Below are 144,179 nucleotides of genomic sequence, written 5' to 3'. Positions count from 1 at the left end.
TACACCAAATTTATTTTCAACTAACCAGTCCGTGTGATCTAAACATTTTAATTACACTATTGTTCCCCTGCAAATGATCCACTCAATAGGTTCCCACTAAGCTTTCAAAGGATTTCATAATTCTTTGTGATTGAAATCTGCTTGCTCCATCATTGTCTCCCTCTCATAATCCCCAGATACACAGGTATGTTTTTCCCTAAAACATGCCAAACTTGTTCTAACATAAGAATATTGTACTTGCTGTACCCTCTGCTTAAGACTTCATAATAGCATCACTCTCTTTCACCATTCTGATCTCAGATCATATTTCCTCTGAAGAAACTTTTCTGATCACTCTAAAGAACTACTCACCTGCAGTATCTCCATATTACCCGTTTGATTACTTATGCCATTCTCCACTGTCTGATATTATTATGTCTCCAATTTAATAATTTCCTGCTCCTGTGGAATAAGTTCCAAGTGGAGAGAGGCGGCTCTTATTTATTGTTCACAATTTCCTCCCAAATGTTTAGGACAGAACTCGACATCTGATAGATACTAATCAATATTTGTTTGAAAAAAATCCATTATTTTATGTAAATGTTAGGTAAATATTACATAATTACATTAAGATCACACGTGAAGAAGTATGGCTAAGTTAAGCATGTTTGAGGGATTTCTTTTGTCCAAAATTAAACCATGGCAAAGAAGTATCTTCTAATTTGTTAACAAATTATAAAAGTTGTGGGTTAATCAAGTTATTTTTCTTCAAAACTTAAAATATATTTCACAATTTCACATACTTTATAACATGCCATCTCCTAGGAAATCATAGAAAAACTAACAACAACAACAACAACAAAACCCTCAAGGAAACAAAGCTACTATTTCTTGCCAACTAATCACCATCTGCCTTCACTTTGATGACACACTGCCAATTGTATTTACCTAAACCCAAATAAAGTGTTATATATTTTGAGGTTAAATATGCTAGAAAAGACAGACTTGTTCCAAGATGAACAGTGTAGACTTTTGTAGATTATTTGTTAAATGAATTTCCAACAGTCATGGAGTAAATTTTAAAGATAATTAAACCTTCCAAAATGAGTATGGATCTTTGGAGACATACTAAGTGTTTCACTTAGAAATATCTGATATATCCACAAATGTCCTTCTTATGAAAGAAAGTAGACACATTTAATTCTCAAGTTGATATGTGAATCAGTGTCAACCCTAACATTTTTGGAGAAGTTAATTGAAATTATATTCAGGAGGTTTAGTGCAGCGGAGGAGTTACAATGCCTGAAGTTAGCCATTTGGAATTGCACTGAAAACAAAAACAAACCTAATGGCTGTTAAATAGCTAGTTTCACAGGGAGAAGAAACTATATTATCAAACAACAACAGCTTTTAACAGAGGATAATTTATAATAAAAAATGTCAGTTTGTTATTTCAAAAGTACTGAGAGATGAATAAACAATTGTTATAAAACATTTCCATTTTTAAGCACCCAGAGAAAATAATGTGAACTTTTGAACATGAAAGTTTTAAAATTGAATTTATTAACTGTAATGGAAACAGATTATTTAATATCCCACTCTCTCTTGCCACCGAGTGTTGTAATACAAAGTGAAAACATAATAATGGTATTGGAAATGATGAAAATTATTCAGTGATCAATAGAGACAGGACTAATTTAATATTGGGTTATTCATCATACATGTTAACAAATCTGTACTGCAGATGTCAATTAATTGACAAGGAAAATATTGAGCATTTAACTGTTTCATGATGATAAAAATATTCTTCTTTTGATATTTATTACCTTGAATTAATGACACTGCTATTTGAACTTCCCAAGAAAACGTTACATATCTTGCACTCTACATATAGATCATGGGTGTTATGTCTTAGTCATTTCCATGGAGGGAAAATAACCCATATCCTGGAATATTGATGTTTGCTATAGCAATGTTTGGTGGTTAGGCATTTATGAGAGATAATGAAAATATATGTTATATAAAGCTTACCAAAAGAAAATTAAAAATCTATAATAATAAAAGTGTAATATGCTAATTAGACCTGATGTCCTTCTGGCCGAAGCCAGAGCTGCAAGGGAAGCCCTGGTCCCAGGTGCCAGAGGGAAGCCAGGGGAAGGAAGGCCTACTCTTGCATGAATTTCGTGCATTGGGCCTCTAGTTAAAATATAAAAGCATTTTGTTTAACTTGCTTACAAAAGGGGAATGGAAGAGAGTTAACACTAAATAACCAGCCACCATATTACTATTGCCTGGCGAGACATTTTATGCCTGTCTCATTGAATTTTCTTCACAACTATGTGCATTACATTTTATACCCAGTTCATGATGAGAAGTTCAAAATCTATGAGATTTGTCTGAAGCAACTCTGCTGGTTAATGGCCCAGCTATGGTTTCTATGCAGTTCTTCCCAAAGCGCACAGTGCGGCATCACCTAAGCTTGTGGTCTCACCCAGGGCCTGGTGGGGAGAGGAGGGTCAAGTACTGAGCAGGAGGCTCCTGCTTCAGTCATTAGCTAGTGGGACCAGGGAGCAAGCAATCTCATAGTTTATATAGAACACAACAAATATAAAGCTGTGGTCTTTTCAGGGCACTATACTAGTAAATCTCTTTAATAGCTGAATATTAATAGTCATTCCAGCTGCATAGCCACTTGAACTCCCTCTGATCTCTGAGATACAGACAGAGTGGACTAATCTGGTTGGACTCTCTACAGAGAAATGTGTCTGCACTGTAACAAAACAAGAACTCTTTTCACCAAATAGTGCCATGAAGCTGTAATTAGCAACAGAAGCATTACATTCAAGTAGATGGCAGACTAGCAAACATAAATCACAGGAATATTTCTTAGGCTCCTAACATTGGTATTCATACCTCCTGTTAACAAACCATGATGGAAATGGCTCATACATATAGAGAAAAGTAAACACATATGTATTGAACCTATTATTTGATACCCTATTAATTTTTGCTGTTACACATATGGATACTTGATGCGTAGTTCACTCCATTATTACTAAACATGTGTTGACTTATTTCATATGTCATTATTATGCAAATGGTGCACAAAGACACTAAACAAGCCTTTCAATATGTTTGTCTTTCTCTTTGGATTCATTCTCTTTGGAGGATTTTCTAGTTACTCTAAGTTTGATGATGGGAAGTTGATTTTAAATAGATTTATGCCCAATAGAAAACTACTGCTTGTTTGGTTACATTGTGGCCGACTGAAGAAAAAAAAAGCCTGTTTCTACCTAAGGCTATAATTCAAAGTCAACTTGTAAGTCTATCCTTTGGAGGTTTGGTGGATTTTATATGCTAATATACTGCAAAGTAGAAGAAGATTGTAAATATCAATAGGCCTAACTACCTGGTATATATTTGCAATTGCTGAGCTATTTTCAATAGCCAAATATCTAACTTTAAGGATTTCCTTGTACTGTAAATATCTAACAACAATATATTAAAGGAAAATTTTATTTATGATATTCATTTCCAATTCTGGATGCACATTACAAATATGCACATGGATTGCGTTATGGTCCTCATTTAAATTGTGTATTCTAATCCCTTGTTTCTCCTATATGAGTGTCTACCACACTGACACTTATTAACCTGCAACTCCCACTCTTGCTTAATACATTCCATTGTCCTGATGCCCTTATGCTTCCCAAAATTCTCCTTAGCTATTTGCACAATGATTGCACTATCAATCATTTATTTTCTTTAATTTAGTTTTGCAATTTTGGGCTTTCCCTTTTTGTTATATTTGTAATTTCACCTCTTCTCTAGGCTATAACTTTCTTTCAATATTAAAGTGTAGATCCATAAAGTGTTTATATATGGGCACATACCATGTACACATGATTTATTTGGCTCTTCATTTATAATAATCATGTACAAATGATTATTGAAATATTACTTAGTTCTATAAATTAGGGCATAATTTATAGAACTAAGAACTCACTGGGAGCTTTCCTCTATAGAAGCAAACAATGAAGGAACCACATAAACATAAACACACACACACACACACACACACACGGAAACATATACTCCCAAATAAAACTTATTTTGATGTGAAACAATTTCTTAACCATGTACCTATTTATGTAAACTCCTCTACAAAATATTACTCCAGTAGTTTATGTTTCTAATTGCATTCTGTTCACAAGGAAATCAATTATTTAAAAATTTAACCAAATAAAAATAGCACAAAATAGGCTAACCAGTCTTATCAGTAATGAACTGAGCTTGAAGTAAAAATTGGTGGGAAGTAGAAGGTAGGAGAAAGTTTTTCCTAAGGAAGTTATTTAATTAAAAAAAAATAAGCCTGTAGCCTGTGATTGTTATTCTAAGTGTTTTTCTTTCAATGATAGGTGAGCAAAAAGGTTTGAAACTGCTTGCTTATTGATTGCTTCACCTCCCACCTGGGGTATGTAACTACAACCCAGTTTTTATAGGCAAGAGAGCAATATAGTCATTTGTAAGTATGCAGGGCTGTCCTTTATTATTTTAGTTCTCTCCCACCTTCCAATGGTATTTGTTGTGATTATAAACTCGTGAGGTATTCAATTGTCTGATAATTTATTTAAATAGCCACATGAACTTGAAGAAAATACACACACTAGCTTAAAGAGTGTAAATTCAACTGCAAAAAGTGATTATGTAAATGTTTTTAAAGAATATGCTTATAAAACACACTAAGGTAAACATTTGTGAATGTCACTGAAGTCAGTGATCCCACAAGCACAATATGCAAATGTGCATAGCATATGTAAATCAATTATCAATTTTCAATCAATTTTATGCTAGCATAATTTATATACAATAAATATACCCATTTATAAAAAACAGTTGAATGTTTTTTGGCAAAGTGTACACCTGTATAACCTTCACCATAATTAAGACATAGAATATTTCACACACCCCAGAATATTGTTCTTGCCTCTTTATAGTCAATCCTCTCAACACCCCTGACTTTTGGCAATTTGGGGTCTCATTATCTTGTCTCTATAGATTTCTTTTTTATACAATATTATATAAATGAAATCACACTTTCTTTGTTTTCTCTCTGGCTTCCTTTTTGTTGAATAATGTTCTGAGATATGTCCATGTTTTTGTGTGTATTATTAGCTTATTTTTTTTACTAAGTAATATGCCATTGTGTTTATGGATTATGATTTGTTTTTTAATTCACAGTTGATGGATACTTGGTTTTAATTCAAGCCTATTATGATAAATAAACTACTATAAACATCCATCTACTTATGTTTTCATTTCCTTTAGATAAATAATTATGGACTGAATTGAATTGCTGGGCCATATGATAAGTGCATATTACAGTAAAATGCCAAAATGTTTTCTAAAGTGGTGCACAAATTAGCATTTCTACAATGCAAGTATGAGTGTGTCTGTTCTTCCAAATGTACTTCACCACTTACCAATTTATTTTAGCCATGGTGGAGGTCTGTGGTGGGATCTTCTTGTGGCTTTAATTAACATTTCCCCAGTGGCTAGTGATGTTGACAGCTTCATGTGCTTATTAACCATCCATATAAATATATATATAATATATACATATTATATATATTCTATATATACACTAATATATACTATATATATTAGTATATATATTCCTCCTTGTCTTTGAATTAACGTTTTATTTTCTTATTTTTATGTGGTCCATTTTTATCAACTGTCTGGATTTACAATAAAGCTTCTTGGTTCACTTAAGAAATGTTTGCCGCCGAAAGCGGTTTGGCTCAGTGGATAGAGCGTCGGCTTGCGGACTGAAAGGTCCCAGGTTCGATTCCGGTCAAGGGCATGTACCTGGGTTGCGGGCACATCCCCAGTGGGAGATGTGCAGGAGGCAGCTGATCGATGTTTCTCTCTCATCGATGTTTCTAACTCTCTATCTCTCTCCCTTCCTCTCTGTAAAAAAAAAAAAAAAAAAAAAAAAATCAATAAAATATATATTAAAAAAAAAAAAAGAAATGTTTGCCAATCCCAAGGTCACAAACATTATTGCTTATCTATTTTTTTCTAGAAATTTTAAGGACTTAGGTTTTAAGTTTAGGTCTTTTTTATTTCTAAGTAAATTTCTGTGTGCTTTGAGGTAGAGGTAGAGGTTCACTTTTTTTCCATATTCATTTCAAATTAGCACCATTTATTTAAAAAATGTAAAACTCTCACTTTTCCCTACTGAATTTCCTTTCCCAATATAGATGTATAGCCTATATAACAGCGGTTCTCAACCTGTGGGTCGCGACCCGTTTGGCAGTCGAACGACCCTTTCACAGGGGTCGCCTAAGACCATCTTGCATATCAGATATTTACATTACGATTCATAACAGTAGCAACATTACAGTTATGAAGTAGCAACAAAAATAATTTTATGGTTGGGTCACAACATGAGGAACTGGATTTCAAGGGCCAGAAGGTTGAGAACCACTGCTATATAATAAAAGCCTAATATGCTATGTGTCCAGTCTTCTGTCCAACCAATCAAAACATAATCCTATCTAATAAAGATGAAATATGCGAGTTGACCATCACACCATCACAAAGATTTCGGCGCCCATAGCCACAAGATGGAGGTGCCCAGTCCCCTTAGCCCCAACAGAGTCTCCCAGTCCTTTCAGCCCTGCCGGGGATGGCAGGCCTGGGGTCTGGCCACTCCTTGCTCCTGCCGCTGGAGTCCCACAGTTCTTTCAGCCCAGCTGGAGGGGCGGCAGGCATATGGTGATACCAGACCTGCCCTCAGCCCCTCAGCTGCCCAGAGCTAGACTGAGGTGTAGGCAAGCCTCCAATGGTGGCTGCCCAGCTGTCCAGGACTGCCCAAGGCTCAGGTAACCAGGGCCGGCCAAGGCAGTGGCAGCAGCAGAGATATGATGGGGCTGTCTTCTTCTCCTGATGACCTGGTCGCCTCCCAGCCCTGAGGGTCCTGGACTGTGAGCAGGCCGAGCTGAGGACCCCCTCTCCAGTGTATGAATTTTCATGCACCGGGCCTCTAGTATGCTAATGATATGCTAAGGGCGATCAACCTCTCATTATGATGAGCACTGACCACCAGGGGGCAGACAGTCAACCAGTCACTATGACATGCACTGACCACCAGGGGGCAGACACTCAATGCAGGGGCTGCGCCCTGATGGTCAGTGAGCTCCCACAGCACTGCTCAGCCATAAGCCAGGCTCACAGCTGGGAACAAAGCAGCAGTGGTGGGAGCCTCTCCCACCTCTGTGTCAGTCGGACATCCCCCAAGGACTCCTGGACTGCTAGAGGGCACAGGCCAGGCTGAGGACCCTCTCCCCACTGAGTGCACAAATTTCATGCACCGGGCCTCTAGTGTATATATAAAAGCAATCACTTGCTACAGACTAAAACCCATAATATATTGCTATTATTTTTGTGTTAATTAATTAGTTATTATATGGAATATATTTAAACTAAAAAAGAAACCCCTTTATATTTAATCATTATTTATTGTTTCCAGCATAAATTCAATATCAATGTCATATTATTTTATGTTAATACCAAGAACTTGATTTAAGTGTTCTTTTATTGTAAATCTCCCTCTGAAGTCTTTATGGGAGAATCCTTCCAGGCATTTCCTGCTTTTGGTGACTCCAGCATTTTTTCTTGACTTGTCCATCTCTGCCTCTACCTTCACATGGTCCCGCCTCTCTTTTCTCCTATGTGTGTCTCCCCTGTGTGCCATTTGTGAGAATGCCAGTCATTGAAGTTAGAGCCATCACAGGCAATCCAGGATGATCTTAGCTCAAGATCCTTAAGTGCTGAAGGGGTGATGGCATAAACAAATATTTCAGAGATCTACCATTAAACCCACTATAGTCCTGTTGTGCGTTTTTTCAGTTTATTATTTGTCTGTGTGCTTCAGCTTTAATAGTGTTTATTGTATGCTTTAATTTTATTGATCTATGTTCATCACAGTCTAATTTGCATTGAATCTGTTTTTTTTTTTTCATTTATTTTATATTTCAAGTCTAGAATTTCTCTATGGTCTTTTATACTGTAGTACATTATCTTCTCTTTATGCTTATCATTTACTTTAAATTCTTGAGCATATTTATAAAAGCTGTATTAAAGTCCGTGTCTGATGATTCTTCAATACTGTCATAGTGCCTATGTGTAGAAGTCTGTGGGTGATTAGAAAGCTCATGTAGTGTTCCCCTCTTCTCAGTGGTCACAGTTCTGTGCTGTTGTACAAGGTCTAAAAATCTTTGTTTCAGAAATGCAGCCCTATTTTTTAGTTCTTTATAGCAGATGTTTATTCCAAGTTACTTCTTCAAACAGACATATCTATTTCTATCTATCTATATCTACATCTAGATATAGATAGATATAAATATAGACAAAAATATAGAAACAGATACAGATACAGATATAGATAAGACGGAAATATTTCTTCTCTTGATATTTCAGAGTTAAAGTGATTATACCATGATGAAAAATTTTCATTTTATCAATATACTATATTTGAAAGAACAAGTTTAAATGAGTCTAATCCATGAGTAAATCACCAGTGACACATGTAATGATGCCCATAGTCAGGACCAGACCACTCATAGAAATACATATACTACTGGCTGCCAATAGGGGAATAGGAGGCAGAATTCTATGTGTGCAAACTTTCTTTTCATTCATGTTTGCACTCACAAAATAAACATTTACATCATGGGGTTGCCAAGAGGAGAAGAGAGAGAGCAATATATTGAAAACCTATTTGAAGAAATAAAGACAGAAAACTTCTCCAACATGAAAATATACACTTATGAGTCCAGGAAACACAGAGACTCCCAAACAAGAAGAACCCAAGGAGGCACACACCAAGACACATCATGATTAAAATTCCAAAGGCTAAAGACAAAGAGAGAATCTTAAAAGCAACAAGGTAAAAGCAGTTAGTTACCTACAAGAGAGGGCACATACAACTGTCAGCTAATTTCTCAACAGAAACTTTGTAGGCCAGGAGGGAGTGGCAAGAAATATTCAAAGTGATGAATAGTAGGACCTACAACCAAGATTACTCTACCCAGCAAAAGCAAAACTATCATTTAGAATTGAAGGTCAGATAAAGAGCTTCACAGACAAGAAAAAGCTACAGGAGTTCATCACCACCACACCAGTATTACATAAAATGTTGAAAGGTATCCTTAAAGAAGGAGAACAAGAAGAACAAGAAGAAAAATATATGAACAATAAAATGGCAATAAATACAATCGAATCTAGAAAAGCAAAATAAAAGGAGGAATCTAATGAACAAAATAAGCGAATGAATAAAAAAAGAACCAGAGGCATGGAAACATGAAGCAGACTGAGAAATCTCAGAGGGGAAGTGGGGGGGGGCATGGAAAAAAATTAATAACATATGTATTACCTATAGACACAAACAATAGGATGGTGAAGGCCTAGGATAGGGTGGGAACCAGGTGGAAGGGGTAATGGGGAAAAAAGGGGACATCTGTAATACTCTCAACAATAAAGATTAAAAAATAGAAATAATATAATTAGAAACAAATTACATGTGATTCTTGGTACAACTGATTAGAATACACTTATATGCCTCATCATGAAGGTTGGAAACCTTATGTGAAAGGGTACTCTTAACTAAGTACACTTAAAAATACAAATTTTGACAAATATAAGAATTAAAATGATACAGAAGAAAACTGAATGATTGTACAATTTGTTAGAATCAAATGTTAAGTTAGTCCTCTCATCCCTCTGTGTCCCTCTATTAGGATTAGGTTTGATTGTAGGAGAAACCACACAGTCTTAGTGAGGCTAAAACACAATATGAGATAGCTCAAAAAACACATCTGAAACTAGGAATCTTGGACATTATAGAAACTTGCTACTATCACCAGGGACCGTAGCTCCTGACTTCCTCATCTCATGCCCTCCAGTGCACCTCTCCCTTCAGAACGTTAGCCACAGCTACAGCCATTGCCATAGACTTCTAGGCAGAGGAGTGGAAAAGTAATGGCATTTTACAAAGGTTTCCCGAAAGCCCTTCACATCAATTTTTCTCATATTTCACAATCAACATTAATACACAATAACACTGGCCTGTAAAAGATGCTGGGAAATGTAGTCTTTTATTCTGGGCAACTGTCTGCTCGTTAAAATGTGGACTTCTTCGACTAATGGAAGTGGGACAATGGATATTAATGTTTTGTGTCAATTTAATAGTTTTCTTCATATATATATATATATATATCTTTAAGAGAGTACATATCTAATGGATAAAATATATAAATTTGCAATGCTGACTTTATGACATAGTCCAGAAATGTTAAAAAATTATAAATGTAACATTACTATAACCTAAAGAAATCCTTAGAAGCATACCAAGGTGTTTATAGGTTCAGATGCATTTTGAAGGAGGGATTAAAACTAAGGAATTTCTTCTTAGCTTCGGAATTCTTAAACAACAATTCCGGAATAATAGAGTGAAACCTAATGTAGATGATACCATTAGGCAGTTTATTTAAGATATAGCATTCCTATTACAGGAAATCAGTAGGCTTATTGAATCTTTTATTTATTTTATGGTTATAACATAGCTACATTAAATTTCATTCTATTAGAAAAACCGAATTGTTTTCATAATTAAAAAATAAACATACACTGGTTAGGTATGTGACCAGGGTTTCAAGATTTATCACTATTTAAGATATTGCCAATAAAGGAACATAATTTCTCTAATATTCTCTCAAATTTAGTTAGGTGCCAGTAGGAGGAAGGAAACTGTCATGAGGTAGGGTCTAAGAGAAACTGAGGACTGCACGTTTTCAGCCGTAGTTTTAATTGCACTGCTCTCTGGGTTTATGCAAGTCTATGATGAAGCAACGCCTCTACATCCACTTTTGATAGAAAGTGATGGCAATTGTTTCAATAAAGCACTAAAGTATCGGAATATAGGGCATCCAAAAATAAAAGACAGACACTTTGCATTCCAGCTGCTTCTTTGAATCTTGCATTCTGTTCCTCTCAGGGTGTTTTGTCTTTCATCTTAGGAGCCCACATAGCAATGTCACTGGCAATTAGGGCATGTTGACATACCTGACATCCAGTTTAGTTAATACCGGGTCAGACTGAGAGACGCAGAACCATGGTGAATGCAGCAGAGAAGGCCATGTGAGAGTCCCGTGGGATGCCCTCTAAATCCCAGGATACTTGTTAAACAATTCTAATGTCAGAACACCAGCAAGAAAACTCTAACAATCACTGCTAATAAAATACATAGGTGACAGATTGTTTTGAGAGCTAACGGGTTAAAACATACTGCCATTTCTCTTTCTGCAATGGATTCTTTCCATTGAGCTTACAGTGAGTTTAAGATTCAGAGAGATGACAACAATTAACTTTATCCAGTATTATTTGGATAATCATTACAATTATTATTTTTTGACATGGTGCAGTATTTACTTAAGCTTCATCTGTAGTAATTCATCTGATGTCTGTCACCTTTCACCAGAACTTGCAAAGTGGAATTAGTTGTTGCATTTACAAACATACAATAAAGCACAATGACACACGCTGCCAATGCAAATTATTGCCAAGAGCAGAGTAAAAAGCAACCCAAGTATTAATATTTGTGCATGGTGGTAAAAACTGGTGACTTATATTGTTGTTGTTTGTTGTTCTATATATTCTATATATTTTTCAAACTTATACCTTATGTATACACATTTCAATTTTTAGGCATTCAATGCTTTATATCAGTGGTATTTAATTAATAAGAAAATTATTTCATTTTAATGTTTTCATTCTTAAATATTAAAATGTTTATCTTTTTATACAATAACTTGTTTCAAACTGTGGGTTCATCCTTAATATTACTGAGCTTAAAAACGTTAGTTAAAATTTGAGTTCAAACAACATACCAGTACTCTACTAGTTAATGTAAAGAGAACAAAACATATGTGAAACAACAGGTATTACTGAGAGTTATTGAGAATTTTGAGGCATGTTCTATTCTAGAAAGTGGTTTGGTGCTTACAAATGGAATGGGAGGTATAGTCACTCAAATCTTAGTGAAAATAACATTAAAAACCATTAAAAACAAAAAAAAGTTTACAATTAAAAAAAAAAACACCTATTATTATAGAACAATTCTAAGTTTACCAAAAGAAATTTACAAAAGTGATACAGAAAGTTCCCATATGCCCACACCTATTTTCCCTTGTATTTAACATCTTTCATTGTTAGGAATACATTCTACAATTAGTCAGCTAGCACTGATTATTAACTAAAACCATACTCTACAGATTTCCTCAGTTTTTATCCAATATACTTTTCTCTGTTTCAGGATTCCATTCAGAATATTACATTATATTTACCTGTCTCATCTTCTTAGGTTCTTCTTGGCTGTGATAGCTTCTCAATTTTTTTTTTAACACTAGAAAGACTGAAACTTAGTATATACCTATATTGCCCAAAAGCAGTCAAAATGACTGCATCATGAAAGAATAATATCGGAGCACACTTCACTTATGTTCCTTAGCTTTTCCAATAACTCACTTCTATTCGACATTTCTTTCATGAATTTAGGGCGCAAAAGAAATAAAATAAACAACTTATTAGAACAAGTATCACTGCATAAAGATTTGAATAACAAGTACTAGTTTAGCTTATTGAGCAACTGCAACTTATCAAGTATCGACAATTTATCTTGTACTTGTATGTTATCATGTGACAATAATAAAAAAAAAATGAAAACTGTTATTTCAATACAGAGCCGAACTGGTCATATAAGAAATTTACTCAATTCAATAATAAGAGTCATTTGATTATTTAATATCCCCCCAAGCAGTCAAAATGACTGCTTGGGGGCAATATAGGTATAACACACACACACACATATATATATATATATATATATATATATATATATATATATATACAGGAAATGAAGGAGGGGGGAGGTAACTACAATTATTAATAAACGCATTTATATGTTGTACAAAAAGTCACAAAATTCTAAGACATTGTGTCCTTATATACATAATTGTTTTTCTAATTGAAATTAAAAAGCAGTCAAAATGACTTCCTTGGGCAATCTAGTGTTAATAACCTTGACATCTGGGGGGGGGGGTATGATTTCCCTCAATTGGGATTTGGCTCCTGAATTTTTTCATGATTGGACTGAATAGGTTATATCATTGTTCTCTGGATTTTGGTTGGATTTAGCTAATGGAAAACTCAAATCAGAAATCACAGGGGGGTGAGGTTGTGTTTTGTCCCACCGTTCTCTCCACGTGAGGAACTTGGGTTGACTGTAGCTGCAGCAGCTGTCTCTTCAGTTCTCAGGTTCTTGTAGTCAATCCCTCTCCTTACCATCTCCACTCTTACTGTTCCTGGATTATCTTATTACCCCTCAGGATTCCCCGACCCCTCACACATGTTTGTAAACAGTCCCTTCACTAAACCTCTCTTGAATCATCATAATGAAGGTATGTCATGCTTTCCACTGGAACACTGACTCATACATTTTGAATCAATTTAGTTTCTCTTGACATTGAGACACAATTGCCTTTATAATGTATATTTACGACACCATAATACATTATATAAGAAATAATTTCTTGATATTTATTGCTAGTCTTTGATTAGCACTCTCATGTCTTTGAAATCCTTCAAATTCCACAGAAATTCAGGAATCTGGTGACTGAGTTGTCACACAAAAAATCCAACTACCCTGTATGCACCTGAATCATATAGGCACTTCTGTCAGTTTGAGCTGAGCCCAGCATTGCAATCATTCTCTCCAAGCCACTAGACATGTAAATGAAGAGATTTAATTTACAATTAAGCCCATATGTCAGGTGAATACCGCGTGTGATGTCATCACATCTAATGTGATGTTGCATGGTGCAGAAGAATTAACCAGCCCAGCTCTACCCAAATGCCAAACCTATAAAATCATGAAATATAATTTTAAAAGTTGCTATTTAAAGCCCTCCGTTTGGAGTAGTTTGCTATGCAGAAATAGAAAACAACATCAGAATCAAGAATCTAATACTTGAAAGAGGGATTCTTCCTAAGGTCCTCAACCTATAGCATTGCTTTAGGGATGGAGTGAGGGCAAAAGCTATAAGGGTCTCAAGAGGAATGATAGTGAAAGCTCAAAAAGCCTCAAGAAGATTTAATAAGGGATTTTCCTTCAAGTTTCTAATCAATAAGGAAAATATGATTGGAGCCTGGAGAAAAGAGGACAGGACCTTTGTTATGTGAGGGAAATTTTGGTGACATGGTCATCTGTAGATAACTAGACAATGCTTAGACTTTAATTGTACAATGTGTTTAAATTTTGGTTAGAAGGCTTTTAAAGGTGCATGTTTTGATGTAATACAAGGCACACTAAACGTGACAGCATTATTTTATTTGTGGGGTTGTATTACAGTAAGTATTTAACAATAGAAATACATACGTGTGACTAAAAAAAACCTAAAAGTGAGAATGTGTGTTATAATGGTATTTCGTAAGTCGGACAAGAATGTCTCAGGGCTTCTAGTTGATTTGGGTAACACTAGCCTCCTTGACTTCATACACCTCCTTTCCTTTGTGTTGATCTTCAACTTCTTTTAAATTCCTTTCCAGCTAAACCAGGGGTGGGCAAACTTTTTGACTCAAGGGCCACAATGGGTTCTTAAACTGGACCGGAGGGCCGGAACAAACACATGGATGGAGTGTTTGTGTGAATTAATATAAATTCAAAGTAAACATCAACACTAATAAAAGAGAAAAATGGTAATTGGCGTACGAGCTACCCTTTTCATTGGCTAATCAGGGCTATATGCAAATTAACTGCCAACTAAGATTGGCAGTTAACTGCCAACAAGATGGTGGTTAATTTGCATATGTAGGCACAATGCAGGGAGGCGAAAGGGAAAGCAGGAAGAAGCCCCCTGCCACTGACAGTGATCAGAAACCCAGGGGGGAGCTAAGAGCTGGGGGGCAGGGCAGAGGCGGCCCTGGGGCCGCCTTTGCCCCGCCCCCCAGCCATGATCGGAGAATCAGGTGCCTTTTCCACCCTGGCCAGTGAGAGCAGGAAGTAGGGGTGGAGCCAGCGATGGGAGCTGGGCACGGTCGAAGCTGGCAGTCCCAGGAGCTAGGGGTCCCTTGCCTGGGCCTAAAGCGAAGCCTACGATCGTGGGGCCGCTGCAGCTGCGGGTCCCCGCTGCCCAGGCCGGACGCCTCAGCCAGAGGCGTCAGGCCTGGGCAATGGGCCGTTCCTGCGATTGGAGGATGATGGGGGTCAACGCCTGAGGGCTCCCAGTATGTGAGAGGGGGCAGGCTGGGCTGAGGGACACTCCCTCCCACACACACCCAGTGCACGAATTTCGTGCACCGGGCCCCTAGTCATTACATAAAAGGGTACGGTCTTATTTTTTTTTAGTTTTATTCATTTCAAAGGGGCCGGATCTGGCCTGCGGGCCATAGTTAGCCCGGCTGACTGCTAAACACTTCATTATGTCACTTGGATACACAAATCAGTAATCACAATCATTAAATATTTTAATTATGAATTAAATCTAAACAATACATTCTTCTATTGCTTGTACACATTTCTAACCATGATGGTAATCTATATATATAAAAGCCTAAGGACTGAATGACTATTCGATCGGTCACTATGACATGCAATGGCCACCAGAGGGCAGACACTCAACGCAGGAGCTGCCCCCTGGTGGTCAGTGCACTCCCACAATGGGAGTGCTGCTCACCTGACTGACTTTCCCTGGAGGCCCACCAGCCTGGCAGCAGCCACTCACTCCCTCAGTAGTCCTACAAGTCCAATCTCCAGAGAATGGGCCAGGCACACACAGACCAGCACTGCCGGCATGATCCCGACAGTGCCACTGGCCTCCTGGAAGTCAGCCTCGGACACTGCGGCTGCTTCCCATCCTTAGATGCTCTGCAAGGAAGAAACAATATAAAAGCGGCCACCAAGTGGCTCCCAACAACTGGCGTGAATGTCAGTGGGACGGATCCAGGTCCTCGGGCAGCAAGGGCATCCTACTGCCTCCCCTGGAGGGCTGATCGAATCCGGCCCCCTCACCCCTCTTGGGATGGGCACTAGATGCAGGGCTCAAGGTTGACGAGCACTGCTGTGGCGGCACAAGCCTTTCCTCATCAGGACTGACTGGGCGGGAGCCCACGGCAAGCACAGTGGGGCCGATGCGAGGGGAGCGGCAGTCAGGAGCAGCAGGTGGCATTAGACTGCGGGTTTTGGCCCAATCCCTGCAGGCCATGCCTAGGAACCCCACCTGTGCACAATTTTGTGCACCAGGCCTCTAGTTATCATATAATTATGGATTCTGGGTTGTAAGATTCACTGAAAAAAATTGAATTGCATTTGTAGGCCAGTATTACAGATATAAGAAATATCAATGTGCTTAAAATTGTATTAGCTCTTCTAATAGTGAGACAGTGTCTAAATCCATCTTTAAAATGTTCAATTTAGCTGAAATATTTTTTGTAAAGTAATCAATGTGTTTACTGAATGATAAAAGTGCTGTCAAGAAACTAGTGAGACTCAAAGTTATTTGGAAGATATAATATGGGTCAGGAAAAATTCACCAACTTGAACTTTACCATCATTAGTCAGATTTGGTGATAAGAGAAAGGAGAAACATCTGTTTGCATTTTTAAGGGATAAGAGTGAAGTAAGTAGTTGACCTTATGAGTAAATATTGAGAAAAAAATTGGTAAAACATTTATGTACAACAGATGGTACAAAGCCTTCTTTGATAGCCTTGATTCTGATTTGAGAGAGTTTATAAATATTACTAGTGCCCCGGTGCATGGATTCATGCACATTGAAAGGAAATTAATTAGAAGGTGGCTGGCAGGGAAGGACTGGGTGAGATGGGCTGGACACGCCCTGGAGCTAACCTCCCATGGTCCCTCCCCAGCTGGCCACACCTGGGGTGGTGCCACCGCTCGAAGGATATCTGTGGACTAAGTGGGGTCCATCTGGCAGGTGGGGCCCCTTGACCTGGCCTGAAGGGATTGGGCCAAAACCAGCTTTCTGAAATACCCTGAGGGGTCCTGGATTGTGAGAAGGCAGTTCTCAGGCTCCCCCTCTCTGGTTCTGGGGTGCATCACCCAAGAACCACACTGCCAAATCACTGCAGCTCGGTAACTCCTGCATTGAGCATCTCCTCCCTAGTGGTCAGTGTGCATCATTCCTACTGGCCAGTCAGATGGTCAGATGGTCACTTAGCCTTTTATATATAGACGGATAGGAGTTGAAATAAAATACAGAAATCACTAAGAAATAATTCTTCGGTGATATCTAAGTAAGTGTAGTTTGTTCTGTTTGGCTCTTGCCTTTCATCTACACTTTTAAACTCACTGGAAAATATATATGGTTCATGCTAACTATCAGCTATTATACAGCAGAAGTAGGTAACTTATAGCAATCATATTAATCATCATTAAAATTGTGAAAAATAGACACCAAGCTCTGAAAAGAGGGCATCCTTGAAGAAAAGTCCTTGATGCTGAACAAGTTTTACTTATACAAATGGCAAACTATTGAGTACAGAATAAATGAGGTAATTACCATTCAGTTTTACAGATGGAAAAGCTGAGTCACCAGGAGGTTAAATGACTTGCCCAAGGTCAGAAAAAGATATTAGCATTATGATGTAGTTCTCCTTATTCTCTTTTTATTTCTTCTCTAGTATTTTATCTAGTATAGCAAAAAGCTTTAAAAAATAAATATCCTCCACATACACAGCAGGTTCATTCTTCCAATTTAGAAAGAACACAAAAACAATAAAAGCAAGTTTGGATTCTTGTTTTATTTTTCTTCCCCCCTCCCCCCACGTAAACATATTTTACTCTTTAATTACTATGTCCTTGTCACTGCAGCAATTGGTTTGATTTGTTAATGTCAGGAAGACAGCAGAAATCAACTAGAATACAGGGACATTTTTCACATTAGTTCATTAGAAAGCTAAAGTATGTCAATGGAAACCCACTAAACAAAATCCTCTTTCTCTTCTGAATACTAATTTATATAGAAATCACTTTGTAGACATGAATTACAGAAAAGCCAGTAAACTACAATAAAAATAATTTTGATATTACATTACATAAACTCCTACAACAAATATATTTCTAAGTGGTTAGTATTCTGCTTTACATATTAGATGAAATCTAATAACAATATTAACTTAGTGTGGCATACATGGGTGAATAATACTCAGATGTCACTTAATATTTTATGGAATATAAAACTGGTTGGTTGTGTGTTTTAAGTTAATTTAAATACAACTAGTAGTTTCACATAATGTTGTGTTTATAGATGTTGTGAGAACCAGTCTATTCTATCACATATGAATTCACATCATGGATGAGGATGGTTGAGGATGAAATTATAGCTTTTAAATAGAACCTGAGCCTTAAAAGGATAGCTCAGATGGTTGGAGCATCACTCATACACCAAAAAGATCCATGTTCCATTTCCGGCCAGGGCACATATCTAGGTTGAAGGATCAATCCCTGGAAAAGATGCATAAGGAAGACAACCCCTATATGGGTGGCAACCAGTCAATGTTTCTTCTCTCTCTCTCTCTCTCTCTCTCTCTCTCTCTCTCTCTCTCTCTCTCTCTCTCTCCTCTCTCTCTCTCTCTCCTTTCCCCCTTTCTCTCTCTAAAAAAATCAATGAAAACATAGACTCAGATGAAGATTAAAACATAAATAGAATCTGATTTCATCACTCTATCTCTAGAGAGCTGCATACATAAATATTTTCTCCCTTCTTACATGGTTGTTTACCCTAGAATATGTCAAAATATACCTTCTTGCTATAGTATCTATAACTAGATATATAACTCAATAAAAATTCAGTTTTGGAAATGTTGCAAAATATGTCCATAGGTATTAAATTTATAAAAACATGTACAAATCTCCATCAATTTGTCACTCTTGCCTTACTCAAGGGCAGATGATTTCTTCTCTATGGCATGTCAACACATACCCTGAGGGTCTAGTCATGTATGTCAAAAGCACACAATATTTTTATAATAACAGTAATGTTTCTATTATAAGAATCAGACTTATGGCTAAGCAGGATGATTCCCTTAACAACATTCTGGCTTGCCGTGGTCAACAGCCAGAATATACTACAGGTATACGGTAATCACTACCCTACCATGATAATTTGCAATTAAAGCTAACTTTTCAGCTCCTTTTTATCTTAATAACAAAAGCTTTTTTGCCCTCATTTCTTGAAATATATTTTCTTTCCCCTTGGCTTTAAGTTCACTCCCTCCACTCTATCTTGGTTTGCTTTCTATCTCTATGTTCATTCATTCTCACTTGGTATGTATGTGCATGTATTTTATTGTGTATTTAATTATCTTCTGATTAAAGACCCTTAACTGTCAGCTTCTGTCTTCTCCTTTCTTATCTTCCTTCTCTATAGCATTTACATGAAAAAGATCATCAAGGATTTTCTGATATCCCTAAATTTATAGCTACAGCCAAAATTTGTTTGCATAACACTTCTTGGACACTTTACAGGTATCCCAAACTCAAAATGGCAGTGATTGACTTTAATATCTGTCAACTAAAATATTTTACTTTTCCTATACAGTTTATCTGAGAGAATGGGTCCAGTAACAGTTATATTAGCTTTCACTACATTATGCTACATAAAAAGAAAACCAACTTATTTATTCAGGTACCTAAACTAAACGCCTGGCTGTCATCATTGATCTCTTTTTCTCATTATATCCCATAGTCAATTAGTCAAAAGTCTTTGTTTATTGTTTTCTTTTAATAACTCGCAATTTCTTCACTCTTTTCTAGTTTTACCACCACTATTTAATATACCATTAACCATCTCCTGTCTGAATTACTACAATAGTTCCCTAAACTGAATGCCCTTTCACCTACCCTGAATCTATACAATTCGATTCCTCCAGGTAAAGTGACATTTCTACAAATCATATCATTGCATTAAAATGTGTATATTTGGGCCTTGCTGGTGTTGCTCCGTGGTTGAACATTGACGTGTGAATCAGGAGGTCACTGTTCAATTTCTGGTCAGGGCACATGCCCGGGTTGTGCACTCTAGCCCCAGCAGGGAGCAGGCAGGAGGCAGCAGATCAATGATTATCTCTCATCATTGATGTTTCTATTACTCTTTCCCTCTCCCTTCCTCTCTGAAATGAATAAAAATATATATTTTTTAAAAAGTGTATATTTGGGTTAGACAGAAATACTATTTCCCAATATTTCTTCTCCCTGAAGGATTATAAATTTCCAGGTCTGTAAATTCAGATTTTATCCTATGACTTACTTTAATTAACGAGGTAAGTGAGAAATATTTGTAGAGAGAGGTAAGCTTAAGGACCGGTATAATGTTTATTATACTTTCTCTTACATCTGCCACAGTGGTTAGTATTGCCCCTCAAAATGTTTGTATGTTGATCCGCTAACCTGGGCCTTGAGTGAGGAGACAATGACAGAGCCCAGGAATGCTCTGGCCTCCTATGAAGATCAAAAAATGCCTCTATATCGTTTACAGGCACTGAGATGTTAGGGGTTTTTATTATCACAACATAACCACTTTTACATTGACTAGGCAACATTTGGCCTTTAAGCCTTGAAGCACTTATTAGGTTTAAGGGATCCCCTACCTTATAAGTCTTGAAAAAGAAACTATGGCCCATTGTGTTAGTCAGGATTCTCCAGATAGATAGATTGGATGAGGCTCACCCATTGTGAAGGGTAACCTGTATTTTCAAAAGTCTACCCACTTAAATGTTAATCTCATTTAAAATGCCTTCAGAAAAACACCTAGAGTAATGTTTGACCAAATAGCAGGGTATCAGGTCTAGCCAAGTTGACAAATAAAATTAACCATTATACTCATGGCAACAGGAAATGCTAGGATGAATCATGAGATATATCTGACACAGACATTGAACTGAGAGTCACTGAGTTGAGAGAAACTCTCTCTGAAAGTTGCTTTAAGCAATATCAAATCTCTTTTGTCAAGTTTTTCTAGGTCCACTGTGGTGGGTCCAGCTGTACCATTCACAGCACAAGAGGCATTGGCAGTGGTCAGATTTTGTACATTCTTCCTTGTCCTATCCTCAAGACCTATTCTCTAGATTTCTGGGTGGGTCTAGGAGGAGATATACATACATCTGTATCTTCCTGTTTTAATGAAATACAACTGGTTCCTATTACTAAAAACCATGGCTTATTCTTATAGAAATCTTACAAAATACATTGGAACTTAGTACCAAATGCAGTTTTTAGAGTTTTGTAACATAACCAGTCCATTTTGTAGCATTCCACTTTTTGCTTGATTTCTGTGTTTTAGCTTTTGTGTATCTTTCTCTGTCCTGGACTACCTCTTCTACTATTGACTTACTAAGTACATCAAGAAGGCTTACTCAAAAAGTTTAAAAGTCACTGGCCCTAGAAACCTTCAAGATAAGGTTCTTCTGTTCCCTCCAGTTTGGGCCATTTTTAGTACCTCTGTAACATTTATTTCTATCCAAGAAGATTTTGCTTACATCTATCAAGTACATAATACTGTATTATGTTAATGCCACAAATTTGGGACTTCATTTAAATTTAAATCTCTGAGGATAGAAGTCATCAAATCATTGTCTTTTCCCCAGCCCCAACACAACACCTAATATCTGTAACATGTTTAATTCTTTTTAAAATAAATTTTTGAATAAATGAAAAATGTATCACACAAAAACTTAATAAATCAATGACAGTGCAAAGACAAGAAAAGTGAAAGAGACATAGGATGAAGAGGATCAGAAAGTATTATTAGAAAAGCCCACTTATCCATAATAATAAAAGCGTAATCTGCTAATTAGACCGGACAGCTGAACAACCTTCCAGACTTCATTTCAGACGTCCTTCTGGATGAAGCTGCTGTGGTGGGGGCTGAGGCAGAAGTAGTTAGGGGTGATCAGGCAGGCAGGCAGAGTGGTTAGGGGAGATTAGGCAGGTAGGCGTGCGGTTCTGGACATCCCCCGAGGGGTCCCGGATTGCAAGAGGGTGCAGGCCAGGCTGAGGAATCCCTCTGCCCCTGTGCACGAATTTCGTGTACCGGGCCTCTAGTAGTATTATAAAAGTGAATTGGATTTGGTTATGAAAAGATGGTGAGGAAGAATGTTATTCATTTTCTTCTAGAAATTTTAATCAAGTACACATGGATAATTTATAGAATTATAATATGTTCCACACAAGAAATATTAGGAATATTCTTATAAAGTAGAAAATCTTCATTACAGATAAATCAGTGATATTAAACCATTTAGAACCTTCAGTTTATATTGATAAGGTAAGACTTTATAATGAGCTATTTCACTAAATCTGTAAGTCCTCAGTAAAAGTGGACTTAGGAAAAGGAGAAAGGTGAAAAGAAGATAGGAATGGATGAATGATTAGACCACTATGTTCTGTAATGTTTACTTGAAATGAATTACTGTTAATCTTGTTCACTTAGACAAGCAATTGTTTAACTAAACTGATTTACTGAACTGACCACTTGCTTTAGCTATTGTTTCTACGTTTTTGTTATAGAGACAAAGGGATTTTTGATTGGCAATGGGATTGTCATTTTGACTAATGCATTTTTAAAGGGGATCAAGTAATGATGATTATTACTTTTAGTTGTTGGTCCGACGGTTGTGGGTTATTGTTAAGCTGATTATTACTTTTGTTTGTAGAAAAGTTATGCTCCTTTGGATTTCAGGGAGTCATTATACAGAAGAAAGAGATATACAGGGTGTCCCAAAAATGTATATACACTTAAGAGCTGATAGCTCAATTGATGTATTGATGTTTCTTTCTTTTCCAATTTAACCCATTGAAATTAATAATTATTCAAAGTGTGTATACATTTTGGGGGGTCATCTTGTCTATAGTCTAAATAGACTATAGACAAAATTGGACAAATGCTTGCAGAAAAATGAAACTAGACTACCTTCTTACACCACATATAAGAATAAACTTAAAATGGATTAAAGACTTAAATGTTGAACTCAAAACCATAAAAATCCTAGAAGAAAAGATAGGAAGTAAAATTTCAGACATTTTAAGGGTTCTATTCTAATGTGGTACCCTTTTAAGTATATATATTTTTCTCAAGTCATTGAAGAATGATGTGTTAATTTAAATTTATTAACCTATGCATTTGAGAAATGAATCCAAAGCTGGCAGCAAGAAACTAATAACAAAATAATTTATCTTTCAGTTTTGTTAATACAAGAGTGCAAACATTTGTTGGAGAATTGAATCACCTTATTAATCAATTTGACTATAACCTATCATCCTGTACTCCTTCCATCCACCCAAATTAAAAAAAAAAAAGAAAGAAAGAAAGAAAAGAAAACTGTTGGAAGCATAGACTCATTAGGATACAGAGATAATGCTAGGTGAGAAAATAAGTTTCTTTTTCTAATTTCACTTCTATGTACATAAATAAGCATGTACTAGTATATAACTATTAGATGGTTTTCATTTCCAGAGTTTCTAACTTAAGAACAAATTATGAAAACAATATGCAGCCTTTTCTAGATACATCAATAAACACTACTTTTCATTTAAATTTATTAGTTTAATTATTTAGATGAAGTGATAAAAAAATACTTATCATCAGCTTTCTGTTGGATAGAATTATAATGACCAAAGCCAGCAAGCATTCTTTTCAATTTGTAGGAAGATAGAGAAGGCAGTATTGCCTATGCAGATGGAGAGACTGGTGTGGTACTTTGCAAGTGCTTATTCTATCGAGGACATAAACACAAGTTTGGGATCCAATAGCAGTAGATGAAGTAAATACACATGTGTATTAGCATAAAATGGTAGGAATCTGAATTAGATTAATGGTAATCATAATTTTAAAAATAGTGTAGGGGATACTGGATGTATTACTAAGGAAGAATTAGCCAGAATTTATAGCTAGTCAATTTTGTTATTGCATGATTATAAAATGGGGTGATGATAGAATAAAATATGAAATGAAGAAAATAATTTGGCTAGGGTGATAATAAAACAATTGTCTCTGACCATATTGGAACAGACTATTTTAAAAAGACTCTGATCCTGGGTGAGCAAATTAATGACTAATGTTGGCATGCAGGAAATGCTGAATGAATGTGAATTGTTTAATAAATAAAAGCAGCAAGCCATAGGATATAATTACTATTGAGGTGTTATCAGATAGCCAGATATTACCTCGAGCAACCAAAGTTTTGAAAATGTCCCTGGATATCACCACTAGTGTGCCAGGTCCAGAAAGCCAGCTAAGCCAGATCTTAGTTTACGGAGCTATATCTCAACCCTGAGAGGTGAGGAAGTATGCAATTTGAATTTCTGTGCTGGCCATGCTTGGATCATCTGTGAGTGTACAGTTGACTTTGCTTGCTCTCTGATTTGCTGTATTCTTGCTGAGTCTGAGGCATTCCTCTTCTCAGGCATTATTTGTTGTCAGGAGAAAGCTAGGTTGCTATAGGTAAGTATTGATTCTTGTGCAAAGAGAAGAGAGAAAATGCTGAATATGATGTGACAGGCAGGTACTGAAGTGGAAACTGCAAAGATATTTCCAAAGGATGTTGGATTGAATTCAGGCGATCATCCAAGGTGATGGATATTTTAAGTTTTTAACGTTTCATATAAGAGGGGATAGACCCATACAGTCTATTACAGGTAATTTAATAATTAAAGGAAAATAAAATACTCTAACTCTTCAAGCAAAACCAAGCTAATGTAAAAATAATAGTTTTCATTTATTAATTATATGCTTTTCCAATAACCTGTTCAGTTCTCATAGCAGCCATGTGAGGTAGAGTTGATTACAAATTCATCTAGCTGAAATGGAAAATGAGAAGGTAAGTGACTGTTCCCATACCATTCAAGATGAAACTGGCAGAAGCAAGGATCCAAATTTATGTCTGCCCATCCCTAAACCCAGTGATTTTATTTCTGAGCTATTTTGACTTCCCACCTGGAGAAGCAACTACAGAGAATATAATTTCTGAGAAGCAGAAAAAGGATTTGCTCACAGAAAACATACCCCTGCCTGCCAAGTGATGCTGAAAATCCCCTTAACAGGGTGTTAAATTCTTTGCTTCCACAGTCTGAGATAAGGTTTAAAATAAAATGCAAATAAACTTTAGAAAGATAACATTCGGGAGGAAATTCATGAAAAAAATATAAAATCTTTTTTGTGAGCAGATCTGTTGAGGGAATAATGATGACGCACCACAAGGCATATACAGGAGGGGCAAATGAGAGCAATGGGAAGGGAAGGGGACAGTGGAAGACAGGGACAATAAATGCCCTGTCTCACCACTATTCTTCTGTGAAAGTCTGTCCTGAATTTTCTTCCTGGCATGACATTAGGATCTTTAGGAATATGGCAACAACAGAAAGAAAAAAAGAAAAGAAAAAACCCCCACACACATAGTTATATTTTTGAACTCTGAGAGAGGAATAAAGCAATAATACTTACAAGAATATATTTAACTCCCCAACTTTGATTTCCTGAGAACTGCTACAAAGCCATAATGCTACCCTCTGCCTTCCCCACCTCTATATTCTTCTTTTCAAAAGCTGTGCATGCAACTGTGCTCAGAGAGGCATTTCTACCTGCCTATGTTGTCTCTGGGAAAAGAGGCAAGTTAAAAGAAGGGTATTTAGCTGCGCCTTTAGTATCAGAAAGTGTACACAGCTGCTACAAATATGCTACAAGGGCAACATCTGGAAAGAGAGTTTCCCTGGTGATTAAATCATTGCCATTCATCTGCAAGCGCAATATTTTTCTTATAGCTTTCCCTCTTCGTTTTGCAATCCCCAGTTCATAACTCAAAAAAAAAAATCATGCTTTAACTATACCTGCACTGCTTCTACATTTGGAATTATCTTCAAGTTTGTTTGACAGAGTGTTTGATATTAAAACTGAAACAGTTTTGATACATTTTCATAGTGCTTTCTTTTAACATTTGTTAACTGACCTTATATTAAAGGATGGGGTATATTTAATAACTGAAGAAAGCACTGAAATTTCACCTCAAATTTCGGTAAATGCACGAAAAATGTCTATGGGAATTTAAATGATCAAATAGGGAGACCTAAAGGGATGCTAGTTTACACTAACAAAACTGGAAGTATTTCCAGATGAAGTTGGAAAGAAATCTTTAGGACTCTAATTTTTCTGCCAAACAAACATGCCTCATCAACGTGAATGTAGAAACACCTCAACTGTGAGAAAAAAGTAAAATAAATATTTCTGTCTGTGGAATTTCAAGAACTGCTTTTATCAAGAGAAATAGAACAGGAAGATCCTTATTTAAAATGATGAAAAGGTAAAGTAGAAATAAAGCAAGAGAGCAGTATATTTCAGAATGAATACACAGGCTCCCTATCAAATAAATGACATAATATTAGGCTTAAATAAATGCGAAGGATACATATGTTTCCCTGGAGCATTTCATTAACAATAGCGCATTGTGAGTTCTCAAAAGAGAGATAAATTATGGGATATTGTCCAAACTTACTGAATTATGGAGCTACTTTTCAAGAAACTAGAAGAACTACCATTTATAAAATACTAGAGGCCTGGTGCACAAAAATTTGTGCACTTGGGGGGGTTCCTCAGCCCAGCCTGTGCCCTCTCGCAGTCTGGGACCCCTCGGAGGATGTCCACCTGCTGGTTTAGGCCCACTCCCTGGGGGATTGGGCCCAAGCTAGCAGTCAGACATCCCTCTGGCAGCCAGGCAGCCCTCAGGGGATGTCCACTTGCCAGCAAGGAGCAGGCCTAAGCTGCAGTCAGACATCATTAGTGCTTCTGAGGAGGCAGGAGAGGCTCCCACCACCACCGCTGTACTGGGAGCTGGCAGCCTGGCTTGTAGCTGAGAAGAGATCTTCCTGTGGGAGCACACTGACCACCAGGGGGCAGCTCCTGCATTGAGTGTCTGCCCCCTGGTGGTCAGTGTGTGTCATAGTGACCAGTCATTCCCAGTCTTTCTGCTGTTAGGGTCAATTTGCATATTAGCTTTTTATTATATAGGAATGCCTGGCCAGCCTGGGTGAGGGGCTGATGGGTGTTTGCAGGTGGGTCACACTCCCTTCAGGGATGGGGTACCCGCTGGAGTGCCTGGCCAGCCTGGGTGAGGGACGATGGCTGTTTGCAGGCTGGTCAAGCTCCCCCCACCAGTGGGGACCCTCACCCCATGGAGGTTTGGCCAACCTGGGTGAGGGGCTGATGGCTGTTTTCAGGCTGGCCACACCCCCTTTAGGGTGGGGGGCTCCCACTGGGGTGTCTGGTCAATCTGGGTGAGGGGTTGAGGGCCATTTTCAGGCTGGCCAAGCCCCCCGGCGATGAAAGCTCCCAGCCCCTCTTTTTTTTCTTTTTCTTTTTTTTTTTATTCTGGGATTTATTTACCTTCTATAATTGAAACTTAGTAGCCTTGAGTGGAGCTCAGAGCCAGCCAGGGTGGGTAGGAGAAAAGCCTCCTGCTCATTCCAGCTCCATGGCCATGGCCAGCTGAAAGCAGGTATCTGGGGTTTATTTATCTTCTATACTTGAAACTTTGTTGTTTTGAGTGGAACTCAGAGCCCGCGGCGGCAAGTGGGAAGCTTGGCTTCCTCCATCATTGAGGCAACCAAGCCGCCTGCTTGCTCCAGCTCTGGGGCTGCTGGCCGCCATCTTGGTTGGGTTAATTTGCATATAGTTGCTCTGGTTGGCTGGTGGGCGTGGCTTAAGGCATAGCGAAGGTATGGTCAATTTGCATGTTTGTCTTTTATTAGTGTAGATTTTTATATGCTAGGCATTATTAAGTACTTTACATACCCTATTCTCTAACCACTGTATCACTTCATGAGCAATGTCTTTTTATTATTTCAGTTTACCAAAGTGGAATCAAGTCCTAAGTGATGAGGCAATTTGCTCAAGGAAACCACAGTGTTAAGAAACGAACCCCCTCTCCCATATTCCCATAGCTCCTCTCTTGCCTACTGTGCTCTATTACCTTCAACAGTATAACCTGAATACCAGCTCAATAGTATATCAGTTGCTGAAAGAAATGTTCACTGATACTTATGATCATTTTGAAGTATCAAGAACACTCTCATGAAGGAGTTAGGGCAGTGGTTCTCAACCTTGGCTGCACATTAGAATCACCTGGGAATCTTTTTAAAATCCTGATTTCTGGGCCTCATCCTCTGGAAATTCTGTTTCTTTGTTACTAATGTTGTGGCCCCACCCCAAAACAAAGAAACTCAATTATATTCAAATGCACACAGTTTTCCATGTAGTATAAGACTACTATTAACTCTTACCTTTGGACTTTTCATCCAACATCCATTTCAACAAAAATACAACCATTAGCTGAAACCGGTTTGGCTCAGTTGATAGAGCATCGGCCTGCGGACTGAAGGGTCCCAGGTTCGATTCCGGTCAGGGGCGTGTGCCTGGGTTGCGGGCATGTCCCCAGTGGGAGATGTGCAGGGGGCGGCTGATCGATGTTTCTCTCTCATCGATGTTTCTAGATCTCTATCTCTCTCCCTTCCTCTCTGTAAAAAATCAATAAAATATATAAAAAAAAGAATACAACCATTGAAGATAATCCAGTGCTTATAATACAATGCAGATGCCTTTATTCATAGATTTATATTAGGCCAAAAGAAAATGGAAAGAAAGGAAGCAGGCAAGAAGGAAGTGATGCAGGGAAGGAGGGCAAGAGGGATAAAGGGAGTTGATAGGGTGGACGAAAGGAAGGAGGAATCAAGGGATGGAAGAAAAGGAATTCAAGGAGAATATTTAATCTCTTGTATTTAAAAATGTTAAGAATTTGTAAGTCAATGACTAATGTAGCAAATATATTTTGAGTTTTATTTACATACTAGAATGTTATACCTTTATTTAAAAAATTATTTAAATAAATCATTAGCCTAAATTATTATTATTTAATATTTTCAAGGTGTTTGCACACCCATTACACCAGGCCACTGAGAGCTTTGCACTGATTCTATTAGCACAAGTCTTATAAAATGGACATTTCCATTATCTTTTTCATATGTTTGTACCTCATAGTATCTTGATTTTTTAAAAATTTCTTTATTGATTAAGGTATTAGATATGTGTTCTCATCCTCCCACCCACCCCCAGACCCTCCCACTCATGCCCTCACCCCCTGTTGTCTGTGTCCATTGAATCTTGATTTTTTTTAAGTTTAAAATAGTTTATCACCACTGCATATGACATTTTGGGCATGATGTATTTTATGCAGCATCATGTCTCACTAAAAAACTAAAGTAGTAACAGCATTATATGTGAGTACTAGAGGCCCGGTGCACAAAAATTTGTGCACTCTAGGGTGGTGGTCCTTCAGCCAGGCCTGTGCCCTCTCGCAGTCTGGGACCCCTCAGGGGATGACCACCTGCTGGCTTAGGTCTGCTCCCTGGGGGATTGGGCCTAAGATGGCAATCAGACATCCCTCTGGCAGCCCGGCAACACTTGGGGGATGTCCACTTGCCAGCGGGGAGCAGACCTAAGCTGCAATCAGACATCCTTAGCGCTGCTGAGGAGGCAGGAGAGGCTCCCACCACCACCACTGTACTGGCAGCCATCAACCTGGCTTGTGGCTGAGCAGAGCTTCCCCATGTGGGAGCACACTGACCACCAGGGGGCAGCTCCTGCATTGAGCGTCTGCCCCCTTGTGGTCCGTGTGTGTTACAGTGACCAGTCATTCCCAGTCTTTCTGCTGTTAGGGTTAGTTTACATATTACCCTTTTACTATATAGGATAGAGGCCTGGTGCATGGGTGGGGGCTGGCTGGTTTGCCTTGAAGGGTGTCCCGGATCAGGATGGGAGTCCCTCTTGGGTGGCTGGACAGCCTGGGTGAGGGGCTAAGGCCGTTTTCAGGCTGGCAGGCAACTGAAGCTCCCTGCCTCTCCTTTTTTTTTATTTATTTATTTATTTTTATTATGGGATTTACTTACCTTCTATAATTGAAACATTGTTGCCATCACTGGCGCTCCCAGCTCTGAGGCTGTGGTCAGCTAAAAGAAGGTATCTGGGGTTTGTTTAGCTTCTATAATTAAAACTCTGTTGCTTTCCTGCTCAGAGCCAGGTCGCGGCAGGCGGGGATCCTTGGCTTCCTCCATCACTGGAGCAAGCAAGCATCCTGTTCACTTCAGCTGCGTGGCTGCCAGCCGCCATCTTTGTTGGGAGTTAATTTGCATATCACCCTAATTAGCCAATGGGAAGTGTAGCGGAGGTATGGTTAATTACCCTTTTTGTCTTTTATTAGATAGGATACTTCAACCCTCATAGCCGTTCATTTGTGCCAAATATTTTAATTATGTCTTAAAATCATGAATTTATTATTTATATTTTATGACTTTTGCAACTGAAAGATTTTGAAAAGCTTAACTTTCTCAAGGTTCCATGTTCCATTTTAATGCCAGTATAATACATTGAACAGAACTTCAAAATAGATACAATTTCTATTGCAGCATATACATTTGAGAAAGAATGCAATGTACACTTGCTTTGTAACTTTCACAAAATGTAACTTTCCCAAATTTTCAGAACTATCTGACATTATATTTCAGTAAAAATGGCTGTTTCATTACTTTGTTTTCTGTTTTTTTGTTTTTCTTTTTAATTTTTTTTTCAACGTAAATGCGCACTTTTTTTTTTTTTTGTCTTTACCTTACTTAGCTGGTAGTTCAAACTAACCATCTCTAAATATTCTCAACTTTCATGAGGTGTTATAAAACAGGACCCACAAAATTAAAGATTGTTACACATCAGAATACCATAGGTTAGTAAAGATGAAAGAAAAATTTTAATGATCTGGTAGCCTTCTCTTTAACTAAAGTATCCTTGTTTTGTGCTCATGTTAATAATAGATTTTTATAGGATTGTCCTGAGATAATCAGTCATATTTAGCTTTACTACTTTAGGTTTAGATATGAAAGATCAATGTAAACTTCATTGCATTACTTTAAGCACTAGAAAAAATTCATATATTTTTAAGTAATTGAGCGGTTTGGAAAGGTAGACCTGAGATTTCTGAAAAGAATGACAAAAAGGAGAGCAATCTACCATATGAAGGCATCATTAAGTTATTATTAGAGACTTTATTATTTATAGCCTTTTGATCCTTTGTAATGAAATTATAGTGATCTCATAAAGACACTTATTCATAATTCATAAGAATTAAGCAAGACAATTAAATTATTATTCCTTTATTAATTATTTTAAGGTGCTAATATTTACCTTTAGACCAACTTCCTGTCAAAAGTCTTTCTTAAATTACTCACTGGTGTTTAATTCTTGTCCACTTTAATTTATATTTTGGAAGAACTTAAACTTTAATAGTCTGCATAATTATTATTAGATGGTATCAAAATTGCCATTTACTCTTTATTGACCACGTTATTGAACATCTATAATTAATGCAATATGTCTCTTAATTTATTTTATGCTGTGTGGCATCATAACATTCTTATATGACTTCCTAGTGTGCCTGCCCTATTTAATCTTCTAGCCTTAAGTGTGAGTGGTATTTATAAAATGTGATGGGATATCACTGTGATAATTATGTTATATTGTATGGCATAAAGAATTATAGTCTCAGTTGACTCTGAATTAATTAGAAGGGATATTATGCCATGTGAGTAACATCCTTGAAAGGAGTAAGAGAGATTCTCATGCCAGCCTTAAGAAGCAGAGTGCTATGTTTTGAGAGGATCAAAGGACAGGGAATGATAGGCAGCCTCTAGGGACTAAAAATAGCCCCTGCTGACAGCCAGAAAGATAGAGGTTACCTCAGTCCTACAACCACAAGGAAAGAAATTCTGTCAACAACTTCTGAAATTAAAAGAGATCCCTTAGTCCAGTGATGGCGAACCTATGACACGCGTGTCAGAGGTGACACACAAACTCATTTTTTTGGTTGATTTTTCTTTGTTAAATGGCATTTAAATATATAAAATAAATATCAAAAATATGTCTTTGTTTTACTATGGTTGCAAATATCAAAAAATTTCTATATGTGACACGGCACCAGAGTTAAGTTAGGGTTTTTCAAAATGCTGACACGCCGAGCTCAAAAGGTTCGCCATCACTGCCTTAGTCTCAGGTGGTATTCAAGACCTGGCTGAATCTTTCATTACAGTCTGTGACACCCTGAGCAGAGGCCCTAGTCAGAGAGCACCTAGAATTCTCACTTACAGAACTGTGAGACAATAAAAGCAGCTTATGTATCACTCAACAATGGAAAACAAGCTCAACATTCTCTTATTTGGGAGGAATCTGCCACTAGTTGAGTCTTGGTGAAACTTTGAACAATTCAGAAAAGATGATATGATGAGTGTCATGTGGGAAATTGTGCACCATTTTAGCACACATACCCACAAGCAAGTGCCCACTGATAGCAGAACATCTTTGCTCCTAGAGACCAAACTTTACTTAATGGGTATATTTTAGGACATGGGAGAAATTGAAAAGGCCCTGATTAGATTCTAATCTGATTCTATTTTCTATGACGATACTAAATTTAGCATTACTCTTAGTTTCCTTGTTAAAGATCAATGCCTGGAGGAATTATAGAAGGAAACAAACAGATAATTATGAGAAAACAGTTAAGTGACAGAGGTTATGGCTAGAGAGCTGGTTTTAGATTACAGCAGGAGACAATCAGGAACCACTATGACAGAATAATATAGCACAATCAAGACTGGAGGCATGCTCTCTCATTTACCATATCCACTTTGGACCATAAACATTCACCCACTACCTACCTGTTTGATCTCTACTATCTCAGCCCCACCCCACCACTGGCTTTAGACAAATAGTGCCAACCACATTCCAACAGGTAGGGCATTGATGCTCTGGTCCATGTGTCCTTATGAGTAAAATCAGGACATATCTGATCTCTGTGATTTAGATAGCAGAGAAAAATGGGTGGGACTCAGTTAACTCTAGGCAAATGTTCTTACTACTTACTGTCCTCCAAACTGCTATGACCATTGAATTAAAATTCGAAGTCTAGTCCTTCCTAAAACCACGTCTTTATTGGGGGAAAAGGATGAAATCTTGATGTGAGTAGTTAGAGTGAGAAATGACAGTGTCTTTTTTGATGCTTGAGGCTTTTTATGTTGAGCCCTGTGATCCCCAGCATGAAACTGAGGGGTGACAGGTCCTGTGATCTGGCCTTTTCCCTTATGCTGATAAATAGCCAATGTTATCAATGGATTTCCTCACTGATTCCATCTAATCCTCTCAATTGGCAAGCAAAGTCGGTGATATTATGGTGCCCATTTTGTACACGAGAAAACTAAAACTTAAAGTGGTTAATTAGTTAACCTGCTGCAGTAGAGAAATGTGAACTTAGGCTGCCTTACTCCAGAACCTGGACTTTTAAATTCTCACTGTTGTGCTCCTAATCATGGTATTTATACACTGAAGCACACGGGAAAAGGTTGAGGAATTAGGCGAGATAAACTGAGCTTCGGATTTCTGTACAGCTTTCATATGCAGACTTATAATAGACAACATTAAGGAATAGCTTTATTCTGATATGCAATAGTAGAGGAATTGGTGTTGATTGGTAAGATTTGAGAATGACTAGCACACAGGTGGTAGAGGAACCATGGTGTGCAAAAGGCAATTTCAAGAATGTAGATTGTAAGTGCATAAGAGGTTTATAGACCAACAGGGGAAGATTAACATTTCAGTGACAAGTAGTAAAGGAGAAAAGAACTGAGGCTGGAGGGAAAGTGAGGGGGATAAATAGAAGAAAAACTAGAACGGTGTTACCAATATGTAAAAATCATTTAAAATGAAGAGTTTTTAGCGTTGAAAATGCCACATAAGGGCCAAGGGAAATGAGTACTGAACAATGACCTTTGGGTTTGGCATTTACATGGACGCTGACTTATTCAGAAAGAACAGCGTGGAAGGCGTTAGGTGGGCAGATAACTCTCTGTGAATGAGGTTTGGAAGGAGAGAAAGTAGCAGCTACTGTATTTAAAAAAAACTTGTCTGTGAATGGGAAGGAGAAGGAGTGATTATATAAGTCTAGAGGAAAGTGGAGTAAAAGAACGGCATTGTTTTAAAAAAGAGAGAGGTATGTCCTCTAGTCAAGAAGGTAAGCCCGAAAATACAGAGGGTTGATGGAGAAAATTCCTGATGAAAAAGTAAGATATGGATTTGGCACACACACAGGATCAGCCATTGTTAGGAAGAACAAGACACAAGGGAGACTTGCAATGAGGCATAGGGTAGGTATAAATAGGTTTTCAGGTTGAGGATAAGAAATATGAAGGATTTTTACTCAATAATCTCTGTTTATCTGTGGAAGATAAAGCCAGTTTCTCTACTGAGAGAGCAGAGAGATACACAGGAATAGGACAGATACCTATGAAAACTTATAAAAATTTGGAATAATATCTCAGGGGAAGAAGAAAGGAAGCTGTTAGTCAGGGACAAAAAAAGCATTGGCAGATGCTACCTCATCCAGTCATGGAGGTTGAAGTGGAGATACTATGATTGACCAAAGATTTAGGGCTGTCCAAAGGTGAGACCTGCAGTTGGGACTTTTTAAAAAATATATTCTTATTGATTTCAGAGGGGAAGGAAAGAGAGAGACAAAAAGACATCAATGATGAAAGGGAATCATTGATTGGCTGCCTCCTGCACACACCACACTGGGGATGGAGCCTAAAATACCAATGATGAGAGTCATTGATTGGCTGCCTCCTGCACGCCCCCCACTGTGGATTGAGCTTGCAACCCCGGCATGTGCCCTTGACTGGAATCAAACTCAGGACCCTTCAGTCCCCAGGCTGATGCTCTATCCACTGAGCAAAACCGGCTAGGGCAAGGTGGGACTTTTTGATGAAAGAGAAGCTACATGCAATATAATCCTAAATGATGGGTATTTTACTGAATAAGGAATACAAATGAATGGAAGGGATCACATTACTAAAGAGTAGGTTTAGGTCAGGATCATTTTCAGTACATGGTTTGGAAGTGAGTTGCAAAACTGGAATAGTAGTGAAAGTTTAAAAAGTCAAGTATGTAATGGACTTTGAAGCTTTATAATAAAATGGTCATCTGAAATGGTGCCACAATCCTCTAGGAAAAGAACATGACTTGAGTTAAACATCACGCTGCCAAACGCCTGGTGAAACCCAGTTGTCTCATAGAGGAAGATACAACAGGATTTCCCAAGGCCAGAGGGAAAAAATATTTTTGCATAAAAGTGGAAGAATAATATTTTTGGATTTGGCACTTTGATCCTCAGGGCCTCACCCCACCCCTTGATATTTCAGGGAGAAATATTCATGCTGTTTGTATTTGGGGGCTGTGTTAAGTTAAAGGCTGGGTGACAAACTACAAAGCCTAAAATATCAGTGGTAAAGGACAGGCTCCAGGGGGACTCATCAAAGATGAGAATCACAAGAGCATTCCTTGAGCTGATCTCAAAGGAAACTTTCTCCACCTCAAATACTTCTCTGAGGAATGGTTTTCAATGTAGGTACAAATATAGAACTCTTAGCTACTCTATTTAAAACATTTTTAGAATTTTATAATGGTTTATTTTTCAGTATCTAAATTTAAATTTTGGGATAATGCTCATCTCAGCAACTTAATATCTACAGCCAACATACATAAATTAGAACACAAAAGCCCATGCAGCTATTTATTGGGTGAGAAAATCTACTAGATGGAAAAATCCCAGAATAGAGTGATTGTAAATCATATATTTGTGCACAAGAACTTAAGTTGTGCAAAATATGCTATTCCATCAGCAAAACTCATAGCATTTATAGATCAGTAAAACATCTTTGAACGTTTTTCAGATATCTGGCTTAGCAAAAACTTGAAAAAGCACTTCCTCATGTATTTTTGTACTGGATAGTAAAGCCTATGAATACTTCACAAGGCAAATTTAATCTTCATTTTTTTATATCATCTATGTCAGCCCCATCCATGTTGAATTTGTAGAAAACATTACCATTTCAATCATACGCTTATTTTGAGAGGGAAGATTATAGGATGCCAAGAGAGTAAGAGGCATTAAAGGTCAGAAGCTCATCCACACAACTGGGCAGACGTTTTTATGTGTAGAGTTGTCACAATTAACAACAGTGCTCTAGTTCAACTGTACCTTTGTGAGCCATGGCATCCGGTGACCTTTAACTCTGCTGCTTCATCATAGTCAGCCATGAGGTTAGGCTGTGTTAGGATCATGTCTGTGGAAATGAGAAAGTTTATTGTGTTATCGGTTGAACTGAGTCTCCCCTCACACTCAAACTCATACATTGAAATCCTAACCCCCAGTACCTCAGAATGTGACCATATTTGGAGATAGGGTCTTAAAAGTGATAATTAAGTTAAGATGAGGTCACTCAGGTGGGTCTTAATCCAATATGACTCATGTCCTTTTTAGAAGAAAAAAATAGGACATAGACATGCACAGAGTTAAGTATATGTGAGAACACACAGACAACAAGCCAAGAAGTGATGCCTCAAAAGAAATCAACCCTGCCATACCTCGATCTCAGAATTTTGAGCAAGTTTCTGTTGTTTAAGATACTTTTTTATGCCCAGCTGACTTGGCTCAGTAGTTGAGTGTCAATCTATGTACCAGACGGCCAGGTTCGATTCCTGGTCCTGGCACAAGCTTGTGTTGTGTGGGCTTGATTCCCAATGTGGGGTGCTCAGGAGACAGCCAATCAATGATCCTCACTCATCATTGATGTTTCTATCTCTCCCTCTCCCTTCCTCTCTGAAATCAATAAAAATATATATTCTAAAAAATATACTTTTTTATGGTAGCCTTTGCGAACCAGTACTGGAGCTAAAATGAAAGCAATCCCTAAAAAGCCAGTATTCTCTTTGCAGATCCAGTTTTCAAGACTCGTTCTGCCTTGCCAAAGACAGCCCAGTTATCCTAACACAGCAGATTGATACAAAGAGTTCATGTAGAGAGCTCAAGGATGCTGAAGGATCTCTGTGTGTCCTCAAATCCTTTTTGCACTATTTTTGCCCCTCATATTTCAGAAGGAGGGTATGAGAAACAAGCTTAGCATTCCCTGGGGCAAAAGGGGTGGGTAAAAGAGAGAATTTAAATTACCTGCTAATGAGTAAAACTCCTTGGTGTATAAAGCTAAACTTTAAGTTACTAATTCAAAGATTTTCTGTGTAATGTATGAGTTTGGAATACACTCCAATTTAGTGTTTAGGGCATTAGGAAAACTCAGAGGCACAGCTTGAATGCATTCTAATTACAAAATTAAAAGATGGGATATGGAACTACTTAGCATGCCACTTACATACTTGCAAACAATAATGAGTGTTTCAAAATAAGCAGCAGTCTAATAAAATTCAAATGAATGATTGTTGGGTTATGGTAAATAGCAAAATGTTATTTCCTTATCTGAAAAGCAGTACATAGAATGACAGCATGCCAAATATTTGTCTGCAAATGTCAACAATATAGTAAGTCCCAGCAGTCTTTTGAGGGATTACAAAACAGATAGAAAATGACTCAGCAGTAAAACAAATAGTTTATATTGGTAATTTTTTAATGGAGAAAACATTCTTGTCAGTAAACACTAACTTGTTCTCCCTGTCTGTTACTGTATGATGTGGTGAAATCCTCCTCTATTGCCACTCACTTAAACTGTGAGAAACGTAATGATTTTATTGTGAAGTAAGAGAGGATGTCCACTTACCAAAGTTATGGGGAATAAAACCAAGAGGTCATGGTTCAGTCAGGCACATGCCTGGGTTGTGGGCTAGGTCGCCAATAGGGGGCATGCAGGAGGCATCCAATTGATGTTTCTCTCTCATCTATGTTTTTATGTCTCTGTCCCTCTCTTTATTTCTCTCTCTCAAAAAAAAAAAAAAATCAATAAGAACATATTTAAAAAGCTAGTTTTTGGCTAAATCACAAAACAGTATTAAGTACATGGCATACCTCCTTATTCTAAGTGCTAATAATATCATGTCACTTTCCCAATTAAAAAGTGGGAGAATCTACATTTGTTCAGAGAAGACTCAGAGCAAATGATTAATATTTTGCAAATGCCTGTATAAGATAAAGTGTTGAAAATTTTATATTTTTATTTTATTTATTTGTTTGTTTTTTGATTGATTGATTGATCCTCACTGGAGGATATTGTCCCATTGAATTTTAAAGAGATTGGAAGAGAGAGAGAAAGACAGAGAGAAATATCGATATGAGAGAACACATCAATTGTTTGCCTCCTGCACATGCCCCAACCAGGGTCTGGGCCTGGGAGAAGCCTAAAACCAAGGTACGTGCCCTTGACCAGAATCAAACCTGGGACCCTTCCTTCCGAAGACCAATGCTCTATCCACTGAGCCAAACAAGATAGGGTGAGAATTTTATATTTTTAAATCACATAATAAACATCCAGAAAGGTAGGCATGTGGAAATTTTATTTTACAGCTGACAAGCCTAAAATGCAGTTAGAAACCAAGAGAACCAGCTGGTTAGTCAGGGTTAGTTAGCAGGATTCAATCAAGAGCTCCAAAGCTCATGCCTATTCAAATTCACTCAGACACACTGAATATTTTGTGCAATAACTAACAACTATGCCAGGAATTTTATTTTGGGGAATTTTTTTTTTTTTATTGCAGACAGAACAATCTTATTTTTGTAGATTGGTTGAGTGAGTCTCTCCTGTATAATCAGAAACTGTCAGTCAGCTGTGCTTGAGCACAGCTTTACCAGGTCATAAATGCCAGAGCAGGATGAAGAGAGGAAGTGGGAGAACTGTTATTGACAGTCTTAACAAGCTCAGATCAATTGATTTATGTAGAAAATCCAATGAAACCTGGCTGACCAGAGCCTAGTTGACATCAGAATGAAGTTCAATTGTTAATAGAGGTTGTTCTTTAGGATCCCTGTTGGCCAATGTATTGATCAAGTATTTAAACCCCCTTTGGTTTAGATCCCAGAATAAAGATACTACCATTACTTATCCACATATATTAAAAGTAAAACCCATGTACAAAGGCATAAAAAAAATTTAGTTGGTAAAAATAATCATGCAATTATGTTTGCATACAGGTACAAATAACAACAAAGTATATTACATTTTTCTTAATAAAATGTATCTGAAAAAGTTTGTTTTACATCCAATTCTATGGAAAAGGCCTAAAAATAGTAAAGGATCACTTCCTCATGGTCTTCATTTCCAGTTTTGCCACCAGAATTCCATAAAAATTCATAAATTATTTTAAAAATTATTTAGCACAATGGTTAAAAAATAATTGCCTTCACTAATTTTAATTAAATCCTATTTAAGTTGACTGACTTTTTTTAAAAAAAACTATTTTTGATATGCTACTTTATGTATATTCCCAATAAAATTCTATGTTATAAATTTTAAAATTAATATATACCGAGTGAATATATGAACAAAGTAAACACAGACCCTTTCAACTTAATTCTGCTGTTTTTTGATCCATTAGCATTACTCGTGGCTGAGCTTCCACACATGAAGAATGGGATCCAGTACAATCTTCCATACAGGCTCAGAACATTTTATCTTAATTACATTTTATATTGCAAACTGAAATGTAGTAATATTCATGTGATGGACTTTTAATGAGCTTGGTCAAACACAAACCTAACATTGGATATACCTGTTATATATATGGCATTGAGATTATGCATTTAATAGCAAAAGGTAGTGAAATCATCAGAAAGTAGGTTTGCACAGCTGATGTAAAATACATAAATATTATTTCAGCTTCTTGTTTTCAGGTCAGTTTACTTTCTAGATTCCACATTTGACACTATAGTCCTTATTTTAGTCTTCCACATTTTTAATTTATTTAAAAGAACGATAAAGCAGAATTAATTGCATTCCTGTCTGGGTACCATTGTTTTGTGGGTTTTTTTTTTTAGTTTTTTATTATCTAAAGTTTTACATGTCTCCTTTTTCCCTAATTGACCCCCTGCCCCAGCCATTCCCACCCTGGGCAAGCCCCCACCGCCCCAGTGTCTGTGTCCATTGGTTATGCTAATATGCATGCATACAAGTCCTTTGGTTGCTCTCTAACCCCCCCTCCCCTACTATTTGCCTCTAGAACGATCTATTCTTGTTCATCAAATTATGTTGATCATTATATCCCATATATGAGTGAGATCATGTGATATTTATCTTTCTTTGACTGGCTTATTTTGCTTAGCATAATGCTCTCCAGTTCCATCCACTTTGTTGCAAATGGTAAAAGTTCCTTTTTTTTATAGTGGAATAGTATTCTAATGTGTAGATGTACCACAGTTTTTAAAAAATATATATTTTATTGATTTTTTACAGAGAGGAAGGGAGAGGGATAGAGAGAAACATTGGTGAGAGAGAAATATGGATCAGCTGCCTCCTGCATACCCGCTACTGGGGATGTGCCCACAACCAAGGTACATGCCCTTGACCGGAATTGAACCCGGGACCCTTCAATCTGCAGGCCAACACTCTATCCACTGAGCCAAACCGGTTAGTGCAGTACCACAGTTTTGTAATCCACTCATCTGCTGATGGGTACTTAGGCTGTTGGGTACCATTACTTTTTGTAGAATATAATAACTTTTAAAAATTTTGTAGACGCCAAAACCGGTTTGGCTCAGTGGATAAAGCGTCGGCCTGCGGACTGAAAGGTCTGGTTCGATTCCGGTCAAGGGCATGTACCTGGGTTGTGGGCACATCCCTGTTGGGGATGTGCTGGAGGCAGCTGATCGATGTTTCTCTCTCATCGATGTTTCTGACTCTCTATCATTCTCCCTTCCTCTCTGTAAAAAATCAATAAAATATATTTAAAAAAAAATTTTGTAGACCATGTAAACAAAATGAAGGATGAAAAACCACATGATCATATCAATAGATGCAGAAAAAGCTTTGATAAAATCTATCATCTATCTATGCTAAAAACTCTCTGCAAAGTGAGAATGGAGGAAACATACCTCAACATAATAAACACCATGCATGACAAATTCACAATCAACATCATACTCAATGCTCAAAAACTAAAAGCATTTCCCTTAAGATCAGGAACAAGACTTGGATCTGCTTTTACCACCCTTATTCATCATAGTACCGGAAGTCCCAGCCATAGCAATCAGCCAAGAAGAAATAAAAGGCATCCAAATTGAAAGGGAGGAAATAAAACTGACATTATTTTCTTATTTAGATTTAAAGTTGGTCATTCATTTGTTTACAGTACCAATGTAGGTATTGATACAGCCATAAGTTTAATAAATCTTCAATAATTAATGAGCAATATGTCTAAGAAAAATGCTATAGATGGATGTGTACCTATTTATTTAAACTCCAAGAGTACAAACTACATAGAATATACCACATTGCATAAGATCTTTTCTTTCAGAGCAGGCACATAGGAATAAGCCCTCAAGTATTTGTTGAGGCAACAAACAACTGAATAATTAAATCAATATGATATCTATTATCTATAAATGATCACAAATATTTCACAAAATTACATTATGTGAAAAATATTACTTGTACTCTATTAGTTCCATATCAATCTATCACCCACACATTAGTTTGAAAGATTTTCCGCTCTAAGATTTCATTAATAAAACAGGCTTCAGATAGCATAATAAAATGTTATTCTAATGGTCCCCTTAAAATTTTTGAAATCCAGGTCTTTTTAATCTATTCAAGAATTTCACAAAGAGTTCAAAGTTGTTCAGAAGTAGTATTTATACAATGATAAGATATAAAATAGTTGAGCTGTGCACATGGAGACTTCATGAACCTGGTGAACCTTTGTATCAAATCAGTTCTGTGAAACCTTTGCTTTGCTGCAGAAAAAGGAGACTTTCAACCGGTGTTAATAATTCCGCAGAGACTAATGGAACCAAATACAGAGAAAAGCACTGCTCACTTCACGACTGAACAAGGCTCAGTCCCTTCTTAAGGAAAGCATTAATTCATACCAGCAGACAAAAAATTACAGTAAAACCATCATTCTAGGTTGTAGGCTATTAAAAAAAGGGGGGAGGTATTAGTTATGAGTTCTTTCTGAAAGAGCGTGAATAACTAACTTCAAATATTGGACTATTTGCCTGTGGTTTGTGAATAATGACACCTGAGTCATTTTAATTACATCATTAAAATTCCCAATAAAATAGACATGGGGTCTTCAGCATACATCAAACATGACCAGAGCTAAAAACAAACAAACAAACAAAAAACAAAGCCAAAATGTATAAAAGAGAAATAATTAATTGCTAAGAAAATATAATGAAAAAATTAAATAACAATACACACTGAATATTTAATTAATGTCTCTCCCAATGTTTCTTTACATCAATTTTGTTGCTTACTAGCATAATTTATGGCATAGATCATGTTTTTGAACATAAACGATTATCATAATACATGGGACATAAGAGAGAGCCTTTCTATACAATTAGTGTCACAAAAATTTTAAAATTTGTAGAACAAAGTATTTTATATACAGGATCTCAAAAAATTTATATCAATTTGATATTAGGCATAACCAGAAAGGAAGACTTCTGGCTAAGGAAGCACTTAGAAAGATGTTTTGTTTTGTTTTTACTTAAATGAAATGCCCACTCCAGACACACAAAAAATGTTTCCATTATGACCTCTGAATTAACCAGCTACACCAAATAAAGCTGACAGTTTTTTATTTGGACTCTATTGTGACAAAGAACCAGTTAAATATAAGCATTTATTTCACTGGAAAATTAACCTAATAATACACAGAGTTGGGAATCCACATAAAATTTGTTCCAGAGCTGACAGTAATGTGATTTCCAAAGGCTGTGTAATAACAAGAGGTTTACATAAGTGAAAAAGTCATGAGAGTAAGATACTTATGTTTTAACAACCCCCCAACCCCATTTTTTAATGCTATGTTTGTCCCAGTGTGGCCGTGAACCCGAGCATCTGAATTCAGTGAAGCCACATTCACAAAATGCATACAGTTTATGCAAGATGGGGCAATAAAGTCAAACGAAAGCCCAGAAACTTTTGGGTCCTATGACAGTATCTTAAACTGTCTGCCTGCCCTCCTCAGCCGCTGGGGGAATTCCAGAGTGCACTCTGTCAGAGCGCTCTCATCCCAGCGGGACAGCTTGAGACAGGAGCTGGTGACTGAATGAAGTGGCCTTTCTCTAGAGGAGGGCCAGACAGCTGGCAGGGTCACTGTGCCTTTGACATCAAATTCACAAAGATCTCTCTTCTCTTCTAATTTCATCCATTGCCTTTGAACTAACTATCATATGAAGATCAACTACAGTGCACTTCATGACAGGAAAAGATGATAATCATAAACAATAAATGAAATAGTTTTCTTCTGTTAATAAATCAGAATTCCAACCCAGTAGGATCTCTAGCTCTTTAGATAGAGAGTGTAATCTGGTCTGTTGGTACTGATTTTTTTTTTTTTAATTCTGTAGCAATTGCTTAATTTTTTGTGATTCTATGACCAAAGAAATTATTATTTCTTTAAATAAAAACATTCAATTCTTTGTACAATTACTCACAATCCTTGTTTTAAATGCAGAATTCCTCTATTGATAAAGAATGAAGTTTCCTCTAATTCTCTCAGAAAAGAAATTAACTCGTGCTTTATGCACATAACCTTACAACTTTGTGACTGAGCCATTCTTTGCTGCTATGCTTTTTACCTTGATATAAAAATGAGAGTCAGATTTTAAATTCCTTTTGTTTCAGGGGAATAATATAAATTCCACATAGGGCCTTAGCTGAAACCAAATCTATTCATGAGCCAAATCTATTCGTGAGCATATATATGGTCACTACCTGTGTAACATTATGAATAGAATTCCTGGTTGCTACAACTTGATGTCTTATAATTTCTGTAGAATAGTGTTTCCTAGATTTTTGGGATTTTGAACCATTTAGAAAAATGAGGAGCCACAAAGGCACATGAAGTTGCATTTTTTCCAGGTCAGTGTATTAAAAATAAAAACAAAAATGATTTATTTATCACCAATATATCATAAAAGAGGTATCAAAAATTAGAAATAAAAATTGTCGTACTATGAAAATTTTTCAAATCATAAGACATCACTTTTAAGAAACACTCTCAAATCATCTTTCTGATTTATCTAACTTTGATGTCAACTTTGTCATGAATTGGCACTTTTCCTAAGACAGTTAGGAATTTGGGAACCAGAGTTTTGGCTTCTCATATAGTCTATGAATATTGAATACTTCATACATTACGGCCTTAAACATGTACATGTGTTCCCTGGCATCATTTATTGAATTTAATGATCGCATATGAGCTGTTTTTAAATTTCATGTCATAACTGTAACTTTTGGAAAATTAAGCAATCATTACCTAATAGTTTTTACTTTTTCTGTTACTTTTACTTTTCTATTGACTCCATCCTCTCATTTTGGGAATTGTAACCTTGAATGATATTATGTTTAAGATGATTAATATAAATTCAACAAAATTACTTAGAGCAACTGCTCTTAATGATTCATTAGGTAAGTAATTCCAAGAAAAAATAATTGGAGATTTGTAAGTTATAACAAGATCTAGAACTAAAAGTATGTATTTAGTGAACTGCTTCATTAGGTAGACACACTGAGAAGACAGACCAAACCTTGACCTCTTTTATACCCTATGGGCAACTATTTCTAGTATTTTTTATGGATACTTGCAGCTTTCTTTGGCAGTTATAAGCAAAATGTATGCTGCATATTTTATATATTGACCTTTCTTGCACAAAACTAGAAACTATAGTTCTTTGTATATGCCTTTTTGCACTTAACAAAAATACCTTAAATGTATTTCCATACCAGTACATAGACAATAACATCATTCTCTTCACCCTTTAATGAAGCATAACAAGCCTAGAGAGATATAGCTTTGCATATTTTATGCAAATGAAGCCATAAGTTTGATATTTATTGGCTGACAACATATATATTGGACACCTTTATTTAACAGTTAAATATTCACATTCATTTTACTTTCTTGTCATTCCAGGAGGGATGTTTTTTAAAAATAATATGATAGGAAGAGTTCCAATTTGCTTGTTGTTAAAGGTGAAAAACAATTGCCCATCCTACAGCTACTTGGTATTTCCTGTAAACCCCTATTAAATGTGTGTACTGGAAGACACAGTTGCTCTGGAGGTCTTGCCAGTAATGATGAGTAGGCAGGCATACACTATTGAAAGATATGGAAATAACTAAGACAAACTAATAAGTTCAAGTGTTTTAAAATCCTACGTGTCATTTTATTTAGACTGATGATTCCACATTTACTCAGAACATATGCCCTGTTTATGAAGCAGTTCCACGCGAATACCAATGTTTCACATTAACAGTCCAGGAAAGTCATAGAGTGGACTCCTAGCTGGAACAATTATAGTTTATTATTGAGGAGTTTAAAAGCATCCTTCCTGTCTGAGGTAGCTGAGTTGTGTTCCAGGAATGTCACAAAGGAGCTGTAGGACTTGAGGAGAAGTGTACATCTCCTCCAAGCTCCAGTTGTCTTATTTGTGAAATGGGAAATTATTTCATATTTAAGTGAGAAATGGATGATTAGCAAAGAACCTCAAAAACAGAACACATTCAAAATAAACAAATGATGATGAAGATGGTCAGCCCCACTGGGCAAAAATATTAAGAAAAGTAGAGTTAAAACTGTAACTAAATCATGTATGAGGTTAATTCTCTCTAAAATTTGCATTTCTAAGAAAATGAACTTAACCCTTAAACTTATGTTTAACTTAGATAAAAGTAAATTTTTTAATATATTTTTAATATGAGATGAATATTTTATTGAAGATTTTGGTGGTATTTCTCAATGTAATTGAAAAAGATTAATTTTAATAATGCTACTGATGCTAATGTATAGGGATGCTAAATTTTAATAAAGATATAAAAGTAATTTAAAATAAGGTATATACTTCCATACATAATAACTCATAAATGTTATATATACATATTAGATATATGTGCTTATGTATATGTGTATATAAAACTTCAGTTCTTAGAGGGAAGACAATAAGTAATGAAAGATTTCAAAATTCCAGTGTGAGGCTTTATATACCTTCTGAGAGTAAATAATTCATTTTATTGTTATTTTTAAAAATCTTTATTGTTGAAAGTATTACATAATTCCCCTCTTTTTCTCCCATTGACACCTTCTAACCTGCCCCTGACCCAGATGTCATGGCTATTGTATGCTATATTGTACCACAATTTCTATTAGCCTCAATGCTGTTTCTTAAATGTGCATCCAAGAGTATATGACAAAGTGCTTAGAAGTGTATTGTACTTTTACTCATAATTTTATACCCATGAATGTAGGTGGTCATGGAATTATTCCTTTCACTAGGGGAATGAGGAAGAACTCTCACTGGTTGATTTAAGGTGATAGTTACAGAATCTCGCCACAGAGAGAGTTTATGGAACAGAAATGGAGTCAACTGGACTGGGGGTAGGAAGGAGGATACAGCACCTATGATGTCCTGAAGCAGGGAGCGTGTAGTTTGTATAGGAATATCAGGGTTAGCACTTACTGAATGATAGGGATCATGCTATAAGCTATGAGAAACATACATTCACTTTTTTTATTCAAGAAATATCCATTGGCTGCTACTACTTGCTCTAGGTACTAGATTAGAGTAGTAACAAAAAGATCAAAGCGATTTCCCTCATGGAGCTCTCAAAGTTATGAAGGGACATGATAAATAAATGAATAATAAAGACATGCATTGTCCAATGGTTATGAGTGTTATGGATAAAGTGAAGTAGATGAAGAGATGGAGAGTATGAGGGAAGGGTGAAGATTGCTATTTTGAGATAAGTGATAAGAGAAGTCCTTTTTGATGAGGTCAACTTTGAGAAAAAATCAGAAAGGAGAGGAGTTAGCTATGAAGATAACTGGCTGAAAAATATTCCAGGCAGAGGAAACAGCAAGTGTAAATGTCTTGTGGTCAGAACATGGCTGGTGTATTTGAGAATCAGAAAGATTGAGTGTGGCTGGAGAGAGTGAGCCTGAGAGAGGAGCAGCAAACAGCCAGATCACAGAGAGCCAACCTAATGGGCTGTTCTGAGCCTCTGGTTTTAGCTCTAACTGCAGGACTTCTAGCAGAGAAGTGATATCACCCAAGTTACATTTTAAAAGGCTCTTTTTGGTTGCTATGAAGAAAATAGATTGCTGGGGAAGTGAGATGGAGAGGAAGTGAGAGAAAGAAAACCATATTGGAGTGGGTTCAATGGGAAATGGAAGTGGAGACAGCTGGTTTTAAACATAGTAAATGACATATTACTTGACAACTATTCAGAGTCCAATGGTTGTCAAGAGCAGAGGGAGGGTTTGGCTAGAAATACAGGCCTGGGGAGTATGTGATTAGTTAAGGTGGAAAGACAGATATAGGTGGCTTGCCTGATACAGTGTAGGGAGCTTGTGAAACATCTTTTCTGAATGCTTCTGTGTATGTCTGTGTTTTCCCTATAGAATTGGACATAAATTCACTATTGAGGTTAAAATGCATGGAGGAGATTTTGGAGAACTGCAGTAAGAGGAAACAATGTAAAAAATATTGTTTAGGAAAGGTGGAGAGAACATTTAGCCGAGAAACACAATATATATGTGGTCATAAATATACAGCACAGGCTCTGAAATCAATATTCCTCATGGAATCCTGGCTCTACCACTTAGTGTCTGCCCCCGGGAGAACTAGTGAAAACCCATGTGCTTCATGCCTGGCTGGCATGGCTCTGTAATTAAGTGCAAACCTGTGAACCAAGAGGTCACAGTTCTATTCCAGGTCAGGGCACATGCCTGGTTAAGGGCTCAATCCTCAGTGGGGGGTGTGCAGGAGGCAGCCTATCAATGACCAATGATTCTCTCATCATTGATGCTTCTATATCTCTCTCCCTCTCCCTCTCTGAAATAAATAAAAGTATATTTAAAAAGTACATAGGATTTAGTTTCTTAATTTATAAAGTGGGGAGAAAAATAGTACCTATATCACAGTGTGCTCTGAGGATTTAATGACTTACCCCTCATTTTATTTTTATAATAGTTCCTTTCATACATGATGTACTTAATACTTTATGTTATTATAGCTAAGTGCTTATTATTTTAAAATAATGCTTACTATTTCTGTAATGCCCTTTGCCCCTATGTTTTAAAGTGCTTCCAAACTCCCTGTTTGCTTTGATTTGAACACCAGGAAAAAAAAATGGAGGAAAAATTTGTCAGGATTCAGCAGACACCCAGGAAAGAGTTGATGTTGCAGGCTGAAGTACGAGGGCAGTTGGGAAGCAGAGTTTCATCCTTAGGGGCCCTCAGTCTTTTCTCTTAAGACCTCCAACTGAGGCCCACCCATGCCCTGTGGAGTAATCTGCTTTATTCCATGCCTCTGATTAAAACATTAATAAAATCTAAAAAACACATTCATAGTAACATCTAGACTAGTGTCTGACCAAAAACTGGGTAGGGTGGTTTAGCCAACTTGACACATAAATTTAATTATCACATGGTATAACCAGTAAAGAGACTAGAATCTAGATCCACCAGTTATTATTCTTTTGCTCTTTTCCCTATGTCATGCTCTATAAAGCCAAATCAGAGTATTTGGTATCCAAATTTGAGTTTTCCTGTCATTTCACAGAATTGCTTCTAGAAATTTTCCTACACTTTGATCAAAATTTAATCTTATATAATAAAAGAGAAACATACAAATTAACCGTCCCTCAGCTACACTCAAGCCATGCCCACAAGCCACATCCACAAGCCAATCAGGAGCAAGTAGGCAAATTAACCCAACTAAATGGCGGCGGCCATGGAGCTGAGTGAGAGGAGGCTTGGGTTGCCCCCAGCGATGCAGGAAGCCAAGCTTCCTGCCTGCCCTGTCTGGCCTTCGGCTCCGCTCAAGGCTACAAAGTGTCAGTTATAGAAGATAAATAAATCCCAGGGGGGGAAAAATATAGAAAAAAAAGGAGAGGCTGGGAGCTTGGGTCACCGGGAGCCATGGCCAGCCTGAAAACAGCCCTCAGCCCCTCACCCAGGCTGGCCAGGCACCCCAGTGGGACTCCACCACCGTGAAGGGGCTGTGGGCAGCCTGAAAAAGGCACTCAGCCCCTCACCCAGGATATCCAGGCACCCCATAAGGATGCCCCTCCCTGAAGGGGGTGTGGCCAGCCTGAAAACGGCCCTCAGCCCCTTACCCAGGCTGGCCAGGCACCCCAGGGGGGACCCTCATCCTGATCCGGGACACCCTTCAGGGCAAACCAGTCAGCCCCCACCCATGCACCAGGCCTCTATCCTATATAATAAAAAGGGTAATATGCAAATTGACCCTAAGAGCAGAATGACTGGTCACTATGACACACACTGACCACCAGGGTGCAGACGCTCAATGCAAGAGCTGCCCTCTGGTGGTCAGTGCGCTCACACAGGGGGAGCTCTGCTCAGCCACAAGCCAGGCTGATGGCTACCAGCACAGCGGTGGTGGCGGGAGCCTCTCCCGCCTCCTCAGCAGTGCTAAGGATGTCCCACTGCAGCTTAGGCCTGCTCCCTGCTGACTAGTGGACATCCCCTGAAGGCTCCTGGGCTGCAAGAGGGATGTCTGACTGTCAGATTAGGGCCAATCCCCTAGGGAGTGGGTCTAAACCAGCAGGTGGAATCCCCTGAGGGGTCCAAGACTGCGAGAGGGCACAGGCCGGGCTGAGGGACCCCCCCAAGTGCACAGGCCTATAGTAAAACTATAAAAAGGTAAATATTGTGTGGAAAGGATATGTAAATTAAAACAAACAAATGATATATAAATAACTATTAAAAAGATACTGTTTCTTTATATCATGTAATCCTCACCTCAAACTTAAACTGTTTAGTATTGTGAGTTCTGTATTATGGAAAAGGAAGTGGATATTATGGGAAGTTATTATATGTCTCTAGAGCACACACACAAGTCTGTAATTCAAATATAGAAATCTGTGATTTCAGAGTCTAAGTGGTTTCTATTTTGAAATGTTCTGTCTCTTGGTGGAACTTGAAAACAGGATACAGATTTGAGTTCAGGCTCTACCAATGGATAACCATATTACCTCATATATCCCTTAACTAAGTCCCAATTTCCTTCTTTATAAATGATAAAAATAATATCTGTGTATCTTAATCTGGTAGTAGTTTCTGAGGTCCAAATGAAAAAATTGATGAAAAAGTTCTCTTAAACTTAAATAAGTCTTCATATGTAGTTCTTAACTATTATTATGGGAAATAAGATAAGCTCTTTCCTTTTTATATATTATTTGGATGAATTATTTAAAAAATGAAGCTTCATTACTATTGCTGATCTTGGAAACTCACATAATTTAAAAAATGGAGGGCCTCAGGGTTCTGCAATTTACACCGATTATTGTCACCTCTATTATACTTTTTAAAAACAAAAGCAAACATTAATTTGATTTAAGGTAAGAAATGTTGACTACTTGATAAGAATTCAAGTTTACATTCAATAAATTGCAACACTGTCTTTAATCCCAAAGAAAAATACTTACAAAATACATGTTAATTTTAAAAGATATGTTTTCAGCTGGAAGCTTTTGCTCTGCTGACACACACCTGCTACACAACGCCAGAAGCAGAACTGGACTCAGATGATTAATAGACATATCTCACAATCATTTCTACAGGGTGGGCCTGCAGGGCCTAGTCATTTGGGATTTATTTAACCTCAGTTCTGTGACAGTCCAGCAAGAGCCAGATAAATAAAGCAGCTAAAATGAAGACGAAATTCTGCAACTTATTTGAGATTTTTTTTAAGTAATTTTCATTTCTCCCAAATGTGATCAATATCTCAGAGACTGTTCTCTATACTTGATTTCAATAATTAAATCCATAAGTATTAAATTAATAAAGTCATTCAGCAGTAGAAAGTACAAGAGCATTCTATTATTTGTGGTTAATGATACTTTCTGTGGTCAAAACTTTTTGTCTATCTGAAGAAAATTAATTACTAGATATAAAAATTATCTTATTCTAATTATCTTCCCTAAAATATGTTAGTCATTTTGATATAGTATTTCAGTGCTGTGAAAAAGAAATCTTGGTGACATCTACATACTAAAATTTCTATACTGTCTTTCATTTCTATATTTTACTTATACAAATTATATTTCATCTTCCCTGTTATATACTAAAGAATATTAAACTATATTTAGTTTATAAACAAACACATGCGTACACACTTCCACACAGAATGAAGAAACTGAAATGAAATTTATTTGGACAACTGAGTAAACTCTAACATTCTAATTAATTTTGGTTTCTTAAAAAGTGTGAATTAACCAAAAAATGAAATTATCCTTGGTCATTTGCTCATTACTATTCAAGGAAAAAAAGTCTCATAAGAATGTCCATGACATTCTACTCTTACAAAACTTCTTCTCTTGATGTTTTTTATTTTCTTTATTGTCCTGCCTACAAAGAAAGTTTTATATACCTTTATCACAATCTTATCTATACTACAATAAAATAACAAAATCAAAAACACCTAGATGGAGCATAAAACATACCTTAAATGTGTGTGACCCTCAGTTAGTTACATAGCCATGGTTTCATATATAGAATGGGAAGGTAAATATCCCTCTTGAAGAATAACACAGAGAAAGTAAGTAAAATATTTGACACAATAACTGACTCTAGTAAGAACTCAAAGGCAGACAGAATAACAAGAAACTCAATGAAAATGATGAAGATGAAGTATTTTGCTCAGTTGGAGATGCGCCTTCTTCACTGTGATAACCTTTATTTTTTTTTATTTTTTTGGTTGATCCTCACCTGAGGATATTTTCTCCATTGATTTTTAGAGAGAACTGAAGGGAGAGAAAGAGACACAGAGAGAAAAACATCAATGTGCGACAGGCACATCGATTGTTTGCTTTTGCCTTCGCACACACCCCAACTAGGACCAGGATTAAGCCTGCAACTGAGGTACTTGCCCTTGACTGGAATTGAACCCAGGACCCTTCAGTCTTCAGGCCAAAGCTCTTTCTACTGAGCCAAACAGGCTAGGGTGCTATGATAATCTTTAAAATACAACCCTACACCTTCACTTAAATAATCATGTGAAGGACAGAACTAGCCACCCTCTCAATCTTATATTACCTGCTTATGTTATGTGAGAAGTCCAACTTTCAAGACCTCTAACTGCCTTCAATCTATACTAATAAAAGAGATACATGAAAATTGGTATCACTCTGCTACACCCACCAGCCAATCAGAGTGACTATGCAAATTAACCCGACAAAGATGGCAGTTAATTTGCATACTCAGGCTCAGAGCGAAGACTGAAGGCTCTGGCCAGAGTGAAGACTGAAGACTGAAGACTGAAGACTGAAGAGGCTCGGCTTTGCTACGATCATAGCGGAGAAGCCAAGCCTCGCTGTGGCCAGACAAAAGGCCTGGGTCCCGGGTGCTGGAGGAAAACCGGTGCCAGCAGCCAGGGGAAGGAAGGCCAATTGTGAAAATCTTCGTGCAATGGGTTTCTAGTATTCACATAATATGCCATAAAGCTTAGTTTGCTTTTTAATCCCGATTTCTTAACAAACATCTTGACCTACTCCATTTCCACTGAACTGTACAAGTTTCCCTGGGCATAACCAGACCATTTTGTTTCCATACATCTTCATCACATGGTTGCTTTTACCTGGAATTTTCTTTCTTATACTTTTGCAAAACTTACACCATTCATATTGAATTCAACTCGGTTTTCAATAAGTTTGAAGTCTTTCTGAAGGGCCTCTGCTATAGTTAGAACTCTCTATTTCTTTATCTTCTTTCTCCTAAACACTCCGTTCTTACAATCCCTATCTGATTTCACTCAACTGTGTTGCTTAAATAACTACCTCCACATTTATCACTATTTTAAGGGCAACCTTATTTCATTTTGAAATTTAAGTACCCCTGTAGTAACTAGTACATAGGAGAGCTAAATTTTAAATTTTAAATAAATAAGAAATTTTGTGTAGATTGGTGCAGTTACAATTACAGAAATGAATAAAACAAAAGAAACTTAATGCATGAAATCAACATATTGAGGAGGAAGGCAAAAAGGAACTTGAGAAGTAGCAGCAGAGCAAAGGAGAACAAAGAATCTTTTGCAACAATAAATGCATCACCTCCCTTGATGACTTCATGCATGTCTAATCCATCAGCACATATGTAAGTTCTACCTCTTAAATGTGTTACCAATGTTTTTTCACTTCACTCCACCTCTGCTTTCATTGTACATGGACTGCAGTAATATATTTCTATTGTATTTTCTAGCTTTCAATCTCACTTATTCATGCCCTAAAATCATCTACACTAATAAAAGAGAAAAATGGTAATTGGCGTACGACGATACCCTTTTCATTGGCTAATCAGGGCTATATGCAAATTAACTGCCAACTAAGATTGGCAGTTAACTGCCAACAAGATGGCGGCTAATTTGCATATGTAGGCACAATGCAGGGAGGCGAAAGGGAAAGCAGGAAGAAGCCCCCTGCCACTGACAGTGATCGGAAACCCAGGGGGGAGCTAAGAGCTGGGGGGCAGGGCAAAGGCGGCCCTGGGGCCGCCTTTGCCCTGCCCCCCAGCCATGATCGGAGAATCAGGCGCCTTTGCCGCCCTGGCCAGTGATAACAGGAAGTAGGGGTGGAGCCAGCGATGGGAGCTGGGCACGGTCGAAGCTGGCAGTCCCAGGAGCTAGGGGTCCCTTGCCTGGGCCTGAAGCGGAGCCCATGATCACGGGGTCGCTACAGCTGCAGGTCCCCGCTGCCCGAGCCAGATGCCTCAGCCAGAGGCGTTAGGCCTGGGCAGGAGCGGAGCCTGCAACCGAGGGGAGCTGGGGGTCCCCTGCCCAGGCCTGACACCTCTGCCAGAGGCCTCAGGCCTGGTCAAGGGGCCAATCCGGTGATTGGTGATCGGAGGGTGATGAGGGTCAACTCCTCTGGCTGAGGCGTCAGGCCTGGTCAAGGGGCCGATCCGGTGATTGGTGATCGGAGGGTCATGAGGGTCAACTCCTCTGGCCAAAGCATCAGGCCTGGGCGGGGGGCTGAGCCGGGGATTGGGGGGATATGATGGTCCCCTTGCCCAGGCCTGAAGCCTGGGTCAGAGGCATCAGGCTTGGGCGGGGGTGGAGCAAGCGATCAGAGGGAGATGGGGGTCCCCTGCCCAGGCATGATTCCTGGGCCAGAGGCCTCAGGCCTGGGCGGGGGCCAGAGCCAGTGATCGGGGGGAGATGGGGGTCCCCTGACCAAGCCTGACACCTCTGGCGGAGGCCTCGGGCCTGGGCAAGGGGCCGATCAGGTGATCAGAGTGTGATGGGGGTCTACGCCTCTGGCTTAGGCATCAGGCCTGGGCAAGGGGCAGAGCCAGCAATCGGAGGGGTCTGGGGGTACCCTGCCCAGGCCTGATGCCTGGGCCAGAGGCATCAGGCCTGGGCTGGGGGCAGAACCAGTAATGGGGGGAAATGAGGGTCCCCTGTCCAGGCCTGATGCCTCTGTCAGAGACGTCAGGCCTGGGCAAGGGGCCGATCCTGCGATTGGAGGGTGATGGGGGTCAACGCCTGAGGGCTCCCAGTATGTGAGAGGGGGCAGGCTGGGCTGAGGGACATTCCCCCCCCACACACCCAGTGCACGAATTTCGTGCACCGGGCCCCTAGTATTTCCATATTCAGACTAGGATGAATTTTATTAAGCATGTGTTAATTCATGTCATTCTCCTGCTTCAAGTCCATCAATATCCCTATTATTTGTGTCCAAGAATAAAATCAATATTCTAACCAAGGCTTACATCTCTAACTCCATCCTCAATGTTCCCTATCCTAATATGGCAAATATTACTATCATGCAATGTAAATTCTGTAGTTATTCCTAACTGTAGCTCCTTTTTGACATTTAGGTCTTAGCTTAAATTAGCTTCTCCTCAGAGACAGTTTTCCTGAACACCTGTTAGGATTGATTTTGGCTATACATAACCAGTGTAAAACAAAGCCAAATAAATGAAGATTTGCATAAGTAAAAATGAGCTTCCCACATAATATACATTGGCAGGGTAGGACTGAGATGGTGGCTAGGTCACTTGATTATTTAGGGGAAGGAGGAGAGGGTGTATTTTAAAGATTATATCCTTGCAAAGGGGGCACATCTACAACTGAGCTAACTTCTTAACGCAGCTTCTCCAGGGGCTCCACACCACACTTCCAGGTATTTATCATTGGCCTGAGCTTGGTCTCATGCAAAGTAAATTGGTAAAAATAATATTTAAACTTGGCAAGCTAAGTCAGAGGTCTTCGTGAAAAAAAAGTTAAGTAGATGTCAGGTCAGTAGTGGGCAGTCTTTGTCATGATTCTGTATATAAATTATCACTATTTCCTACCTTGTGTATCTATCCGTCTCTCACCATTATATCATACTGTCTTATTCTAGTTCTTGCATAGGACACACTCATCTCTGAAACTACTGCGTGTATTTTTATACTGTCTGACAACCTTGAACCAGTGCCAACACCACCACAAGTCCATGTCCATGAAGCCCAGGCCTCTCTCCTTAATCACCATGGATCCCCAGTGTCTTGGACATCACCCCATTGAGTTGGCCTCAATTCCTATTCCACAAATGAGTAAATCATCTAAAACATGTTAGATCTTCTATATCTGAGATTTTCTGTGCTTTAACATTTTTCATTATTTGTATAATTTTATATTAACTAAAAATAACTGAATTGGAATAGGCACAGAAGTTAAGTGAATTTGAATAGGCACAGACCTGGCACTCCCTGGATTTTAGTTCCAAGAACGAGTTTATTTCTGCAAACAAATGTATTCTTATTTTCAAAATAATTAATTAACAACAAAATGAAAAGTTTTTAAGTAATTCCCCTAGTGCCTCAATTTTTCTAAGTAATTTTATTTTGTTGTTGTTATAAATTCCCAAACAACAACAACAAAAACTTCTCACTCCTTGTTACATAAAGAATAATAATTGGTTCCCACAGGGTCAACACACATTTGACTCAGTATTTGGCATCTGAAAAGAAGTACATTATTTGTAAGCTATTTAAGTCTTACTCAGACCAATTTGGACGACAAAAAATAATACTACATTACATAATTAAGGGAGGGGTTGAAAAAGCTAACTTTGGGGACAGTGGTGTTGCCACCGGGACTCAGTATTAACTAGAAATGGAGACCTGAATTCTGTCATGACTTCAGCATTCAGCTGTCATTCTCTTGAGCAGCAGAGAAGCTTGCTCCTCATGGAGTGATAGAATTTCCAAGAGGTCCCGATGTTGATATTTTAAGACTTTTTTCTCCTATTGGGCAAAACAATCAATGAAATATTCATCAATTATACCCAGTGTCAGGTTCAGGTCAGAAGAAGAGTGTCGTCCAGGCCCCTCTTGGTGAGAGCTCAGAAGAGAGCAGTTGTCAGAATATGGGGGGAAAGAGGGAGAACCTGGGCAGGTGGTGCTGTCACAGAATAATGGCATTCACTGCAACAACAGACATATATGCATGCATCATGCTTTCCCCTAACGTCAGCCTACAAAATTGATAAGATATTGGTTCTCAAAAGAACATAGGGTTAAGTGGCACATGTAGTAACATAAATGTTATGCCACTGATATATATACTAATGCATGGATTAAGTTCATTTAAAACAGTGAACCCATAATGATGAAGCAATTCTAACAGTGCCTAGTAGTAAGTTGTATCCAGTGTTATATGCTAATATTGAGTCCCTCACACAGAGCTTATCTCTGCTATCATATCAACCAGTCACATACACATACTCCTTAAGAATAACACTATATTAAAATACAAAACAAAAACAACCTGTGTTCTCTGTATTGCTGTGTGAGTTCCCTAGGGTATTTATTTGGGAGCTCTGTGTCAACAGTTACATCCTTAAATCAAGAGAGAATCACATTAAGCCCTGCATGCAGTAAATGCAAAATCAACTAAGTTTGTATAAAATTGTTAAAGTTAGTACACAGTAAGATAAAACCTTTTTATGATTTTGTCAAGTGATAATTAAATAAAAAGCCTGATGATGTAAAAAATGAGTCAATGTGGCCATTAAAGATTTATTAGAATATTGAAAGATTCAAAATTGCCTTCTAGTGTATGACTAGAAATATTATGCATGCATATTTTACGTTGCCCTTAATATTTCTATTTAGGTATTTCATAGTTCGGGAGTATTAATAGTGTATCTGCACTTTTTCCTCTGCTTCCAACTCTGAGCCCAAGATTGTTTCCATCAGGGAACTAAAATTCCTTTCCAGAACTTTGCTTTTCCTCCCTCTTTTTTACCACACACCCCATCTTACTAAGAGACCAAATCCATATTTAAATACTAATGTGATAAAAATATATTTATCAGGAAAAGAAAGTGATATCCCTTATTTCAATTCAAATTGATGGAGACATTTCGAATTTTATCTGGCACAAGAGAGCATAGTTTGCAAATAATAAGTTGGAAGAGAACCTCCGGAGCACACTGGCGTACGCCAACTGGAGGCTGGATTTAAATAATTAGTGAAATCACCGTTTGTGAGCTGGAAATATGAGAGTTTCACTCTGCCCAGTACCGCTGCAGTGATCCAATCCAGAGGGCTGGTCTTTCAGGGACTTTCAGATCCACCGTCTTGACTGAGCCACAGGGAAATTTTACCTTCAGAAGTTGTGTCGGAAAAATGAATCATTAGGAGGAAAAAAACAAAATTAACAATCTCCTCCAGGAAAAGCAAGACTTACTAATGAGCACAAAACATGAGTTGGAGCCAATGTTTTGTTTTGTTTCATTTTCTGTTTTTAATCACAGGATGTGGCATAATCTCTTTACAAGTCCGCAGTGTTATGCCTATGCACAGCTGTCAACTCGGGATGAGAAGGATGAGGAAGGAGGTAACCCTGGGGAATTAGACACACCGCCTTGTGACTTATTTAGAAGGTAGGAGGGGAAAGAGGAGTGTGCAGCATTTCCAACTAAGCAAAATGTGAGGCTTTTCGGAGCTCTGCAAGATAACCAAGATGGAGGAGAAATCCGCCAAGTGCTGCTTGCATTAGCTCCTTGAGGTCTGACTCTATGAAGAATGTTTTCAAACTGGAAACACAATGGCCAGCTATGAAATTAATGTCAATATTTCTTCAGCGCAAAGAAATCAATTTTCCCATAATTCTCGTGGCTTGATGAAAATAAATATGAAACTTTCTTTTTATACTGGTCCGCCATTTAAAATCATTATTTATGTGGATTTTAAAAAGACTATTATGTAGTATTTTCTGTGTTTCTCACTTATTTTATTTTATTTTTTTACTTATGAGTTGTAAGTAAAAACGTGTAACACAGTTTACAAAGTGTTAATAAAATATTTAGCCATGCAAACATCTCTATCCTGTTTTCACAGAACCTTATTGGGAAATAACTGAGAAAATAAAAGATAAATATTACGGAATTTTCCCTTTTAGCCCTTTCTATTTTTACAGCATACATATAATGATAGCACTCTTCTCTTCCATGACAGCTCATGGCATGAGTCAATCAATACTAGGCTCATCACCACTTGTTTGCTAGGAACTTTAGTACAATTGTGCTACACTATTGTATTGATCTACAAATAAATGGCAGATGGTTTGACTAGCAGTTTTTTGGTTCTGTAGAAATTATAAAATGGACCTAATATTCCAAAGGACCATACTTCATTGAAGAGTAGATGTTTCATCCTCAACTGACACAAAAAGAAAGTAGAATAGTAAGACCTGATATTTTTCTTAATCAATAATTATATCTGTAGGCCCATATGTTATGATTTTTAACAGGTATGTTCTTTTTAACTATTAAAATGTCAATATTGGTAATACTGCATTTGGGAAATCAATATTAAAGAAAGTTTCAGGCAAAAAAATAAGGACTAAGAAGAATCATAGGAGCTATTACTGTAACAACTCATTTTCATTAGGAGAGATGGTGCATACTGTAGAGAACCCAAATAGGAAGTGGTGTAAAAAATTAAACAAGAGCATGTTGATACATTGTGATGTGGGGGTAACAAGTTCACACGAAGAGAAATGTGCCATCCTGCTTCCATACATTGTTTCCCACCCTCTGCACCAGCCGTGGGCAAACTATGGCCCGCGGGCCGGATCCGGCCCGTTTGAAATGAATAAAACTAAAAAAAAAAAGACCGTACCCTTTTATGTAATGACGTTTACTTTGAATTTATATTAGTTCACACAAACACTCCATCCATGCTTTTGTTCCGGCCCTCTGGTCCAGTTTAAGAACCCATTGTGGCCCTCGAGTCAAAAAGTTTGCCCACCCCTGCTCTACACCCTCGATAAGAAATGTGTGGGTTTCAGCATCAAGGAATTAAGTGTGTCTGCATAAATCCTATAAATTTCTCAGATAAAGTGATTTTTTTTCTATGATGGGTTGGTCAGTGTTAAGGCAAATGATGAGGCATATAATGACAGGAGCCCTGAGGTTATATGAGATAATGGAAACTAAAAGTTGGGTAGAATGTCTTTAGTTTCTTTATCAAGATAAGCCATTGTGGTTATTTACATAAACTAAAGAAATTCAAAAGAATAGGGGGTAAAAATGATCATGTGACCATATAGTTAGATATCCAGGCTTGCATGTTCCCAGCAAGGTTATATAATTCTATATACCAGTTATATGGTAGGAAGAACATACAGTGTGTGAATTCAGAAGTCAAAATGCATTTCCATTCAATCAGAACATGTAGCAAATGAACTCTCAAATAAGATAAATAATCACCAGCAGCAACAAATACTTAATGATCATAGCTATTATTTATCCTTAGACTTGCATTTCAGCTAAGGGATACAGGGGCAACAGTCTAAAATTATCAGGTTTCTAAGAAATTATCTAACCCTATTATGCAAATTAGTATTTCCTCTTTCAAAATGAAGGTATCTTGTTAACATTTCAGAACATTTAAAATCATTTTCTTCTATATAAACATAATCTATTTAAATAATATGTTGTTAGGAATAATACACTTTATTACATATTTAGATTTTTGTCCATATACTAGTCAGTTGTCCATTAAAAAAGACCTACCTTTCCCCCCCCCCCCCTCAATGGGCAAGAAAGAGGGAGAGAACATAATCAATTTTAATCACGGTAACAATTTTGTTCCATAATTTAAAATTATTTTCTTGCCTAAAAATCAACTGTGAATGAATTAAATATATTTCAATTTTCTCAAGACAAAAATGTTTCCTCAAGCAAATTCTTACTTTTCCCTGGGCAAATAAATATAACTCCCAAAGATAGTTTTTAATTAAAAGAAAAACTGTAAAATAATGGCCATGCTAATATTAATAACATATAAAATAATATAAATCCATCCCATCTAACTGTCAAATTAGCTTGAATCTACACTAATAAAAGACAAAGATGCTAATTGACCATACCTTTGCTATGCCCATCAGCCAATCAGAAGAGTATGCAAATTAACCCAACAAAGATGGCCATTAAATTTGCATACTGTGGGTGGGGCCGGCAGTGCCCAATGCTGTCCATGGGATTGGGCCTGCCCTGGGTGACCCTGGGAGGCGGGGCAGGCACCATGGGGTAGGGCCTGCCATCTGCCACCCAGGAAGTGGGCCTAAGACAGCACGTGGTTATCTCCCGAGGGGTCCCAGACTGTGAGAGGGCACAGGTCGGGCTGAGGGACACCTCCCCCCTTGGACAGTGCACAGATTTTTGTGCACCGGGCCTCTAGTAGGATTATATTTGGCATTAAATAATTTTTTCATTTATTTTTACACCACTTGTGTAGGTCCAACTGGACTTAGTAACTGTCAGTGCAAGATTTCTTTTCTTTTGGAAAATAATGACTCAGACATTGTTGTCCTCTGATTTTTCTTTTTTCTTTTTCTTGCTTTTTCTTTTTCTTTCTTTCTTTTTTATTTTTATTTTTTTTGTTAATCTTCACCAGATGTTATCTTTCCATTGAATTTTGTGTGTTTGTTTGTTTTACAGACAGAGTGGAAGGGAGGGGAGAGAGAGACAAAGAGAATTGTCAATGTGAGAGGGACACATTGGTTGCCTCCTGCAATCAAGGTAGGTGTCCTTAACCTGAATGGAACTCGGGATCCTTCAGTCCATGGGCCGACATTCTATCCACTGACCCAAACTGGCTAGAGAAGTCTGCTGATTTTTAACTATTTTTTTTTACAATTAATCCATAGACAACAGCTACAGCAATAAAATGAGGCAGTCATCATTTCTTATAGTGTATAACAGAGAAGACGGGTAAAATAAAAACTGTATCTTAGTAGGTGAACTTCTTGATTCATTGAAAGCTCTTAATCTCTTAGCTCAAATTCATTAGCAGTTTTTTTTTAAGTTTTATTGCTTAAAGTATTACAAAGGGTATTACATATGTGCATTAGCAGTTTTAAAATAAAGCAAATGCTGAGGGAATTTTGAGAGTGTTTTATTGTTAGTAATATAAAGTTTCATGGATGGCTCTTATGACCTTTGAGATAATTAGCAGCATCTTTTTATTTCTAAGTCGCTTTTAGGCTTCAAGGTCATTTTTATATACTCCAAAAACTCAGAATGTCAGCTCTAGTCAAAAGAACAAGGTTTGATAAGCTCTGACAATTTATTCACTATAATACTCATCTTAAGCGAAAACACAAGAGTAATAAAAATGTCATAACTATGGTAGCTTTCAAGATTCACTCATTGATTCCTAGCACAAATTGACCTTCTAGTGCATGGAGGCACTATCTTTGGCTTTGTGGGTATTAAAAAATGAATAAATCACAGAATCTTCCCTCAAGGTGCTTACATTTAAATATGGAAAATGTACCTTCCTCTGTCAATTGTTTGACACTTTAGAATCTTGTTGGTTCTACAATATTCAGAAGAGTTGCTGATGTGAAAAGCTGTTCTTTTTATACATAATTCACCTGCACCCCTTTACAATGTCTTTCACTGAGTGGTTTAAAAGAGTTGCACACATTTCCTTTCAATTTCATTGATACAAAAGAGAAGGTATTTAAGGGTCATGGAGTCTAATTCTTTATTACTACCTGTTTAAGAAGTAAATGAAGACGTTGTTATTAGATTCCTGAGGCTGCTGTAACAACTTATCACAAACTTGGTGGCTTAAACAACAGAAATGCTTCCTCTCAGTTCTGGCCGCCAGAAGTCCAAAGGCCAGATGCTGAGAGGGCCACCCCCACCCATATATTCTAGGGAAAATCTGTCCCTTGCCCCTTTAGCTATGCTGGTGGCTGTTGGTTTCTTGACTCGTGGCTGCATCACTCCAGTCTGCTCTACCCCTCTTCTGTCAGAATACATGTAAGGGCACTTGTTATTGCACATAGAGCCCACCTTCACAATCCAGGGTGATCTCTTTATTTCAAAATGTTTAACTTATTTCATCAGCAAGCATTCGTTTTCCAAATAATTTAACATTCCTAGGTTCCAGGAACTAGGGTGAGGGAGTCACTATTCAACTAAGCAGAGAGGTAAAGAAAAGAGGGAGTCTTGTTTTCCACCATAGTATATCCTCTAGGAAGACAGAGGTGACAGATTGAATAGCTTTAGAAACATGACTGCTCTTTCTGAAAATTGTAGCAGATTGTTTTCTCAGGTAGAAGTTTTTTCTTGGTGGATAAGGGCATGCATTTTCTTCTTTGATGGTAGCTAGACTATGATGTATTCCAAATAGCTGTCAGAAATTCAGTACGAAATAGCAATATTTCAGGAACTGAGAGCTATTCACCTTGGGCCTACATGTGAAAAAGCAATACTCTCACAGTTCATGCCAAACTGTGTCATCAACAGATTTTGAAATAATCAGTACTTAATCCCTATAGCTCTAAATTTTATCCCTAATGCAGGATCACTCCTTTGTTGAGAGTCTCAATCGGGCATTGGCAAATAAAGCTCACATGTCAATGAGAGCTCCTACCTCTTTTGTATATATAGCACATGGACACAGGATGCTTTTAGATATTTAAATAGTTGAAAGAATTAAAAGAATAATCAAAATTTCATGTTATTAAGAAAAGTTTCATTAGAACACAATTATACTAGTTATTCAATGTATTTTCTATGATTGTCCTCACACTTCAATGGAAGAGTTGAATAGTTGCAACAAGAGAGTTAGGCAGTATCTTCAGTTTTGCCTCTTGTTCTGCAAATCCTAAAATATTTCATCTCTTGACCTGTCTTTGCTTTAAAAGTTTGCTGATACCTGTCCTAGATTTGGAGCTATGAGGTTATTTTGTAGCAGAATGTAAAGTTTGGAGATTCCTTGCATTTTATGTAATTTACATCAATAAAATAGAAACATCTTCTCTTTTGAATATTAAGTATTACAGAGAGTGAGGTTATGTTTCTTGACTTACAGAAAAATTCTGACTCTTTCTCTAGAAAAATGCTGGCTAGCTTGCCCTAATTTTTAGAAATGCTGTCATACCTACCATTCAGAATTCAAAAACAAATTATAAAATTCTATTCCAACATTTATGTCAGATATTCACTTCCACATTTGGAATGCTAGTGACAAAAAATATTAATCTCAGAACTTCAAAATTACTTCAGTAAAGATGGTGTCTTTGTGAACATGTGTGTATGTGTGTGTGTGTGTGTGTGTGTGTATACACTCCAGTGTTTTTAATCTTTAATTTCTTTATGAACATTTTTTATTTTTTATTTTTTTAAAGAGTATTTTTATTGATTTCAGGGAGGAAGGGAGAGGGAAAGAGTGATAGAAACATCAATGATGAGAGAGAATCATTGATCTGTTGCCTCTTGCATGTCCCCCATTAGGGATTCAGCCCGCAACCTGGGCATGTGCCCTTGACCAGAATCAAACCCGGGACCCTTCAGTCCACAGGCCAACGCTCTATCCATTGAGCCAAACCGGTAAGGACAATATTTTTTTTTTAACTTTAAGAAATGGTTAATGACTATACTTTCCTATTTCTGAACTAATTAAAGTTATCAATATTTTAAAAATGGCCCAAGCTTGTGTTTATCTATTCATTCCCTCAAGTTGCAAGTACAAGTAAAATCTGAATTTGTTTTGCTCCAAAACATATTTAGAGGTATAGTTAATAAGTGCCATGTTTTAAATATAATATCTTAATTATAAATATTTAGTATTTTTAAATTTTAATAATTATAGGTATTTTTAAGAAAAAAAGAGGGAACAAATTATTTTTAAAATCTTTTATGGTACAATTTGTAAGAAGAAATGAATGGTAAGATCACATAAAAATGGATAATTTATTAATAATAATTAAAGGCTAAAAAAAGTTCAGGGATGGATGACTTTTCTCAAATGAGAACATGTATATATATATATATGTGTGTAGTGTATGTGTGTATATGTATGCATATGCAAATTTTAAATGTAAACAATTGTGCATGTCAGAAAAAGCATGCCATAAAAGGGGGAAAGAAACACTATGTACTTAATTATAACAAGAAGAATTTAGAAAATAACTAGTATTTATCAGGTAAGATACCATATACAATTAAAAGGACAATTTGGATGTCATTTGGTAAAAATATAATAGCACATAGTACTGCTTTAATGACTGCCTTGATTCCTTTAGTTTATATTTACTATTATTTTTTAATTCACAAAAGGCCAAAGAAGTACATATGTACCAAGAGACTTGATAAGGATATTCATTACTGTGTTATTTTAAAAAACAAATCATTGGAAAATTGTAAAAAAGCAATAGAGAAATAGATAACAAACTGGAGGCATCTATATATATAAAAGCCTAAGCGACTGAATGATTGAATGACCAAACAACCAGTCACTATGACATGCACTGACCACCAAGGGGCAGACACTCAACACAGGAGCTGCCCCCTAGTGGTCACTGTGCTCCCACAGCCAACCTTCCATGACCCCTCCCCCCAGCCAGCCAAACCTCCCATGGTCCCTCCCCCTGGCCAACCTTCCATGACCCTGATTGTCCCTATCACCAGCCAGGCCGAGGGACCCCACCCTTGCACGAATTTGTGCACCAGGCCTCTAGTATTCATATAATGGAAAATTATGCAATATTCAAAGTTGGATAAACAGCTACAACTATGAAACTCTGCCCCCATGGTGTGAAAGCCACCATAGAGGGCATATAAATAGATGAGTGTGGATGTGTGCCACCACAATTTTATGATGTACATTGACATTCTGACTGCACGTAATTCTCACAAGTCAGGAGCCATCATTCTCCATTAATCTTTAAAAAATGTAAAAACAAGGCTATACAAACACCTGCAGAGTGGGCCTTAGTTTGTCAACCCCTAAAATAAAGCCATGTGTAAAAACATATACTAAAAAATCAATATCCTGAGTGTAGAAAGCAGACCGAGAAAAGTAGGGGTATTTGTCATCTTTCCATATGGCATGCTGCAATAACAAAAAGTCTTCAATCTAGTGTCATTGAAACCATGCTGCTTATTTCTCATTCATGTCTCACATCAGGCCTGCTGCCAGTCTAGGGGATATATCCTCTATCCTGAGATGTTGGGTAAAGGAATAAGGTTTAGAATTTAAGACAAACCAAATATACTATGCCCAGTCATATATATAGTAAAAAATAGAAAAGTATTCACTATACTACAACATAATCAACTTTGACTTAGGGTTGGAAATTAAAGGAATGGACCTGGAAAGAGCAACAAAGTAAACTGTCATTTTAATAATCATCTACCACTATAGCAACATTTTTTAACTTTTATTATTTGTGGCAAGAGTTCAGAGGCTGTGTTATAGGAAAAAAATCAATATTTTATTTCAGTTCTATATGGTATTCTATTAAGCTAATTACTGTATTTACCAATTTTACTTCTATATTTCTAAATTTTTTAAATTGCATCTGTAAAAAAAATAAATAATTTACATTGCTCCATAACTAAGACTAACTAAATGTTGTGTAGGCTAACTTAAAATCTACTAGAATTAAATTACCTTTACTAAATTGTCTGAATAGAAGGGTCTGCGGTAGCTTTATATTGCCATTTTGTCCAAGACTGGTTTACAATTTCTAAGAATTTGATGTAGAACAAATGTTTAATAGGCCTTGTTTGTGATTAGTGTGGAGAAGCTCACCACCTTTCATTTGTATTCTCTTTCCATAAGATCCTGCCCACTATGTCATTTCCCTTAACTAGTCATGAAGAGAGCTTAAGTGAACTTCCCATATTACTCCTAAAAATGTGTAAATAAAGTAGCGATGCCCAGCCAGTGCTGAGTGTGCGTTTCTTTTCTAATAGACAATTTAAAATTAATGACAAAAACTTGAAGGTTGTTATCAGCTATGCTATCAGCTGCATATTTAAAATATACATTACATTCTACGATCATCTTTCAAAGCAGTGTATTCTTCAACGTTCCTTGAGAAAACTGATAATCTAGGAGCAAGAATAAATATGTGTCTCCAAATCTTAGAAGGAAATTATTCCCTTTGTGATTAAGTATAGAAAAAGCAGTTTGTGACACTCTTCTGCTCAAGACATTAAATCTCAGTTCCATATCAATCAAAATAGTATGCTAGTGTGCATTTTTGCAGGTGGCAGTATTTCACAGGACCAGGTTTCCATTCAATTTTACACCAACCATTGTGCTTCCCAATCGTAAAGCTTTTATATGTGATTTTAAAATGTATTTTGTTCATTTTGTTTTCCTTATTTTGCTGCTGTCAGCTGAAGTACCTGGCCTTCCACCCCCAATTCATCCTATAAGAAAACTATTCTCCTTCTGTTTAGGAAAACTGGTCTCAGGAAGAGCCACTCCTTAAGTCCCCCAACACAAGCTGGGGAATTGAGACCTGGTCTTACCTGCCCAAACATTTCTAGTCTTTGCATTTGATTATGCTATTTTCTTCACTGCTGTGCCAGAACAGCATAATAGTGACATATAAAAGGCACACAGTATATACTATAAATATTGGAGGAATAAATGGATGGTTGACTCTTCACCTGAATTTAATACTCTTTTAACAAACCAATAATTAGAAAATTGTTCTGTGCGTGATTACATACCCTCATCTCACGTATAACTGAAACATATTTGAAAAGTAGAAAATGGGAGTGTGTGGGGAAGTGTGAATATCATCTAGTTTGAGATTGCTATCTATCACTTTCCTAATCATTTTATAAATAAATCATCTTAAGATTTAGAAATACTACATTATTTTATTTTATTATTTTTATTCCTCACCTGAGGTTATGTTTTTTATTGAGAGAGAGAGAGAGAGAGAGAGAGAGAGAGAGAGAGAGAGAGAGAGAGAGAAAGAAAGAGAGAGACACTGGTGTGAGAGAGAAACATTGACAGTTTAATGCTGCCTGCCATACACACCATCACAACAGGGAGATTGAACCCCCAACCTAGGTATGTGTCCTGACCAGAAATTGTACATGTAACCTTTTGATGTTCGGGGATGACACTCCAACCAACTGAGCTATCCAGCCAGGGCAGAAATCCTTAATTCTTTTAAAAGCACCAATCAATGACTCTGCAAATTGAAGAAAATTATTGACTTCTGAAACAAACAATTAGGAGAATATTTTCCAAGGAATGCTTTCTGAAGCCTTCTTATGTTTGATTTACATATAAGTGCATGGTTTTTACTTGTACTGAGTAAGAGTATAGTGAAAAGTATGTCTATTCCATCTCCCTGGAATGAAAACCCCCACAAGTTGAATTTTTACGTAGTGCATGGTTTCATTGTTATTTTTTGGTATGAAATAGTCCCTTTAGCAACATAGCAATTAAATGTAATCAAATCTTAACATTGGTTTTCCTGCTTAATTTGACATAGCTTTAAAATTATATTTAGAAATTTCATGTATGTATTCCTCCATTGGACAATTGAAACTAAACTCTATAGTTTGTATGCAATGTGTTCTTAAGAAATGCCTCATTGAAACCACATTAAAATTACAACTAAAATACAGAAAAACCATCATTCAGAATTGCCTGAAATCTGGCTGAATGGAAGTCCTACAACTCAATAAGTAAAGAAGAAAGTACATGGAGACTGGTAGGAGGGGTGGAGGCATGGACCAGGCTGGTCCTACACCCACCTGTGGAGTTTTTTAATTGGGAGGATATCTCTGCTATGGAGGTCTCCCAAGAGAAGCAAGAGATTCTAGTCCCACACCAGACCCCAGGGTCTCAGAATTATTTGTAAAACCAGCAGGGATTGTGGCTGACTGGCGTAGAGGCTGCTGGCATCCCAGGCAGTTCCTCTTAAAGGGGCAGTGCATGAACTTATACTGTCACACTCCCTCTGAGCTCCAATGCTGGTCATGGCATTAAGGGAATCAGGGACATACGGGGAGGAGATGGATTGTCTGGCTTCGGGGCAGGAATTCAGGGGCAACTTTCTCCCAGACAGGGGTCATTGTTCCTGTGCTAGGACCTCCCCTATCAGGCAGCTGACTGGCAGCCATATCTGAGTTTCCTTTAGTTTGGCTCACACTGTTCCCTCCACACTGGTGATCCCCTGAGGGCCCACCCCATCCAATTTGCAACTCCACCCAAGCTTCTTTGTGGTGGCTTTTCCATATGAATGGCCTGTTCATGGCTCAGATTTCAGACTTTCCTAAAATCTCTCAAACAAGCAGTAGCTGATGTCAGCATGTCCCATTCCTATCAATAAGAGGTCCAAGACTGGGCACTAGCACTGGGCACTTGCTTCACAACTTGGCCTCACCTGGGCACTTCCAAACCCAGAATAAGTTATAGCCATCTGTAAATTGCTCTGTAACTCTGGCCAGGTGGACCCAGGCAGTGGCTGACTTGTAACTCCTGGGAGGGCCCAGAGCCACTGCACCCAACGGATAGCTTCATACTATACCAGATTATAACTCTACATATTCACAAGTGACACACTCAAGGGGTAGACTCAGTGAGCACCAAAGCCCCACTGAAGCAAGTCCTACTCCATATGGGTGTCTCCTGCACAGCAGCTCTCCCATTATAGTTGCATCTGGTCCTCACAGCCAATTAACCCGTAGGTCAACTCCTCCCAGTGACAACAATAGCAATCAAGGATCAACTACAACAAAACTGTGCACACAGGGGCGCACCTAGAGTGCCCAGCTCAGGTGACTGGGGAAGCTGAGCCACTGAGCCCTGCAAGACATCTACTACACAAGACAACTCTACCAATTCCTGGAGACATAGCAGCTCTACCTAATACTTACTAGAAACAAACACAGGGAAGCAGCAGCCAAACTGTGGACACAAAGAAACATATCACAAAATGAAAGAACAGAAGAAATATCCAAAAAAAAGAAAAGATATAAATGCAATGGAAGCAAGCAAACTACTGGATACAGAGTTCAAAACAATGGTTTATAAGGTTGCTCAGAGTTCTTAGCGAGAGCTTCAAGGATCTTAGTGAGAATTTCAGAGACATGAAAAAGGACCAGTCAGAAATTAAGCATACACTAACTGAAATAAAGAATAATTTAAAGGGATTCAACAGTAGAATAGTGGATTCTGAGAATCAAGTCAATAATTTGGAATATGAGGAAGAAAAAAATCACCCAATCTGAAGAGCAAAAAGAAAAAAGAGTCCAAAAATATGAAATGAATACCTCTTTGTAGTAGATGGCTAGGCCATCAAAGCTTAAGTCAGTTACTTACATTACAAAAAGAAAAGCCAAATCTCAAACTTACACTATAAATTACTTTTATTTGGTTGGTGGTGATACTGGTATAAACAAACCTACTATCCTGGCAATTATATAAAAAATAAATCACATGCAAATAGTACTAAGCTATACCATCCACATTTGTGTTAGACACTCTATAAAGTTTGTACAATGACAAAATTACCTAACAACTCATATCTTAGGACAGCTCCCCCTGTCCCCCCATCATTAAGCAGTGTGTGAATGTATTATTAAGGAATTTCTTCCAAGAAAAGAGGATCATTATTTGATATACTTATTAAAAGTGTTTCATAATAGCCCTTCTGGCAAGGCTCAGTGGTTGAGCATTGACCTATGAACCAGGAGGTCATGCTCTGATTCCCAATCAGGGCACATGCCCAGATTGCAGGCTCGATCCCTAGTATGGGGCATGCATGAGGCAGCTGATAGATTATTCTCTCTCACCATTAATGTTTCTATCTCTCCCTCCCTCTCCCTTCTTCTCTGAAATCAATAAAAAATCTATAATAATAAAAGCATTGCCCTAACCTGTTTGGCTCAGTGGATAGAGCGTCAGCCTGCGGACTCAAGGGTCCCAGGTTCGATTCAGGTCAAGGGCATGTACCTTGGTTGCGGGCTCATTCCCAGTGGGGAGTGTGCAGGAGGCAGCTGATCAATGTTTCTCTCTCATCGATGTTTCTGGCTCTCTATCCCTTTCCCTTCCTCTCTGTAAAAAACCAATAAAATATATTTGAAAAAAAAAAAAATAAAAGCATAATATGCTAATTAGACCTGACTGCCAAATGACCTCCCAGACGTCCTTTCAGATGACCTTCCGAATGAAGCCAGGGCTGTGAGGGCTGAGCCCCTTGCACAAATTTCATGCATTGGGCCTCTAGTATATTTTATAAAAATGTTTCATATTTTTCAGAGTGAACTGTTAATAGATATGGATTGATGAGATGTACACAGCATTATTAGTTTAATAAGTGATGCCCATCCATTTCCAAGAGCAGACATGGGTCCATTAAAAACAATAATCAAAAATTCTGGTACTAATTTTTCTAATAAATTTGTTTTTTGGGTTTTTTTGTTTGTTTTTTGTTAATCCTCACCTGATGATATTTTTCCATTGATTTTCAGAGAGAGTGGAAGGAATGGAGAGAGAAGGAGAAAGGGGGAGAGAGAAAGAGAAAGAGAGAGAAAGAAACAATGTGAAAGGGACACATCTTTTGGTTGCCTCCCATCTGTGCCCTGATTGGTGGGGGGATCAAACCTGCAACCCAGGTATGAGTCCTTGACTGGGAATCAAACCCACAACACCTCAGTGAGCAGACAAACGTGACACTCTAACCATTGAGTTCCACCGGTCAAGGCCTAATAAGTTCCTTACACCTATATAAAACTATGCTATTTTTCATTTCAGATCTAAGCTGAGATCTACTGACAACAACTTATCAGCTTAGATGATTTTATAATTATTACTAAATTTTCATGAATAGTTTATGAAATGTATTTAACTCTGCTCCAATTCATTTAATTAAGAGGAAGCTGGACAAAATCTTAAAGTTACTGAATTGCTCTAGCAAGCTAAGAAAACTATATTAAAACAAACTCCTTTTATGATGAATTGATGAATTTGTGACAAAAATTAGTAAGAAAAGTACACTAACTAGAAATTTTGTTGTTATAGCTATAAAAATACATTAACATTTGTAAATATAATACCAAAAAATTCCCATATCTTTGTTTACTGATATACACCAACTTTTAACATTTCATGACATTTCATATACAAACACACACACAATGCACACAACATTCAATATTATCAGTTGGTCTTTTTCTAAATCAATTGAGAGCAAGTTGTTAATATTTTATTATTCCCCCAAAACAAAGACATTCTCCTAGTAACCCATTTATAATCTTCCAATTGAGGAAATCAACACTGATACACTCTCCTATCCAATCCAACAACCCCACTGATACTGTGGCACTGGTCTGTCTCAACAGGTATTTTTCCTTTCTGGTTTAGTATTCCTTCCAGAAGCACAGGTTACATTTAGTTGTCTTGTCTCTCTTCCTCTAAAATGGAATTGTCCCTCAGTTTATAACCCCCCCCACCCCCGCCCATGGGAGAAGGGAAGGGGTGTTAATCCTTTGGAAGAATGATGTTGTGTGAAGCTACAACTTCCGGGTAAAGCCTCCCAGGTGACCACGCTTACAATGCCTGACCTCCCTTTGCTCTCTTCCTTTTATTAATATTAACTAGCTAATTATTATAACACTTCTACCCCTTAACTCATACTTTCAACATTTTCTTTCTAGATTAGTATAAACGCATGCATTCTTTTAAATGCTTACTTGTACAAAAGTGAGTTCATTACTTTATTTGCCTAACATTGTTTTTTGTATTTATTGTTTTTCTTCTGTATTCATCTATTCATCCTCAGTGGAGAATATCTTTCCAGGGTCAGGAAGAGTCTGATAGAGATAAATTTGCTAAATATTTACTTTGCATCTTAAGAGTCATTCAAATTGTGGGTTACAAAATAATGTGTCTGGGAAGAAATTTATAAAATCAAATTCTTTTTCTTTAGTATTTGCATAAAGTGCTCATTATTTTTTATTAATGCTAATACTGGTGAAACTAATTCTGAAGTCAATTTGATTCTCATTGCTTTGTAGATCATTAATGTGTTCACTCTACTAGCTTTTAGGATTTTCTCCTTGCCTTAAAAAAATTATCACTTTGTTTTGAAAAGTGTAGTTGTTTTTTTTTGTTTGTTTGTTTGTTTAATTTTGTTTGTTTATTAATCTGATTGATGCTCAGTGAAGTCTTTTAATTTGAGGATTCTATCTTCCTTTTATAGTGGGGAACTAGCAGCATTCATTGCTTTAATAATTTCATCACTATCTTAATCTTTATTCTATACTCTGAAACTCAGCCAGAGAGAGACTGGCACCTCTGTGTCTACTCTTCACCTCTCTTCCCTTTTCCTATTTACTTTCCATGTTGTGCTGGTGTGCTGGGGAAATGTCTCCCTCTAATTTTCCACATCATTCATTTTTGTTCAGCTATATGCATTCCACTACTCACGCAACCTATTAATTTTTAAGAATTTCAGTAATTGTATTTTTCATTTCCAAGATCCTCAGTAAATTCTTCACTTAACTGCCAATTCTTTTCTTTGTAGACACGGCACGCTAATTTAAATATGAGTACATATACTGAACTTAATTTCAATATCCATTTTCTTTGGACTTAGCAATCTGCTGCCCCTGGTGGTCCTGGCACACACCTCACTGATTTGAAAGTTATTTCCTGAGAGTGCATTTTTGCAGTTGAGAGTACCTACTAGAGTGTGGTCTGTCACTGCTTGTGACTTCCACATTAATGAACAGAAATAAGTACACTGGTGCTTGTTTTCAGCTGAGAGGAAGAGATGGATAAGATGTATTATAATATCTATTTTATAGACCAAAAGCTATTTTTTGGCCTTAAGTTTTCACAGCATTTTCAATCACCCAAGAACATGGTTTACCCATGAAACCCTGGGAATAAAAGTAAAACAAACAAACAAACAAGAAACACTCACTAATATTTATTGATTATTTGTATCCCAAGTTCAATCAGTTATCCTCCAATCAAATATATATTTCACATATTTATGTAGCACACTGTTAGGCAGCTTTCAGAACACTTTCACTGAGGCCCAGAGAAAGTCATACAGTGGATTTTGTGGATAGTGATTCTATTTTGAAGAATGGATGGCTAAATTTTATGACAAACTGGATTTCTTAATCCTCACCCTAAGATATTTTTCCCATTGGTTGTTTATAGAGAATGGAAGGGAGGGAAGAAAGGGGAGAGAGAGAGAGAGAAACATAGGTGATGTGAGAGAGACACATCTATTGGTCCCCTCCCTCATGTGCCTCAACTGGGACTGGGGATGAAACCTGCAACCCAGTTATGTGTTCCTGGAACCCAGGACCCTTTGGTGCGTGGGCCCACACTCTAACCACTGACACACACCAGTCAGGGCTGGACGTTTTTATTTTGATAATGTAACTACTGGACATATTTTAATGTTTTTTGAACACTCCATATTAAAAAAAAACTTAGGCAAACTTTCAAAAACATGTGCTAATCACCTAATATTTTCCAAACAATTACAAATTCCTACAATATGAATATGAAAAGATTTAGTCTCATATTGTAAATATGAGGAAATTTAAAAATACAGTTAAACTAAAGATCATCTCTTAATATCAACAGCTTTGCTTAGTTTGGGAGTAAAAATCTATGTATACAAGTATCTTTGTTTAATCAGTGTAAACACTGGACTTCCTGTCTCTGAAATGTTTTCATGAGAAAGTATAATATTACTTTGACAGTAATATTATAGTCTATAAATATTTGTTCCTTTCTCTTAGTATGTATGTTATAAAGTTATAAATAAACTACATCTCTTTATGATCATCTAAAATTCTCCTTACTTGTTTTCTATCCTTTTCTGGTACTATGGAAATAATACCCTTCATATTTTAAAATGTTTATGTACAAGTTCACAGAAATTAAAGTGCACATTTTTGCCCTGGCCAGGTAGCTCAATTGGTTAGAGCTTAGTCCTGATATAATAAGGTCACAGGTTAGATCCCATGTCAGGGCACATACAAGAATTAACCAATGAATACATAAATAAGAGGAATAAAAAATCGATCTCTCTCTCTCTCCCCATCTCTCTTCATCTCTTTAAAATAAATTAAAAAATAAAGTACCCATTCTTAATATAGTATAGTTTGATGAATTGGGGGCCATTATTCCAATTAAGAAATATTACATCTTCTTTATCCCCAAAAAGTTCTCTCCGACTATTTTTATTGTCAACCAGCCATACAACAATTGCTACTACCATAACCAGTTTTAACTGTCACAAAATTTCATATAAATGGAATTATAATGAGTATATTTTTCAATGCCTAGTTCTTGTGTCAATATAATTTCAAATTAATTCATACTTTGCATGTAACAGTAGTTGATTCATTTTTATTGCTAAATGGTATACCACAATAGTTATGCTTTCATGTATTGATGGGCATGTGTTTTGTTACCCACCAACCCCATTCTGGCTATTATAGATATAGCCACTATTAAATTCACATAGAAATCTTTGTTCAGACATATTTTTCTTTCTTTTAGGTAAATAGGAGAATTGATGAATCAAATGGCAAGTGTGCATAACTTTATAAAATACTCCCAAACTGTTTTCCAAAATGATTGTTTCACTCCATACTTTGTCAGCTTGCATCATTCCAGGTTCTTGTGGTCCATTTGGATACTTCTTTTCATCAGTTATCCATTCAAATATTCTGTCTATGTTTTAAATTATTTCTACATTTTTATAATTGAGTTGTATGAATTCTTTATATGTTTGAGATTGAAATCTTGCTCATCTGTATGTATTGTGATATTTTCTACCAGTCCATAGATTATTTACTGGTATTTCATATTTATAATGTGGCCTTTCTTTTTAAGGTATAATGCATTTATTAATGTCTAATTTATATTTTGTTTTCAATTTACCTACCCCAAAGTTTCAAAGACATGCTAGTCTCATAAATAATTTAAAGTGTTTTTTTTTCTTTTCTATTTTCTGAAAGAGTTTATGTTGGATTGACATTATTTCTACATTAAATGTTTGATTGAATTAACCAGTAAAATAAATTGTACATGAGATATCTTTGTGGGAAAGTTATTGATAATATATTCAATTTCTTTAACCATGATATTGCCTTCAAATATTCTAATTATTTTGTCCAAACTTTAGTAAGTTGCATCTTTCAAGGAATTAGTCTATTTTATCTTTGTTGAATTTCTTGTCATTAGCTACACATAATATTCTTTTACTATGATGCCAATATCTGAAGACTCCATAATGGTGTCCCTTCTACAATTCCTGATTTTGATAATTCATGTTATCGATTTTACTTGTTAACACAACTAAAGATTTGTTATTTCTTAAATCATTTTAAAGATACACATTTTACTTATTTATTACTTGTATATTTCAGTTTAGTTGTTTTCTTCTCTTATAAATATAGTTTTTTTATTTTTGTTGGGTTTAATTGTGTTTTTTTTTCTAACTTCTTTAGGTATAATCTCAGAACAGTAATTTTTAAACACTTGCTTTTTTCTAATATAAGTATTTAAAGACATACATTGTAAGGACTGTTTTAGGACTGCAAGTACTGTTCATTTGCTTGTGGCTAAAAATATTTTGTTTAACTTCATGATTTAATTTTACACCCATAGTTTTTCTTAATTTTCAAGTATTTAATTATTTTGACATAATTTATTCATTTCTATTTTAATTCCACTGAAGACAGAAAATGTATACCTTACTCTAATCCTTGTAACTTTATTGAGATTGTTTTATGGCCCAGCACATGACTAATGCTTATAGGAAGGGTTTGACACATATTTCTAACTTGATGGGATGTGAACTCCACAATCCACTGACATGAGCAGAAGCTGAACTTTCTCTCCAGCTCTGTCAGCTTTGCAGTGGTTCTTTCCCCCCTTGATTCTCTGAAGAATTGCTCGCTTGTTTACAATTCTTGGATCATCTACGGATTTGAGATTTTATATAAAGTTTGTGGAGATTGTCCCTCTGTGGTTCCCTCATTTCTGGATTATCTCTCTTCATCTATTTTTCATATTAGTGCCCCCAAACATTATCCTCTGACTATGCCAAAAAAGAAAGCTAATGTCTGCTTGTTTCTAGCCTTCTTATACCATAGAAACAGTGAGGTGCTCTCAGAGCAAAAGTGTAATAAACATAAATCTCACCCAGTGTGAAATCCTTCTGCCTAATTCTACTCTGCCTGCTTGTAATCGCCTGTCTGTTCTAATAAAAATCCTCTGTAAAGCTTTCCATCTATTGTTCATAATTTGTCTGGAGCTTATAATGGTTATTTCAGGTAAGATTAGTGTGATAAAAGCTACTCTGCTTTTACGGAAACCAGAACTTCCACACTGAGAGTATCTTCTACTTAATTAAAATAATAAAGGATTATAAATTTTGAGCAAGTATAACCTCCATTGTTATTCATTACAAAATGTATTTAAACCTACATAAAGATGGTTTGACCTCAATTTTAACAGGTTTTTCCTTATATCACTTCTTGAATGTCCTAGACTAAACAAATTCTCTAAAATGTGTTTGTTTGTTTGTTTGTTTTACATTTCTGGGTCCCCAATTTAGTAAATGTATAATACCCATATAGAAATGTTGGAAAAGTCTTATCAATCAAATCATATAAATGAAATATCCCAAGGATGTGAAATCTGTTTTAAGTCTCAGTAAATTGACATTGAGGAGTTTTTTTGATAGATGACTGATATATGACAGTGTTTTGACAAAGCAACTTGCAGGTCAGAAGCAATATTTTGTTTTGGAAAATAAATAACAAAGCCTCACTCATATAGCTTTAATGACATTTTCTTAGGTAAGACATATCCCAAACACTGCCCTCAAACCAACAGTGAAAATATATTTTTTGAAATCATAGCAATACTGTACTAAGATATGTCAGATACCTGTACTAAGTTACAATGGCTGGTTAGAGATTTTGAAAGTTTAATTTATTTTTGTCAAGGTGGGGTCATACTTGAAGAACAATAAAATAATTTATCTCATGATAACCACAGAAATGTCTAATAACTGAAATATAACAACAAAGGGTCAAATATTACCTCTCAAAAATGAAACATTTTCTTTAATCAAAATCTCTGTGCATGGTACTCCCTCCCCCCAGTGCAAGACGAAGGTCTGTGTTAATTAACATTTTGATATTTCATATCTCTGCATCATCTAGGTCAGCACAATTAAAATATAGACAGAAAACCAAGTTACAGAATAAAATCATGGAAATGAGGGGATATCATCTAAACCAGCAAGGGGGTCACAGACAGTAAATAACCTATTTTCTGGAGGTCTGCAACTAGTATCATTCATCAGAAATTAAAAGTTTTTTTGTTGTCAGTATTCTGGGACTAGCCTCCTGAAATCCGGGGCATCGACCACTTATTGCTTTGTTCTAAAAGGACATTCTGACAAATTTACATTTACAAATGTGAGTGTAAAAAGAGAAATTGTTTTCATTGCAACATTTTGCAACTTCCTTAATTCAGGTCCTTACTAATGCAGTCTTAGCTACAGGAGGATTTACCATGAAACTAATAAAGTATAAGCGTCTGCAATCCTCACTTTTAAAGCCCCTTTCCAAGGTCTTCAATGGGCAGGCCCTTATAATATATTCACATGTCCATCGAATTTTACAATATTTTCAAATGTAAGTCACTTTATTGGCAATACATGAACACTCTACTTTTTTCTACTTTGACCTCTCAATGTAGCACTCATCCCCTTTGGTTGTTGGTAGACATTTTAGGGATCAGGCTTAAAGCAATGTTGAGTTGTGGATATATTTGGCTTTAGATTAGGGTGAGTCTCTACTTCCTCAGATACAAAAGTGGAGATGCTAATGCTTTCTATTCCTAAATGTCACTCATTGGCTGGAGTAACTTACATATAAATATATCATAGATGTCATTTGTATTTATATATAATATATTGCATGTTGTAGATATTTATATCACAGGAATAATTATTACTATTTATTTCTTTATTTTTTTAAAAAATATATTTTATTGATTTTTTACAGAGAGGAAGGGAGAGAGATAGAGAGTCAGAAACATTGATGAGAGAGAAACATCGATCAGCTGCCTCCCGCACATCCCCCACTGGGGAAGTGCCCGCAACCCAGGTACATGCCCCTGACCGGAATCGAACCCGGGACCTTTCAGTCCTCAGGCCGATGCTCTATCCACTGAGCCAAACCGGCTTTGACACTATTTATTTCTTTAAAACCAACCAGAGGAACAAGTATATAAGTTTAGAAGTATCAACTACAAAGAATATAATGATATTCCTAAAACAACAACATAATATTTATTGACATTTAGTCAATCATAAAATGAGAGTAGTTTATTTGCTTCAATGTTCCCATGAGAATCAGAGTCAAGTAGCTAAAGAATAAACCAATTTAAACACCTCACTTGCCACATGAATTGCCAAAAAACAAAACAAAAAAATCGTGAACCACTGAATATTTCTTAATATTAAGCATTACTACCTTGATACGATTGTGGTTGCTTCATGGGACCCTACCTTATCATGACACCATATTAGCAACATTATTTATGCATTCTTTTAGATTATATTAGTTGCTTCTCCCACAGAACTGAAATGGAGGCTGAAGTAATTTAAAAAGACCCTCAAATACTAAAAATACTGCTGAAAACCCTAAGAAGTTGTTTTTCCAATATGGGTCAGCAAACTCAATTTACCTTTTAGTAGAATTGAGTGCTGGAACAGTTCCCACTTGAATGACATTAGCATTATCTTTGATTGTGGTGATAATTAGATCTGCGATCTATCCTGAGGTCCTACATCTGGTAAATGATTTCCTTGACTGAGTTAGGTCCCGGTGTCAGCAAGGACGACAGAAGGCACACCATGCCTCAGGGCATCTCATCTGGCCACTTCTCTTGACCTGTGAACGTCTACACAGTAGTGTCTTGTACTTTCACCAGCTGCACAACAGTGTTTTGGATCCCTGTGTGACCTTTTCTAAGTTACTGAGTATGAATGAGCAGTTAGCGGGGGCTGGTATAGCTACTTGGAGTGCAACCAATTCATTACAGAGGTGACTGAGATCATTTATGGGAGTGTTTTTTAAATTGTGTCAGTGAATATCTCACTGTTTGAGATGGGGAAGGGATACATTAAAATATGATTATGAACAGTAAGTAATACTTAGAGGAAAGCTCTTTGTATCAATATACATAAACTGTCCACAGGAAATATAGGGTAATATATAGAAGTCTGCCAGTATTACAGTGGGGTTCCCAAGGGAATTGGTTATTTTTCCTCTCTGATATTGGCAACTCCTCAAGGAGGACAAAAAACAAACAAAAAAACAAAAAAAAAATCATTTCTCTGGCATCTCACAGTAACATTAGCAGATTTTTGTTTTCAAAATGGAGAATTGGAGGGTCTATCTAGATCTAATCATCTATCTATCTATAAGATATAGTGCTGAGAGCTCTGCCTCCTTGGGAAGGTATAGTTTCCAGAATTCTTCAATAGGCTTTGAACACAATAATTTGTTCATAGACGTGCCATGACATCTTATCAAGGTGTTCACTTATCATAAGTTGCTGCTACCAAATGGGCCCACAATGGAGAATGAAATGGAAAATCTAAAACTCATTAACTCATTTCACTGTTTTGTAAATGTATTTCTTCATTCTGTGTTAGGTAAAACAAATGTTTGCAGAAGGGTAGCAAAACTAGTCACACTCAAGACTTGTGTAGCCCCTGTACACAATAATTCCTTTTTTAAAAAATAAAATGAAGAAAACAGAAGACTGTAAGAGTATATAAAAAATTAATTGACTTTCTAAATCTGTATTTAAAAAAATAAGATGCTTCGTAGTATTTATTCATCTGCATGGGTGTGTTTGAGTGAATTCCAAACCAAAATTTAATGTGTTGAATTATCTGTCAGATGGAAAAGTGCATACTGATTATTTCATATAACTGAAAACCATCAGACTGAAGTTTTAAAGCTGAAAATAATATAATTATATAGTTCTCTACTGAAGACTATTCAAAACCTACTTTGCATTTCAATCAATTACATAGTTGAAGGAAGTCTTTTATTGTTCTTTCACAACAACTTTTTAACTTAAAAAAGAAATTTTATTATTTGAAAAAATGTGAAGACTGGCTCACATGAATGGGCCTCTGATTATAGACTGTCACTTCCTAGCCTGGTCAGGATCTCAATATTCTTCCTACTTAATTTTTCTAAAATATATTTCTCTAATTATATACTGTGATCATTGCAATTCTTGTACCACCCCTATTTCTATAATAAAAGTGTACTCTTTCACTAATTTATTTTCAATTTATGTCATATATAAAATATTCTAATAAACACAAAAATATATTCAAAAGGATATTTATATTTTTACATTTTCTTCTTTTATATATTTTTTCCTAAGATGAGTTATTTTAAGTTTCATGTTATTTTGATTCTAGAAAGGACAAGAGAAGTCTTGGTTCCCAGGACATATCTCCTCTAAACTTAGTAGCAACCCATTTGCATTACTGCCAAAGCCATTATCCATCATAATGTGCATGGTACCTCTGACTGGAATAATAGAATCACCTGCTTTATAGACGTATAAACATTTCTTGGGGGGTTTACAATCTGAGGCTAGAGAAATATCACTGTCTAAACCCTGCACTAAGAGAGTCTGGACCTGAGCACATGTGTCCTGAATCTCTGAACAGCAAATAAAAGCCAGTACATTTAAAAATCACATAGAGCCCTGACTGGTTTGGCTCAGTGGATAGAGCATCGGACTGCAGACTGGGGGGTCCCAGGTTCAATTCCGGTCAAGGGCATGTACCTTGGTTGCGGGCACATCCCCAGTGGAGGGTGTGCAGGTGGCAGCTGATTGATGTTTCTCTCTCATCGATGTTTCTAACTCTCTATCTCTCTCCCTTCCTCTCGGTAAAAAAATCAATAAAATATATTTTTTAAAAAGTCACATAGCATTAGAAAAGGTTTCAATAATCAAACTGGACAATTTCACAGTAGGTTTTGAAAATGCAATTTATTTCACTGTTTGCCTATGGATTTAGATGTCTCTGATGACTATTTTTAGTACAGGCTAAGCAAAGTGGCTGATGACAGCTAAGGCTTCTTGGGTGCTTACTACACCAGTGATGCTCTCCCTAACCCGAGGAGATAGTCACTACGAGTATGCCCATTTCACTTAACAGAAGTTAAAAACTCCTCTAAGAGAGCACAGCGGCTAAGTATTGGAACAAAGGCAATCTGGGTGCACTGTGGACACCATGCTCTTGGCAGGGTGCTAGAGTGCTGGTTTTCCAAGGAGACAGTAAAATCATTTATAGGAGGTCCAGGAGAGTTGGATTCACGTACGTTTCCTTCTAACTTTAATGATACAAAGTGTTTAAGATTAGCTAGTACTTATTAACACAGTAACACAGTAAGCCCTTACTTAATGTCATCAGTAGGTGTTTAGAAATGTGGCTAAATTACATACAACGAAACCAGTTTTTACTGCAGGCTAATTGATATACACAAGAGTTATATTCCTAAGGGCATCTCATCCCTGTTATAACAAAAGGGAGCTATTCAAGGACCTGCTGTGCAGATGTTGCTTATAGTACTTAGTTCATGTCACAAATTAAGATATTGATTAAAATGTTTAATGAATCTAGATAAATGGCTTTTCAATATAAGTCCTTACCAGAGAAACATTTTGGTTGTTCCATTCACATGTTTCCTTCAGAATCAGACAATGTGTATTTCCCGAGATAAGAAAAGCTTTGTAATTCTCCAACTCAGTAATTTTCTCCTGAGCTGCAACTATGTCCATTCTAAGAAGAGAGTTGTTAAAGCCAAATTAGTCATTCTAAGTGTGACTTATTGTTGCTAACATCTGCAAGGTATGTAGAATTAAATGGAGAGGGAGAAATTAGGAGATTTACTAATTTCTCTATGGCTACACTCCTAGTGGGTTCATCCTTCTGCAATTTTACCTTTAGCTTATTTTATTTTTCCAAATATAAACTTATCAGAATTCCACCTATTTAAAAGGTATGGGATATTTGCTCAGAGTAAATAATGTGTGTGCATTATTGTTTATTTTCTTGATATTTTGTAACATATTGCAGTGATTCTTGCAAGGCATATTATATCTGAAAATACTTAAAGGATAATTGATGTGGTGAATCAAATATAATAAATGGATTCACACTCTGTGTAGTATAATTATTTTAAATTAGAAGAATTATAAGTTGGGTACATTGGTTTTCAGTTGAGCAAGAATATTCTTTTCTTGTTCAATCAGGCAAGTAACACACCATAATTAAATAATGTTAAAACATAAATGCTTCAATTTCCAAACAGAGGGGAAGAGCATATAAAATTTGCCTGAAAGTCAAAAGAGCATTCAGATTTCAAGCAAATATCAAACAATTTCCATTATATCAATAGTAGGAAATAATGTCTCCTCTGAGAAGATCGCATGCAAAGAGCTACCACATTTTTTTGTGTTTAAATTTTCTATCCTTTCATTTTAATTATTTATCTCTTCCCTGTGGGAAACCATAGTTTATGATCAATGAGGTCCCTCCAGTAAATATTAAATAGAGCAGTATTCTTACTGTCAATAATAATGACTAATATGTTTTATTTCATGGCCCTCATGTTAGTAAAATAATGTCATTAGCACGATTTTTTAAAAGAAATAAAAATGTGAACTGGTAATGTGGGCACCTGCTATGTTGTCATTGTGAATTCCTATGTCCATTTCTCCTTATAAGACTGCAAGTTCCTTATAACCAGGGACTGTGTTTTTGACCATTATATTCTTGATAAACATTTAATAAATTAATAGATTACCATTATGCACTTTGATTTCCTATCAATGCGCCTTCTTCCTCCCAAGTCTCTTTTACTGGATACAATTTATATGTTTTTTAAAGAGGTCTCATAATGAGTAAAAAGAGTGCAGTACCCAAAACAGATAAAACCATGCTGATTCCACTTCTTAGCAATGTGCTTACTAAACTGAACAAGTCAATGTAACTCCCTAAACCTCAAGTTTTCACCTAAAAAACGAAGAAAATAATACAGATTACATAGGATTGCATTAGTATTAAAATAATTAGCACTGGCAAATTTTTGACATATAGCAGACATTTGGTACATATTACTAATATTCTTTAGTATTGTTCTTTTTTCATGTTGCTAGAGAGATTATTTTTCACAGTGTTCTGGTCACTGATAATGCTCCAACCATTCTTCAACTAAGCCAAACCTTTATAAACTAAGTGTGGCCTTTGATTATGTTATGGATTGATTGTCTACATCATCCCAAAATTCATATTTTGAAGTCCTAACTTCCAATGTGATCATATCTAGAGGTGGAATCTTTGAGTGGTGATTAGGTGAGAAGGGTGGAGCCCTCATGAGTTGGATTAGTGTCCTTATAAAAGAGACCCCAGAAAGTTCCCTGGTCCTGCTGCAATGTGAAGACAAAGTGAGAAGGGGGATATTCATGAACCAGGAAGTGGGCCCTCACCAAACACAGATACTATTGGCACCTTGATCTTGAACTTCTGAATGTCTAGAACAGCGAGAAATAAATATTTGCTGTTAGGCCAACCATTGTACAGTATTTTGTCAACAATAGTCTGAATAGAGTAATACATATAGCTTCAGCCATGACTTCCAAATAGCACCATTTCCCCACATAGATTCATAGTTATGAATCATTCTCATTGAGAAACACCAGATTTTTTTTAATATTAAGCATTTATCTTAGTAGTTTCATTTATTTATATTTAATACTAGAGGCCCAGAGAATGAAATTCATGCATGGGGGCCGGTGGGGGTGGGAGGGGCTCAGACCAGCCTGCACTCTCTCACATTCCGGGACCTGATCCTGCAGTTGGACATCCCTCTCACAATACGGGACTGCTGGCTTCTAACCCCTGGCCTGCTTGCCTGCCTGATTGCCCCTAACCCCCACCTGCCTTCCTGATTGCCCCTAATCAACTCTGCCTGCCTGCTGCCCCTAACCACTTGTCTGCCTGTCTGATGCCCCTAACTGCTCACCTGCCTGCCTGATCACCCCTAACTTCCTCTGCCTCGACCCTGCACCTGGGACCCAGGCTTCCCTCCTCCAGCCCACAACAGGCAACCAGAACCCGGGCTTCTCCCCCTCTGGCCGGCTGCAGGCAACCGTGACCTGGAGAGGTGCTGCCCAGGCCCTGGCTTTGTCAGGAAGGACATCCGGAATGACGTCAGGTCTATCTGGTCTAATTAGCATATTACTATTTTATTTGTATAGATTCTTTTTACATTTACATATTATTGGTACACCAATAATATACTGTATTCTGAAGTAAACAAACTCTAAAGTGTAATCATTGTGACAATGTATAATTTCATATAGCTTCTAACCCATTAACTAGGTAGAACCCTGTATGGTTACAAAGGCTCATTTATACTAAATTCCCTTTGGAGGAAATGAAATGAATGAAAAAGAATGTTGGCATGCATGAATTAGAAACACTATAGAAATGCTAGAAATCTTCCCTATATTACACTCCTCTATAGTCACACTCACTGGAAAAGAAGAGTAGCTCCCAGTAGATTTCTGGAAGATTTTTTACAAAAGTGATAGTGATATAAAATGTTAGCAACTGCAGTCTCTGAAATTTAACGACATATTAGGAAACTTCCATTTGTTTTTCTTTTGGAAGTTGTCTCTGAAATTTCCAACTGACACTATATCTAAAGTTACTCTGATAAGTAGTTTCAGCTAGCTTCTAAAATGAAAATATGCATATTTGTATAGGCAAGGGAGTTGACAAAGCCTTATTCTGAGGACTCATGAGGCACTGATGTGTATCAAAAATTACCTAACTATATCAACAAAAAGAATTATTTTATATTTGCATTAAACCTACTTTTTAAACACATAGATGTTTTATTTTGCTAGCTGCGTATGTTTTATTTATTTATTTATTTATTTTAATATCAAGAAAATGAATTAACTATTAGACATTTATTCTATCACCTATCTATTATCTATCTATCTATCTATCTATCTATCTATCTATCTATCTATCATCTATCTATCTATCATCTATCTATCTATCATCTAGTCTCCAGAACAAGTCAGGTTAATAGCATAGGCCCTCTCTCATCGTAAGTTGATACAGTGACAAATATGCTGCATCCAACAGACAAGTGGAGCAGAGAGGAAGTTCATATAGGGAAGCAGTAGAAAGATTGGCTTGTTTTACTCCCTGAATCGTCTGCTGAAGATGAGAAAGATCTTTGCCCCCAATTTAGAACCAAGCTATTCAAAACTTTCCCTAACAATATCAGCTGTATTGAGAGAATATGCATATCTTCAATATATTCTATATCTCAGCTAAATTGTCTATGCATTAACACTCTTATACCTGCTGCAATGTCTTCCTCTTCTAGCCCATATTCCTGCACTCTGTTCTTCCACTCCCTTGGTTAATGTTTCCATAGTGACTTAAAAAGTGAACCGGTGTGAACCCACTTAGCTATAAGAGGAGTTAAGAATACAGTGTAACTCAGTGAATAGACTTAAGTGAAATGGAAAATGGCAATAATGATGTCATGAAATGCTCAGCTTTGATGATATTCACAGAGCAGAAATAATTATTTGTTCAGTTTAAATGGCACTGTTGTTACTCTGACTTTTTTTACTGCTGTATTAAAGTTTTAACTAGTATAGTAAAAAGAGATAAAAGACTTATTTTAGCTGAAATTCAATTAAGCCTCTCAATTCAATAAACCATAGCCCTACACATTTTTAAATGAATAAAAGTTTAATGTTTGAGTAGATTCCACTATCTAAAAAAAGTTATTTTAACTTCGGAAAAATTCAAAATCACTAGAATAGTGTAGGGCATTCTTAATTTAATGCAGCCTTTCTAGAACAGTGTACTACATTCTTATCAAAGATAATCTCACATTTTAGATCCCTGATCAGGAATATTGTGAAAGTCAGAGAGCTTTAAAGGCCATGGACAGTGTTGCTAAGTGGTTAGAGGGATGGCCCACATAACAAAGGGTCTCAGGTTCCATTATCAGTCAAGGACAAGTACATGGGTTGCAGGTTTGGTCCATGGCCTCAGTCAGGATACATGTGGGGGGCAACCAGGAACCCATAGATGTGTCTCTCTCACATTGATGTTTCTCTCCGTCTCTCTCCCCCACCTCCCTCTTTTCTACTCTCTCTAAAAATTAATATAAAAGATATCCTCGGTGAGGATTAACAACAACAACAAAAAGAATCTGTCTTCTTTCAGAGGCAGAGGATGCGTTAGGAAACTTCTTCAAAGGCAAACCATGCAGGCCAAAAAATTATTGACAAAACTTGAAAAGTGGCTGACTTGGAAATGTTTCTCCATGCTTTTAGAAAAACATACATTCTTTCTTTGTGAAAATTATCTTCTTTTTGAAGGCTTTTTTTACATAGAACTTCACAAATTCCTAATATGTTTACTATTTCTAAGACATTGGGTTATATATGACTTAATCACTATGAATCGCTTCACCATGAAGTGTATAGAATAATGCAATCCTTAAAAAAGACATTATAAAATTAAATGAAACAGTTAAGGCCTTAGTACAGAATATAGCATAGTCAATGAGAGGCAACTTATTACTATGAAAGGTTCAAAAATATTTTTTGAACAGGGTTTTTTAAGAAGTGACTTTTTTCTACATAAATAAAATTGCACCTGCCTAACCGGTTTGGCTCAGTGGATGGAGCATCGGCCTGCGGACTCAGGGGTCCCAGGTTCGATTCCGGTCAAGGGCATATACCTTGGTTGCGGGCTCATCCCCAGTGGGAGGTGTGCAGGAGGCAGCTGATCGATGTTTCTCTCTCATCGATGTTTCTAACTCTCTATCTCTCTCCCTTCCTCTCTGTAAAAAGTCAATAAAACATATTTTTTAAAAAAATAAAATAAAATAAAATTGCACCTTTCTAATGATTTGAGCACTGTCACATGTGAAAACTAATTTTTCAAACAATATCAATGAGCATACATACAGGAGAGAGAGAGAATATGAATATAGAGACCAAAATAAAAATCAGTAACCTAGTAATAATAAATGGCCAACAAAAGATTTTGGTTCAGAGATGAGTATGAATATTTTTTACTGAAAATGCATTCTGTTTGCCAAATAATTATGAATTCATTATTCCCTTGGATTACAAAATTTGTTAATTTTCTGCTTAAAAGAATTAGAATATTAATATGAAATGCATGCTTTGAGGATTAACTATCAAAGTTGCTATTAATTATTGAAATTAATAAATGGGTAAAGGACTATGAATATTTCTGTTACCAAAACACATTAGCTTTAAAAGGATAAACTGCTAAGAAGTTTATGATGATGATTATTTAATAAAGAGTATTTATAGCATTGTGAAAGTTTATTTTTATTTTATCTGATTCAAAAATGATGCAAAGCATTTTAACATCAAAATTACTTCATCACCATGAAAATCAGGCCTCAGATCAATTTTTAAAACCGATTAACTTCCTGGTTGATATATATATATATATATATATATATATATATATATATATATATATCCACATATACATGGACTGGTAAAAAGTAGTTTTACAGTTATGAGTACACAAAAGTTTACTCTTGAATTTTCATTTATTAATTTATATTTTTCTATATAAACAACTGCAAACCTACTTTTGTCCATCCGTATATATTATTTGTCAATTACATAAATATTCATAATAACGCCTAGGTTGTCCAGTCTTTAATTGGTATTAAATAATTGGCTCAGTAGATAGAGTGTCAGCCTGCAGACTGAAGGGTCCCAGGTTTGATTCCAGTCAAGGGCACATGCCTGGGTTGCGGGCTTGATCCTCAGCAGGGGGCATGCAGGAGGCAACCTATCAATGATTCTCTCTCATCATGGATGTTTCTATCTCTCTCACCCTCTCTCTTCCTCTCTGAAATCAATAAAAATGTGTTTTTAAAAAAGAAATCTGCATTTCAATGATTATCTTAGGCAAAACTGATGGAGCTTTCTATGGGCACACTTGGAAATAATACTTTAATGTAACTATTGTACATGAACCATCTGATAATACAGTAGCTTAAATGGTTACTTAAAAGCTCCAGATGATTACATTTTCACCTATTTTTTTCCAACTGAAATGTAATGGAATGTTGGGTTCAAGTCTTAAGCCTTTTTGTGTGATTTCTAGATACCAATAAAGTGCTATTTACACTAAGCACTCCATAAAAGCAGTAATTGGTACAGTTTTCCAGGCTTGTTAGCCCTCCTAGAAAGTAGGAAAATATTTTGCACCCCTAAGTTTTATCTAATAAATTTCTAAACACCTGGTTAGCATAATGCCACTTCTCTATGTTAAATACCTAACCTAAAGCCTTCAGCAAGAGATATAAAAATTTTTGTGCCTGTGCCCGACATATATGAAGTAACAAACAGTGCAAAAATAGACAGATATAAGGTGAAAGTTGTGTAAGTTGAAACAAAGAAAATGGTTTCTATTAAGTGTCCCATTGATGACCTTTATTTATGTTATGTTGCAAAATAAACAACATAGATGTTTACTATTCATTCCTATGTTCTCCTATCTGCCTGAGAGGTCTGATGCTTTATATTTAGTGATTTATCAATGAACATTTTAACATATCACAAAAAATGTATATTCAACTCCTACATCAAATGCAATCTGAACATATTGGAGAGAATTTTAGCAAATTGAAAGGGTTACTATTTTCTCACCAATATTTAAGATTTGTCCAGAAAAAAAATTACTTGATTGGCAGTGTTTCCCTGGTATTTATTTAAAACCAAATCTCTCAAACCATGTTCATTCTATTCAAATGTAATACTTGTTATATATTTATTTGCCAGAAATTAAAAATACCATATTTAATTTGAATGGCAATTGAATGACAAGTGCTAAGTGTCTTCAGGGGAAAACTGTTTAACAGAAACATATTTTGAAATTTTTTGAATCAATTATTATTTCTAACACTAAAATGTTCATAGGAATGAAAGATAGATGAGATGGTGATAAAGGCAAGTGGTTTTTATGATATTATGGGGTTTTGCCTTGTTTTGTTCGATGTTTGAAAAACAATGACATCTGTCTAAAATCTGTCAATATGATGGATGGGAAGCATAAATCACATTATCTTATGTCAACACTCTTTTCAGAACAATATTTTAACATAAATTCAGTGCCCTGTCATGAACGTGACCCTTGAGAATAATAAAGACAGAACATGAAACATTCAGCTGGATTCTATTTCTATAGTTATTTTTAACCTCTTTTGACTTAGGAAACCTAAACTTTCAAAAGAAATCTCAAAGATATAAACTATATTCTATACACATTGAAAGCTATTAATATATCAAAATAAAACGTTAAGCATTTATGCTACTTTAAAGTTATATCAGCAAAGACATTTCTAAGGAAAACATAGTCTAAAGTTAATGAAATTAAAGAATTTAATGCATAACTTTAATATTTTGGCTGAAATATATTTGAATGAATTTATAAAAGCTATTACAATTTTAAGAGCATTTTGACCAAACTTTTAGAACTAATAATATTTAGTAATTTATAAAATGTTCCAAAATATCACAAACTTCGTGACTACTGAGGAGCATCATTCAGAATATGAAATATGTATATATATAAAAGGCTAGTATGCAAAATGTCCCCTCAGGAGTTTGACCGGGAGAACAGTTCGATCTGTCACTATGACTCATGCTAACCACCAGGGGCAGCGCAGAATATGGTGGGCAACCAGCAGAAGGGAAGGAGGCAGAGAGCCGGGGAAATGATCGACCCTGATCACCTGCCAGTCCTAGGGACCCTACCCATGTACAAATTTCTTGCACAAGGCCTCTAGTGTGTATATATATATATATATATATATATATATATATATATATATATATATATATATATATATATATATATATATCTTTAATCTTATACTGTTTGTAAATATAATAGATGTGACCTAAATGTGTTTGGTAAAAATTTTTTTTTTCCATTCGAGTAGTGTCTTTTGCATGGGCACGACAACTAGATCTGTATTTGTTTAGAGAGTGTTTTTAAAGTTTTAGCATATATTAATGAATCTTAATAAAGTTATTCATTTTTGTTGGTGTATTTGAGCTTCTTCACCTGAATCGCCAAGCTCCCATACATTTGAATGTGTCTGCTTTGCCACTGTGCGCTGGGATGGGATGACCCTCTCCTGTCCATGACATTGAAAGAATTAATACCAGACTATTCTTAAGTTAGAAGAACATAGCCCCATCATGCTTCTACTAAACCCAATTATTTTACTACATTGAGTAAATCAATTGGTGTGCCTGCCTGCCAACAAAACTATGTGGAGTTTTTTTCCTTGGTCTCTAAGTCTCTCCCAGTTATCCTGAAGCAGAGTTAAGCATGGCATTCTCCTCCTCTAGTAGTTGTTATGTCTCAAGGAAATTAACCTCAATTGTCATGACAAAAAAAAAATAATAAAGTGATATTCTGATAGTTTTAACCACATTATAATGAATGGAACTAGCACAAATTTTCATTTAGGCACTGAAGCATTATTGTTATTTTTTGTACTTTTTTATTTGTTCATTACTAAATCATCTGACTTAAAATATTTGCCAGAAAGAAAAACAAAAGTCCACTTCATTTAGTTTTAATAGCATTCTGCCTAATCATTCATGCAACAAAAAAACTTTGGCCCAGCAGGCGTGGCTCAATGGTTGAGAGTCCATCTATTAACCAGGATGTCACTGTTCAATTCCCTGTCAGGACACATGCCTGGGTTGTGGGCTTGATTCCCAGTGTGGGGTGTGCAAGAGGCAACCAATCAATGATTCTTTCTCATCATTGATGTTTCTACTTTTCTCTCTCCCTCCTTCTCCAAAAGCAATAAAAATATATTTTTTTAAAAAAACACAAAAAACAGCCTGGCCGGCGTGGCTCAGTGGTTGAGTGTCAACCTAGGAACCGGAAGGTCAGGGTTCGATTCCCTGTCAGGGCACATGCCCGGGTTTGAAGGATCCATCCCCAGTGGGGGGCCTACATGAGGCAGCTGATCAATGATTCTCTCTCATCATTGATGTTTCTATCTCTATCACCCTCTCTCTTCCTCTCTGAAATCAATAAAAATATATATTTAAAAAATGTTGTTTTTCATGGGTGTGATCACACCAAATAATTTAGATGCTTGAACTATGTTAACCTCACAGTACTTGTCTATTCATTTCACCTTGTTAATTATTCAAATTTTACACTGAAGTTAGCTATACACATAAGTCCATTAAAAGAAAATAATACTTTAATTATATTCAGTAATATGGTAACTAACCTATAACTAAAATACAGTTTGGATTCAACTAATTCATCTAATCTTTATTTTATATTTTTCCTTCCCTGATGAATACTTATAATCTCTGTCATAGATTTCATTTCTAAAATCACAACATAGAAAAGGTTATAAAATTAGGTAAAGACTACTTATATATCTTGTAAAAAAAATCCGGATTTAGAAATAACTCTAGCAGTCCTCATAGTTTCACCTAAGAAAGGCAAGCGACTCAGACAAACAACCAGTCCAATCTGAAATTCCCAAGACAAGATGTATATTAGGTCAGGTAGAACAAGCCTCTGTGATGGATTGGCTATTACTCTGCAATGAATGCAACTATGGTTTCAAGTGAGTCTATGTTCCCTGGATGTTCTTACTGAAATTCCCAAAAAGGCTGCGGTCACTTACTGAACCATAAAGGTGACAATAACCTTGGATATAAAAAATAATACTAAGATATTGGGAGATGTAATAATATAAATGGGGCAATCTGCATAACTTCGTTGAAACAATTTATTCCCAAGATAAATAAGAATCAAGGAATATTTGGATTTAATTTACAGAAATGTATGACCAACATGTTCTCTCAAAATGATCTTCTTGATCTCTTTATAAATGTGTAAAGGATAATATTAAAAAATAGGGTGATACAATTTAGTAATATTTATGAGAAGGATCATATGAATACTAGTAGCTTGTGTGTACTGTGTAGAAAACAATTCAAAAGGGAAAGTAAATTACTGTTAAAGGAAGGAAATGCAAATATCATTATTTATGCCTCAACCTTCCCCCCCCCAGTTCCTCATTGCACCCCACCCTCTCCAAGTCTGAGGAACATGCATTATAGCAAAGTTACAAGAGGAATTATATTATCATTTATGTGGAAATAAAATCGGAGAAAATATAAGCCTACAAAACTTGTTTTAAATGACTTATTTGTTAAGGGTGACAAGGGAAGGAGGTATATTGAGAGCTACTTGATGTGTGCATAGGTTTTTCCAAGGTCTTCTTGCCTTCCTGAGTATAATGTTGAGGTGACTGTCTTAAGTAACTGCCTACCTCAACAGCCATTGAACAAGAGTATAAGGGAGCTTTTTCAGTATCACAGGAGATATCACCAGAGTTAGAATCTTGAATCAAGATATTGACACATCCCAAACTACTTCCAGTCCATCTCTTAATTCCTACTGTTGGTAAATTGTGGTGATAATAAGTTTCTCAGCCATTTGGATAGTTTTGAAAAACGTTTCTAAATTGAGCTACTACTGAATTAGAATGGAGGATCTTCCTTTTATTTCTTGGTGGGCAAAGGGAAAAATAAATTAATAGTGGGACTTTAATTTCAATATTTTAATGTTCTAATTTTCTGGTGGTATTCATCTTTCCACATGCTATGTCACTGACTGCACATCCAGCATAAATCCTAAGGCAGGAATACTTGATTTATTTCATTGCTATGGGCTGCAGTGTCTCTGAGAGTATTTTCATTGTCCTAAAATTCAAAGAACAAAAACCTCAGGAAAATGCATTCAAGACTGAGGTAAGTAAGGATAGAAAGACTTTGAAAGAAAAAGTTATCAGTTCTTTGCTTTAAACATGAGGGGTTGCTTGGATAACAACTGGTGATTCTATGGAGAAAATGTATCAAAATCAAGTAATTGAGGACAGCTCATTGCTGACTTCCACAGCATATCTGGATTTAGAATAAAGATAAGCTCTATTAGGGAAGAAGGCATTCAAAGAGATGACATTTATTAGAAGAATTCTGCTTGAGAGGAAAAACAGGATATCAGGTGAAGCACATCTAAAATATTCCCTTCAGCATAAAAGCTGAAATCACAAATAAATTACATTCGGACAGCACAATTCCAGTGATCCATATCACTAGAAGCCATGTGATCACCTTCTCAGTGGTAGGATCATTATTCTTATCAATGCTCACAAAATTACATTAACAATTTATTAGAACACATGCAATTTGAAAGCCTTAAAGTCATGGGCGAAGGGTAACAACATTGCCATCCTCAGGCACTGATGAAAACCAATGGCACCTAAAGAAATGGAATCAGAAATAAACATTCTACCTCTGGGGAGGGAACAGGCCTATGTGGTGGACCCTGAACTACTCAGGAAAGGGCAGGAAGTCTAAACAGACCCCACCATAGACCAGGACCACACTGCATTGTCTAAGGTGAAGGCTTAGCCAGAGGTACAATACAGAAGAAAGCCTAAAACTAAGAGGGGAAAGTAGGAATTATAGAAAAAATATATAATAACCTTGACAACCACCCCTCTCCCACATGTTAAATACAGGACTCCTAAAGAACTTGAATACTGTGGTGAACTCAGAGTTATCCCATCAACTACAAATCTCAAAACTAGCCCCTATCTTAATTAGATTAGCCCCTCTCACCCCACATATTAAAATCCAAGTAGAAATATGCTCAGGTCCAGGCATAAAACTGTTTACCTTGCCGAAACCGGTTTGGCTCAGTGGATAGAGTGTCAGCCTGCGTGTACCTGGGTTGCGGGCACATCCCCAGTGGGAGATGTGCAGGAGGAAGCTAATCGATGTTTCTCTCTCATCAATGTTTCTAACTATCTCTCTCCCTCCCACTCTGTAAAAAATCAATAAAATATATTTTAAAAAAAAACCTGTTTACCTTAACTATATCTGTAAAATCCCCCTTATCTTTTCCATATAAGGTAATATAACTTAAGAAATAAGATCCCATCATATATACAGATGCCACACTCAAAGGAGAGGATTATATAAAGATTAGAGGCCTGGTGCATGAATTCATGCATGGGTGGGGTCCTGCTGGCCTGCCCTGATCAGGGCGATGGGCAGGGCCAGCCAGGGGGAGGAGCTGTGGGAGGTTGGCCGCCTCCTGTCCCCAGTGGGGGGTTGGGGAGACTAATCGGGGGTGGGGCTGGCCAGGGGGAGGGGCCTGGAGAAGACTCACTGAGCTGGAGCTGAGCCTGGACCCCAGGCTTCCTAAGGAGGATGGCTTCAGCAAGGAAACAGATACCACCAGAAGGCTCTGCAAACCTGCCCTGAGCTCCCTTTGGCCAGGCGGACTCAGAGCTGGTGTCTCTGTTTGTACATTAGACACAGCCCGCACTTGCCTTTGTCTGTTGGTCAAATCTATTTCATCAAAAAACTTGTTCTCCTTTTTCTCTTTGGGCCCTGACAACAAATACAGGCCAATTGGAAGACGCCAGCCCCAGTGGCAGAGCCAGGCCCCACAATCACCTGGAAGTTAGGCCTAAGAGTACTGGGTAGCAATCTCCACTGAACGAAACACACTATTTTAGAGTCTTTATTCTCCCCTAAAATGTGCCCAGCTGCTCCTCTTTAGCCAGGATAGACTGAACTAAGGAACCAAAGACCAAGTTTCCTTTGAGGTGGGATCCACTAGGAGCCAGCTGATGGCAAGGCCCCTCATAGGTGGCTGCCTTCCTCCCAAGCTCGGGGTGCTCTGAGCCGGTCCGATTCTGGCAGTGCTAGGTTCTGGACTGCTGGTGCAGCGGCAGGTCCACAGGGTTTCTCTCCACTGCCTTCCTGGCCTCCCAAGCAGTACCCTCCAGCCCGGCATGCCAGCCGGCCGTCGCTAGAGCCGGACTCTGTGAGCGAAGGAGCTGGACCTGCAGGTGGCCAGGCTGGGCCCCCAACCCCACTTCTCAGTCTTGCTCATGTGGATCAGGCCAAAGCCCACTTCCCAAGACTGGTGCCATGTGGGGAGGCTCACAGCGGGGAGAGGGATGCCCTGACCTGCCAGCCTTGGTAACCATCATCTGGGTGCCCAGCTGATTGAATTCATCCCACAGAGCCTTCATCTCAAGCTGCACACTCACACTGGCCACCTTTGCGTTCTTTACTAGAGAACTTCATTAAAGGAAAGGAATTATAATCATATATCTTTTTTACTAATTTAAAAACAATCATCAGGGGATTCCTGTCATTCATGAAAGGAGTAGTTGGTAAGAATTGCAAGCTGAAAGATTAATCTCAGACCAATCAACATCCAAACTTTTAATTTTGCTTGGCTAATTTCATTGCACATTTGGAATTTGAAGCCACGTTTACTGTGTTACATTTGCAAGCTCTTACTTTGTCTAGATAACTGCAAACAATTATGATTTTTTCCTCTGTATAAAAAGTACTGGTAATCTAGAAACAATATTCCACAATAATATTTATTCACACTTTATTAATAACTAGAGGCCTGGTGCATGAAATTCATGCACTTGGGGAGGGCGGGATGTTCCCTCAGCCTGGACTCTGCATCCTCTCGCAGTCTGGGAGTGGGCTTAAGCCATCAGTTGGACATCCTCAGCACTGCTGCGGAGGTAGGAGAGGCTTCCACCACTTCTGCTGCATTAACCACCCATGAGCCTGGCTTCTGACTGAGCGGCGTTCCCCTTGTGGGAGCACACTGACCACCAGGGGACAGCTCCAGGATTGAGCATCTGCCCCCTGGTAGTCAGTGCATGTCATAGCAACTGGTCGTTCTGGTGTTCAGTTGATTTGCATATTAGCCTTTTATTATATAGGACTAGAGGCCCAGTGCACAAAAATTTGTGCCCTCGGGGGGGAGGGGGGTCCCTCAGCCCAGCCTTTGCCCTCTCACAGTCTGGGACCCCTCGGGAGATAACGACCTGTTGGCTTAGGCCCGCTCCCGGGTGGCAGAGGGCAGGCCCAATCCCTAGGTGCAGCCCCTGGTCAGGCTCAGAGCAGGGCTGATTGGGGAGATGGGGTGCCACCTCCTGTCATGCACAGAGCAGGGCGGATCAGGAGGTTGCGATGTCACCCTCAGTCACGCTCAGGGTAGGGCTGATTGGGGGGTTGGGGCACCGCCCCCGGTCACACTCAAGGCAGGGTCGATGGGGAGGTTGGGGCAACATCCCCTGTCATGCACAGAGCTAATCAGGGGGTTGGGGCGCTGCCCCCTGTCACTCACAGAGTAGGGACAATAGGGGAGTTGGGGCACCGCCCCCTGTCACACACAGAGCAGGGCGGATCAGGGGGTTGGGGCGCCACCACTGTCACACTCAGGGCAGGGCCGATGGGGAGGTTATGGCTCTACCCCATCACACACAGAGCAGGGCCCATGTGGGGGGGGTGGGGCACCGCACCCTGTCACACACAGAGCCGCAGGGCAATCAAGGGGTTGGGGAGCTCCCCCCTATCAGGCACAGAGCAGGGCTGATAAGGGGGTTGGAGCACCTTCCCCTGTCACGAACAGAACAGGGAGGATAGGGAGGTTGTGGCCCCGCCCCCTGTCACACACAGAGCCATAGGGCGATCAGGGGGTTTGGGCGCTGCCCCCTGTCACGCTGATTCCAGTGCAGGGAGGCCTCGCGGTTCCACTGATCCCGGTGCTGGGAGGCATATTACCCTTTTACTATATAGGATAGAGGCCTGGTGCACGGGTGGGGGCCGGCTGGTTTGCCCTGAAGGGTGTCCTGGATCAGGTTGGGGGTCCCCACTGGGGTGCCTGGCCAGCCTGGATGAGGGGATGATGACTGTTTGCAGCTGGTCACACACCCTTCAGGGTGGGGTCCCCACTGGGGTGCCTGGCCAGTCTGGGTGAGGGGCTGAGGGCTGTTTTCAGGCTGGCAGGTGATTGAAGCTCCCAACCGCTCCTTTTTTTCTTTTTTCTTTATTTTTATTCTGGGCCAGCTTTAGCTCTGAGGCTTGGCTCCAGGTCTGAGGCCTCCACTGCTGAAAGCAGCTATCTGGTTTGTTTGGGTTCTATAATCAAAACACTGTTTCAACTCCAGCTCTGAGATCCCAGCTGGCTGAAAGCAGGTTTCTGGGGTTTTGTTTAGCTTCTATATTTGTAACAATATTTCAAACTGCAAGTTCAGAGGCCGGCAGTGGCAGGCGGAGAACATTGGAGTCCTCCGTCACTGAAGCAAGCAAGCCTCATGTTTGCTTCAAGCTGCCTGGCTGCCATCTGCCATCTTGGCTGGCAGTTAATTTGCATATCGCCCTGATTAGCCAATGGGAAGGGTAGCGGACGTATGGCTAATTACCATGTTTCTCTTTTATTAGATAGGATAATGTGTTATTATGGGCAAGGCCTCTAATTCAATTTTTGGGGGGGTAGTTAAAGGGAGGGGCAGAATTTTCACTTGAGCCTGAAGTTAAAATTGCCCTTAGCTCAAAAATCTGCATACCACTGAGACACATCTTGGTGAGGATCATTCTGAACCCCCACACTGTCCTATTATGTGTATAAGTATTGGGAACCATCTTATCTCTTTAGTGAAAGGAACCTTTTGTTATGTTACAATGACTAACTTTATCTCATGAGTTGTGTTTTGGCTTCAAGCCTGTATCCAGCATTGATGCAGCAACTTCAGCTCTTCAATATTTACCTGGCATAGTTTTTAATTTTATTTTCTCTAAATCTTTCTAGATTTTTATGTTTTAGAAAGGAATAGCTCATGGACACAGACAATATCTGGTGAAGGCCTGAAAGGGGTGGGTGCAGGATGGAAGAGATCAATGAGGGGAAAAAATAAAACTAAAACAAAGGAACATCTGTAATACTTTCAACAATAAAGATACATTTTAAGTAAAGGAAAATATCTTCCTTGAAAGGAGTTTATGTGAAATAATATAAGTAATTACTCTACACTGTACTTTATATTCTCAACTTCTCTCAAAGAGATATTAATTGACCCTATGTTCACTTAATGTTAATTGACCCTATGTTCATTGACTGCAGGACTGACTTCCGCCATGCCGACCCAGCACTGATCGCTACGGGGGCTGCGATCAGACCCTGCTTTTCTCTCCTGGCCTGTGTCCGGGCCTGATCGCAGCCCCCTCAGCAGTCACTGCTGGGTCTCGTCGGCTGAGGCACCCATAGCCGCAGCACGCCTGACTTCTGGTGTTCGGTCGAGCCTTCAGTCATTAGGGACCCTGGCTCTTTATATATATAGATAATATTTAGCATGCTACAGGGAAATTACTGTACCAGCTAACAAAGGATACCTGATAGGCATAGAGTCAGGCTTTGAAATCTATTTGTATATATAAACGTTACATGCAATTTTAAATGTAAATGTAATTTACATTTATTTATTTATTTATTTATTTATTTATTCATTAATTTATAATGAACTAAAAAAAATGATCTGTGTTCAGAGAATCTAATCTAATAAAAAAGAAACATGCAAATTGACTGCACCTCTGCTACGCCAAAGCCACACCCACCAGACAATCAGAGCGACTATATGCAAATTAACCAAAAGAAGATGGCAGCCGGCAGCCACAGAGCTGGAGGAAGCAGGAGGCTTGGTTGCCCCAGAAATGCAGGAAGCCAAGCTTCCCACCTGCCCTGACTGGCTGAGGCCTCTGCTCAAGGCAACAAAGTTTCAATTATAGAAGATAAATAAATCCCAGATACCTGCTTCCAGCCAGCCACAACTGGGAGCTTGGGTGGCTAGGGGCCGTGACCAGCCTGCAAACAGCCATCAGCCCCTCACCCAGGCTGGCCAGGCACCCCAGCAGTGTCCCCCACCCTGAAGAGGCTGTGGCCAGCCTGAAAACGTCCCTCAGCCCCTCACCCAGGCTGGCCAGGCACTCCAGCAGGACCCCCACCCTGAACGGGGTGTGGCCAATCTGAAAATGGCTCTCAGCCCCTTACCCAGGCTGGCCAGGCACCCCAGTGGGGACCCCCACCCTGATCCAGGACACTCTTCAGGGCAAACCAGCCGGCCCCCACCCATGCACAGGCCTATATTTTATATAATAAAGGGTAATAAGCAAATTGACCCTAATAGCAGAAAGACTGGGAATGACTGGTCACTATGACACACACTGACCACCAGGGGGCAGACACTCAATGCAGGAGCTGCCTCCTGGTGGTCAGTGTGCTCCCACAGGGGAGCTCTGCTCAGCCACAAGCCAGGGTGACAGCTGCCAGTACAGCGGTGGTGGTGGGTGCCTCTCCCGCCTCCTCATCAGCACTAAGGATGTCCAACTGCAGCTTAGGCCTGCTCCCCACTGGCAAGTGGACATCCCCCAAGGGCTCCTGGGCTGCCAGAGGGATGTCTGACTGCCAACTTGGGCCCAATCGGGACGCGGGCCTAAGCCAGCAGTTGGTCATCAGGCTGGGCTGAGGGACCCCCCTGAGTGCACAAATTTTTGTGCACCAGGCCTCTAGTAAAGATATATGTTCCAATTGTAAGGATCACAGAAGGTCTCATGGAATTAGTAAGGAATTTTAAGATTTTATGATTTGCAGAATTAGACATATAAAAAGAGCATTCTGTACATGGATAATTTAATAAAGAAGGGAGGTATAAATTATAAATGAAAAACAGCAGTTTGATTGGGAATAGTAACAAAGAATTATCACTATGGTGTATGCAGAAAATAATTTAACCACTACTTTCCCAAGGAAAGAGCTCATGGGAAAGACAACAGGTGACTAGGAATTGGTAAGGAAAAGAAAGTATAGTTTGAGAGTATTTTACCAAACAAACTCATCATTTTATGTAAAGTAAAATTCAGTAATTTTCATAGAGGGTTAGGAAGGCAGATGAGTCTGTGGGATTTAGGGGCATTCAAATGTTAGAAGTAAAGCCTGGCCAGGTGGCTCAATGAAGTGAAACATTACCCCGTACAACAACATAGTTGTGGGTTTGATTTCCAATCGGGGCACATACCCAGTCAGTTTGCAGGTTTCATCCCAGGTTGGGGTGTGTATTGGAGACAGCAGATCAATGTCAATGTTTCTCACACATGTTAATGTCTCTCTCTCTCTCTCTCTCTCTCTCTCTCTCTCTCTCTCTCTCTCTCATCAATAAAAAACAAACAAAACATATCCTTGGGTGAAGATTTTTTTAAAGGTTAAAAGTAACTATTTTTGGAATATTAGCCATCATTTTGAGATTAATAAAAATATTTCTGAGACAACAAGATTTAAAATATGGTGAGAGATTACAGTTGCCTTTGAATTTATTAAAAAAGCTTTACTTTTTTCCCCTTTAATGCGCAGTACCCTAAGGTAAGTATGTAATAAACCAGTAGGGTCTTACCTAAACAAGTGTTTGACCCTTCTCAAAAGAAAAAAACCTCTGAAAGGCAATTAAGGTCAGATAGATGCTAAGAATATATGAAAATTGGGAAGGGTAAATAAAGAAAATTTGAGGGAGGGAGTAATTTTTATAATTTGAAGGTTAAAGAGCGTAGAGGCAAAGTGATGTTAAACAATGGTGAGGTGCAGGGTTAGTCTAACTATAAATATTTCAAGTTATAAAGAGACCAAAGCTAATTGAGATGTACAAGGACCTGCAAGGTCAAAGAACTGAAAATACCAACATCTTCATTGAAGTCTCTGAAATATTGGAAGGGTAAAGTGGGGAATTATAATCAGGCATGTTAATAACTGAATATAATGGGAAGAGGTGACTAGACAATATCAATATAGTTTTAAATGTTGCTGCTCAAGTAGTTGGTGTGAACTTCAAAGGAAAAAGTGTTGAAATATTGAGAGGGTTAATGATAATTTGAAAAATCAATGGAGAGCTTTGACTATCTATCTTAAGAAAGGGTGGATGGAACAGGAGAAAATAGAATATTTAATCATTAGGTGTGCTGCATGAACTATATAATCTGTATGACAAGATTAAATGGTGAAACAATTAGTAAAGTGTGGAACTCACCCTTTAGTGGTTAGAAGTAGTGTGGGATTCTCTAATTACAGAGTGTTTATATGGAAAGGTAATGGACTGTTTATGATAAATACTTTGAAGGAAAGTTTAAGTGAAAAGGTACAGAATAATATAACAAAAACTTCAAGATCTAGAGAAAGAGGCTTCTTGAGCAAGATATAGAAGTAATTTGAGAGAAAGTGAGTAAAGCCCACTTTGAGAATTATCAGACTACAGTTGTGATAGCAGATTGGACATAATATTTCATATACTTAGCTTTTAAATGCTGGGCTTATTGAACAATATCTATATGCAACTTACGTGGCACCTTTCCCATAAAATATCACTTTACCTAGTGGATGCAACGACTCTTTGAGGAGATTCAAATAATTGTATAATGAAGTACAGAGAACAGATGACGTATTATGCTGCTCTGCTCTAAGCAACTTCCTTATTTTAAAGTTAGGGCTGTACTCTGGAACAAGTGATATCTTAAATGGAAATACCAGGTAGAAGGTTGAAAGATTACACTGTACTACATAAAGAAAGGATGAGTGTTAGAAAATAAATAAAGCTAAATCATATTCTTATTTTTCTTATGTTTGATTGACATAAAAGATAATCTAGCCCCAAAGCAATAATAGTAACAATATTTATTTTTTATAGTACTTGTAAAAGTTAATGTCATAGGGAGAAGAAGGGAGGAAGTAAGAATATTCTGTCCAAAAGTCTGCAGTACATGTGATCCACTTTTAAAGCTTTTGTGAACACATTTTAAAAGACTATATAGTCCATACCAAATATAGAATGATATGTAAATATTATGAGCACAAATTTCATCCTCTCTATTGAAAAATAAATACAGTGCACTGGCTATCTCTAGAATTAACTGAGTGCTACACTTTATAATAAACTGTACAGAAAATATGAGTAAAGAGATGTAAAAATAAATGCCAGTGTGTCTATATAAAATTCATGGCATATATAATTATGGGAAAGTAAACATCAAAGATTAAGTGTCATTACTGTTATAATTAACATAAATATGTTTGTAATTGCTGAATTTCTGAAATATTATGTACAGGAGAAGGATTACATTTAAAAAGACACTTGGGACACACAGAATGGGATCATTTTTTTTAAATTAAATAAAATTTTACTCTTTAAAAACACTACAACTTTTTCACTTCTTTCTTTTAAACAAGACAAGAAAGCCTTGCCAAAACAATTTTTTTGAAATTACTTCAAATTCAGTGTAAATTCGTATGTCTTTAGAGATATATAAATGAAATTATATCATAATGCAATATGGTGCAATCCTATATAATAAAGAGGTAATATGCAAATTAACCCTCATGCCCTCACAAGATGGCTGCCTATGACCAGGCCGGCAGGGGGGTTAGTGAGGGTTGACCAAATGATTGAACAAGCAGGCTGTGTGGGGTGACCAGGCCAGCAGGGGGGAAGTTAGGGGCAAACAGGCTGGCAGAGGGGACAGTTAGGGGAGACCAGGCTTGCAGGGTGGGTGCAGTTGGGGGTGACCAGGCTGGCAGAAGGGGCAGTTGGGGGCGATTAGGCTGGTGGGGGGGGGCAGAGAGTGGTGACTAGGCTGGCGTGGGGGAGCAGTTGGGGGCAACCAGGCTGGCAAGGGGGCAGTTAGGAGTGACCATGCTGGCAGGGGGAGCAGTTAGGGGCGATCAGACCAGCACGTAGAGGCAGTGAGGGGCAATCAAGCTGGCGGGGAGGGGGCAGTTAGGGGCCACTGGGCAGGCAAGCAGGTGAGCGATTAGGAAACAGCGGTCCAGGATTGTGAGAGGGACATCCCCCAAGGGGTCCCGGATTGTAAAGGGTGCAGGCTGGGCTGAGGGACACCTGCCCCTGTCCACAAATTTCATGCACCGGGCCTCTAGTATAACATAATAGCACATAGCAAAATAACATAATTCATAGACTTAAAATTAAAATTCTGCAATTGATTTTTTAAGCATATTCCAAATTTTTTTTGTAAGTTGACTGAATGTGAGGTGTTATTTAAGAAAAATAGTGTTCATAGTTACAGTGTATACATGTGCAACATATGTACACATGTATCATAGATTATGTAGGACTTGTTCGATTATGAAACAAATCCATTGGTCGTATAGATGATGCTGCAGAATAGAATCTATGGAAGCAACACAACAATCAAAGTAGGACAAGACTTGACCTTACGACTAATCTTTGAAATCAAGGATTTTCTCTAACTTCTGAGGGAGATACAAACCTCCAGAATCACAAGCAATAAATTATTATTTACCACAATTGTTCAAAGCCAATTTATAGTATTTAAAACTTACTGAAAAGTTTATGGAACTGCTACTAAAACAGGATAATAGATAACTATACAGGGTGAGGCAAAAGTAGGTTTATAGTGGTTTGTATGGAAACTGATACAATGATATGATAAATAAATAATACAAAAATAAACTGTGTTTTGCATACTCACAACTGTAAACCCACGTTTGCCACACCCTGGATTTAGTAAATAGAGTTGAACATCTTTTCTTCAATGACATATGAGTTGAACCCTAGCCAGTTTGGTTCTGTGGATAGAGCGTCAGCTTGCAGACTGTAGGGTCCCGGGTTCAATTCTGGTCAAGGGCATATGCCTGGGTTTCGAAGTCGATCCCCACTGTGGGGCATGCATGAGGCAGCCAATCAATGATTCTCTTTCATCACTGATGTTTCTATCATTCTCTCTCCCTCTCCCTTCTTCTCTAAATTCAATAAAGATGTGTTTTTTTTTGAAAAAAGAATGCATAAGTTGAACATCCTTCCCTCAAGAATATCTGATAAATAAATAACTATATTTAAAAAAAAATGAATGAACATCACCAATTTGCTTTTTCAATGAAGATAAAATTTTACCCACAGGAATTCAAACAGAAATCTATATCAGAATGTGTATCTTTTATTTTAAATGCTACTGTTCAGATATAAGAAATTATGCATTAAGGAGAAATTACAAACTATGATATCTTTTTTTGTTCCCACAAATAATTCCAAATGTACAGAGCAACAGATCTTTTAAATTTTTTTTATTGATTTCAGAGAGGAAGGGAGAGGGAGAGAGATAATCATTGACCGCCTGCCTCCTGAATACCCTGCACTGAGGACCAAGCCAGCATCCCTGGCATGCGGTTCATAGGCCAACATTCAACCACTGAGCCACACCCTTGGGCAAGTAACTGATTTTAACCAATGTGTATCATTCAAAGATAAGAGAACCAATGAAACTAAAGTATACATTTTAATGTATTATTTTTGCAAAACTATTGTAGTAATAATAAGAAGAAATAAAAATAAATAAATCTGGTGCTAAACAGAATAAATAGATAAATTGGTGGCAATAGTCACATGAGATAATAATTTTAAACGTACTTTCATACTGATATAGAAAAATGTAAACTGTAAAATCAGACTCACAAGAATCAGAGATCTTACCCAGAATAAAACTTACTATTAACTTCAGAAGCAGTTCAATATACAATCTGAGCCATAACCTAGTTATATTTACTATTTTAAAATTCTTTGTACATTTGAATATACATACAGCAAGTACCTATGAAGCAGAGTGGGTACCACTAATAATTTTCATCTGTCATCTCATTATTTTAACTAGAAATTATACAATTTTAAAATTAGTACTAGTACATGATCAATAATGATATGCTTTTAACATTATCCTTGTGTAAATTCAGTTAACTTGCCCTAACCAGTTTGGCTCAGTGGATAGAGCGTCAGCCTGCAGACTGAAGGGTCCCAGGTTCGATTTTAGTCAAGGGCATGTACCTTGGTTGCGGACACATCCCCAGTAGGAGGTGTGCAGGAGGCAGCTGATTGATGTTTCTCTCTCATCAATGTTTCTAACTCTCTATTCCTCTCCCTTCCTCTCTGTAAAAGGTCAATAAAATAAAAATAAAAAAATTCAGTTAACGTTTTAAGATTCTTTAAAGAGAAAATATATTTTATTTTGTTTACATTTATACAACCATTTGGTTATTTAGTTACGAATGTGATATTTGTCAGTTTCTGTGAATTTGATATGTAGAGCTTTTATAGAATGTCTACCTATACAGTTTCATTGCATCCTGTTTAATATTTTGCATTTTTTAGAGACACGTAATAAAATTTTTGTTCCTGGCTTCTTATGAACCTTTAGATAAAAATCTAATTATATTTGGGTCCCTGTTGCTTAAACTTCTTTTTCTTCTTCCCTCTCACTTGTAAAATGCCCTTTTCACATTAAAAAAAAAAGATCTTTTTTTTTAACCTGGTTTAAAGTTGGCCTTATTTTACTAATTTGGGTCAATGCATCCATTTCTGTCAGTTTAAATGGGCCTTTTCTTTCCCAGGTGAAGTGGCACCGAGCAGACGCTGGCTTAAACGAACAATTTTCAGGTCACTCTTTTCTCAGAGACCCATTTTGTTACATGCCCTCAAAATCCATCTTCTACTTCAAAGAGTCCACATACCATCATTGGCAATGTTCTAGAAAAAAACCTTCACTTTTAGGCTGTGTGCTATTTTACCCAAAATTAAAGAAATTGTTCATTTATAAAGGAAATATCTAGAACAACAATATATTAGAGGTATCATTATCAGGTAAAACAACTTTCTTTGTGGCATTGTGTCAGATACAGGCACAAAGAAGATGAAAAAGTGAAACGCACTCACTCAGATCTTTGTCTGCTAGCTGAGGTTAAATATATTCACAAGCATACAATACAGAACATCCTACAATGTAAGAGAATAATATCCACTACCTGTGAGAACTTTCTTATACTTGTTCGGGTTTTTTTTTGTTTGTTTGTTTGGTTTTTTTGTTTTGTTTTTTTTTAGTATTGCTCACGTTACTATGTATACATTTAACAGGCATTCAACTGTCTCCTCCTTAGGAGAACTCCTTCGGCAATAATTGGCAAAAGGCCAGACTTTTCATGGTCTAAGGAGGCTAGAGTGATTATTTGCTATGGCAATACTCTTTTGGATTCTAAAAGTTAGTTTATAAATTATAACCAGTCAAATTTTTACTTTGTAAACACGCCCGATATTGGCTGTGATTCAGTGACAAGACCATGGGTATTGCAAGCAATGGGCAGCAAAACGGAGCAGGAAGCCCTGGTGCTGACAGTGATGAATAGCCTTCAGAATGGAGGGCCAAAGGTTCTAATCACACATCTGCCTCTGTTAGATGGCACTCTCAGTCTACAATCTATTTTGCAGATTCTCTTTCCTTTCAAGCTCCCTTAATTGCTGTTGATCTCAGGCTTACTCCTAACTCCCTTCTTTCTCACACTGCTCTCTGCTCCTTAGGGAACTGACCCATACCCTACTGAGGCAGGCTCCTGAGACTCCTGCCTCTTGGTGTATATACCCTGTGCAACCACTTCCCCTTGACTGGGGGCCAGGCATGTGAAATAGTGGGATATCATTCCTCTGAGCATATTATATAGCCAGTATATTCCATTCCTCTCCAGTGTCCTCAGGGAAAAATACAAATATCTTAAAATAGTTTGCAGGTTTCCTTGTGACCTCGCTCCTACAAATCTCTCAATCCTCATATCTTCCTTGTCCTTCTTTTTAAAAATTTATCTTCACTATTGATGTCCCCTTCCCTCCCTCCATTGATCTCCTCCACCCCACTCCCGCCCCCTCCCCAGGCTTTCACTACACTATTGTTTGTGTCCATTCATACATATAAGTTATTTGGTTAAAAAAGGACTAGTTTTTAAAATGCTGTCTCTTTTGCTTTTGGAATTTAACCATACTATTCATTTCTGTGCTTTGGACATGTGTTTTAGTTTATAAATGTCATGTCTAACTTCAAATAAAGCAGTATATTTCTTGAATGCCACTGTTCCATTGTAAGAATTTCCATAAAATAGCACTGCACTGAAGGTCTCTGAAAACACTTACCATGCTGATCCCAATTTTCAGGGCAACCCTTGGTGGTCTTATCTTTCAGAGTTCTTCCTCCCTAACACAGGCGGAGGCCCACATTCTCTGGGGATATAGTTTACTACATCTGGCTTGGCTCTTCAAGGCAAGAACTACCTATGATTCAGTGTAATCCCTAAGTACTTAGCCACACTTCCCAATGTCAAACTGATCTCCTAAAGGGCTTGCTGTCAGGAGGTTGAATTCCAGAAAATTACGACAGTTGACATCACAGGGCATCAGTTATAATACTATTGCAATGCTTAATGACCTCAATATTTGGCTGTAAAATGAAATGCTAGTGTAAACTTTTTAGAACGAATGCAAAAGCATATAAGAAATTGATTAATTGACCTAAAGAAAATCTAAACTGATGTCTAAAAATTATAAGAAAGAGGCCTGAGCACAAACTGGATGAATTTGGCTAGCTCAAATTCTGCAAGCTTCTATACTTACTCTTTTTCAACTTTCTTAATCTGTACAATGCTTTAATCTGTAATGGCAGCATTGGAATAAGTAATTTCCATATAGCCTTGAGGTGCATTATTTGTCTTTAAGGCCATAGGCCTAATAAAAAGGGTGAAATAATATATATGTTGATCATGGGCTCTCCTGATACCCCACCATTCATCTCATTTAATAAGCTGTGGACTCTGGTTACACAAGGTAATCTGTTATTTAGTGGATGTTAAAGATGACATCTGCTTAAAATACCAAACTACATAAAAGGAAAACATCTACTAAATCTACCATTTCAATTGTTTGAATTGCTACACCAGCTAGAAATAGGAAGAAGTTTCATGTATTCTCAAGACATATTTCCTTCCTTTTAGCCTTAAAAAAATGCAAAGGCTTCTTCCACCACAGAAAAATTGTCCCTTGAAGTAGAAAGTGGTTAAAAATGATAGCCTCCAGGGACCAGAAGGAAGGAAGGAATATATGTCACGCTCTTCCCTTCTCTATTAACTCCAGTCAGCTGTTCACAGTCACATTCAGTCACTAGTCATTGAATGTTGACCATTCCCATGGCCGGTGCTGAGAAAGGAGCTTAGGCCAGGAGGCACGTGTACCCAGCAGTGACTGATGGACAGCAATGAGAGGATGCCTGGGGAGAGTATGGGAGAAAAAGATGCGCATACTGTATCACACACACAAACACACACACACACACACACACACACACACACACACGAAAAAACCCTACCAAAAATGATTGATTCTCAAGTTTCTAAGAAATTCTCTTTGGTACTAAGCTCTATAAATCAGGAATTCCTCCCAAGCAAAGTTTCCTCATTCTGTTAAATCACAGTTGATAGATTCACTTAGAATTCATATCACTGCTGAAAAAGTAAATAGATTTGAATCCTTTGACTCTGAGTGGAGCTACATATGCAAGAGTTCTTTTCTTGGCATCTTGTTTGCACTGTGTGTGTAGAAATGACATGCTATCTTTTTGCTCACAGCCAGATATCTGCAAACATAGGTCCCCTAACCAGAGGCTGCAGTAAATACACACCACATGGGTACTTACATAAAAAGTAATCACTGGGATGAAACTGCCACTGAGAGCTATTTGCGATTGTAGATGTTAACTGTATATAAACAATATTGCTCTAGCTTACTATTAACATTTTTTATGAGTTTTCAGTTATATGAATTAAAATTTTCTGGGACTGTTTTCTGTTCTCCCATGTGACATTAAATTATTATGTTTTGCATAGTTTATATCTTCATTACCATAGTGGTCTGTTAACCAAATGGCACATATTAATGTATTCAGTTATAGCTCCTTTTAGTCAAGAGCTTGTCCAAGCTCATCAAATGCATTCCAGAATTGTTAGGAAAAAACCACACAATATTCTTTCTGCAAAAGTTAGGAGATGTTTTGCAGTTCATCAACAAGGTTTTCTTTAAAAATGAAGAAAATATTTATATTTCATTAATATTGTTATTGCCAGGGAGGAGATGAATTTCAAATGCTGTTGGAAACAAGTTTGGTGGCTTTTCCACATGTATTATTCTAGAATTATTAAATTTGTGTTGATTGAAAAGCATTTCAGTACACATTTATAGTTTTCTAAGTTAATCTATCAGTGCATAAATAATAAAGTCTACTCTATAACTATATTGGCATTAAAATATAGGAGAACATTTTTATAATACTCAGTGGTCAAAGAATAAAGCCAGACATGAAAAGATTGTGCACTTGACTACATGGAAATCAGAAACTAGGTCCTGATAATAAAACAGTATTATAAACATACCAAGGTCTCCTGCATTTTTATACTCTTTCATTGGAATTCTATTATGAATTAACAATGTAAAATTAGTACCAATATTGCTTTTTTTTCTATATAACTACAACTCACTATCAGTTTTCATAGAACAAATGTAAAGTTTCACTTCTTTCTGCCAAAATTGTTTTCTTTCCTTTTTTTAGTTTTCTAGTAAAGAGGAAACTATATATATGCATTTTGAGAATTGTCTTAATTCTTCTGTTCATGGTATAAAGCACATATACATTGCCCTTGACTTCTCCCATAGTGTCTCTCAGGGGCCTGTAATGTCCGAGAACTTGCATTTTTGCAAATGCTCTGAAACTAGCACTTAAATGCTCAAGTCATAGGCATAGAATAGGAGGTTCCAATAAGGGGATATGACAGGTATGACAATATTTTTATATGATAGCAGTATTAAATAGTAAATTTGTTTTTATATAAAGATATCTATCTATATAAAAGGCTAAGTGACCGACCATACGTCCATCTGACCATCCGACCGACTGACCAGTACATATGACATGCACTGGAAATTTAAAACAAATGATGATTCGTGCATGCACAATACATATAAAGCTCACACTGGTGCCTATCTAGACAGAGTAGAAATATTCCTACCTGAACCCGCTTTTGGACCTGGACAATTATATGTTGCTTTCTCTCAAGTTCGAAGAACGTGTGACCATAAAGTTAAAGTTGTAAATACTTCATCACAAGGGAAATTAGTCAAGCACTCTGAAAGTGTTTTTACACTTAATGTGGTATTCAGGGAGATAGTAGAATAAGTTTAGTCAATTTATCAGTCATTGTTTTTATCAATGTTGTTTTTATATCATGTCTTAGTTGTTGTTATATCATGTTGTTATTGTTTATTTATTAATCAATTCATATATTATTTTCATATACATTTTACTAGTTTTCTTTCATCTCTGACACTTCTATTCTAGTGAAAGGGTGAATAGTGATACTAAAATTTTCTTCATTTTCTTTCAATGTGCACGAATTCGTGCACTGGGCCACTAGTAGTATTATAATAAAAAACTACATTAAAGATCAAGATAGTTTACATAGTTATTGGTTTCTAGAAAAATAAAATTCACTGAGCAATGATTTAATTCTCGTGCTATCCATGTACCTACATACATAATTACAAAAATATCAGTAATGTTAGTGGGTTGATTATGTCAAAATTAATGATCAATACCTCCTGTTTACACATTCAAGTCACATTATATTTTAGTATTCTACATCAAATTAACAATTCTTATAGGAAGAATTTTATATGTGCTCTTTCTAATCATGTTATATACTGTTCCAAAAGTGTGTGTGTGTTTCAAATTTTTAGGAATATTTTTCTATAGCAACATTTTGCAAATATTAACATCTACTGATCATTCCAGAAATGATGAAGTGTAAATAAATGTCACAATGTAAAATGCTTCAAGGAACAAGCATAGGAAAGTATCTTCACAAACTTCACATAGGCAAAATCAGTGAAAATACAAAAAACCTAATTTTAAAATGGGAAAAAATTAAACAAGCTCCTCATAAATAAATATATCCAAATGGCCTATGAGTACATAAAATGCTTTTTTACATCATTAAATAAGCAAAGTGCAATAAAAATGCAAAAAGATAATATTATAGGGCATAAGGATAGCTAAAATTTAAAAAGGTGAGCCCAGCTGGTATGGCTCAGTGGTTGAGCACTGACCCATGAACCAATAGGTAGGTCACTGGTTGGATTCCTGGTCAATACGGCAGGCTCACTTGATTCTCAGTAGGGGCATGCAGGAGGCAGTTGATAGATGTTTCTCTCTCATTGATGTTTCTGTCTCTATATTCCTCTCCCTTTCTTTCCCTTTCTCTCTCTCTCTCTCTCTCTCTCTCTCTCTCTCTCTCTCTCTCTCTCAAAAATGGCAAGGATACCAAATATTGGTGTGAATGTAAAACAATTGGAACTTTTATATATCAGGTGATAATTTAAATTTGTTTAATTATTTGGAAAACTATTTGACAGCATCTAATAGTTGAACACATACCTATACTCTCTGACCAGGAATTCCACTTCTAAGCATATAAGATAATTTTTTTTTTTTACTTTAAGTCATAGACATTAGTGACACATCCACAGCAAAAGTTCATACTTTCTAAAGCTTTTTTTCTGGCTTTTCTTTTATATCATTTTAATTCAAAAACTCAGGAGTATAAATTTTCTCAAAATATATAAAACTTGCCTTTAATTTGAACTATAAAACTTTTGTAGATATGATAACTTATTTATCAATTATTCATTTTCTTTACTAATCCTAACTATTTCAGAATAAAAACATTGGGTGATAAGCAAATTGAAAGCATACTGTGTAGAGAGGCAATGCATCAATATAATAGCTCAACATAATTTTTATGTAATTTTAAAAGTCCCCCTATGCATATATACATAATCCAAGGACACAGATAGTGGTGTGGTGAAGGCCTGGGGACTGGAGCAAGTGTAGGTTAGAAGGGGTCAATGAGGAAAAAAGGGAACATATGCAATACTTTCAACAATAAAGATTAATAATTAATAAAATTTAAACAATCTCTCTAGGACATAAAAAATATTTATTCCAAGTATAAACTACAGCTAAATATAAGTCACAGTCTAACTTCTTACAATATTTTTCTATAACATTTTTCTGCTTTCCTCTACCATAGCTGATCAATAATATTTTCTTCTTCCAAATTATAAAATATACTCCAATCAACTCAACCAAAATACAATCCCTAATCCTTCTCTATTTCTCTTTTTCTCCCTTTTCCTCCCCCCTCCCCTTCTCTACAGTGTTCTTCCATGCGTGATTTTATCATCCTAACCTTTGGAATGCTATGCATTACCACTTCCCATGCTCCTTCAATTAATGATGGGTAGAGTGGTAGCCATGGACATTTCCATAGCATCAGGTTGATTGAATAAAGAACCATAATTAAAGCCCTGATGACAAAGACTGAATTAGCAATGAACTTATATAGTCTTTTGAGACAGATATTGGGAGTTTCTGGGTGTTTCCTATCTCCTAGAAAGAGAAAGAGAAAAACATTTCATGTCTGTTGATCCTTGCAAGTACTGCACCCATTTTTCATCAATATGGGAAAAAAGGAAACAGAGAATGGTAGTAGACAGAAGAAAGTGTCTAGTCAAGCAACCCTAACTTCTTCCTGCCAAAGTTCATAATTATTATGTTAATTTAAACTGCATATTGTTCAAACAAGAGAGTTGAAAATTAATGTTTGCAACGGAATGTTTCCTAACTGAAATAGGAAATCTTTACAACAAGGCTGAGCAGCAGGGTCTATTTATTAGAAGAGCAGGATGAGACCAGATGGTTCAAGGAAAAGGGTAAGACCAGGTGGGTCAAGGAAAGACAAGGTGTGAGGAAAATGATAAATCCTTCCATAAGAGTCTGGAGGAGTAAGGAGGAAAATATGGTAAAATGTCCTGCAACATTTTGAGTTTATAATACAATAAAATGATTAGATGATTCAATCAAATAAGTGCTAAAGGTGTTCTCTTTTTAATCATCAAATGAATATCAGAATTATATATTAACTTAAATTCATATCAAATAGTCCTCTTTAAACATTTTACAGATTTTTTAAAAAAGTATAGCTTCATTTTATATAATCCCAACATTCAACTACAGGGTTTTAGCTTTTTCTTTCTATATTGATAGATATCTAAAACAGCTTCAGTAATAGGTCTTTAATTATCTCAATTATGTAATAATGAAGAAAAATGAACCTATCTAAATGAACCTATCTATTATTCAGTGGCAAGAGTGCAGTTTAAATGTTTGAAAACGTGCTTTCTTAGAACAAGATAAAAATAATTACACTTGTGTGTTAATGGGCAAATTACTTTTATGTGGTCAATATTGTTTTAAACCTCACAGTTAATTAATTTATAGGCACAAGAATTTCTTAAAGGGTATGACATGCTATATCTTATTTGACAGGTGAAATGTGGTCATTGTTGAATTCTCAAGGGAAGATTTTAAAGAAATACATTTTGATTAATTTTGCTGCGTTTTGAAAATAATTGGATTATGTTTATACAATAAGAAAGTTATCAGCTGATGTATGTAATTATCTATAACTATCTGATAGAAGAAATCAAACCCTTGGTTACATTTTACTGAATATTTTTCTAAATAGCCTGAGGCTGACTTGCATATTTAAAATAACAGAATAAAGCAGAAATTTCACAAACATCTATATATATAAAGAGCCAGGGGCTGTCACATTCGAAACAACTGAACAGACGACCAAACAGTCTGAGTGGGATGACAAGGCTGACAGGGAGGTTAGTGATGGACGACCAAACAACTGAGCAGCAGGCTGTGTGGGATGACCAGGCTAGCAGGGGGGTTAGTAAGGGATGAGCAAACAACCTAGCAGCAGGCTGCATGGGGTGACCAGGCCGGCAGGGGTGACCATGCTGGTGGGGGGGCAGTTAAGGGAGACCAGGCTGGCAGGAGGGCAGTTGGGGGTGACCAGGTTGCCAGGGGGCCAGTTGGGGTGACCAGGCTGGCAGGGGGTAGTTTAAGGTGATCAGGTCAGCAGGCAGAGGCTGCTAGGGGTGATCATGCTGGCAGGCGGGTCAGTTAGGAGCAATCAGGCAGGCAGGCAGATGAACAGTTAGGAGCCAGCAGTCCTGGATTGTGAGAGGAATGTCCTACTGCCAGCAGTTGGACATCCCCCGAGGGGTCCCAGATTGGGGAGGGTGCAGGCTGGACTGAAGAGTCCCTCCACTCCCATGCATGAATTTCATGCCCCAGGCCTCTAGTATGATTATATTAATCTAGGAGATGAAATATTCAAATGCATAAATATCCTAATTTTAAAATGTATACTTGGTCTTAACATACAACATTAATTATTTCCTAAAGTTTATCACTGCCATTTATTTTATCCATGGGTTTTAAATATTGAAGCTAATAACGACAAAAATGTCTAAGTTATGTTAGGAGACCAAAAATGTTTGAGAGCCTTTACTCCTTCCTGTGTTGGCAATAATAGTGTAAGAGGGCACCCTGTGTGGAGAGGGTCCTTGCACAAAAGAGCCAGCTTCATAGGTAGGGAGAAACAAGGTTAAAGACCTTGACCTTACTTTCCCTTACTTAGGTCTCCTGCTAGATGAAAAGGGCTGTGGATTTCATCCATGTACCTCGCACTCTCAGGAACAGATCTGTGAGGAGACTGAAGAAGCAGATCTATGTCGCAAAAAAAAAAAATATCACTGTACATAGAAAAACTCTCTTTTAACTTAAACAGGAATAATATTTTTTAATGTACTAGACTTAGTTTTCTATATAGAATATCACGCTTTAGGTGTTTTGACAACTTTCAAATAATGTTAACTTGACTACTAACTAAATGAATTCATTTTAGTTAGGAAAAATATATTGTTACATATATAATTCTATATGCCATCATTTAGCCCTCCTACATGTAGCTATAGCTTGCACACAGTATTAAAAATGACAGTTTGTCATGATGACTTCTGAAATATATAAAGTAAATATAACTGAAACCTTACATTAAGTTTCAGTAATGTATGGCACACTCATATTTGCTCACATGTGTCAATGACTTTGAGGATTTAGTATGTATGGTATTGTGTACTTATGCTATCTTATTATATGATTTATAGGTGAATGCTGCTCATCTCTGTTAATTTGTGGTTGTGTTTGTGCTTCCATTGCTTCCCACGTTTCTTCTCACCCATTGGAAATTTCTTTTAAATTTGGATCTTCTGAACAGATCACATGTCTTTTTTAGTTGATGTTTTCATTGATATTGAAACAATTTTTTGGTACATAATCCTTTCAGGTCTGTCATGTGCCTTTGAAAGCGTCATTAGTTCTTTTAGGCTACCAGCAAAGCACTACTTCAGTGAACCAAACGGTCCCCTTGTCACCTGAAATAGTTTATGCAGCTTCTCAAATAGCCCAACTTGCTCTCAAAAAATTGCTTACTGCTGAGAGGCTGATTATGAGAAAGAATAGCACAATTCATGGAACGTTATTACTTGCCAGCGGTTCAGCCCTCTCTCTCCCAGGTAGAAGCTGAGGGAATTCACAGGAGGATCCATGTGAGTCTCCATATAAACAGTGAATATACATCTTTGCCAAAGAAAGCAGAACACCATTAACCTCCATGAAAATAGGGTGTTATGTTTATGTACAGAAGTAAGGACAGAAATAATATGGAGGGTGCCCTAGGCTGTGCAATGACTTGTATATGGTTAGACACAGGGCAAGAGATGTTTTTCAGAAAACGATGAAAATGGAAGATATTTAAATTCACCAGGACTGAGGTGACTCCAAAGAATAAAATATGGAATGTCACCTGTGATGAAGGGAAATTGAGAATCTTTCAACAATGCAAGCAACACAATTTAACTCTTTGAACAAATAGATTTGTGGCATATGTTTATAAGGGAAGAATTTCTAAAACACCAATTAAATTAATAGTTAATTATTCTGAGATATTTATCCTTCAGGTTCACAGGGCTTTATTTTCAATCATCAAAATATTCTCCAACTATTTATTGAGGTTTAATAGTGTTTAAATTGATATAATGCTACAAAGCAAAGAGACAGATGTTCTGCCCTAGAGTATCTTCCTCTCTAGGAGAGTATATGAAGCTCTTATATTAATAAATATAATTTGAAATAATCTTGCTAAATGTTATGATTATTTGATGATGGAGAGGTATGCTATATATTTACTCCTCTCAAAATAACATCAATTTTATTACAAAAATAATTGATTATATTAATTATAATAATAACAGCCTTTTAGGTAAGTGAGAAAAAATCTTATAGGAGATTTTACCACTGATTAAGAGATATTAAATGTGCTTAATTGAAATAAGAACTATATCACATACTAGGGTTTGACATAGATCAAAATTAATTATATTTTTCAACTCCTTCAACTTGTCTCTATACTCTAGGAATGGACTGAACAATTTACAGTCTATGCATTGCTCAAGGTTCTTCTCAGCTATGCTGATATCCTTCACAGTGTATTTACCTATCAATTGATTGATCAATTGACCTATCATATACCTGTCAATCAGCTATTTACACATTTATTTAAGTAAAGCAGAGATTAAATTTACCATATTAAATTATAATTTTGGGCAAGATACAAGAGAAAGTTGAAATCCATGATCAAAACTCAGATAGAGTATTATCAAGACAAGCCTAAAGAGATGTTACATGATTACATAAAAGTGACCAAACTTTTACACTAAATTGGTTTTCACTGAATAATGTATTTTAGACATTATCTCTAACAGGTATTATGGATTTAGCTCATATATTCAGAAAGTAGCAGAATAGTGATGTACCATAATTTACATAACTATATACAATGGATAGATGGTTTTGTGGTATCAAATTGCTATTGTTTGTAGTAATCATAAGTGGTATTCATGATTATAAAGTCAACAAATACTTATGAGTATATTTTGTAAGTTGTTGTTTTCTCAAGGGCTTTGTACATTTTCAGTTTAGGTAAATATTGATAAATTGCCCTCAATAAACGTTACATTTTCAACACAGTTTTTAATATTATATAAGAATTCCTGTTTCTCACACTCTTGGTAATAATGGTGATCACCAAAAATAATTTAGCCCTAGCTGGTTTGGCTTAGTGGATAGAGCATCGGCCTGAGGACTGAAAGGTCCCGGGTTCAATTCCAGCCAAGGGCACATGCCTGGGTTGTGGACTTAGTCCCCAGTAGGGGGTGTGCAGGAGGCAACCAATTGGTGATTCTCTCTCATCATTGATGTTTCTATCTCTCTCTCTCTCCCTCTCCCTTCCTCTCTGAAATCAATAAAAATATATTTAGAAAGAATAATAATAATAATAATAATAACAATAATTTCATTTGAATAGAAAAATCCCTGAGTACATTATTATTTGCTTCTCTGCCAAGAAACTTCTTATACAATATCAGAAATATGCTACACAATAAAAACTTTATTTTTTTTAATCTTCCATCTTTATTAAGAAGTAGCAACAGAAAAAAAAAAGAACAGAGGGGGAACCAGTTGAAACCAACATAGGAAATCTAATGCAAAAATATCAAAAGCTGCCTGTGATCATAGCCAGATCATTTCAGTAGGAGAAGGAGTTCCCAGGTCAGGCGTGTACTGAAAATCCTGTAAGAAGCTCAAAGGAGGTGAGCTTTACTTTTGAGAGCACAGACATTAGGAGGTCAAATGTTGGAACATCGGTCACTTATATGGCAGCACCTGACAAGCAAAGGATTTGGGAGCCTTCCTCTCAATGACCATCCTGTTTTTCTCCTCTCCACCATTTAATATTTCTCCCAGCTCCACACACAGACATCTACATTTTATACATCACCTCTATTTTTTCTGCTTGTTTTTATTTCGAGCTTATTTGAGAGTAATACCCACACACATCAACCTCTCTATATGCTCACAAAAATAGATTATTAAAAGATTAGTCCATGACAGTTCAAATTCATTCTCCCAATCTAGTCCTTACAAGTAAATAATGACAACAAATAATAGTTGTCTTTTGCTCACTACTGCCTCAGAACAGCTCTTAGGGGTGAGGGTTATACTTTCAGCACACACTTAATTTGACAATATCAGAACTAAAAAGCTTTTCTGAACAGTCCTGATTACAACATACTGTGCTAAAATCTTATGCCTAACTGTGTAATCAAATACACTATAAACTCTTTTTTTTCTGAATTGTGCAATGCCCTCTATACAAAAAGAAGTTGATAAGAAATATACAATTACAAATGTATGCACTTTATTTGGGAAACACACACATGACTTTACACAAGGCATTTTGATCAGAATCTGAGGAAATAAAACTTTAAACACAGAGCTGAGCAGACAAAGCAGTCTATTACGTTAGCACATCATTACAAAATACCACAAAGGCAAAAAGAGCAGTCATCTCAAAACCTGGCAATTTATGCAATGTGTGAATCGCCAGATATGTAAAGTGATATTTCCTAACAATAGATCTAGTGGAGTAATATTACTGACATACACAGTATATTCTAGCATATCAGTTAAACCAGGACCTTTTCCCAATGATAATAGGTATGTCGGTTTTCACTGAGAAATTCTAAGACTTCAATATTTTTGGTTTAAGCACCTGTTCTGAATCCTTTTATCTCATCTGTGGAAGCAAATGTTACAGAATAAATGAAAACTCTCTAATCAAGTTTAATATAGGACAGTGTCCTCATGAACTGTTGTTAGGCACATCAAAAAGAGCAACTATTTGCAATTCCTAAAATACCAACATGAAGAGGGAACAGTTAGTTATAATGTCTACTTATTCTTTCTTCTATATTAAATTTATATTCTTGTACTTTTATATTATATATGCAAATGTAATTAATATATTCTATAGAACAGTGTTACTGGGGATGAAAAGTCACCCCAATTGTCATGTAGAACACGTGATAATTATTTTCAAAAGACACCTATTCCAGCAGCCTAGAATGTTACTGAATTATTTCCTCAGTGAAGTGTCAAGGAAGCATGAACAATTTGAGAGTACCACTGTGTTGTGAAAATAAAATGGGTTTAGAAGCAAAGTGATTTGTCTTACATTTGATCACATAATTTTATACGTGCTTGTGTGAAAATCCTGCACATTCCTAGTTCTCAGTTGTATTCCCTTAAATATCAATCATTTTTATATCTAAACTAGAGGCCTGGTGCATGAAATTCATGCACTGGGGGGGGGGGCGCATGTCCCTCAGCCCAGCCTGCAACCCTCTCCAATCTGGTACCACTCAGGGGATGTCCGACTGCTGGTTTAGGCCCAATACCATCCCTCTCACAATCCAGGACTGCTGGCTCCCATCCGCTCGCCTGCCTGCCTGCCTGATTGCCCCTAATCGCTTCTGCCTGCCAGCCTGATCACCCCCTAACCACTCCTCTGCCAGCCTAATCAACACCAAACTGCTCCACTGCTGGCACTATTGCCCCCAACTGCCCTCCCCTGCTGGCCTGGTTGCACCTAACTGCCATCCCTTGCAGGCTTAGTCTCCCCCAACTGCCCTCCCTCCCCTGCAGGCCCAGTTGCCCCCAACTGCCCTCCCCTGCCAGTCTGATCGCCCCTAACTGCTCTCCCCTGCTTTTGGAGGCCATCTTGTGATGACATGGGGGAGGCCATCTTGTGACCACATGGGGTGGCCATCTTGTGCGAGGGTGTGATGGTCAATTTGCATATTACCTCTTTATTATATAGGATGATAATTTAAATTTATACATACATAACTTTGTGAGTGTAGAGATGTTGGTAAAGATCATTTTATTATCTCAAATAATGGTAACGACCACACTTAGTCAACATTATTAAAAATAAATCTTTAAGCCCTAGCTGGTTTTGCTCAGTGGCTACAGCATTGTCCTGCAGACAGAAGTGTCCCAGGTTCACTTCCATTCAAGAGCACATGCCCAGCTTGCAGGGCTTGATCCCCAGTAGGGAGCATGGAGGAGGCAGTCGATCAATGATTCTCTCTCATCATTGATATTTCTATCTCTCCTCTGACTTTATCTCTGAAATCAATAAAGATATATTTTTAAAAATATTTTAAATTGTTTAATGTTTGAGACTTCACTAAATTAAACACAATAATTTATCAAAGAATCTACCCTTAATATCTTACACAGTCACAAGACAAAACTGAAGGGGACCTAGTTACACATAAGTAGATTTAGCTTTTCATGCAGAATTTATCATAAACATAAAGCTTTAAACAGATACAGAATGGATAAAATGGTGGATTCATAAGATGAAAGAAAACTGACAGTCTTTAAATCATTTACAGTAATTAAATAAACAAGGGAAACTTTTTTCTTTAAATATATATATTTCAGAGATGAAGGGAGAAAGATAGATAGAAACATCAATGATGAGAGAGAATCATTGATTGGCTCCCTCCTGCATGCCCCACACCAGAAATTGAGCCCACAACCCAGGCATGTGCAGTGACCTCATGGTTCATAGGTTGAGACTGAGCCACCGGCTGGGCACAAGGGAAACTTTATTAATCACCATACTCTTAAGACTAAATAAATGCACAAATTATGAAGATGACGGGCTAAAGAAAAATATGTTATTTTTATTAGCATCAAATGAAAACAACTAAATAATAAAAAAATTTTACTCAGTTTTTCTAACAAAATATGTCAAGGTCTTTATGAGGAAAATGACAAAACTCTGATTAAAAATATAAAAGATAAAAAAATGTTGAGATATTCCATTTCATGAATAAGAAGACTCAATCTTGTTAATATGTCAGGTATACCATGTTGATTTATAATGTCAATAAAATTAAAATAAAAATCCCAGCAAGTTATTTTGTTGATATTGACAAACTGATTTCTAAAGTTTATATGGCTATGCAAAAGACCCAGAATAGCCAATAATATTAAAGAAACAGAACAAAGTTTGAGGATTGACTCTACTCAACCTCAAAACTTACTATAAAGTTATAATAATCAAGACAGTGAAGTACAGTATTGGTGAAAGAATAGACAGATAAATCAGACAAAATAGAGAGCCCAGAAATAGATCTATATACATTTAGTCAACTGATCTGTGGCAAAGGAGAAAAGGAAATTCAATGAAGATGTGATAATCCTTTCAACAAGTGGTACTGGAGCAACTGAATATCCACCTGCAAAAAATATTAATATGGACCCCAAATGACATCTTTCACAACATTTAACTCAAATGAGTGGTAGACCTAATATAAATGCAAAACTATAAAACTTCTAGAAGAAAATATAGGAGGAGAAAATCTAGATCTCTTATGTTTGATCATGATTTTTTTAGGTACATGATTCATGAAACAAACAAACAAAAAAGTTAACTTGTACTTTACTAAAATAAAACTTTAGTCCTACAAATGAGATTATTAAGAGAATGAAAAGAAAAATTACAACTTGGGAGAAAAAAAATTTCAAAATAAATTTATGATAAAACCCAAGAGTGAGAACACCAAATTCCAGTCAGGATGTAGAACAATGGGAACTCCTATCCATTACTGGTGGGTATGCAAAAATAGCACAGACACTCTAAAGACAGTTTGGCAATTCTTACAAAGCTAAACAGTCTTACCATACGGCCCAATAACTGTGGTCCTAAGTATTTACCAAAAGGGGTTGTAAACTTATGCAAATACCTGCACACAGACTGTTTATAGCAGATTTACTCACAATTGCCTCAAATTGGAAACTACCAAGATGTGGGAGAATGGTTAAGCAAACTATGCTGTACCCATACAATGGAATATTATCTTATACGATACAGAGTTAATATACAAATGGTTGTCACGCCCTCATGCTGTCACACCTTAACGGCTCAGACACTCAATACTGGGGAGAGAGGTATGGGGACCAGCCAGGCTAAGGCCCGGGAGAGGGACAAGCCACCTGCCCCTCAGTCCCAGGTGCCAGCGGCGGTGCCTGCGCCTGTGGCCCAGGAGAGGAACAAGCCACTCACGCCATGGTCCTGGGTGCCTGTGGCTGTGGCCCAGATGAAGCTTCCCGTCCATGGTCCCCTGTGACTGTGGCTGGCCCAAGTGAAGCTGGCCTGGGTCCTGGGTGCCTGCGGCCAGACGGAGGGAGGGAAGCCCGGGTCCTGGGTGCCTGCAACCAGCCAGAGGAGGGAATCCTGGGTCCCGGGTGTGGGGCGAGGCAGAGGTGGTTAGGGGCAATCAGGCCAGCAGGGAAGCAGTTAGGGGCGATCAGGCTGGCAGGGGAGCAGTTAGGTGCGATCAGGCAGGCAGGCAGAGGTGGTTAGGGGCAATCAGACAGGCAGAGGTGGTTAGAGGTGATCAGGCAGGCAGGTAGAGGGGTTAGGAGCGAACAGGCAGGCAGGCAGGCGAGCAGTGAGGAGTTAGCAATCCCGGATTGCGAGAGGCAGTCGGACATCCCCCGGGGGATCCCGGATTGGAGAGGGTGCAGTCCGGGCTGAGGGACCCCCCTCACATGTGCAAATTTCATGCACTGGGCCTCTAGTCCTATATAAAAAAGCATAGTATGCAAATTGCCTACTGGAGGTTTGTCTGGATGTTTGACCAGGGGGCAGGCTGGCTGGGGGAAGGGAAAGAGGCCCTGGCCGGAGGCAGCAGCAGGTGACCAGGGGAAGGGAGGAACTACCCAGCAGGCAACCGGCAGCTGCTAGGGGCCTACCAGTGCATGACTTTCATGCACTGGGCCTCTAGTTTAAAAATAAAAGCAATGAGTTACCAAGATGCAAAAAAAAAAAAAAAAAAAAAAATAGAGAGAAAACTTAAACGCACAGTTTTATGTGAAGGAAGCCAGTCTGAAAGGCTACCTACTGTATGATTTCACCTATATGACAGTCTAGAAAATGGCAAAACTATAGAGACAGTAAAAACCAGGGGTTGTCAGAGGCTTGGAGAACAGAGAATTTGTGTGGTGAAACTATTCTACATAATACTATAATAGTGGATACATGGCATTATGCACTTGTCAATACCTAGAAACACAAAGAGTGAACCCTCATGTAAACTATGGGTTTTAGTTAATATTATATCAGTATTGGTTCATCAGTTGTAATAAATGTAACACACTAATGCAATACGTTAGTAATGGGAAATTGAGTGTGAGGATGACAGAGGGAGTATGGAAACTCTCTGAACTTTCTGCTCAATTGTTCTGTAAAACTGAACCTTCTCTTAAAAATGCAGCCTATTTAAAAATATGTGCATTCTACTAATAACTTTCAAAAAATTAGCTTCAAGCCTGACATACAAGAATAAGCAATTATCTGAGGAGTATGTATAGTTTTTAATATTTATAATAGTGTGAAATCAGAGAAACTCTAGGAACATTTGCCAGATTAGTAGCAAAGGATGGATAAGGCAGGCTTTTCCATTTATAGTACTTGCTGTGTTAATATAAAAGGAGACTACTGCAAAGGGAAAAGGGATTTATGCCCGGAGAACAAAGCCCTGTGAGTTCATCACCTTCATGTGTGTCTTCTAACAGTCGATGAAACTAAATATGTCATGGATTATTCAGATCAACACTTTGAAAATCAACGTACTCCCAAAGCTAGTGTCCCTTTTCTGAGTTTCCCCAGGGTCTATACCAAAAGTAACATTTGATCTCTTGAATAAACAGATAGTGTTTGTTTGTGACTCCAGATCAAAGCTAGTGCACAGATGGAGCATCTCATGGGAAAGGATGTAGAAAAGATCTGTGGCTTATACTAAGCTGGCTCTATATTTTCTGACTTTCTGTGTGTCTCTAAAAATCTACTAAATCACCTAGTTATCAACATCACTGTGAAAAAAAATACTTTAGGCAGCTCTTATTGCATTTAATCTTGGGGGTGGGGAAGAGATAACTTTTAAGTGTGTTGTTTTCATAAAAAGCTTCTCTCTTGCTATCTTCAATAAGCAGAATCCTTATTTTATTCACATTACCTTGCATAGCTATGGGGAGGTCATATTGGTTATGGTTATGCTTATCAAAAGCACTTGGTAATGTCCCTAAGGGTGTGTCATCGATTTACTAATGACAATTCTGAGACCGCCTTTATCCGGAATTGGTAAGAGACCGCCCATTCTGTGCGTATGTGTGTGCACACTTGCTTATAAATGGATGTATATTGCTAAGGTTGATACTTGCTTGCCATCACCAGCCATGACACAATATTAGGCACCTCCTAAAACACACACCACGCAATCAAATGGCTCCAAGAAGAAATACCCATAAATGGGACACTGTGAGCTTCCTTGAGAAGAGTGTTGCTATGGGGAAATATGTCTGTGCTCGTAAGATCGTACTGACAAAATGAACTTTTGGAATACAAGTCATTGTGAGGATGGGGACTGTCTGAAGTAAAAATCTCACAGCATGGTGGTGAGAATAAAAGATTATTTCTAAATCCCACGGCTCCTTACTGGTTTATATCTGGAGTCTAGGTCACCTGCCCTGTAGTTCACTGTTCATTCTACCAGATTTTCTACTTTTGTTCCTGGCTTCTCACCGACCAAATCATATTTGACAAGCACCACTGAGGGTTACCATTGCACCTCACTAGAGTACATTTCCCAGCATTGCAAACCAAAGGGAAAATGGGATAAAGAAGGTAGAGAAAAAATAAATGCTTGGGGTCAAAGGAAAGTACAGAAGGCCATGCCTCTCCCAGGGCTACAGGTATCACTAAATGCACAGAACTCTGAAAAAAAAGCAGCATTCTGTGCTACTAAGGTTACTAATTTTGTCTACACCGTCTCTATTGATCTAATATTGCTGTTATGCCTTTGTCTTCTGATAGTCCAGATAATCAATGTTTCAAATCACAGTGGTGGCAGATGGAGAAACAATTTGGAATATTTGCTCTTTTCTTCTATGTAGAAAAGTAAAGAGTCTTGAGACAGAAAGACCTGCTCCTGTAAGGGGCTCATCATTTATGGCTACAACTCTCACTGAGTTTGCATAACTCTTTTCCACATAGAGGCTCAAAAATATTTCCAGCACTGCAGCACTACAGGTCTCCTAATTATCTCTTGTTAATTCTATTTATTCTGTCTATGATATATAAACAATCCGTCATTAAACTTTCCTCAATGAAGCCGTTTAAGTTTATTATCAATTCCTAGCTAGGAACTTAAATCCTGCAATAATAATACCAACTACTACCTCCACCATGATACCACCACCAGCACCACAAATACTAGAAACTAGTGATGCTATAAAAACTGCTAGTACTAGTATTGTTACTACTTTAACTTATATCATTATTACTATTATTACTGCTCTTGCTGCTTCTATTACTATTATTGAAAGTAGAATAATACCAACAATAATATCAATGTCATTGTGATGAGGATGTAGTAGAAGTAGAAATTATACTTACTACTATTTCCTTCTGGGAAAGAAAGAACTCCAGCACGATAGCTTTTAAATTTAGGGCACCACCCAGTTTCTTTTATTGTCTTATATTGCCCAACAACCACGGTAATAATTTCCATTTTCCTTTTCCTTCAATAACTGTCTGGACTCAACTTACCTTCTAACCTTTTATCTCCACAAGCACAGCTCATTGCACAGAGAGTTTTTTTACATTTAATTCAAATGAAGAGAAAGAAATCAGCTGGTGCCTTAGGATCATACTCTTATCTACCTGGCAAACCAACCAAATAAGGTAGGTGATAAAATTGCAGTGAGGGAATTATCATAGGCAAGAAAATAGCAAGGACATTAGGCATGCTCAATGGCAATAAAGTGAGACAGGTGTGACTGACAGGTGATGTTAGTCACACCGGTCACATTCTGATGAATTTACCATAGTTTCATCAGGGCCTGTCTTATTATGCAATAAGGCATATACAGATCAAGTATCATAGAAATGTATACTTGAAACCTACGTGATCTTATTAATCAATGTCACCTCAATAAATGTAATAAAGAAAGAAAAATAAATAAAATAACAATAAAGAACAAAAAATGATGATCTAACATTAGGATTTAATAACCACTTCTACATTAGATGTCATGAGAAGACCCTGCATCTGTGTAAATAATCAGGATTGCAGATCCTACCTATGTGTATTTGCCAAGGATTTTGTAGACAGCGAGGTGCTGGTAAATATCACAGGCTGGACTAATGTTATAGGAATGTAGATCCCTTGAGATACTAGCTGACATTTTATCACACTGTGAACATTATCTTTATTAAAAAATACTATTGTTCGCCCTAACCTGTTTGACTCAGTGGATAGAGCATCGGCCTGAGGACTCAAGGGTCCCAGGTTCGATTCCAGTCAAGGGCATGTACCTTGGTTGCGGGCACATACCCAGTGGGGAGTGTGCAGGAGGCACTTTTTAAAAAATCCTCACCTAAGGATATGCTTATTGATTTTAGAGAGAGAGGGAGAAAGAAAGAGAAACACGATGTGAGAGAAATGTTGATTGGTTGCCTTCCATCTGCACCCTTGGAAATGAACCCACAATCTTGGTATGTACCTTGATTAGGAATTGAACCCACAACCTTTTTGTAGTATGGACAATTTGGTGTACAGACAATGCTTCAACCACTTCTAATGAATGAGAAAGTTCATACCTTTCAAAATGTAGAAACATAGGCTAAAAAGGCTAACACATATAATATTTTTTTTAAAAAAAGAGTATATCAATTTACATTGCATGGTTGTATTTTTCAAACTTTTGATCACAAATACAAATAATAAATTCCTTAAAATTATTCTTGGTTCACAAATATACGCTTCATCTTAGCTATGTGCTCACCCATAATAAAGATTCAAAAGTACACTTTTTAAATTTTAATGCCTACCATTTTCATTTTTTACTTTAAAAACAATAATTTTAAATGAGAGAAAATAACGACTTTAAATCATGTTAATTTTGACAGAAACAACATTGTTCCTAAGGCTTTCAGTGAAGAAATGACAGTAAGATCAAAGCACTATCCACACCATGCCCGGTGAAGCTGCCTTAAGCAGCATCAATCAGAAAATAAAGGGCAAATTTTAAAAATGCATCACGTGTTTTATTATCATGGAGAGATGCATTGGCATAAAACTTGCTATTTACTATTTTAGAAAAACTAAGCAATAATTCACTTAAAATATTACTGACCAATACTTAAAATGCACTTTTATGAAGCTGATTGAAGTAGTAGAATAAAATGAAAGCAGTTACATTTTAGTAAAAACAACAAACCTCAAAATAATAAATGAATTCAGAATTCAAATGAGGACAACAGGGAGAAACATAAAGTAAGCCAATATGCATAGGGAAAGGGAATTAATAAAGTTGAAAGCTGAAACAGTTGGATTAGCTCCTCCATATATCAAATTTGAAAAATCAATTTAAAGAATTAGATATAATTCTGGCATCAATACCTAAGAAATAATTTTACAACACACAATAAAAAACGATAATTGAGAAATGGTACAAAATGTCATATATTTCAGCATGTGTTTGAAAAGTTCTATGAAATTAAATTTTTATAAGTATGCATTTTAGAAAATTGTCTCAAGAAGAGATAGGAATCTGGACAAAAAGTTTTTTAAATTTACTATAAAAACAGGTAGTCTGATTAATTTTCATGACATCACGTTTTTGACAGGCTTTTGAACTTTGTGCACCTGTGATAATCATGAATCAACTTGTGAAACAGTGAAAAATAACATAGGAATAATCACAGATTTAAATGAATTATGATTCTCAAAATGTTATGATAAAATATAAAGAATGTAAATAAGCTATATGTTGTACCAATCATAGAAATTCAACTCTCTTTAATGGTTAATTCTGCGAAAGTTGGTAGATTTAGGAAAGCAAAATCTCTCATAATCGCCCATTTCTCCTGATCAATGAAAACCATTGATATGTTTGCCTTCCTCTGATACCAATAGATATAATTTGTTACGTTCAAAATGGATATAATGGGGCCATAATGTAAACAACATAATTCTTCTAAGAAATTTCTCTTTATTTTTTAGGACAATTAGAGTATGTACTTGCTTAAAATCCACCATTTGCAGAACCTTGGGGAAATGTTTTAGAGACACTGGCATAAAGCAAGGTTGAAGAATAATAAAACATTTATTTCATTAAGATATAGTAAATGCAAGAGAATAAGAGTGATACTCTAAAATATCAATGGAGGGTAAATAATTAAGGCTCTGGCAATTCCAAAATTTAGAAATATTTTAAATAGGTAATAAAAAGCTATTTTATAATGCATCTTGGGAAATGAATTTAGGAGGCCAGCATTTTGTTCTAGAAAATTTAGCCTGGTTAAATTATACACGCTAAATTATAAAAGCAAGTTAGAGAGGGGTTTACTGCCAACAGGAAAACTAATACTTAAGTCAGTACATACATATATGTGATCTGTATTAGTTGATAGGAGAAAGGAAGAAGAGATGAAGGAAATAAAAGAAAAAAGAATGAAAGAGAAGGGAAGGGGAGAGGAGGGCAGGAGAACAAAGAGAGGACAGGAAATAATAGGAGAGGTGAGAAAATAAAAGGGGGGGGGGAGAAACGCCAAAACAAAATAGAAATTATTAATTTATTGGCATGCTATACTTTTAAGATGTTATAAGAACACGTAACTTCCCTTGGGCAGTTGTGACAAAGCTACGGTATTTTAAAGGCAGAGAGATTAAGACTGAAACTAACGGAGATGAAAAATCCAAAATCCATCTTTACTTTGCCTTTCAGTCTTCTTGAATTCTCCTCTAGTTCATAGTTTCTGCATTGCCTTTAACCTGCTTTAACTTCAGTATAATGTCCTTGTTCATTTTAAATATTGTCTCTCCCTTTCAGTCTGAGTTCTTAGCACACTTGCTTACTTTACTGAACACTGTAGCTTTATCATCAGGTCTTCTCTAGGCTCAGAGAGACTTTATCGCCTGATTGTCTTCTTCCTCTGCTCGTCTTTCAACCCAGGTATTTTCACTATTTGCATATTCTGGACTTCCATCCTCCTCACACTTACAGAGCTGAAAAAAGTTGCTGTATTTTTCTCTCAATTTGCTGTCATTGCCACCAATTTCTCTCACATTAGATACTTCACCATGGCAACTATGATTTGGTCATTTCCCCTACTGTTTTTGAATATCTGTCGATGAGCACTACAATGAAATTGGAATGAATTATGGAGAATATATTGTACTCCATTGCTTTGTCGAAGCTCATAGATATATTTTTTTTAAATATATTTTATTGATTTTTTACAGAGAGGAAGGGAGAGAGACAGAGAGTTAGAAACATCGATGAGAGAGAAACATCGATCAGCCGCCTCCCGCACATCCCCCACTAGAGATATGCCCGCAACCCAGGCACATGCCCTTGACCGGAATCGAACCCGGGACCCCTCAGTCCGCAGGCCGACGCTCTATCCACTGAGCCAAACCGGTTTCGGCGATATTTTTAAGATATATATTTTTTATTGATTTCAGAGAGGAAGGGAGAGGGAGAGAGAGAGAGAGAGAAACATCAATGATGAGAGAGAATCATTGATTGGCTGCCTTCTGCACACCCCCTACTGGGGATTGAACCTGCAACCAGGCATATGACCTTGGAGGGAATTGAACCCGGGACTATTCAGTCCACAGGCCAATGCTCTCTACACTGAGCCAAGCCTGCTAGGGCACAGCAGTAGACTGTTACCAATTTTTCATTATCTTAAACTAAGTATTTTCTAGAAGCTACAAAAGTTTTAGCTACACTCAACTTAAAAAGGTTATCTTCAGTAATACTTGACAATGTATTTATTTTTTTCAGCTTTAGCTTTAGTAAAATTAGATTGTTTCCATGTTCAACATATCAAACTACAGCTTTTTAGGATTATAATCATATATATGTTTTTATTGATTTTTAGAGAGAGAAGAAGGTAAAGGGAGAAAGATAAACACTGATGAGAGAGAAACATAGCTCAAGCCCACAAACTAGGATTAAACCTGTGACCTCTTGGTGCATGGGTCAATGCTCAAACACTGAGCAACACCTGTCATATACATACATACATACATACATACATACTAGTGGCCCGGTGCATGAAATTTGTGCAGGGGGTGGGGGTGGTCCCTCAGCCTGGCCTGCACCCTGGCCTCCGAGGGGATGTCAGACTGCTAGTTTAGACCCAATCCCGCACCAGCAGTCGGACATCCCTCTCAAAATTCTGGACCACTGGCTTCTAACTGCCCACCTGCCTGTCTGCCTGATTGCCCCTAACCACTCTGCATGTCAGCCTGATCGCCCCCAACTGCCCCCCCGACCCCTGCTGGTCTGTGGGCGCTGGAGAAATGCTGGAGAATGGAAATTAGGAATTGGGAGCCATTTGTTTTCATTACAGTTTGGCCTTTAGTGACTGACTTCTGGGGAGGCCCTCCTTCTCTCTGGACCTCAGCTGCCCCAACTATAAAGTGGGGCTTGGATAACTGGCCCCTTCCACAGTGACAACTGGGATTCTGTGAAAGCTCTAAGCAGCTGGGTGTGGCCCTGCCCCCCTGGGTGCCCACGAAGACCCAGGCTGGGGTCACACAGGGAAGGGCTCCAACTCCACCCAGACTGTGATCTGAACTTCCCAAAAAACTCCAGGTCTCCCTTCAATGGCATGTGCCCCGTGATGGCACTGTGGCTGGCGATTCCGCATCACAGGCCCTTCCGCTCAGGCAGGTGCACACTCCACACCCTGCGCCCGCACTGCTGCCACCGCAGAGGCACTCGCGCCCAGGGAGGCTGGGGGCTCCCGAGGCACCTGGTGGGGGGGAAGGAAGGAGGATTGCAACAATACCTCTGGGAGGAGGCAGCCGGGGCAGCGGCAGTGGCAGTGGCAGTGGCAGCTGGAGGCAGAGGCTAAGGCGTAGGAGGAAGTGCCCAGACACACCCCCTCCCATCGTCCCCAGCCCGGGACAGGCCCAGCCCCATGCCACGCAGCATATCCCGCGCCCCAGACCATGTAACCAGCCTTTCCCTTGCAGCACCAAGCTGTCCCCCTGGACACTAAAACTACTTATCCCGGGGTAGCTCACGCGGGCCGGGAGCAAACCCACAGACAAAAAGTGAAACTTCGGCAGGGCGGGAGCGATTGCTGGTTGGTGCCTTTCCCCCTCCTTCCTTCCCGCCATCCCCAACGCTCTCGCCCATGCACTGCCCTGAGAGCTGGAAGCTGATATCAGGGGCCTGAATTCCTGACTTTGCCTGCACACATTTGTCCAGGTAAGATATGGGAAGATGGGTGACCGGGAGCTGCGCGGCGCTGCCGGCTGGGGGCAGGGGCACCAGGGCGGGCAGGGGCTGTGCCAAAAGCTGGGCGCACAGCAGACATTTTATTTCCTGGAAAGGAGAGGAGGGGACCTAGGGATGCGAGGCGTGTCTGCTGGCTTCGGCCCCAGCAGCCCAGCGCTATGGCCTCCACAGGGCTGGGGTTGGGGTCTGGGCCCCCTGCGGGCTTGTGTGTCCACCGGTTCCATGACTCCAGCTGGCGCTGCCATGTTTGTGGCTATGGGCGCCGCCATCTTTGTCACGAAATGACTGTTAATTTGCATATTGCTCTTTTCTTAGCTAGGATATAAATAGTATGAACTACACTTAAGCCCAAACATAATGCTGATCCCCTAACAACCTAAAAATCCAAATATTGCATAATGTGGTGTTCTAAACTCTATTTCAATGAAATCTAAGATAGTGTGGGCTATGAGATATTTGGATGCAAATATTTCTACATTGTATGTCTGAGTTTCTGTTTTCCCGAAAGGAACGAGTGGTTTTATGGAGATACTGATACTTATCTGATACTAAATAGCTGAACTACTAATGTTAACACAGAAACCGGAGTTTCTCATTGTAACTATTACAAAGGCAGAGACTGAATTAAAACATTCTATGTATGTTTCTAATGCAATATATTCAACATTAATAAATACACAAATAAGGAAATTATTGCAAGTGAAGATACCTTACTGGATGTTTCTACAATGAAATTTAATTAATACCCATTTTATTCAAAATTGAATTTCTTGTCAAAAAAGTTAATAGAAACATAATAAATCAATATCTGTTCAACATATCAAACTATAGCCCAGTAGAATGGCTGGAATCACAAGACTTGTGACATTTATGACTATATAGACTTAATTTGAAAACAAGAATGCACTATAAATACTAATACAGTATATATAAATTTTTTCCCGTTTTCCATATCACAAGAGAAAGTGCAGTTGGGCTGAAGTAGTTTTTTGCCACTCTAATGGTAGTCATATGTTCAGTGTTACTGGTTCACAAGACAAGAGCAGAAATGTTTTGTCACTTTTGTCATGCTCATTTCCTATAAATATTTTCCTATCTAGGACCATTGAAAAAATCAACCCTCTTAAAGGATTTTTCAAGACCCATCATGTGCTGATAAAATAGGTTACAAAACTGTTCAGAAAGCAATGTATTAATTTCTTTTTCCCCAGGAATAAATCTCACCACCGTAGAGGAAGAATCAGTATTGACCAAATGAGGGCAGCAGAGGGACATAGTACAAGTTAATGAAAAGGTCATGTTGGGTTGTCAATAATTCCAATATTAGATTTTGGTACTCAGAAGTCCAGGAACCGGGACCAAATGTAAATAAGAGTTTGAATTAGCAGCAATAGTGTCTAGAGTTAGCTTGGTAAGGAAAGACCTTAGCCTTCCACTCACCTAAATCTTTATTGCCCTATATCCATTTTTTAATATGAGTATTTGATTCTATTAAAATCAATTTTAGATAAAGCTTTAAAAAACACACTTCTTTAGTTTATTCTTATGACAAGTTTGCTGTCCCTCTATAGAAATTCTGAAGTGTCCACTTCCATTGTAGGAATTGCAATAAATCATTTTATAGGTGCCAAGGATTAAAGCAGCACACACTAAAAAAAATTAACTTAAAGATCAGAAGAGATTAGAATAAATAAATTAATTAGTTAATAATCTAATCTATAATTATAGTTTTCTTGCAATTAGAGGCCTACAGCTGCATTTCAAATGTCTTCACTTCTAGAAAAAAAATGCATGGTAAAATTAAAATATATATTTTAATTGAAATCATGCATTTACCAAATATCTAATAAGTTACTTGATAAATAATTATTTTTTTATTTCTTCCCATTATGTTACATTGACCTGTCTTCTTTGCCTATTCTGATTTTATTATGGACTGTAAGATCTGGTGGTATAACTGCTGAGTATTGGGGTTTATTTTGGCATTTTAATATCTACCGTTTTATGATTTTTACTTTAGATTATTTTAAATGAAAGAAAAAGTAAAAGGAGGTAGGGGATATTTAAAGAGAAAAGGTAAGATGTTAACTAGTCATCCTGGACATTGGTAATGGGAATGTGTAAGAAGCAATAAGAGCCCACATGAGCTTTTCAGTCATGAATTTAACATAAAGCAAATCAGTGTGTCTAGAGTGCTTTCCTCCAGCTACCCTCACTGGAGTGGCCACAGATGTGTGTACAGAGTTTGGTCCAATTAGGTTTAACCAAGGATTTGAATGTTCTGAGTACATAAGAATAAAAATAAAAGGGTACAAGGCAATTGAGTATATGTATTCAAAGGAGCGATTACATTGATTTACTACAAAATTTAAACCACCTAAGAGAGGAAGAAAGAACATAGAATAAGTGAAAGAATGATCAATACATGAGAGAGCTCACTGAAGGTAAATGAACATTAGATAGACTGCAGAGAGAGTGCTGCATTGTGCCTGTCAGGGTCCTCCAGAAAAGCAGAACCAGCCAGGAGAGTGTGTGTGTGTGTGTGTGTGTGTGTGTGTCTTTATACATGTCTAAATATATATATATATATATATATATATATATATATATATATATATATATATATATATATATATATTTAGAGGCCCAGTGTATGGATTTGTGCACCAGGGGGATTCCTTGGACTGGCCTGTGGGGATTAGGCTGAAACTGGCTCTCCAATATCCCCTGAGGGGTCACAGTTTGTAAAATGGTGCAGGCCAGGCCGAGGGACCCTACCAGTGCAAGATCGGGGCCAGGGAGGGACTGTGGAAGGGCTTCAGGGCGTGTCCAGCCTATCTTGCCCAGTCCCAATAGGCTGGACCCCAGCAGCAAGCTAACCTACTGGTCAGGGCATCTGCCCCCTGGTGGTCAGTGCACGTCATAGCTACCAGTAGAATGGTTACTTAGGCTTTTATATATGTAGACATGCATATGTACAGATTGAAATTCATAGGGCAGGTCGGCAGAATGAAAACTCTTGGCAAAGAGCTAATGCCAAATTCTTGAGGCAGAAATTCTTCTTCCTTTGAAAAACCTCATTTTTTTTTTTTTTGAGTTCTCAACTGATTGGGTTAAGTTCACCCACATTAGCAAGGTTATCCTTATTTCAAGTCAACTGATGGTACAAGTTAACCAACCAGGTCTACAAAATACTTTCACAGCAATAGATAATTAGTATTTGGTTGAATAATGAAGTTTACATGTAAAACTATTATATGCCTCTCTTGAAACCTAACTTCCTAGCACAGACTACTTGGCTTATAAAAAACACTTAATACTTTATTCATGATAAATTAAACTCATGAATATATAAATGAATGAAGTAAATTCCTCTCATTTATATTGACCATAGACAATTGTGAAGTTAAGAACAATGTGTGAAATAAATACTCAGATTAACAGGTGGCTAAAATGTGCATGCTGTATAAAATTGTTGTGGAAGCAGTCCTGGCTGGCATGGCTCAATGGGTTGTAGATTCGATCCCCGCCCCAGGTCAGGGAATGTGTGGGCAGCAACCAATCCATATGACTCTTTCACATCAATGTTTCTCTCTTCTCTGCCTCTCTATCTCTCTCCTTCCACTCTTTGCTAAAAAATAAAAATAAAAAAATAAATCAATGACAAAATAATCCTCACTTGTTGGATAGGATTAAAAAATTGTTGTGGAAGTGAAAATATTATCTGAGGAGTTTACAGGAAAACAAAATGACATTGAAATAATAAAAGTGTGGGTGGGTGGGTGGGGCGAGATCAACCAAAGAACTCGTATGCATATACATGCATAACCCATGGACACAGATAATAATGTGGGGAGGGCCTGAGATGGGGGGCAGGGGCAGCCTAGAATGGGTCAATGGGGAAAAAAGAAGGACATATGTAATACTTTCAACAATAAAGATTAAAAAATAAAATACATTTTAAGCCCTGAAAATAATCATAAAGGCATTGCTAAGTTACAATAGGTATCTATGCACATTTGGAGATGATGGGAAAGTAGTTAGAAATTAGAGAGAGCTACAAGCAACTATGAATCATGTTTCAAATGGCATCTTAGAGAAAGTAGGGCATGAATAATGTTTGCAATCTTAGAGCAATGTATGCTATAAGGGGGTGTCAGAGACATGGCAAATATTGTAATGTGCCACTATTTCAGAAACTGATGCAATGATTACTTACAGAATTTTATTTTAATCATACTACCTGAAATTCTTTATTTGTAATTATTTGTCATGTTAAACATAAACTAGATAATTTTTAATTTTCATTACAAATCATAAATATGATAATAATGGAATCTCTCAGAAGTGTGACACATGATTCCTTAAATGTATCCCTCAGTAAACAAACCATCTATTTAGCTTTTCATGAGATCTGGGTCTGAATTAAATTGATAACTTGAAACTTACCCTGCATTGCTCAGAACTGTTCATGAAAAATTAAATTATGATATTAGTTTTTAGGTACTTAACTAATTTAGAAAAGATAATCATCAGCAAAGAATGGTCCTAAAATAACTTGTTATTATCTACTCAGCCTTCTAGAAAGCAAAACTAGAAACACCTTCTTTATTCAGGGACTAGAGGTCTGGTGCATGAAATTCATGCATGGGGCGAGGGGGCCCTCAGCCCGGCCTGCACCCTCTCCAATCCCAGACCCCTTGGGGGATGTCCGACTGCCAGTTTAGGCCCGATCTCATAAGACATCCTTCTTGCAATCTTGGATCATTGGCTCCTAACCTCTCGCTTGCTGCCAGCCTGACCACTCCTAACCACTCTGCCTGCCTGCCGGATCGCCCCAAACCACCTCTGCCTGCCAGCCTGATGCCCCTAACGGCTCCCATTCCGACCTGATCCCTTCTAACTGCTTCCTTCATGGCCTGATCACCCCTAACTGCCTCTGCCTGCCTGCCTGATCTGGCCACTAACTGCTTGCTCCCCCGCGCCAGCCTGATCTTGCCCCTAACTGCCTCTGCCTCAGCCCCTGCCACTGTGGCTTTGTCTGGAAGGAAGTCAGACATCTGGAAGATGCCTGGTTGATCTGGTCTAATTAGAATATTACCCTTTTATTAGCATAAATATTTTTTTCCAACCAAAGACATGTCTCCTCAGATGTAGAGTTCAATCCATAGGTTATGATTTCCAGATTTTGCATCTGTATTTTCTAATGAGAAAACATAACATTGGGGTCAAATTTGTAGATGGACATTTTTTCAGCTAATCTTCCCAGGAGTTCGGTTACTCCACAAAATCCTCACAACTTATAGAATAAATGGCATTGTAACTCCACTACATCCTTTGTTTTCATATCTGAGGGAAGCAACAACAGTAAAAACATAAACACCGGAGGATGCCAAAATGATATAAAGGTCATCATCATGCATTTATTTACCTATCACAAAGAATATGGGTGGAAAGTGGATTCTTTTTCTTCACCATGAAATGTATATACATACTTCAAGTTAGACAAACTTTTAAACAGTGGTGAAAGAATTAATAATTGAATATGTAGTATCTTCTTGTCCTTACCAAAAGCAATACGGATTAAATTCTATAAATTCAAAATTCTATGTACTACTCAATTTCTCAAATTTTCTTAATTATTGGGGTAATTAACTAGAAATTGAGTAACATATAGAATTTAAAAACGTTTCACCTGGCTTTTGTTGTGACTAGCATACCTCTCTCTCTATATATATATCCTATCTAATAAAAGAGAAAAATGGTAATTGGCATACGACAATACCCTTTTCATTGGCTAATCAGGGCTATATGCAAATTAACTGCCAACTAAGATTGGCAGTTAACTGCCAACAAGATGGCAGTTAATTTGCATATGTAGGCACAATGCAGGGAGGCGAAAGGGAAAGCAGGAAGAAGCCCCCTGCCACTGACAGTGATCAGAAACCCAGGGGGGGAGCTAAGAGCTGGGGGGCAGGGCAAAGGCGGCCCCAGGGCGTCCTTTGCCCTGCCCCCCAGCCATGATCGGAGAATCAGGTGCCTTTGCCGCCCTGGCCAGTGATAGCAGGAAGTAGGGGTGGAGCCAGCGATGGGAGCTGGGCACGGTCGAAGCTGGCAGTCCCGGGAGCTAGGGGTCCCTTGCCTGGGCCTAAAGCGAAGCCCACGATCGCGGGGCCGCTGCAGCTGCGGGTCCCTGCTGCCCGGGCCGGACGCCTCAGCCAGAGGCGTTAGACCTGGGCCGGGGAGGAGCCTGCAACCGCGGGGAGCTGGGGGTCCCCTGCCCAGGCCTGACACCTCTGCTAGAGGCCTCAGGCCTGGTCAAGGGGCCGATCCGGTGATTGGTGATCGGAGGGTGATGAGGGTCAACTCCTCTGGCTGAGGCATCAGGCCTGGGTGGGGGGCGGAGCCGGGGATTGGGGGGATATGATGGTCCCCTTGCCCAGGCCTGAAGCCTGGGTCAGAGGCGTCAGGCTTGGGCGGGGGGTGAAGCAAGCGATCAGAGGGAGATGGGGGTCCCCTGCCCAGGCATGATTCCTGGGCCAGAGGCCTCAGGCCTGGGCGGGGGCCAGAGCCAGTGATCAGGGGGAGATGGGGGTCCCCTGTCCAAGCCTGACACCTCTGGTGGAGGCGTCAGGCCTGGGCAAGGGGCCGATCAGGTGATCGAGGGTGATGGGGGTCTACGCCTCTGGCCAAGGCATCAGGCCTGGGCTGGGGCCAGAACCAGTGATGGGGGAAATGAGGGTCCCCTGCCCAGGCCTGACGCCTCTGTCAGAGGCATCAGGCCTGGGCAAGGGGCCGATCCTGCGATTGGAGGGTGATGGGGGTCAACGCCTGAGGGCTCCCAGTATGTGAGAGGGGGCAGGCTGGGCTGAGGGACACCCCCCCCCCCACACCCAGTGCACGAATTTCGTGCACCGGGCCCCTAGTATATATATATTGCTCTTAAACACACACACATACATGCATGCACACACACACACGCATACACAATTATATTCTTGATTACTGATATATGCACAAGTAACTCCAGGAAATGTTTACAAGAATAATCTACACACTCTTGTTAAAAGACCTTGGTATTTTCACTGTTTCTAAGTATTAGTAAAACCCCGGTTAAATGCAGCCAAAATTAATCTGGAATCCATAAGGGGAAATTTTTTAAACACTAGATAACTTTATGACTCTAGATTTTCCTGAATTGGCTCAAAATGTTTTTTGCTAATTGTTTATATAATTTATGTCACAAAAGATTTTTCTTTCAAAAGTCAGTGTTGGGTTCAAGACTTTTATCTCTGTGAGGGCTATCATAATCTAATATTAATGTGTTTCATGTAGAGATGTATATCTAGCCCCTGGAGTCAGCACAATTAAGTCTTAGTGTGTGTTAATTCCTGTTTATTGTCATTTTCTCTCCTACTGCTATGATTGATTTAGGCCAGTTATATTTTGAATAGATAATTTGATTATGTTTATAGTTAAGTAACCATATATAAAAATAAAATTATCCACTGAAAATAATACTTCTAATAAGAATTTAATTTATTAATCTAAGCACCAAGACTCTAAGCCTTGGCTATCAATCATCTGAGTTTTTCTTTTTAAAGAAGTTATACTTTACATGTCAATTATGACTCAATAAAAATAAATTTTAAAAATTCTAATGTTTTTCAATGAAGAATTATGCTTCCTGCCGGGAGCCGGTCCATCCTTGCTGTTTCAAGGGACCTGGCATATATGGCATACGGTTCTTAATATGTTTGCTCACCTTCTTGGCGCTGTGTTTTAACCAAGGTCACCTCTCGGAGAAAGGTTGAATCCCCAGGTAGGGATTTTCCCCTGAAGTTAGGGAGGGAATAAAACCCCTCAACTAAGTGCCAGGCGGGTAATTAATCCCTTTAACTACGAACAATCATGCTTAAACTACATAATCTTTTCTCCCTGGAATGGAGATAAGAAACGCCCTAACCTTTGTAATAGAGATTGATAGGATTGAATCAACTGGTATAAATACAGTTGTAACAAGACAGAAACACTCAGAACTTAGAACAGAATCAAGAAGACAGAACCTACTCGGAGCCTAGAGACAGAAGAACTTCGCTGGAGAGAGCATGCCGGAGGATCCTGGAGAGGGACTGGCCTGGGAGCCTGGAGGTGGAGCCTGGCGAGAGAGCATGGCAAAAGGTCCTGGACTGAACCTGACTGCGGAGATTGGCAGGAGAGCCTGACTGGAACCTGGTGACTGAACCTGACTGGAGTACCTGGACAGAACCTGCCTGGAGATCCTAAGCAGAACCTCTCTGGAGATCGAGACCAGAACTTGGCTGGAGATCCTGGCTGGGCTACTGATCAACTGAACGTTGTCTCTGTGTCATTCCTTTTTCGCCAACTCCGTCCACACCTTTGGGAACCCCTGGACCTGCTGGCGCTGGACCCCGGCATATGGCGCCCGAACAGGGACCCCTAGGTAAGCGCCCCACACTCGGGACAGATCGGACTCCACCGTAGGAAGAGGGTGGATAGTCTTCGCCAACTCCGTCCACACCTTTGGGAACCCCTGGAACAGGATTCCCTTAGGTAAGCCGCCCCATTGAGAACCTCCACACTCGGGACGGATCAGACTCCACCGTAGGAAGAGGGTGGATAGTCTTCGCCGACTCCGTCCACACCTTTGGGAACCCCTGGAAGAGGATTCCCTTAGGTAAGCCCCCCCATTGAGAACCTCCACACTCAGGACGGATAGGACTCCACCAGGGTGCTACAAACCCCCCTATAGAGGATAAGTAGGGTAAGAAGGTGGATAGTACAGAACTTAGATTGAGAACATGTGCCATACTGAGTCCAAAGAAAGAAGACTCTGTATTGATCTTTAGATTAAGAAGATGTGCCATACTGAGTCCAAAGAAAGAAGACTCTGTATTGATCTTTAGATTAAGAAGATGTGCCATACTGAGTCTAAAGAAAAAAGACTCTGTATTCATCTTTAGATTAAGAAGATGTGCCATACTGAGTCTAAAGAAAAAAGACTCTGTATTGATCTTTTAACACATATGCTTGCTAGCAGAGGAATTAAGGTTACTCCCAGTCAGACAGAACATTTTATACAAGAAGTATGTCCATGCTTTTCTGAGGAAGGAAAGGTAAATGTAATGGCATGGGAGAAGGTAGGCCCAAGGAGCCTTATCCTTAACCCCACTGCAGCCTTTCTACCCTGGGAAAGTGCAGGATTGGCAAGCTCTCCCTGGGATGATAGATCAGGACTCAGGTAATAGTGGAAAGCGCCAATCCTACTCTTAAAATGGATATAAGAGAGCATTTGAGGTTTTTCTTTTTAATGCTTGCTTTTAAAAAATAAAAAAGGGGGAATTTGCCGGGAGCCGGTCCATCCTTGCTGTTTCAAGGGACCTGGCATATATGGCATACGGTTCTTAATATGTTTGCTCACCTTCTTGGCGCTGTGTTTTAACCAAGGTCACCTCTCCGAGAAAGGTTGAATCCCCAGGTAGGGATTTTCCCCTGAAGTTAGGGAGGGAATAAAACCCCTCAACTAAGTGCCAGGCGGGTAATTAATCCCTTTAACTACGAACAATCATGCTTAAACTACATAATCTTTTCTCCCTGGAATGGAGATAAGAAACGCCCTAACCTTTGTAATAGAGATTGATAGGATTGAATCAACTGGTATAAATACAGTTGTAACAAGACAGAAACACTCAGAACTTAGAACACAGAACTCATGAGACAGAATTCAGAAGACAGAACCTACGCGGAACCTGGAAATGGAGGAGCTTCGCTGGACAGAACATGGCAAGGGATCCTGGACTGAACCTGACTGCAGAGGTTGGCAAGAGAGCCTGACTAGAACCTGGTGACTGAACCTGGCTAGAGAACCTGGACAGAACCTGCCTGGAGATCCTAAGCAGAACCTCTCTGGAGATCGAGACCAGAACTTGGCTGGAGATCCTGGCTGGAGATCCTGGCTAGGCTGCTGATCAACTGAACGCTGTCTCCATGTCATTCCTTGCCGGGAGCCGGTCCATCCTTGCTGTTTCAAGGGACCTGGCATATATGGCATACGGTTCTTAATATGTTTGCTCACCTTCTTGGCGCTGTGTTTTAACCAAAGTCACCTCTCCGAGAAAGGTTGAATCCCCAGGTAGGGATTTTCCCCCGAAGTTAGGGAGGGAATAAAACCCCTCAACTAAGTGCCAGGCGGGTAATTAATCCCTTTAACTACGAACAATCATGCTTAAACTACATAATCTTTTCTCCCTGGAATGGAGATAAGAAACGCCCTAACCTTTGTAATAGAGATTGATAGGATTGAATCAACGGGTATAAATACAGTTGTAACAAGACAGAAACACTCAGAACTCAGAACGTTCTCTAGAGACAGAAGAACTTCGCTGGTGAGAGCATGCCGGAGGATCCTGGACAGGGACTGGCCTCGGAGCCTAGAGACAAAGCTAGCGGGAGAACATGGCAAGGGATCCTGGACTGAACCTGACTACAGAGATTGGCAGGAGAACCTGACTGGAACCTGGACACTGAACCTGACTGGAGAGCCTGGACAGAACCTGGCTGGAGAACCTAGTGAGGGAACATGGCTACAGAACCTCGCTGGAGATCCGAAGCAGAACCTCTCTGGAGATCCGGGCTAGAGATCCTGGCTAGGTTGCTGATCAACTGAACGCTGTCTCCATGTCATTCCTTCTTCGCCGACTCCGTCCACACCTTTGGGGACCCCTGGACCCGCTGGGGTTGGACCCCGGCATCTGGCGCCCGAACAGGGACCCCTAGGTAAGCGCCCTGCACTCTGGACGGATCGGACTCCACCGTAGGAAGAGGGTGGATAGTCTTCGCCGACTCCGTCCACACCTTTGGGAACCCCTGGAACAGGATTCCCCTAGGTAAGCCCCCCTCCCCCATTGAGAACCCCCACACTCGGGACGGATCAGACTCCACCGTAGGAAGAGGGTGGATAGTCTTCGCCGAATCCGTCCACACCTTTGGGAACCCCTGGAACAGGATTCCCTTAGGTAAGCCCCCCCCATTGAGAACCCCACACTCGGGACGGATAGGACTCCACCAGGGTGCTACAGACCCCCCTATAGAGGATAAATAGGGTAAGAAGGTGGATAGTACAGAACTTAGATTGAGAAGATGTGCCATACTGAGTCCAAAGAAAGAAGACTCTGTATTGATTCTTAGATTGAGAAGATGTGCCATACTGAGTCCAAAGAAAGAAGACTCTGTATTGATCTTTAGATTAAGAAGATGTGCCATACTGAGTCTAAAGAAAAAAGACTCTGTATTGATCTTTTAACATATATGCTTGCTAGCAGAGGAATTAAGGTTATTCCCAGTCAGACAGAACGTTTTATACAAGAAGTATGTCCATGCTTTTCTGAGGAAGGAAAGGTAAATGTAATGGCATGGGAGAAGGTAGGCCCAAGGAGCCTTATCCTTAACCCCACTGCAGCCTTTCTACCCTGGGAAAGTGCAGGATTGGCAAGCTCTCCCTGGGGTGATAGATCAGGACTCAGGTAATAGCAGAAAGCGCCAATCCTACTCTTAAAATGGATACAAGAGAGCTTTTGAGGTTTTTCTTTTTAATGCTTGCTTTTAAAAAATAAAAAAGGGGGAATTTGCCGGGAGCCGGTCCATCCTTGCTGTTTCAAGGGACCTGGCATATATGGCATACGGTTCTTAATATGTTTGCTCACCTTCTTGGCGCTGTGTTTTAACCAAAGTCACCTCTCCGAGAAAGGTTGAATCCCCAGGTAGGGATTTTCCCCCGAAGTTAGGGAGGGAATAAAACCCCTCAACTAAGTGCCAGGCGGGTAATTAATCCCTTTAACTACGAACAATCATGCTTAAACTACATAATCTTTTCTCCCTGGAATGGAGATAAGAAACGCCCTAACCTTTGTAATAGAGATTGATAGGATTGAATCAACGGGTATAAATACAGTTGTAACAAGACAGAAACACTCAGAACTCAGAACGTTCTCTAGAGACAGAAGAACTTCACTGGTGAGAGCATGCCGGAGGATCCTGGACAGGGACTGGCCTCGGAGCCTAGAGACAAAGCTAGCGGGAGAACATGGCAAGGGATCCTGGACTGAACCTGACTACAGAGATTGGCAGGAGAACCTGACTGGAACCTGGACACTGAACCTGACTGGAGAGCCTGGACAGAACCTGGCTGGAGAACCTAGCGAGGGAACATGGCTACAGAACCTCGCTGGAGATCCGAAGCAGAACCTCTCTGGAGATCCGGGCTAGAGATCCTGGCTAGGTTGCTGATCAACTGAACGCTGTCTCCATGTCATTCCTTCTTTGCCGACTCCGTCCACACCTTTGGGGACCCCTGGACCCGCTGGGGTTGGACCCCGGCAATTCCTTCTTCGCCGACTCCGTCCACACCTTTGGGGACCCCTGGACCTGCTAGGGTTGGACCCCG

Source organism: Myotis daubentonii, chromosome 4, assembly GCF_963259705.1.
Source record: "Myotis daubentonii chromosome 4, mMyoDau2.1, whole genome shotgun sequence".
Lineage (NCBI taxonomy): Eukaryota > Metazoa > Chordata > Mammalia > Chiroptera > Vespertilionidae > Myotis > Myotis daubentonii.
Note: the sequence above shows the minus strand (reverse complement) of the source record.